This window comes from Panthera uncia, assembly GCF_023721935.1.
Source record: "Panthera uncia isolate 11264 chromosome D3 unlocalized genomic scaffold, Puncia_PCG_1.0 HiC_scaffold_8, whole genome shotgun sequence".
Taxonomy (NCBI): domain Eukaryota; kingdom Metazoa; phylum Chordata; class Mammalia; order Carnivora; family Felidae; genus Panthera; species Panthera uncia.
Genome location: NW_026057586.1, coordinates 8,209,924 through 8,354,102, shown reverse-complemented (window position 1 = coordinate 8,354,102; position 144,179 = coordinate 8,209,924). Strand labels below are relative to the sequence as shown.

The window sequence follows — 144,179 nt, the reverse complement described above, 5'->3', positions numbered from 1 at the left end:
TTATGATGATTTGTTTTATGATTCTGTAGATGGTCTGTCCTGGAGAATGTTGTACATGCAGTGGAGAAAAATGTGTATAACAAGTTGCTAACGGAGCAAGAAAATATATATGTGTATACTAACCCACATATATATGTCTATCTATAAATGTTGTCACATGTAACCATTTATGTCTGTCTTGAGCTAAAATTGAGTTCTTACTGATGTCTCCAGATCTCATCCATGATCAGATGGATCGTTTTAGCTTCCTGTCCTCATTTATCTGTAGCCTCCAATAATTAGAAACCTGGTTCCCACCATCCACCATCTATGACTTCGTTGTTTATTTCCAGTATGCATGTATAATTGTTTCAGAATTAGGGGCGCCTGGGTGGCTCAGTCGGTTAAGCGGCCGACTTCGGCTCAGGTCATGATCTCGCAGTCCGTGAGTTCGAGCCCCGCGTCGGGCTCTGTGCTGACAGCTCAGAGCCTGGAGCCTGTTTCAGATTCTGTGTCTCCCTCTCCCTGACCCTCCCCTGTTCATGCTCTGTCTCTCTCTGTCTCAAAAATAAATAAACATTTAAAAAAAATTAAAAAAAAAAGAATTAACCTGTACTCTTGTGGGAAACATCTTCATCAATTGGATTTAGTGCACATGCATAGTTATTTTTTGTTGTTAGTTTCATAGTCTCCACTCATTTCCAGAGTTACTTAATTCAACACCTGTTCCCTCACCCATTCAGTGGGGTTATTTCATGCATTTGTAATGGAGTTAGCCTAGTGAGTCACATTCTCTATTCCTTCTTTGATAGACATACTCTTGACTGAAAGTCATTGGCTGCTATTATTTGTATAAAAAGTGAGTCTACTCTCAAAAGGAAAAATGCTGAGCTTTTTAAGCTTGACTTTCTACTAATAAAAACTAGTGATTCTGACTGTTTAATATACCTAAGTAACAGTCACCATTAATGGTCTTTATGCTTGGCTATAGGCAAAATCATAAAAGTTCTTTTCGAGGACAAGTGGTTCATCTTACAGGTGCATAAACTAAGACTGTGATACAGAAAGGAAATTATTAATATCACAGACCAGCATTCAGGCTACTCTAAGAAGGGTGTTCTTTTCACCATTCTTCCATATTCTCTCAGATACAATTATCATAAACATAACGCTAATACTTTTTCTAAGATACTTAGTGAGAAGATAAGGAGGGAAATAACTGAAATAAACAAGTACTTAACTCCCCAGTAGGTCTTAATAGCATATTAAACTTCTGAGTCAAGGTGAGTTAGTGCAAAAATTTTTGATTTCTGTGTTTGGCCTTTGTTCAGGAGATTCCCTGAAGTATAGCCTGACTCTCACTGCTGGTAAGAATACCTGTCCCAGGGGCACCTGGGTGGCTCAGTCGGTTGAGCTTCCGACTTCAGCTCAGGTCATGATGTCATGGTTTGTGAGTTCGAGCCCTGCGTCGGGCTCTGTGCTGACAGCTTGGAGCCTGGAGCCTGCTTCGGATTCTGTGTCTCCCTCTCTGCCCCCTCTCACTCGCTCTCTCTCTCAATCTCTCTCTCTCTCTCTCTCTCTCTCTCAAAAATGAATAAACTTCAAAAACAAAACACAAAACAAAACAACCCAGCATCACTTTAGAGCACCAGGCAGTGCTTACATTATGTTATTTGCTATCACCTCTTTCCAGGAAAGGAGAAGACAGAAGTGAATTTTTGATGCCCTTACAGGTCCAAAGAGCAAAATGGTATGATTCTAGCAGCATAAAAGGGATCAAAAGGTCATATCACCCGACAGGAATTTCAGCCACCTGCATTTCTGGGTTTTTGGCTGTTTTGTAGTCAGATCTTTCAGTGAGTACGGTGTATTGGTTTAGTATCTCTCTCTCTCTCTCTCTCTCTCTCTCTCTCTCTCTCTCATAGTTTGTGTGTGTGGGTGCACATGTGTGCATATTCTCCTTGCCATCTGTAATGAAAGAAAATTATATAGTAAATTGTATTCCTTCTTGCCTACACTGAATTGTAGTAACACACTGGGCATTACTGAAAGCTCCAGAAATCCCATTCTTGTCTTTATTTGATAATGGGAATTCCTCCTTGGTTTCTTTCCCCTTACTCCTCTCTCCAACCAACCAAGGATTATTTTCATTGCCTTATGACTTTTTGTACCGACTTCTTCTTGTTAATCCCCTTGGTCAGCCCTGTTTTATACATTTATCGCAGACATTGGTTTCATGACTCCATGGACTCCAAATTGTGTTCTCCAAAGAAGTTTCCCTGTTGGTAGCCTCTGCAATCTTCATTTATTGATTCAACTACCATTAATTTAAAGCATTCAATGTTGACTTGCAGAGGACTACAAATATTTGCCAAGTCTTAGCTCCTGTTGTGTAAAACAATAATTGCAAGAGTTCATGATGAGTATTTCACAATGTAATAAACACGCTCGCTGCCCCAAGTGCTCCTGAAGTTTTCTTTCATTACATTTTTGCACACATTTAGTAAGGGGGGAAGACCTCTTTTTGCTACTTGGTTTTTTAAAAGCCAACATATCCAACCTTTCAGATTTAGTATTAATGTTCCTCTGTGCCTGGGACTCTGCAGTGACAATCCAAACTGAACTCTTATTCTTAAACTTCGGTAGTATCTCGTTTTGGCACTCCTATCTTTACATGTCACAATTCTCTTAAGATTTTGTGTAATAACAATTTTCTAAACACTCTAGATATATTATCTCATTGTTGCAGCTCCAGCATACCAAATTTGTAATCACAGAGGTTCAAGTCTGTATCTTGTCTCTGGTATTTTCTAGCTGAGTAGCTTTGGGTAAGTCCGTTACCCGTTACTCATTTATCCAATTAGAATTATTATGGTGCCTCATAACGGTATTTTTGAGTATAAAATAAGGTTATGCATGTGATCATATAAAAGGCACTCAACATTTTGATTGCTATTATTAATATGATTACCACTTCACAGAGCACTAAATTAAGGCAGTAAACTGAACAAGATCACACCATTAATAAATAGCAGAGCTCCGTTCTCTGATTCCAAAGCACTTGGCTTCTAAGTACTATGGCATGTTGCCTCTTGTACATCCCAGTTTCTTGTGACTAAAGAATTATATTTGGTATTTACAGGAGTTGGGCAGACACTAACTGCATCTTAGTGGCAGTAACACTTTGTGTGACCGGTAGACTTTGTTTTGAGTAATATCACATACCCCAAGACGACATCTAAATCTGTCTGGATCTGAAGCTGTGCTTAGGCTTGAACAGGTGAGGTGTGGTCGTCAGAGGATAATCATGACAGCAGATGCTGCTGTAAGTGAGTCACTAAAGATTGCAGGAACCGGAAGGGTGAGAAGCGGCAGAAAAAAATTACACTGGACAGAATTAACAACAAAGGAAGACGTTATTCCAGATTATTTCAAGAGGTGAGAGAGATTGAATTCCCCTCTGGCACAGAAACAGAAGGATTTTTAAGCACTGGGAGGGCTAGAAGAAAAGCACTCAAGGTGTTAGAGACGCATTTGGTCGGTGTGGTTGGACTCGTGTTTGCTAATTGGTGCTTATGAACTTAGATCCCTGCCCTCCCATGGAGATTAAAGATAGGAGCCCTCTCTTTCTTAAAGACCACATTTCAAATGGATGGCTCCCAGGTCCTTGAGAAAGACTCCTGGTTGTAAAGCAGTCAGGAAACTAGGAGAAGATCTATGATTCAAAGAGATTGAGAGAGAATTTTCAGTTGAAAGTTTTCTAAGCAAATGCTCTTTAAAAATGGAGGTTGGCGGTCTATAGTTAAAAAGATAACTGTCTGACGTTTAGTCAAACTGAGGGGAATGTTAAGTCCATTTTGGTCAGAAATCTGCTCTAGTCCAAAATACATCCTTAAACCATTTGCTTCAGAATCAACTGGAGGACTTTTTGAAACACATCTTGCTGGACCTTCATCCCACAAAGATTCTCATTTATAATTTGTTCCCAAATGTTTCTGAACCTGCTGGTCTGTGCACCGTACTTGGAGAACTACAGCTCTAGAAGGTTGTGGGTCATGAGCGTTGGTTCTTAGCTTACAGTCACTGTGAGGGAGCGCAGAGAGATTCCATCTAGACTGTTAGAGCTTACACAGTTATTCACAGATTAATTTTCATTGGAAAGCCGAGTTTTCTCAGGCAGTACTTTTGTAGGCCAGTGGTGCTTATCAGGATTAACCTACTGATAAGTTTTCTTTACAGATTTTGGCTACTAACCCTTTATCAGATATGTCATTTGTAAATATCTTTGCCCATCGCAAAGGTTGCCTTTTAGTTTTGTTTGCTGTGCAGCTTTTTATCTTGACGAAGTTCCAGCAGCTTATTTTTGTTTTTGTTTCCCTTGTCTCCGGAAATGTACTTACTAAGGAGTTGCTATGGCCAATGTCAAAGAGGTTGCTGGATGGTAGGGTAGTTCTATTTTTAACTCTTTGAGGAAACTCTGCTGTCGTCCAGAGTGGCTGCACTCGTTTGCATTGCCACTAACAGTATAAAAGGGAGGTTCCCCTTTTTCCACATCCTTACCAACCTCTGTTGGTTCCTGTGTCATTAATTTTAGCCATCTTGACAGGTATGAGGTGATTATCTCATTGTAGTTTTGACTTGTATTTCCCTGATGATGATTGACATTGAGCATCTTTTCATGTATCTGTTAGCCATCTGGGTGTCTTCTTTGGAAAAATGTCTATTCGTGCCTTCTGCATGTGTCTTAACTGGATTATTTGTATTTTGGGTGTTGAGTTTGATAAGAAGGGGCACATGCACCGCAATGTCTATAGAAGCATTATCAACAATAGCCAAATTATGGACAGAGCTCAAACGTCCATCAATTGATGAATGGGTAAAGAAGATTATATATATATATATATATATATATATATATATATATATACCACCATAGGTACACACACACACACACACACACACACACACACACACTGGAATTTTACTCAGCCATAAAAAAGAGTGAAATCTTCCCATTTGCAATGATATGGATGGAGCTAGAGTGTACTGTGCTAAGTGAAATAAGTCGGAGAAAGACAAATACCATATGGTTTCATTCACATGTGGAATTTCAGAAACAAAATGTGTGACCATGGGGGGGTGAAAAGAGAGAAGCAAACCATAAAACAGACTCTTAGCTACAGACAACAAACTGAGTGTTGGTGGAGGGAGGTGGGCAGGGGGATGGGTATTAAGGAGGGCACTTGTTTTGATGAGCACCAGTTGTTATATGTAAGTGATGAATCACTAAATTCTACTCCTCTACACTATATGTTACCTAACCAGAATTTAAATAAAAACTTGAAAAAACAAACAAAAGATGACTAACTTGCCGATTTCATAGTTTAATGTTAATTTAAGCTGAGGTCTTTGAAATGGATGCCAAATTTAGTTTTTTAGTTGGCCACTAATAAACTCAGTACTTTTGTTCCAACCATAGTTGGTAAGGAAATATTTTTTTTTTGTTTGAGATATAGATACGTGAAAATTTGTTATGTGATTTTTATCCAGGCCCTACTGTTTGTCCCAGACTTACATACGTTAAGCTGTAGTATCATCTACTAAGCACAGTTAGTCGATAGAAATTACATGGAAATTTATCTTCGATGATTTGAGATTAATCATGCAGTCATTTCCAATTCAGAGTTTTGGTTTATGATAAAATAGAAATGGAGAGTATCATATAATGGAGAGTATTATATGATAAAATAGAAATGGAGGATTTAATGTTTCCTCTGCTTGTGCTGGTCACTTTTCTCATTGGTAGAAGAGGAAGTAATTTCTCATCACGGTAATGAGTTCGACATTCTCTCGCTCCCTGTTTTGCTTCTTGCATTACATATGTGTTTTCAGTAGCAAATCGACCTCATGATGTCCAGCACATCCAGATCATTTTGGTTCTCCATCTTTCCCTGTCATCCCAATGTTACTCTCATCCCTTTTGTTCTCAGGGACTCCCTCCACTATTTCGTGGAGACATCCGCCATCGATATGTTTCCCTCACCCCTTTTTCACTCATATCGTAGGATTTCCATTCTCAGTCAAATATTGTCACTATGTGGAACACATTTAGTTGTTTCTTTTAAAAGTACATCTCTTAGATTTCCATTAAAATTCGGTAATACTTGAAAACACACCTTTGTGTTTGGACAATGAGCTCTGGTCCCTTCTTCTGGCTTCATCGTCAATCCCGTAAGGAAGGAGAGCATTTATCAAGATGCATTGGTGGAGTTCTTAACATGATTTCAGTCCAGAAAGCAATACTTTCATGATTCCACATGAAGCAATATCGATGGATCAAAAAAGGGCATTTTTTTTTATTTTATAAAAAAGTGAAAAAATTTTCCCTGTGTTGGTCAGAAAGTATTTAACCATACAAAAGTCTAATCTAAGAAGGTAATAGTTCTCTTAATGATTTAGGCAATATTTTCTTAAATGAGCATTCACTGTTCTAGCTTTAAGATATTCATGGAAATAAAATTGCTTTAAAAATCAAATTTCAGGGCATCTGGGTGGCTCAGTCGGTTGGGCATCCGACTTCAGCTCAGGTCATGATCTCACAGTTCATGAGTTTGAGCCCCATGTCAGGCTCTGTGCTGGCAGCTCAGAGCCTGGAGCCTGCTTTGGATTCTGTGTCTCCCTGTCTCTCTGCCCCTTCCCCACTTGTTCTCTGTCTCTCTCTCTCAAAAATAAATAAACATTTAAAAAAATTAAAAAAAAAAGAATACATTCCATATGGGCAAGATAATTTTGTTTTTAGTACCTAATAGAAAAGTAAAGCACTTAAAGTCCTAATGAATTCTAACCTTGCTAAATTTAGAGTCTTATAAAATAAACTGCCCTATTTGCATCCTTCATTTCTTCCTTGGTTTGAAAGTCAAGGAAATTATCCTCCTTTTATAATTCCTGAATTATTGTTTTTTAAAAAATGTTTATTTATTCATTTTGCTTACATGTGCAAGTGAGCAGGGAGGGGCAGAGAGAGAGAGAGAGAGAGAGAGAGAGAGAGAGAGAATCCCAAGCAGGATCCATGCTGTCAGTGCAGAGCGCAACTCAGGGCTTGAACTCACAAACTGGTGAGATCATGACCTGAGCTGAAATCAAGCTCTGGTTGCTGAACTAACTGCGCCACCCGGGCATCCCTAAATCATCCCTAAATGTTGGATTGCCAGCAGATGCTTGGAGACTGGAGGAGGATGGGGGGACCAGTGAGAGGTTGGAATAAAACTTGTTCTTTTGTTTTCCATATGAGTAACCAGTTTTCCTAATACCATTTATTGAGTAGTTTTTACTCCATTGTTCTAAATTCCAGCTCAGTCATATAGCTGTATTCCACACGCGTGTACTCAAGCTTGGGATCTCCGCACTAGCTTCTGCTTGTTCCTTTCTCTGTCACTACCTCGGTACCGCACAAGTCTTTTTTTTAATGTTTATTTATTTATTTTGAGGGTGGGAGGGCATGAGTGGGGTGGCACAGAGAGAGAGGGAGAGAGAGAATCCCAAGCAAGCTCTACGCTGTCAGCACAGAGCCTGATGCGGGGTTTGAACTCACAAACTGTGAGATCATGACCTGAGCTGAAGTCAAAAGTAGGACACTTAACCACTTAACTAGCTGAGCCACCCAGGCACTCCTATAAGTCTTCATATCAGAAAGGGAAAAACCTGGGGCACCTAGGTGGCTCAGTCAGTTAAGCGTCGGACTTTGGCTCAGGTCTTGATCTCATGGTCTGTGAGTTAGAGCCCCGCTTCCGGCTCTGTGCTGACAGCTCAGAACCTGGATTCTGCTTCAGATTCTCTCTCTCTCTCTCTCTCTCTCTCTCTCTCTCTGCTCCTCCCCTTCTTGTGCTCTGTCTCTCTCTCATAAATAAACATTAAAAAAAATAAAAGGGAAAAACCTTTACTTCATTCTTCTTTAGCATCTGCTACAATTTTAGATTTGCAGAGTTGTGCAAAATACCATGTAGGGTTTCGGTTGAAATTACATTTATAGATTAGTGTGAGGAATCCTTAAACTGCTCATATATCTCATTTCCTTAGGACTTTAATGTATTTCCAAAAAGTTAGATATTTTCTCCATAATAGTCTTAATTCCTTTTCTTAGATTAATTCCTGTTTTACATTTTCACTGCCATTATAAAACATATTTTATTTTTACATTTTCTACATCTTGTTGCTGGTGAATTGGAAAGCAGTTGATTACTGTTTATTCATTTTATGGTTGGTTGACCTGCTGAAATCTCTATATTGTAATAATTTGATAGGATTCATTTGGCTTTTTAAATGTAGACAGTAATATTTCCATACATAATGGTGGGTTTCTTGGTTTCTTTTACATCTTTTTAACCGTTACATACGTTTTCTTTTCTTTTGGATTAATGAACTTCCTAGGAATTTTATATATATTTCATACATAATAAATGTTGTCATCATGTTGCTGATTTTAAGAGCATTACTTCTATGATTCATTATTAAACATAATATTTCAATTTGTCTTAAATAATATTTAAAAATAAATATTTGGAGTGCTTCTGATTTCCAAACAGAAAAGAAAATGACTTAGAATGAGGTCATTCAGATAAGCCTCAAGTTTTTTTGTTTTGTTTTGTTTTTTATAAAACGTTAGATTCCAGAAAATAATATATCGATACTTACAGAGTTCCGAGTGATAGGAAATGTTACCCCAAAAATATCATGCTTGGCCACATTATTATCCAAATGTCCATGCAACAGATACACCTTCATAAACATGAAAGATCTTAGGAATTCTAACACCTAGAAAGAATTCTTGAAAAATACTAATGAAATACTAAATCCTGCCAAAAAATCAAGGGGAAGACGGGAAAGGACCAGCGCCAGACTCACTATCTGCATAATTAGCACAGTGTCTACAGGTCTCACTGAATCAAGCATTTGCCATGAAATTTAATTCAGCCAAATAGTCAATGAATATAGAGAAGACATGTGGCCCTACTCAGGGATGTGAGGACTCAAGGAATACACTACAAGTGCTTCTTAAATAACTCGGCACCGAAATCTGGCCCGCTGTACCACGTGTGGGTATAATAACCTCAGGAAGAGAGAATCTGGGCTAAAAGGATCTGGTAAGCATTGAATCTGTTGATCTTGAGATAATTTAGTCAGTTACGAGCAGAATGCCAACTAAATGCCATACAAGTTGATATGTACAACTACATACAGCTAACAAACTGCCAAACATACATTGTTAAAACAGAAGACTAAAATGAATATTTTGCTCTTATTCAATAAAGATTCACTATGTCTCATTTTTAATTTTTTTTTTTTCAACGTTTTTTATTTATTTTTGGGACAGAGAGAGACAGAGCATGAACGGGGGAGGGGCAGAGAGAGAGGGAGACACAGAATCGGAAACAGGCTCCAGGCTCCGAGCCATCAGCCCAGAGCCTGATGCGGGGCTCGAACTCACAGACCGCGAGATCGTGACCTGGCTGAAGTCGGACGCTTAACCGACTGCGCCACCCAGGCGCCCCTCACTATGTCTCATTTTTATAAGATGAACTCTAACTACCCATCCGCTTGTCCATGGACATGAAGAGAGAATCTACACAGAGTTGGTTATTTAAATATTATTTCCAGTTGGTGCAAAACTTTATTCTTTGCACCTTTATAGTATCTGAAATTTTTGTAACTACTACAGATGCCATTATGTTTACAAATCCTATCACATCGTTATTCTTATTCTTAAATTTGAACAAGAGGCGGAGATGAGGCCTGTGTATTCAAACGTATCCACAATACATTAGGATGGTTTTTGTTTAAAAAGGACTCTTGAGGGTCACCTGGGTGGCTCAGTCGGTTAAGCATCCGACTTCAGCTCAGGTCATGATCTCTCGGCTTGTGAGTTCAAGCCCCGCGTTGGGCTCCATGCTGACAGCTCAGAGCCTGGAGCCTGCTTCGGATTCTGTGTCTCCCTCTCTCTCTGCCCCACCCCTGCTCATGCTCTGTCTCTCTCCCTCTCAAAAATAAATAAACATTAAAAAAAAAAAAAAACTTTTAAAAGGACTCTTGATAGTGATTTAGCTCAATTCCCTCATTTTATTTTATTTTATTTTATTTTATTTTATTTTATTTTATTAAATATTTATTTATTTTTGAGAGACAGAGAGAGAGCATGAGTGGGAAGAAGGGCAGAGAGAGAAGGAGACACAGAATCTGAAGCAGGTTCCAGGCTCTGAGCTGTCAGCACACAGCCAGATGCGGGGCCCGAACCCGTCAACTGAGAGATCATGACCTGAGCCGAAGTCGGATGTTTAACCAACTGAGCCACCCAGGCACCCCTCAATTCTCTCATTTTACAGGAGAGAATAAGAAAGACCAGGTGGTTCAGAAAGCAGTCCAGCATCAGTTGGCTGGTTGGTGATTGAATGAACAAGGGATTCATTTCACATATCCTCAGTTAATTCATCAAAAATACGTGCAGACAAAAGAATATGCACATTAACATACAAGAGAGAAGCATTTAAATCCCATTCAAGTAATAACAGATACAATGATCCGTAAGGGACGTTCCACTTTGAACGTATGGAAGACTTCGGAGTGTCAGACGTACCGCGCTTCTGCCACTGCCACTGCCTCGTTAACTCAGTCTCCCTTCCTTCCTTCAGCCAGTCCTCTACAGACTGTCCGGTGCCCCTCGTTGTCACAGACCACCCTGAGAGCATCACTGTCACGGCACTTTCTTCAGAGAAAGCATGCTGGTGTGCCCCACTACACTACAAGCTCCTTCAAGTCAGGATTAACACATTATCATATTTTCCGGTGCTTAGCACAGTGGATGTATTAAGTGCTCTGTGAAAATGTCCCGAGCTGATTGAACTGAATTTAGGAATCTGCAGCCCACTAATTATTGAGCACTTACTATGAGCAACACATTTTGAAAAGAGCTGGATTATTCCTCTATGTCTAGAAGAGTGTGTGAATTTTACACAAATGCGGAAACTTCGACTGTTCTGATTTTATGTTTTTGAACAAGGAATAATTTATGACCTCTGTATGGTAAACACGTTTCAAAGACACCATCAATATTACCTGGCCAAGCTGCCAATAAAAATCTCCTTTGCGGAGGGAATTCTCTCTGCGTTTATATGATTTTTACAGGAATATGTCTTAAAAATGTATTGACAGTATAGTCTAACATGCTCAAGATGTATCAGAGATAGGGCTTCTGGTAAAAATAAGCTCCTTAGATAGCTTTCCGTATGATTATGTTTTTCCAAAGGCATGATTGAAGGATTTTTGAAAAGGACTTGTATCTAAGCAGAGATTTTAAAATAAAACTGTCATGTTCAATTTGACGTTTTATGATTGTGACATATGAAAAATACCGTCAAGTTACAGGGCTGTCATTATTTTATTGGGATACTAGGTAAATAGCCTCTTTTCCCATGTATCTTCTTAGTCAGAAGAATGCATTTTGAGAATTGAAATGTTATCTTGATATATGAGAACCCACATGGACGATAAATATGAAAAGAATGGGGAGAAACAGAAGCCTTCTCGCAAGTCCTGTGGCATCTAGATTACAACAGAAATTGCCCTGGACCTGTCTAATTTTTAGTGTCATTTCTTTTAAGCAAGCTACACAGTATCTTTAATTTTCCTCCATAGGAGTAGTTAAAATCTGCATTCTTAGATGATTCATGTGCCCCTTTCTAGGCCATTCTTGATGTTCCTACTCTCTCAATCATTGAATGCTTCACTCTCTAGTTACCCTCTTCCCTTTCTTATTGTCTCCTTAGAAATCCTTCTCTCCATTTCTTTTTAATTTTTTTAAGTTTATTTATTTTGAGACACACGGGGAGAGAGAGAGAGAGAGAGAGAGAGAGCAAGCAGGGGAGGGGCAGAAAGAGAGGGAGAGAGACAGGATCCTAAGCAGGCTCTGAGCTTCCAGCGCAGAACTTGACTTGGGGTTTGAACCTACAAACCGCAAGATCACGGCCTGAACGAAACCCAAGACTTGGGCTCCTCCATTTCCTTTTAAATGTCACCCCTCCCCCTCCTTTCTTCTGGACACCCTCCCTTCCCCCACGCAGATTGCTCTCCTTGGTCCTGCTAGACTAGTAGTTTCCTTGAGTCTCAGTTGCATCTTCTGTAAAATGGAAATAATAGGAGTAGCCACCACAAAGCGTTGGTGTGAGAGTTAAGTGAGACAGCGTGACATTCAAAGTTTCATAATGTGTATCAACTGTTACTTAAAGCAAAGACTGCTAAGGGATCACCTGCCTCAGGCTTTTCCTCATCAAACTACTCTACACCCCACTGCCAGAGTTAACCATACTTTTTTATTTTTTTTAAGTTTATTTATTTTGAGAGAGAGAGAGAGAGAGAGAGAGAGAGAGAGAGAGAGAAGGGCACAGGAAGAGGGAGAGAGAAAATCCCAAGCAGGCTCTGTGTTGTCAGCTTGATCCCGGAAACGGTGAGATCATGACCTGAGCCAAAACCAAGAGTCCGACACTTAACCAACTCAGTCACCCAGGTGCCCCGGAGTTAGCTATTTTATTTTATTTTATTTTATTTTATTTTATTTTATTTTTTTAATGTTTATTTATTTTTGTGAGAAACAGAGTGCAAACAGGGGAGGGGCAGAGAGAGAGGGAGACACAGAATCTGAAACGGGCTCCAGGCTCTGAGCTGTCAGCACAGAGCTCCAAGACGGGGCTCAAACTCACAGACCTGGAGATCATGACTTGAGCCAAAGTCAGACACTCAACCAACTGAGCCACTCAGGTGCCCCCAGAGTTAACTATTTTAAAACACAAATGGGACCACAAATATTTAATGGCTGTCCATATACATTTTCTTTTAAAGGCAAAAACATCTCTGTGAAACATCCATACTGTGGATCACATTTTAATATTCCTTGACAGAGAGGAAAGGCATATTAGTGGCCCATAATTTTTAAACTGAGAAACTTCTTTTCTGTCCTCATCTTGGTATACCCTACTCCTCAATCCTGTGGTGGAAACCAATTTTTAAAGTTCTTTTTTTTTTTTGGAGTTCTAGTGTTTCTTACGGAGAGCCAAGAAAATATGGCTATATATTTTTACTTTTTTTCTTTATCACACTAAACATACTCCTACAGATATCTTCATATCAGGACCCAGACACCTGTTTTATTCCAGTGTGTAGATGTGTCATAGTTTAATAATTTCCTCACCAACAGATGTTGGTATTACTTCCAATGTTTTGTTACTGTCAGCACTCGTGCCGTATAGAACCCATGCACGTAGCGTTATTATGAATGCAGGTGTATTTGTGGTACACATTTTAGAATGTGGGAATGATGGGTCATATTATGTAATTTGAAGCCAAGGCCTTATGATGAGCAGATAAGCTTGATCCGTTCAAAATCTTCTTCCTTGAAAACTAAGTCTTACATTGATGGGAAAAGGTTATCAGGTTGTCCAGATGTTAGGACATCTGGAAAGCACAAAGAAAAAAATTTGAACGCGCAGCATAGTGACTCGAGTTAAGGATACTGCATTGTATACTTGAAATTTGTGAAGCTGGTAGATCTTAAGTGTTGTCACAACAGCAACGAGATACAAGAAGAAAATGATTACTGTGAGATGATGGGTATATTAATTATCTTGATTATGACCATCATGTCACAGTTTATACATATAGATCAAAGCATGAAGTTGGACACCTTCAACGTAAAATGTTTATTTGGTAGTGATACCTTAGTAAAGCTTTTTTTTTTTTTTTAAAGAATGTTGGCAAGTAGTTGAGAGTCCCTAGAGGGCTTGGTTTGAATAAAAAGAAGTAGGGACAGTTGGAGAGGCTGGGGCAGGGATTGCGTGAAAGGCTTTGTATGTTGTTAGCCTGCACAGTAAGAATTTACCAGTATGCAAATAGAATCCTTCAAATGTGTCATGAAATTGAGAATTTTTTTAAGTTTATTTATGTATTTTGAGAGAGAGAGAGAGAGAGAGAGAGAGAGAGAGGATCCCAAGCAGACTCTGTGCCTGAGATCATGACCTGAGCCGTAATTAAGATCAGATGTTTGACACAATGAACCACGCAGGTACCCCAAGTAATTGTTAGTACGATTATTTTTATGCCATTGTACAGAATAGTTTAGAGGGACAGCAGAGGTAGGAAGTCAATTTAGCAAAAAATAGCAATAATTTAGTGTCATGCCAAACTTTCATTAAGTTACATAACTTTTCTGCCTGAGTGTCCCATTCTGTAAGGAGGGTAATTATATTGCCTATCTCATTGGGTTTTGGTTTGGTTTAAATTATGTTAGTATTTATAAGTCCCTCAGAATAGTGGGGAACATAATAAGAACTTAAGGTGCTATTTATTATTACTGAAAGTTACGATTGCTGCTGTTACCTGATTGAAACAATGTCCAGAACGTTGACCGGAAAGAAGAGGCAGGTTAAACAATAAAACTAAGGTAATACTTAAACAAAACACCCAGATCAAATTCTGTGGCTCAAAACAGAAAGCCAATACATTTTTGAACCAGCGGCCAAAATCAAATTGGGAGAAAATGATAGCAGTAACAAGGTGAAGTGAGTAAGAAAAACTGTGTACTTTTTGCAATGAAATTAACTTTCTGAGTAAAAACTCTTGCTGAAGACCATGCATTTTAAGGCAGCTTTAGATGTTTGAAAGCAGTCACCCTTTAAGCTAGTTCCTCCTGGCCTTTGGAATTCTTGGAGCTTTTAAGTCTTTTTCCTGCCAAGAGGTGAGAAGCTTCTGCAGGAGGTGAGATACCTCTGTTCCCCTACTGAGCGGGGATTAGGGGCTCAGGCTTCAAGGTGCCCATGCTAGCAAATGCCATTCAGTTTAGACCTTGACATTTTCTTTCACTCCTGATTTTTATTACTAAACAAGATTTGGGTACTTAAAAAGAAAGGATACACATTTTGTTTAAAAGGGTGTTCTGGGGCCCTGTTTGGGACCTGTTTGGGGTTAAGAATTTATTTATTTATAACTAAGCACGTGGAAGAAAGATCTCTTGGTATGTTTGATCGCCAACAAGCCCAGTATTGACCTTAGGTTTCTGAGGTTTTAGAAGGAGGAAAGTAAAGTTGCAAACTCTCTCTTTTCACTCTTTTCTTTTTTGGTAGACAAGAGACTGTCTCCTGGGTTTTCACACATGCAGTGTGTTGAAATTTTCATTGTATCAGAATAAATGGGTAATTCTCCTTCCCTGCCTGGTTTCCAATTCTTGAGAAACAAGGCTTTCTTGTAGATATTTAGAATATGTTTCTCTCTGATTTAGGTGAACAGAAAACAATGGGAAGGGGTGTTTGAGTGAAGATTGAGGAAGAGGCATTTCCCACACATGAGTGACTTCAAAAACAAACAAACAAACAAACAAAAACAATAGAAACAGACAAATGTATAGCACCTCTCTTTTAGCCCATTTCTTTGTTTTTAGCAACCTTCCCCCCCCCCACCTCCCCTTAAGGCTTTTTTCCCTGGAGAAATTCTACCTGACTTCATATCTTGGTGTCAGTTTTCCCATCTTTAAAATCAATACATTGATACCTTGCTTAAGACTCAAGGACACGATGCATGAGGAGGTTATGTAGTCATTACAAAAAGAGGCTCTGAAACGAGAGTATGAGGATTTGGTCCTGTATCTCAGTTAGTGTCTTTCTTCTTTTTAACATTTCTGTGCCTCATCACGTGTAACACATGTAATGGTAGAGCCAAAAAGTGTTGTTTTGAGGATGAAATGAGTGAATACATTTTAAGTATTTAGACCAATGTGTGGTCTAGAGTAAGTGTCCACTTTGGAAATTTTAAAAGACCACGGGCATCCCCCTTATCCATGAAGGACATGTTCTAAGACCCCCCAGTGGATGCTGAAACCACAGATAGTACCTAACCCTATATATACCCGGTTTTTTCGCTTATGTAACACACCTGTGATAAAGTTTAATTTATAAAGGGGCTCAGTAAGAGATTCACAAGACTAATAATAAAATAAAACAATTACAACAAACCACTGTAATAAAAGGTATGTGAATATGGTCTTTCTCAAAATACCTTATTGTAATATACTCCCCCTTCTCGTGATGATGTGAGATGATAAAACGCCTGCATGTTGAGCTGAAGTCAGGTGAATGATGTAGGCACTGTGACAGTGCTTAGGCCACTGTTGACCTCCTGATGATATGTCTGTCATAAAGGGGATCACCTGCATCTGGACTGTGGTTGGGAAACTCAAATCACAGAAGGCAAAACCATCGATAAGGGGGACCACTTAGGGTATTGACTTATTAATGCAGCAACTGTTAAGTAATTACTTTGCTCCGGATGAGTTTAGGGACGGGAGAGGAATGCAGGGATATATATAAGGCACGGCCCCTTCTCTGAAGGAGATTATAATCTAATAAGGGAGATTAATTCTCAAAAGACACCAAAGAACAGATGATAAAGGAAAATGGGGTAAAGGGACATCCCTTTTCACTGGTTTGATCTAGGAAAGCTCCATGGGGAAGGTAGGACAAGATAGGATTCAGAGGTAGCCAGGATTCTCAAGAGTGTGAATCGAAAAATAAAGGGGTTTGACATTAAGAATATGATTGAAACAGGAGCTGAAACAAATCTATTCAAGGGGGTAATGAGTAAACCAGTGCAGTTTGAGGAGAGGATTTTAGTGGTAAAATTGACAGTTGTTTGATTGGACTTTGTGACTAGCTCATGAAGGTTCTTGGATGGCAAGCTTCAGAATTCAAGATTTCTTTTGTAAGCAATGGGCACTGGTGAAGCATTGAAAGATTTGTTTTTGGTATTTGTATTTGTTTTTTGGTCCAAAGAGATAACATGGCCAGAGCTGTGCTTTAGGACATTTATCATGTGATAATTCAGGAATTGTAGTGGAATAAAACAATATGAAGGCAGGGATCAGAGGGGATGCTAATAGAATAGTGCTTATTATAGTAAGATTCCATTACTTTTTGGTAGAGAAAATGAAAACTAAGGGAGAAATGTTATTCATGAGTGATTAAATGTTTTTGTCAACTAAATGGATATTTGTATGGCATGGGATGGAAAGAGTTTCCGAGGTTTCTAAAGCAAAAAAGGGGAGGTGCTGTAAGAAATTTTGTTAAGCCATTACAAAATAGGAAAATAGTAAAATATTAAAACGGGAAACAAAAAAATGAGAGGGTGAAAAATTCAAATCAGTAATCACATAAATGTAACATTATGCATTTCTTTTAATAAGTATAAGTCATAAACATACTGCCATAAAGGAAATAATTGACAAATTTGACTATGTCAAAAACTTGTGTGAAAAACGGAACTATAAAAAAGTGAAAAGCCAAGCTACAAAATGTGTTTCCAACACATTTACCTAATAAAGGATTTAAAATTAAATATATTTTTAAATTCCCACAAATAAACAAAAAGGAAAAAAATACAGCATATCAACATGGATAAAGTTTAATCGTGTAATTGGAGTGAAAAATAGTTTTGTAATGTGTTATACATGATGTTTTATATTATCAATGCAAAATTTAAAATTTGAAAATTCACAGATATTGCTAATGCAGGCATAAACATGCATTAAGCACGTTAAAGTCTTTGATTGGAAGGGTGCACCTTAACTTTTTTTTTTTAAGTTTATTTATTTTGAGAGAGAGAGCCAGCGACAGGGCATGGGAGGGGTAGAGAGAGAGGAAGGGAGAGAATCCCAAGGAGGCTCCACACTGTCAGCTCAGAGCCTGATGTGGGGCTCGAACTCATGAACCATAAGGTCATGACCTGAGTCAAAACCAAGAGTCAGATGTTTAACTGACTCAGCCACCCAGGCACCCCGGGATGCACATTAACTTTAAGATACTTTAAAGAACAGTGGATTATTAGGGGCATTGAATAATTTTATTTTAAGTTGATAGCTTTCATTTAAGACAATTCAGAAGGTTTGTAGACTTAAACCAACTTGATAAACCAGTTTGAAAGAAGTAGTGGAAACGTGTTTGCTGATTTGATATTTTGAAGAATAGGCAACTTCATAGTTTTAAAGCGAAAAAGCACTAAATATTGAGTAACAGGCGAGGAATCAACATTGGATGAGTCTGCAAATTTGTATCAAGAGGCTGGAGGAAGATAATATTTTCACGAGGAAGATATAGTTAATAGGAATTATTCTAAGAGGTAGATTGGAAAGCATCCATTTTACAGGAAGCCTGCAGTTTATAACTTTGTCAAGAGCAGTTTTCTTAATGCAAATGTTTATATGTCATATCGAACTCAGTACACCTACGACTAAACACATGTCTCCGGTGTTTTGACAATTGCGTAAATGCCATCATTCATTTAGTTATGAAGGTATGAAAACTTAGATGTAGCTCTAATCCATCTGTGGCTTCACTCCTGTCTAGTTGATTGTGAAGTTGTAAATTTCCCCGGTAATGGTTTTCATCTTGGGCTCATCTTCTTTGTTTCCACTGACTCTTTTTCTGTGGTGTCAAAGTGCTAATTACCCGAGGACATTTCTGTATGGTCATAGCCATTTTAACCCTGAGGCTGGTCTGGTATCCTTTCAATATTATTTCCGTAGCATCCCTCTCAATAAATTGATCATTGACTCCTGCTGCAGCAAATGAAAGCTCTCTCTGATTTTTAAGGTCCTCTACCATGTTTATTTTTAGTCTTTTCTCTTTCCTAGATGTTTTTTTTTTTTTTTTTTTCTCAATTCAAGTCATTTCACAATATCACAGTGGCATCTCTTCTGGGTTTTACCGATGGATTTGGGGATGGTTTAGATAAGGGAAGGGGAGAATCAATAGCAACACCAAGATTTGAAGCTTGTGTGACTAAAAATATGCTTTAAAAATGGAAGATACAAAATCCAGGAGGGGAAGTAAAATGAAGAGGAAATATTTTGCGCTTTGATCTGGACATTTGACTTTTACTTAGTGGTCAAAATATCAGTTTGAAATTGTGATCCCAAAACTCTTCTGTGATCCTGAACCTCTTGGCATGATTGAACACGGTACTAACTGGATTCATAAAATAAATACAAACTGGATTTGTTGATGGAATGCTGTTTTTCCTGATGATTGAATTCCACCTGTACGACTGACGGATGAAAGTAAAAGACCATGAATTTCAAAATCACACGTTAGTATACAGCCAAGGGATATTCTGACTTGAGAGAAACTACAGCTCGGAAGACATGGTTCTTTGCCGGTGATCTTGAGCAAAGGGAGAGGATTTTTGTTCTCTGTTGTGCCAGTGTTGGCCTGTCTGCAAGCAGAAGCTGAAAGAGTATCATTGTGAGATTCCTTCCAGTGCTATGATTGTTTCCAAAAACCACCACCTGCTTGGGGTACCGCTCAGCAGGCCTGCTGTACAACTAGCTTTCATTCTCATGATAATGATGATAATTTCACACTCTCAACCTAAAACTTGCTACCGCAGTGAAGCATTTCATGTCTGGCTGTGACTCTAAGCCACGTATGTATTCTCACCCAGTATTTCATTGATGGCCTGGTAGACAAACGCAGTCAAGAGAACTGTATGTATTCAGGCGAAAAAACCAAAAAAACAAAAAAAACACTTGGCCTCCTCACAAATTGCTATTGGTGAGAACTGGGGAAATCATCCTTTGCCCTTGTGAATTTCACAATTGTTTTTCGGGATAATTAAGACAAAGTGGAAGCAAGATAATAGAAACGGAAAAGACTAGCACATTCATTTTGCTCATTCCAACTACATGAAGTGAGAGAAATTGAGGTTTACATATTGTTCTTTAAGCATTATCTCAATGTTAGTATACAGCAATGTTTTTATGTTGCATTAGATAACACGAATGATGCAGGGCTCACATCTGGGGTTTGTGCCTGCACAAATCTGACTGCAGGTCTCAGTCCCCAGATGTCCGCATCACTCCTGTCTCTTTCTGTAGTGCTGAATGGGTAGCCTCCACTCCCCTCCCCATCCTTGTTCTGTGATTCCCTCCACAGGGCTTAGCACTATTGATAAGACTACTTACGAATTCACGTAATTATGTGCTATCACCTGTCTATCCACTGGGATAGGAAAAAGAAATCCTGCACGAAGCAGGAACTTTATTTCCTTAAGAATAGAATTTTGGTGGTTGTTGTTATCCTTTCTCTCTCTCTCTCTCTCTCTCTCTCTCTCTCTCTCTCTCTTCCTTCCTTCCTTCCTTCCTTCCTTCCCTTTTTCTACTATGTCCACAAAATATAAAATTCTCAAATAGTTTTTGAATGAGTGTTTGGGAGTGATTCTGGTGTTGGTATCTATTTAACAGCAATTAAATACAGGCCAGCATTGAAAGATACCAACGTTCATATCTATCCTGAAATGACAGCCAACGATAACCTTATCAGTGCATTAAACTGAATCCTGCGTGTTAACCACTTGTCACAAAACTGTGCCTCTCGCTAGCACCGTACATATGTTGCGAGAGGACCAGGGCCCTGGACCACTGCCTGTGGTTGCTCAGAACTCCCAAGTTCTCTAGTTGCAGTGTCTGCTCCTGGATGGGCTTTGCTTATTTGGTTTGGCTCATTTGTTTATCTGATACACAGTTATACATAAATAATTGAGTCCTGTACCCCAAGTTATCCTTCATATCTTATCTTACTTTCCGAAGGGAATACAAATAAAAGCCGCTCCCACATAGGCCGCTTTCTTCTGTAGGCTTTAAAATCTCTAGAGATGAAGTTTCCGTGATCCCTTTAGTCCAGTGGACCCTCGGGTTTGACAGTTCCTATAATCAGAAATTCTTCTGAGTCTCTGACCAAATCCTATTTGAAGTGAAGAGTTCACTAGGTCAACATGATGGAAAAGGTCCATTATATCCGACTTTTGGTGAAGGTAACGCTTGTGAACGAGTCCCAGCTAAAGACACATAATTATGGCTGGGAACTAAAGCCAAGAAATCACCATTTACTTCACAGTGAGTCTTAAACGGAAAAGGGATGTCCTTTGTGTAAAATCACCTTGGAAAGAGAAAACACTAAGGAAAAGAGATTGCTATGAGGTAAAAGGGTTTCCATCAGATAAAAAGGAGTTAAGAGGGTATTTAATTGTGGCAAGCTGGCTAGCTGCCTAATGCAGTGGAAAACTGAGGCCATGGAACATCTGGGGATCCGTGGAGTCCTGGCAACAGTGTGGAATTTTCTAGAAGGAAAATCTGAAGAGTCCTCAGGAGCCTGCTTGGTGAGACAACTGGCATGTTTGAGAGATAACTCTGAAAGAGAAGGTGAGATCCGCCAATCCCTCAGAGAGTGAAACAGCATCCTGAGCTATGATGGGACAGGCAAGACTGTCATCAGCTAAGGGACAGAACACAGGAGGAAAGTGCATCTTCCTGCAAGCACTGAGATCTGTTGCTAACCAGCCAAATGGTCCCTGCATCTTCTATGCCCTTGAAGAACCAGACAAAGGAGACTGTACCAGCCCCTCCCGCATACTGCTAACAAAAGGCATTTATTATTATTTTGTGTCCTGGGACAAAAATAAAAACAAGGTATCTAATTCCATTTCTGTGGTTCTCTTTCATGTACTTGAAGAATTAGTATCTTTCATTTATAAGCAAAATAAAGCCTACTCCTTTATTTATTTATTTATTTATTTATTTATTCCTCAGAGGAGTGATTCCCTGGTCTCAAGCAATCATTTTACTGCTCATCTCTGGAATTTCTCCAGCATACTTATTATATAAGACACTACTTCTAGGGCTTAAAGCAGAACACAGTGCACTATTAAAATCGTGTTTGATGAAGAGTAACAAAGAAGTGATTTCCTCATGCTTCGGCTTATTTATGCTGCTAGTATGAAGGTTGTTTTTAGAACGCTGATTCATGCTGAATTTGACTTTACATTGACACAGAATACTTCCCAAGTCTTAGCACCGGAGCCCTTTTTATTATTTTACTCTGATGACAAAGCAAAACATTTTGGAAAACTGCATCAAACAAGAAAATAAAGCAAAACGGAAAACCTCGGCATTCATTAGCATTTATTAAATTATTCTTTTACCGATTTAAGTTTAAGGGTTCAACTAGACCTCTAATCAAAGCATAAATAGTCCAAATAGCTGTGATGCATTTATATCATTTTCCCCCATACACTATGTGTTTTCATCACTTTACAGTGAGATTTTCATTAGACTTTTGAAATATAAAAAAAGAACTTATTGAGACAGACTAAATTGAGGAACTTTGTAATGTTGACCCGGAAAATGAAACAGCCAGTTATTTTTAGCAGCAAAATGGGTTTATTGGGGAATAGCAGAGGAATTGTAATTTGAGAGTGAACCCCAGGCAAGTCTAGAGAACAAAGGAGAAGAATGGCGGTGGCTGTTATAATAAAAAAAAGTCCATTGGAATAAACAGGGTTCAGAGTGTAGTGGCTCCTCATTGGCTGACTTGTGACAGTCTTTCCCTGGCTGGGTTGTTGCCAGGCAAGGAGAAAATCTTCCTTTCCTCTGCTGCTGGAGGCAAGTGTAGGACTCTTCCTTTGGGGATGCAAGATACTTTTCTTTTTGTGCAGTCCTGGAAGGGTGGCTGAGTGGCAGGGTGTGAGAGTCCCCCCTTCTGGTCTTTGACTTCATTTTAAAAGAGGTTCTTTTATTCGTTTTATTCTTTTATTTCATGGCAGACACTGATCTACGTGGATATTTCCCTGCCCACTTTAAAAACAAAACAGTCAGTTATTTTACCAGCAAATGGGTTTATTTGGGAATAGCAGAGGATTTGCATTTCAGAGTAAGCAAGCGGTAGCAAAAGCCCCAGGCAAGTCCGATAAGCAAAGGAGAGAGACAATTATTTTACAAAGAAAATGGAGGACGTTGGGAGGGAGACAAAGGTCCACTGAAGGAAAGCGAGGGGCCAGGGTGCTACCAACTTCTTGTGGGCTGGGTTGCCTGGCAAGGGAGGAAATGTTCCTCTTCCTGTTGGAATGTTAAAGCAGTATTGGATTTGCAAGGGGCATCTCTTCCCGGAGAGGTGTGTGACTGAGAGTGGTGGTGAGTGAGTGCTCCCCCTTCTGGCCTCCTGACTCCACTTTATGTATTTATTTTTTTTTAGGGAAGAATTTTTTATTTTTATTTTTTATATTAAATATAATTTATTGTCAAATTGGTTTCCATACAACACCCAGCGCTCATCCCAACAGGTGCCCTCCTCCTGACTCCATTTTAAATGAGATTTTTGTGTATTAATTTTAACACTGCAAAATACCTGACCAATAGTCTTCAAAACTCTTGAGACCATGAAAAGCAAAAAAAAAAAAAAAAAAAAAAAAAAAGGAAAAAGACTGAAAAATTATCAAAGATCAGAGGGATCTGAGGAGATAGGACAACTAAATGCAATGTGGTGTCCTGGATTGGATCCCCAAACAGAATAAGATATTGGTGGAAACACAGGTGATTTTGCAATAGACTCTGTAGTTTAGGTAATAGTACTTTACCAGTGTTAATTTCTTAGTTTTGAAAAACATTCCATGGTTATTTAGGATGTGAATATTAGGGATAGCTGGGTAGAGTCTTTTTAGGAATTCTCTGTACCATTTTTTCAACAGTAAATCTAAAATTATTCCAAAATAAGAAAATGATAATTTAAGGGCCTCTGCTTGGTAAACAGTTTATTAAATCAAGTCTTTAACAATAATTTTTAGCTTTATGTGGTTGTATCTCTTAATGTAATAGCAGATAGACAAGATACTACTGAAAATATCCACTCTTTTTATTATTCATTACCAGATTTATTCTATAGCAATACAGAGTGCCAAAATGGAAACACTTATACTTTCCAACTCATATTTAACTCGTTTTGACATTTTAATGGAAAATAACTGTAGTCACACAAGATGGGCATTACAGTCAATGAGTGTGTTTGTGTATTTCCATGAATATCATAAGGCTTCATTTGACGTCATCATGGCTTGAGAGCTATGAGCTATAAAGTACAAAGGGTACATGGGAAAGTGTTGTTCCATAGGAAGGAACAGAAACCATATTACCAGGGATCTGGTCTCAATTCCTTTCAAAGAGAGTCTTCCTGCCTCACTAAGATTCTAAATCTATTAATAAATAGAAATCATATTGAAACTCTATATACATCTCATTTTGCCAATTATATTTTTATTGATCGGCTCTAATCCCTCAAATTTCTACTCAGATTCATGTAACTTTTTTTCACTTCCACAATATCACTACTCCTACAAATACCTCCACTACCAACCAACCACCACCATTTCTGCTAATAAAAACAAAATCTAAAAGTATCTGTCTTGGTCAGCTTGGACTGCCATGACAAAATACCATAGACTGAGTGGCTTAAACAACAGACACTTATTTTCCCATCCTTCTGGAGATTAGAAGTCCAAAATCAAGGTGCCAGCATGGTCAGGTTCTTGGGGAGCCCTCTCCCTATCTTTCAGATGGTCACCAGTTCTCTGTGGGCTCACATGACTTCCTTCTTTGTATGTGGGAGCACAGAGAGAGAGAGAGAGAGAAAGCAAGCTCTGTGGGGTTTCTTCTTATAAGAGCACTTACCCCCTCCTGAGGGGCCCACCCTCATGACCTCATCTAAACCTGATTACATCTCAGAGGCCCCATCTCCAAATACCATCGCTTTGAGGGTGTGAAATCCAACGTGAGAGTTTAGGAGAGATGCAATTTAATTCGTAGCAGTGTTCAAAACCCAAGAGTTTCAGATAAGAGTGTGGACAATGTGACAAACTCGTATTCTAGACAGTTTCTGCAGGTTATCTTTGTAAATCCTCAAATAGCAACTTCATGAGGTATATTGGTCTTAATTTATAGATGAGGAAGTTAGGTACTAGAGAAGTTAAAATAACTTCTGCAAGACAAGACATTTAAAAAATAGCAGTATGTGCACTGAATCAAGATGTTCTGGCTAAAGAACAATATTCTTGGGCATTGCAGTAAAATACCCTCAATCCCAATACAAATGTGTGGGACTTATACTAATGACTGAGGGAAATGATTCATCCTGGGCAAAAATTCACACTGTATTGTGGAAGGAGTAATTTTAGAAAGAGAGTAAATGGATGCATTTTTTTCTCTTTCATTCAGCTGTGTAATAATAAATGTAAATAGCCATATTGGTTAATAGTATTCAAACTATTGTGAAATTAACAGGAACTCACTTGCACTCAACAGAGAATTTAGTTTGTCTGTTAATATTATATATAACATAATAACCATAATTATTGGAATTATTTGAGACCTTTAAAAGGATGTTGTTACAAGCAATGCTTTTTATAATGTATGTAAATATCCATAATGGTTATGGATGTGCTGAACGAAGTCTGCTGCTAAGGGTATTTTTATCAGTTTTGCATTATACTACCCTCTGTTAGTTCATGACTCCTCGGTAGCCTGACAGAGGCGTGAACTTTGTATATTTTGTTTCTGTTCACTGTCACACTAATCATATGTTATAGGCATTATTTTCCACCAGCCAAGAGAAGGATACGTGCTTAGAGGGTTCAGTGACTTGCCCAGAAGTTACATGGCTCTCAAAAGGGATCGAGTTGGAATTCCAAGTCCAGTCATTATGGTTCCGCATTCTGAGTTTCAGAGATCATTAATGTGTTGATTTTTATTTTTAAAAATTTGTATATGGCGCTCTAATTGTTCTGGCCACAGAATATTTGGATCTGAATATTCTGATTCTGCATTTTGTTAGAACTGTGTCGTTAGTAAAAGTGTCCCTGCGTGTGGCTTTGTCCTGTGTGGCAAATTGCACTTACTTTGTAAGTTAAAGGAGCCGACCTTGTTAAGAAACTACTGTGCACTAGGATGTGGGCTCATCTTGTTGACTCTTCCCTCTGTCCTATGAGGTCCCTTCTTTATGAGACATGGAATGATTAGTCTAAGGTTGCACAGCTAGTAAATGGCAGAGCCGTGATGTGAATCCATCTGTTGGATTCCAACATGTTGGGAGAGGTCATTGTGAGGATGCTACCACCAGTTGACCTGAGGGCTGGACCGGAGCAGTCAGAGGTTCCTCACCTTACCCTGTCCTTGGAGGGCACCTTCCACCGTACCTGTAGGCAGAAGCATTTCAAGCACAGTCTTGAACAGGCAATGTGTTGTTGAGACCATCTGGACTGAATATGTGGCTGAACCCCATTAAGGCTTCTCTGTGTACTTTTTAAGATTCAGCACCTTGTGGCCACCCAAGATAAGCCTAGTATATGAGTTCCCTTGCTCAGTAAACCTGCCACCTACCGACCTGGGGTGGCCTGCCTCTTTCTTGGGTCTCTCCTGGACCAAATTTCACCCAGGGAACTCCCAAGTATGCAAACTAACACAAAGTTTTACTTATCTTCCATGATACCAAGCTGCCTTTTCTTGTATGCTCGTGTTTTCTAAATTCATTACCTTAAATTTACTTAAAATATAAAGACCTTTCTAAAGTTTAAAGAACAGAATCTATAATGCTAAATAAACCCATGGAGAACTGAGTTGAAGCTAAATAAACCACATGTTGATATTATATTATAATCAATATTCACAATTGCTTTATAGTATTTTACTGTGAGGGTGGAGATCAGTAAGGGGCCACCAAATACATAGGTAACTAGAACCCAATGTGCTAACCCCAAGTGTGTAAGAAGAATACCAGGAGATCTGAGGGGGTGATGTGGCATCTTATTTCCAGGTATGTGGGTAGAAATCCTGTGACACAGGAGGTGTATCTCAGGCAGGTTGAGAAGGAGAGACGCGTGCACATGTGCCGAAGCTCAGGATTGTCCTTCAGATGCTTTTTGAAGCTACTAGGAAGGAGCTAAAAAGGTAGCAAGAGTCAAGTGGAAGTGTGAGCCTTGTTATTCTGTTTATTCTGTTTTGAGGAGAGATCTTCCACACGATTGGTCAAAGAGTACCTTGTAACATGGGAAACACTGTCTTCTAGCCAGTAATGAACAACGCACGCTCCAAAAACTATTATATTATCTGGCCAGTATTAGTTAAAAAAAAAAAAAAAGAAGAAAAGAATAGAAGAAAAAGAAGAAAAGCATAGTGTAGCAACTTTACAATTTGAATAAAGAAATAGAAGAGAAATACAGTTATCTAAGTCTCTGATGCTTCCTTCTGTGCATTTCTTTCTTTCTCCTTTCTTTCTTTCCATTTATTCATTTTTGAGAGCGAGAACAAGAGTGTGAGCATGAGTGGGGGAGGGGCAGAGAGAGAGGAGACACAGAATCCAAAGCAGGCTCGAGGCTCTGAGTCGTCAGCTCAGAGCCCGATGCGGAGCTCAAACCCATGAACCATGAGATCATGACCTGAGTCGAAATCAGATGTCCAACCGAGTGAGTCACCAAGGATCCCTCTTCTGTGCATTTCTTTAGGGCTATAGAGAATGTATACTCCAGCAAAACTGCTAAATGTTGAAATTTAAAATTGTGGCCAGGGGCACCTGGGTGACTCAGTCGGTTAAGCGTCCTACTTCGGCTCAGGTCATGATCTCACAGTTAGTGAGTTCAAGCCACACGTTTGGTCTTTGCACTGACAGCTCAGAGCCTGGAGCCTGCTTCGGATTCTGTGTCTCCCTCTCTCTGCCGCCCCCCTGCTTGTGCTCTCTCTCTCTCTCTGTCTCTCTCAAAAATAAATAATAGATAAACTTAAAAAAACTAAAAAATAAAATTGTGGCCCATTTGCCTTGCTAGAACTCTCCAGTCACTGAAAGGAGACTCATTTTATTACTTTGCTTTAAACATACCTGGGGAGGGAGGGTGACAGAGTGGGCGTCAGGTGACAGGCTAACAGTCCGATATTAATTAGTCCTATGAAACAGGGGCAAAGCCTAGGAATGATGGTTTGTAGGTGTGTAATTACTAGTCCCGCTTTTTTACCAAAGCTGAAGAGATGTGTGTTCTGACAGAGGTGTGTTCAAATGCTGACACTGTCACTGTCTTTATCCTAAAATGAAGAAAACCTACCTCATGTAGTAGAAATGAAGATTACATGTGTATATAAATTTTTAGATGCATTGCACATAATAAGCATTTAACAGATATCAGTTACTCTCTAGTATAAAAGAGTAAAACAGATGCTTCCATTATAAAAACACCTATCTTCCTGCTTTCTAAATTAATGCATGAGTGGGCTTTTAAAACAAACGAATCCTACAAGATAAGCAGTTTTAAATGTGCTGATATTTGAAAGATAGAAAATAGAGCATTAGGAAGGTGCATTGATCTCATGAATCGTGACTCATGGAAAACAAAATTGTTTGTCACTGGCACGCTGAGATAAATATTTTATGCGATATTGACACCATTTGATTTTATTAGATTAAAAACGATTGAAGCCAGCGCATCGAAAACCTCAAAACATAAAATCTTTTCACAAAATATCATTTTTCATTAAATATTGCGTTTTTAAAAGTTTGCTGTAATATTGATGAATAACCTGGTTTAGGCTCAAAAAATGTTCTATCAGTACATTTAACAAAAATTATTTCCAATGGGTTAACTGAATAGGTAAATTCCTGACATTACAAAACTCATGCGGAAAGGTAGATAATAAGATCCCTTCATTTGCTTTCAGATTTTCAGACGATGCTGGTTGGTTTTCAAGAAAGCTTCTAGTAAAGGACCCAGAAGGCTGGAGAAATTTCCAGATGAAAAGGCAGCGTATTTCAGAAACTTCCATAAGGTAAGTCACCGTGTTTGGAATCGCTGGGGAATAACTGGGACCCCTTGGCAACGACTCATGGAGACGTTTCTTGTGATAGATGAAATCTGCAGAGGCAGAATGCACAACCAGGATAAAATGTCCCTGTTCAGATAAAATGCAAAAGTTATTTTTCTCCTTTATTTTAATCATCTGCTGTAAATACCAGTGGTTCCTCTGCAAAATGAAAGACTCATTTTTATTGCTACTTTGCAAAATGAGATGACTCATAATTCAACCACATCATTTCCCAAGGTGCTGAGTAGGCATTTTCCCTCTGTTCAGGTTAATTGTGCATTTGTTACTTTGATTTAAACTGTGGGCAATATTTAGGAGATAAAACTTTCGAGGCTGGCATTAACAGTGCTAATGGCTCTGCTAATGTGCATAGTATTTGCTGTTAGATGGTTTTAACACGAAAGGATCATCGAATATGTTGATGTGTAGAGATGTAGCCACACATTCCATGAATGAAATATCCATTTACCAAGAATTAAAAGTATGTAGGAAACAACCCTAGAATGATACTGAAATTGCTACCTAGCGTTGTGTTTGGTGATAACATCAAAACACAGGTAAGTATCTGATAATTAGATGGTCAGAATTCCCGGTCAGAACTCAGAACTGTGAAGCAGTTTTGTTTGTTGTCGAAATGCTTCAATAAGCCCCGTAAAACATCTAATTTCTCATGGTTGGTAGTACAGAGTAGTTACCCTGAATGATGTAGTGATTCTGTGGAATTTATTTTATGTGATATATGGTCTAATTCCTCCTTTTATTAAAAACAGGGTGCTTGCCAGGAGTTGGCAGGGGATAAATAGACCTAGCACAGAAACTGTCCTCTATGATACCATAATGCAGGATGTATGTCATCAGAAATTTGTCCAAACTCAATGTACAATAATGCTGAGGATGAATCTTCCTGTAAAGTATGGACCTGGGGTGATTACGTTGCGTCGAAGTAAATTCATCACTTGTAACAAATGTACCACTTTGGGGTGGGATGTTATTAAAGGGGGAGGGAATAGGGAAATCTCTGTACCTTGAGTTCAATATTACTGTGAACTTAAAAATTCTCTAAACGATAAAGTCCTTTTAAAAATGGATTATTCTACACTAATGGACTAACCAACTCTGTTACAAAAGTAACTAGCAGCAATTTCTATTATATTTAAAACTGTATCAGAGAACGTAACAGTTGAATTTCTTTAACTCTCTATGAGGTATTATTCTAAATATTAGTATAGATTTACTGTCAGAGAATCCAAGCTCACGTTCCTGCCCAGCCGCTTACTAGCTCAGGGGAGTTTGGTTTTCTCATGTGTACGTGTTCTTTACATGCCTTTTTTGAAGACTATTGGAGATAGAGTATCAAAGATAGTGTGCATATTCTAACTACGTCAAAAATTATCTGGAAGTCTAAAGTTACACTGGTATTTTGTATTAGGATTGTGATCGTGGCAATATTTTTAAACCTGACTTTGTGAAAAACTGCCAAGTTGTGACACGTGAGCCTGTGACCTTTAGTTTTTGAGCAAAATTTTGAAAGGCTGAGCATACTCTATACTCTGGATTCCTGGTCAGAACCCCTGCCCACTGGTCAATGCGGGATGCTCTTCAGCCAGCGAACCCAGAGTCCATGCACTCAAAACTCAGGCAGAATCCTCAAGAAGGAGAAAGATCACCCTGGAAAATAAATTGTTGAGAAAGATCAAGAATCCTAATCACGTGTGTGCGCGCGCGCGCGCGCGCGCGCGCGCGCGTGTGTGTGTGTGTGTGACGAGAAGATTAAGATCCGCTCTTTGTGTGTGTGTGTGTGTGTGTGTGACAAGAACATTAAGATCTGCTCTTTTATCAACTTTCAAGTATATAATACAGTATCGTTAACTGTTATCACCATGCTGTACGTTAAATTCCCAGAACTTATTCATCTTACCCTCTGACCAGGGGGGGAGGGAGATGCTGACTAGCCTTATTTTGGTAATCATTTCACAATGTACACATGTATCAAAGGACCACATTGTTTACCTTAAACGTACACAATGTGATATGCCAATTATATCTCACTAATCAAGCTGGAATAAAAACCACTTAACCACATTACGCACTGGGTAAGATTGTAGCCTCTAGAATCTAGCTTGCATATTCAACAGTTGTGGGAAATTGCATAAACTCTTTACGCACTTAATTTGTCTCCTCTTTTAGATTCAGATGATAATAGTATAACCAATTTTAACCCAAAGAAGGGTTATTGTAAGGAAAAAAGTGGTGCTATAGGCATAAAATGAGATTAAGTATAATAAGATATTATTAACAAATTAAATTTTATAGCTAAGTATGCAACTAGTTTCTTGGCATATAGTAAGTTTTAGTAAATGTTAGTCATTTTTTAATGTTTATTTATTTTTGAGAGAGAGTGGAGAAGGGGCAGAGGGAGAGGGAGGCTCTGAAGCAGACTGTGTGCTACAGCAGAGAGCCCAATTTGGGGCTCAAACTCCCAAACTGAAGTCGGAACCTTAAACGACCGAGCCACCCAGGCGCTCTGATGTTAGCCGTTTCAGTCTAGGCTAGATGTGACGGTGACTCGGGTACAGGTGTCACTGTTGGAGCTGGAGATGGAAGGATGCATTTTGGATATGATGTGTGGACACTGACAAGATGTACTTTGGGATTCCATGTTGGGTCTTCGTGAAAGGTTAGGACTCGTGGAGATTCCTGAGTTTGGGTTTGAGCAACAGACAAGAGGATGGTGAAATTCGTGAAGATGGGGAAGACTAGAAGAGCAGACTTTGAGTAAAAATCACAAGCCTTCACTGACTGGCTATGGGGGAAACGGGAGAGGAGTACGAGTTGCTGTCTTTTCCAGACTGGGTGACAGATGAGTGGTCATGCTGTGACACAGACAGGAACCCTGTGCACAGGAGCAGTTTTCAGTGGTGAAGAGAAGGCCTTGGCCTGTGAGATTAGGTGTCTCTACGGCACATTCAGATAGATATTTTTCCTTAAACAGTTAGCACTGCAGGCAGATTACATTGAAGATGCCCAGGAGAGCTACTGGATGGTGATGTTAAGGTGGGTGTGTACTAATGTGTGTCTGTGAAAGCTTGATCAGTTGAAACGAAACTCTTTCCTCTAAAAGACGTGGACTTGGGTACCAGTCTTGTGACATTCAGGGTATTTTACAGGGATTTCAAATCTAAGTTCATCAAGAGTTAACCAATCGAAAAAGTTGACATTTGATGGGAAAAAAAAAACAAAAAACGACTAATTCAAAAAATGATAGAAAATTATGTAAAGTGGCACTTGAATGAGGAAATGCTAGTAAAAGAAATGTTAAAATCCTGGAGAGTATTTAAGTCCTTTATAGTGATTATCAAGACTGTTTAACTGGAACTTCCCAACTGAAAGTTTTAATAATTCTAAAGAAAGAATTGTTTATTTTACCGACAAGAAAACTGTGAAAACTACCATCCTGCTGTTCCTGAAAACACCACCCCAGAGGTTAGACGGTGTTAATTTGTCCAAGCCCCGAACAACTAGCCATCAAGGCAAATGAGCAGTTACGAATACATATTCATGATATTTTTATCCTGACCTATACTTTTGTTTCTGCAAAATCAAAAACTGAACCATCCCTTCCCATGGTTTTTTCCCTGAGAAGAATTATGAATCCTTTTTTTGCAGAGCTGTGAACTTCTCAGTTCCCTCTCATGGTCTGGTTAAATAAAGGGAGATCTCTTCATGTAAAAGGCTGACATTTTAAAAATCTGTGTTTTCCTTTGAGTAATTAATGGTCAATTCAAATATTAGATCTCCAGAATTGTAAAACAAAATCTTCATTTTCAAGATAGTTTAAAGTAGACTAATATGGATTCCCCAATTGTTCTATTTGTTAATTATTAAATACTTTAAACTTGTGCTTGGTCAGTTATTTTGATAGGCCCCAAAATCTGCTACAGTGCTCAATAGCACTAAATCAAAGTAATCAAATGAGTGATATATTTCCAACCTTAGTGAGGGGCTTTATGAAAAATAGCTAAGGACAGAATTACTTCTTCCCCAACTTTAACTTTGTGCTATACTCTATCTGGAACATACATATTATAAAGCTGATGAGTATTAATGGTCCCATTTAGACTTTTGATATGTTTACTGTGAGAGAGATCTTGCTGCATAAATCAATTTTTATATGAAACTGCTATAAAATGGTATATACTTTTTTTTACTTCTTGGTAGAAAGAAATTTGAAATTCAAATCACTGGCTGCTGAAGGAAGTTATTAAAAATGCATTAGGATTGGAAATGTAGCTGTATATAATTGTCATAACAGATATTCAAAACAAATTTATCCTCAATGAAAACTGAACTAAAGCAATTTACATAGAATCAGCTAATAAATTTTCCTTAATTTTCTAAGCAGATGAAAAAGAAACAGTTCATAGAAATTTTAATAAAATAAATATGAGTGCTGTCTGTAGGGAGGAAAGTATAAATAAAATCCCTGAGAAGAATGAATGAAGATAGAACTATGTGAATTTCCAGTGATGAGGACTACGTGATTCCAGAAAATCAATGCCTGTATTGGGACGAATCTTATTTCTGAATCCCCTACAACCTGACATTGAAAACATCATTTTGTTCTATCTGCTTTACTCTTGGTTGGAGTTGTCATTATTTATCTTTATGTAAAGCAAACATCTGAGAAACTTGGGGAAAAGACGAAGACATCCTACCTGGAGATACAGTGTACCCTTAAACAGAGGAGCCAAACTACAGGCAAATGTGTCAACAGCACATGCGTATAGTGTGTTATGTGGAACACTTTCATTTTGATTCCAGCAGCTATACTTGGATGAACACAGTACTTGGTGTGACGTGAACTGTGTTAAAGGCTTGGTGTCTCTTGAAAAGTCTGTTGGAAGTTCCCAGAGTAGTAATCATTTGATCGCGTTAGGGCATCTTACCCAGTTGTTCATTCATCCATCCATTCATTCATTCATCCATCTGTAATCTCTTATCTTGAAGAAGTCTCAATTTTTTTAACTAAGCTATTAACATACACATTGATTCTTGACACAGTCACACACGAACCCCTGATCATTTATTTATTGGTTTATTCATATTATCTGATCACATGTTAGTCACTGAAAGATGACTTAAAGAAATGGAATATGAAACGTTGCATTTTATGTAGGAGGAAAAGAAGGGTGGAAATGCCCAAGACATGATGCACCCCCTGTGTAATTTATGTCTCTGACAGAGATGGGTGGGTCGTGAATGGACAGCTCTAAAATTAGCAAGAGAGACCAGGTGGTAAGAGCTTCACGTGGAGGGCATCAGCAAAGTTGTGATCTCAGAATACTAATAGGGAACTCTCAGAGTTAAACTTAATCTTTGTTATATTGAATCAAGTTCAATTAAAATTTTACAACATCTAAGATATCTCCAATAAGTATCACTTTGGGCAGTTGAAGGATGCCATGGAAACTAGATCACTCCGTAATCAGGGTTTTTGTTTATAACTCCTTATTCCACAACAGATATCGGTTCACTGAGAAGGAATCAGACTCAGAAAATATCCATAAGACTGATCTGGACTTGACTTAGAGTATACAGAAATATGATTTATGTTAGCAAAATTACTGTCTTTATTTGACTTTTTAAAACTATCCATTTGTGTGTGAGGCAGTCATCCACAATGGTACTACATCTAAAAAAAAACATAAGATGACTTAAATAATATCTTTCCCTCACTCTACTATGTGTAAATGCAAGTCATACCATAGCTCACAAAGTGAGCTGATAATTTCATGTAAGACAGTATGTAACTTGTAAAATAATTATGATTGTGCCAGTCATTTCTGCCTCAGATTTTGTATCTTTGAAACCAGGGAAATAATTCATACCAACTTTAGAAAAATTCTGACACTAATTTGCCTAATAACGTAACTTGTAACTTCAAACCAGTCATTTTATGTGGTAAATCAGATAGTAATTTGAGGAAGAATATTCAATAGCACAACTCTGTGATGACATTATCTCTATCATTTCTGAAGCATTTTTACATTTATTTAATGGGTTAGATCCAATTCTCTTTATTATTTCGGAATATCATCAATGCATTTTTGGTTTTGAAACATCTCTTTTTTTACCCAGAGTCTGGTTAATTGTGCAATATCTGACAGATGCAACAGGAGACATGCTTAATGCGTAATGGTCACTGAAGGCGAATTGTTTTTCTGCCATTCATGGAAAATCACATATTATACCACAAGTAATGAATGCATATTCATTTATAGCTTACAAGTTGAAAAATATTTCAGTGAGGATTCATTCTTGAATTAATACATTGTACCTCACTATAAATGTCTACCTAGAAACTTTCATAAGTAGCAATGATGTTTCGTATTTAGTTTAATGCACATAATATTTAGAAATATTAAAGCCTTTTTTCATGTAACACTTGTACAAAAAACAAAGTCAGAATTTGAAGATTCCACTAACAACCCAAGATTATGAATCAGTAGCAGTCACTAAACTGATTTTATTGATTAGAGAACAGGTTCTTCATTTAGGGAACGGTGGGTTTTGAAATTTGGTGAAATTGCTTGTTTTGGTGAGAACAGTTGCATTTGCTCTGCTCACAATCATTGTCACACATAACTTGACCTTCTGAAGAAATGGTTGAATTCTTGCTAACCAGTGTCCAGGGAAATTCTATTTTTTGCTTCCTTGTTTTGTTGTTTTTTTGTTTGTTTTTGTTCTCAGACAGAGAGAATGAGAGAGATGATGTTTGCTTACAAATGCATCTATTTTCTCCTACTTCTCCTTTTCCAGAATCTGTTTTAATCAAGTTAATCAGATTTACATGTCCAGTGTACTAGATTACATTTTAACATGATTTGCCATACCTGGAAATTTCCAGATTCTTTCTATCTTTTTGTAAAAGGTTTGTCTGGGGGTAGTAGAAGCTGTCCCCCTAAGCTCGGAGCGGCCATGATATTCTCCTAGGCTTACAGCTGGTACAGCCAACTCTGATAGTGGTCGAAAAAGTCAACCTTTATATCTTTTATTCCAGTTCCATTTTGCAAAACCAATATAGTTGGACTCATCATTATCCCCAAAGGTTGCAGTACAATCACTAACAATAATTATAGCACAGTTTTCATTTTCTATTGTTGCGTAATGAGTTACCACAAATTCAGGGGTTGAAAAAACACCTATTTATGAGCCCCCCGTTCTGTAGGGCACAGGTGTAGCATGGCTGGTGTTTCTGTTGAGGGTTTCTTGGGCACTGAAGTCAGTCGGACCGAGTTATCTTGTGGCTCTAGAGAAAAGTCTGCTTCCAAGTGCCTAATATGGTTGGTGATTTTAGTTTCCTTCAGCTGCATGACTGATGCCCCCGTTACCTTGTTGGCTGGTCAAGAAGGGACCACTCAGTGCTAGAGACTACCTGAAATCCTTGACATGTGGTTCTTTCCCTCCCCAACACAGCAGTGGCACAACGAATTCTTTGAAGCTTTAACTCTCAGACTTCTCCTCTGTGACCAGCTGGAGAAAACACTGCCTTTAACAAGTTTCAGTGATAGGTCAGGTACACCTGGAGTAGCTGTGTTGTGATCTAACTTCAGTGTATCATGTAAATTTTCATTATATTTTTAATTTGGGAAAGAATTTTTTGGTTGGCAAAGTGAGAGGGCTACTGTTCCCTCATAATGTGTAGGAGGTATAAACATTAAAGACATTGTATTTGAAATGAAACATGATGAAACTTTGACATTTCAGGCATGGGGTTTAACTAATTCAACACCCATCTGTAACTCACTTCTTCCTTTCCCATCTCCACCATAGAGATGGAGAAAACCGGATGGTCACTTTTTCATACTTCTTGTGGTTAGAAAGGTCCCTTTCTGGCTAATGAAATATAAACTTAAGCCTGCTAAAAGGTACAGAAGAGATTTTATTTTCTGCTATGGCCAGCGATGTCCCTTATTCCTTTCTCCTAAATTGAAAACATGATGGCTAGAAATGCAGCCACCATTTTGCACCCATGAGGAAATGAGCATAAGAGAAAAGAGAAGGGTAGGACAAATATTTGGCCCTGAGATGCTTCTTCTAATATCATCAAACCGCTGGACCAACACCAATAACTGCTTACTTCAGAGTTCTTATGTGAAAAGTTTGAACTGTTTGTTCAAATCAGTGTCTAGCAAACCTTTATTTGTAAAGGGCCAGATGGTAAAAATTTTAAGCTTTACAGATTCTAAGATCTCTGTTGCCATTCTTCAACTCCGCACTTAGAGTATATCCAACTGCCAGAGACAATATATAAACAAATGGCTGTGGCTGTGTTCTGATAAGACTTCACTTACAAAAATACACGGTAGACCAGATTTGGCCCATAGGTCACAGTTTGCATCCGCAAGATTTCAGTCATTGTTAATTGAGTTCTTCAGTACTTGAAACTATATATTTTTTTAATTTAATTTTATTTTTTTTAATTTTTTTTAATGTTTATTTATTTTTGAGACAGAGAGAGACAGAGCATGAATGGGGGAGGGGCAGAGAGAGAGGGAGACACAGAATCGGAAGCAGGCTCCAGGCTCTGAGCCATCAGCCCAGAGCCCGACGCGGGGCTCGAACTCACGGACCGCAAGATCGTGACCTGAGCTGAAGTCAGACCCTTAACCGACTGAGCCACCCAGGCGCCCCATTAATTTTAAATAAAAAAGAGTAAATAATGCTGGATATCATGTCTAGATGCTATAGGTGTATAGGCAAACCTTAGCTAAACATGATTGGTAGTTAACTAATAGGGCACACCTAGAACTGGTCTCATAAGCTTAGAAAAATAACCATAGTCTCCTTCAGCTTTTTTGTATTCTTTGGGACGGATATATATTAATGATCATACCAATACTCTTTTCCACTCTGTGTCCTTTACTAGAGGAACATAATTGTGCCCATTAGTTATGTTAAGTGGTATCATATACCAAGCCATAGACAGATAGGCTGAAGACAAATCAGAGCCCGGGTAAATTGTAATAGGCATATAATTGTTAACAGCGGTTGACTTGCTAGAATTTCACACATCATCATTCAGTTGACTTCTTTTTGAGGGAAGTGGATTTTCTTCCCTCCCTCCTTCCTCTTTCTGTTTCAGGTATAATAAGACTCAGCTGCAGATTGAGTTCATTGTATTGCTTGATGGCTGCTATCATCATCCTTTTCTGCAATATTTGATCAATCGGTTTTATTCCCATCCTTAACCCCATTTATCTCCCCTCCTCTAAAGATAATCATTATAATTATAATAAGTTTGATGGGAAACTGTGGGTTTCTTACAAATGTATACTGTTGATTTCTTGAACATGTACTACATTGTTAATTCACTTAAGTACTATTCTATTATAACTTACTGTGTTTCTTATTTTTATTCATGCCGCGTTGTGGCTTTTAAGATCCATTTGCATTTCTATGTGTCCATTTTGCCACTTGCTTCTGTTACGTGATACCCTATAGTTTCCATCCATTATATTTTACTTTTCCATTTTCCTAGTAACAGAAACTAGGTTGCTAGAACTTCTCATTATCCCAAACAATACCGTAATTAAGATTTTTGTACTGTGTTTTTATGACCCAACATGAGAAACTTTCTGAGACATATAAAAAGAATGAGATCATTGTGTTAAGGATATATGAATACTTAAATATGTACTACCTGTGACTTTCCAGAATGTCTCTCCTTTCTTCACATCTACTGGGTGTGTGAGGGTTCTGTAGTCTCGCATTCCCATGGACACTTTCCATTATTTACTGACTTCTCTGAATCTGATGCGTGTAAATCGATATGAAGTTGTGTTTTAACATGGGTTTTTCTATTCCCAATTAATTTGAAAAATTCTCCCTACGCCTGTTTGCTTTCGATGTTTGTTCTTCCAGGAATTCCCCAATCATATCATTTGTCCACTTTCCTACCAGAGTTCCTGCATTTTTCTTGCTGTTTTGTAAGGTTTCTTTGTCTCTTCTAAATATTAGATTACTTCAGGGTTAGACACGGTAAATAATTTCTCACCTCTGTCATCTGTCTATAACTTTATGGAGTCTTGCATTAAACAGAAATTTGCAAATTTGGATGATTTCAAATTTTTCGTGAGTTCGGCTTTAGTCGTTGCTTAAGAAATACTAACCCACCCCACACATCGTGAAAGATATTATCCTACATTTTATTCAGTTAACATTATAGTTTTGCTTTTAATATTTTTGCCTTTCATCTATCTGGTGTTCAGATTTGTATATGGAATTAGGAATTTCATTTTTTTAAAATATTCAGGGGTCAGTTTTCACTCGCCCATTTATTAAACTTTTTTTTATCTTTATAGTTACTATGGTGACATACATTACACACAACACACACAGTTTTCTCCGATTTCTCTATTCTGTGCTGTCTGCTCATTTGTTCTTGTAGCCCTAACACGCCTCTTGTTTTAAAAAGTTACCATGCTATCACGCTCTGCTGGGACATTTGGTAGGCTATTTCTTCCACAACGCATTTGGTTCTCATTTCTTGAAGTTGCTTTAGCAGTTGTCTAAGAACATGTATATAATGCCCTCTTTTTACTCAGCTTCTCTTCAAGGTTTAAATTTTTCTCAAAAAATTTCCTAGATACTTCACAGGGTTTTTTTGTTTTGTTTTGTTTTGTTATTGTGAAGGTATTATTGTATTGTATTGTATTGTATTGTATTGTATTGTATTGTATTGTATTCTGTTGTATTTTGTTGTATTTTATTTTATTTTCTGATTAATAATAACTAGTTTAGAGAAATTCCATTGTTTTTTTGTGTTTACTGTAGTTGACAATATTGCTGAAAGCTTTTGTTTTCTGTAATAGTTTTTTTGTTGACTCTGTTGGCATTTGTATGTCAGTGATCATTGCCTGCAAATATTGATAGTTTCATTTATTTCTTTCCTAGTCTTTTTCTTTCTTTTTTTTTTCTTCTTTCCTTATTCTCCAGGACATGTTTACCTTAAAGCAGCGATAGAAGCATACCTGCCAAGTTTCTACTAATAAATGGAATGCGTCTAATGCTTGTGCATGAAGTATTTTTTCTTCTTTAACCTTTTAAACAAAGAAAATTCCTTTCTATTTTTGATAGAGTATGAGTTACTTTCTCATAAAATGTGTTGAACTTTATCAGTGATTTGATTTTTTTATCTGCTGAGATAATTATGTAATTTTTCTCACATAATCTGTAATTTTGAGAAATTCATTTGGATACATTCTGATGTGAATTATACTTTTACTCCTGAAATAAACCTTATTGCATGTTGGGATTTTTTTTCATTAATAAGTAAAATAACTTTTTTTAATTTTTCATATCTTATTTTAGGATCAATATTAGACCAGGCTCAGAAAGCTAAAACATGTTTGCTTTTTTTTTTTTTTTTTCTGGAATATCTTGCAGAAGATACTGATTAATCTTATCTTGCAAGTTTAGTAAAACTCAATTATGAAATAGTCTAGAAATGAACTGTTAGGAGATGAATGTATTGTTTTGTTTAAGTTTTCTAATTTTTTTGCTGCCACCTTTTGACATTTAGTATTTTTCTAGATATATATCTTTTCATCTAGCTTTTCAAATTAGTATTCATTTGTTTGCAAGCTTATTAATATTTAGATGTTTTGTTTGTTCAGTTTTTCCCTTTTCAATGCTGTACTTAATTTATCTCCACCTTCTTTCTTTTTTCTTTCATCTAACTTGCCAGAAATCCCTTTTATTAATCTTTCCATATGGAAACTTGTTATTTTTGCTTTTGTGAAACTTGTCATTTTTTTCTTCATCTCAGTGATTTCTGCCATTATTGTTTTTATTTCTTTATTTATTGAAATGCTCTTTCTCTTTTTAACTTCTTAAACTGAATGCCTGAGTTCTTTGTTTTCAACCTTTTTTATTCATGAAAAGTATTTTTCAGCCCATGTTTTTCATGTATTTCTTTTTTAGTGTCTCAAATCTTAATGTGTACTGTCCCATTTTCATTAAAATGTATTTTGTAACTTAACTGATAGTTTCCTTTTTAACTCAGATGTTCTTAGAAATATGTTATTTACTTTTTATATGTGTGGAATATTTCATCATCAATTTATTATAAATTTTAGTTGTGTTGTATTATGGGGGTATAATGTAATTGGTATAATTTGGGTCTTTTGAGTTTACTTATCCTATTTTATCACCTGATACCTGTTCAAGTTTTATAAATAATACAGATGGACTAGAAAAACCCATATACTTGTTTTGTTGTTGATAGTAGATATGAAAGTGTAGGTCTGTACGGACAATGTAAAGTAACTCGACTCTTAATCTTATCTGGCAGAACTTCCACATCTTTGCTTATGAGTGGGACAGATTTACCATTTAACTTCCTTGTGAACTGTCAGATAATTTTGTCACCTGTGATTATAATTTGTCCTTTTTAAAAAAATTTTTGCTACGCTACGTATGTATCTATGGATTCCAAAACCACTTAGGACAGGCTATAAGGATGCATTGCACTGCTTTTGGCATCCGTATTATCTTGCCTGAGAACCGGATTTGATGGGATATCCAGGCAGCCATAATTTCAACTATTCATCCAGGGTCTTAACCTGCAGGCAGGTTCTCTTGCACTTTTCCAGTCTTGTTTTCAGGAGGATCCCAGCTTGTGACGCTTGTAAAGGGTGACTGACGTGCCCCTGCAGATTTTGTGTGTAAACACGGCTTTGTGTCTTTGAACAGCTGCAACAGCTTTTTTACAGCAAGGGCCTCCAGGGCTGTTGTCAGTTGTTTTTCATGCCACCAGTGCTGGACCTTCGTAATGTACTACTTTCCATCTGCTGCTACGTAACGTAAGGTCCGCAGTCTTGGTCAATTCGTGGTAACTCTTCCTAGCTGTCAGATGTACACAGCTAACATTGAACTTCTTTGATCAACAGGTACCTTTTCCTGTGTTTTGGTTCCAAAAAACACCAACAAGAGCAGAGTTCCAAAATGCACAATTCATATAACCTCTTGCTCAGATATTAGTGAATTTTCAGATCTTTGTGACAATTACCGACAGATCTATGATTAGAGACCACAGAGGAAGTTTCTGCAAAGAGATGTTTGATTTGTTTGAAAAGGTCAGATAGGAGATTCCTCCTAACTCTGATATAAGGAAGAGAGTGAGTCCACCAACAGTCTTTTCAACGCTATTTGTACTGATATTTCAGGCTGATGGTAGGCTCCCTATGGTGATGCTTTTCTGTTCCCTGATAATGTGTTCAAACCAGTGAAGTTAAGTTATTATTGGCTACATAGAGACTATAATCAAGCACAGAAGAGGCCAAAAATCTCTGGAGCTGTCAGAACTTTTCATCTGGACCTTTCAATTGTCTCTTTTGGCATAATTTTCTCCACGCCTACTCACTGATACCCTAGTTTAAAGGGAATAACAACCTGAAAGTTGAGGATCTCACCAGCTCCGTATCAGGTTAGCCTCAGTGGTGGTCCCCCTCAGAAATCAATAAATGATTTTTCTAGAAAATAATGGTTTTTCATGTTTTATTTCAGGCTGATGATTTAATGCTTTTAGATGGGTCGTGATAAGCAGAGTTATCCTTGCTTTGTAAATTTTTTTAAACATTTATTTATTTTAGACAGACAGAGCACCAGTGGGGGAAGAGCAGAGAGAGGGAGACACAGAATCGGAAGCAGGCTCCAGGCTCTGAGCTGTCAGCACTGAGCCTCACACAGGGCCCGAACCCATGAACCGTGAGATCTTGACCTAGTATCCTTGCTTTTTAAGAAACTATCAGGCTCAGTCTATGAAGTGTCCAACTTGATTTGGGCTCAGGTCATGATCTCATGGTTTGCAGGATTGAGCCCCATGTTCAGATTCTCTCTCTCTGTCTGTTCCTCCCCCACTCTCTCTGTCTCTCTAAATAAATAAAAATGTGACAAAACACAAAGTATTTTGTTATTAGAGAAATTGGAGTATATACAAAATTTTTTGTGATTTTTTTTGAATCATTTTTATCTTTAAGACTACTCACTTTATAACAAACAGGGGTAGCTATCATCAAATAATTGTGTGCAGTTGTACTCGTTTCCTAGGGCTGGTCTATCAAACTGCCACAAACTTGGTAGTGAAAGTCACAGAAATTTATCGTCTCATGGTCCTGGTTCCTAGAAGTCAGATAGCAAGGTGTCAGCAAGGCTGCGCTCTAACAAAACCTCTGGGGGCGGCTTTGCTTGCCTTCTCCAGCCTCTGGTGGCTCCAAGTGTTCTTTGGCTGTGGCAGTGTCACATCAGTCACCTTCCCATGGCTGTCTCCACTTTGCCCTTGCTTCCAAGCCCCCTCCGCTCTTCTCACGTAAGAACACTTCATTGGATTTAGGGCCCACACTGAATCCAAGATGATCTCCTCCAAAATCTCTAATTCAATTACTTCTGCAAAGAGCTCTTTCCCGAACAAGGATCATTCAAAGGATCTAGGGCTTAGGACTTGGAAATACCTTTCAGGGGCCACTGTTCAACCCAATGCAATAATGAAGATTTCATTTTGTACATCCGCTAAGAGAAGTTACAGGAGCTGTATAGTTGCTGTTATGTCTGTGTTGTAAAACGATAGTTCTCAAAATAAGAATGGTATTTTAGCTGACTGGGCTGTTTCATGCCTTTTTGTTCCTTAGAGTCAGTGATACATATTATTAGACATGCTAAATTTATCCTGGGGAGAGAGAGGAGAGGTTGAAAGGGGAGGAAGTTGGGGGCGGGGGGAGAGGAAGAGGGCAGGGAGGAGAAAGGGAGGACAGAAAGAAGTACATAGTTTTCCTACTTTAGTACATATTTTCTTATGGATTAATTTTCTGCATTTCTTAGACCTAAAAATAGATTATCGCTACACTTTATAATAGACTACCTCAAAATACTTTAGGGGTAATAAAGTAATGAGTTTTCCTGTTATTCTTTTTGTCATCCTTACAATTTGAGTCTTTTTTTGTCATTGACTTCACCTTCTTGCAATAACTTCTTGATTAACAATTATTTGCCATTAATAAATGGCATGATGCTCAAAGCAATAGCTGTTGCATAAATTGATGAAAAGAGCACACTAGTTTGAGAAACAGGAGGCATGGCCCTGATTCTGGTCATCACTTTAACTAACTGTGTGATGGCCAACCAGACAGGGGTGGCCATTTCCCATTGTTCAATGAAGGAAGCTCAGGAGTAGGTTTGCTTTATTAGTTAGAATGTTTTTGGCTGCAAGTAACAGAAAATTCAAATCAAACAACTTACAGAAGAGCATTATTGCATATGAGCATATCGAGAAGAGCCAGAAAAAGGAACTGGCTTCAAGGTTAGTTGATTCAGTAACCCGTGTTCAAGAATGAAAATTAAGGATCTGTTCCGCCCCCCATCGCTGCTCTGCCGCCTTAGGATTGCCTTCATCTTTAACCTAGTAGAATGATAGCTGCAGCATTTCTGAATGATGACATCCAGACAGCATCCATTGGGGAAGAGGGATGATTTTAGCCCAAGGCTATCTCCGTATCAGAAAACATTAATCAGAAGCAACCAGAAAACTTTTGTTCACATCTTATTTGTCATACTTAGGTTACAGCCTCTTTCCTAAACCGATCATGAGCAAATAGACCATCAGCCCAAGAATACCAAGTTCTACCATGATACTTGAGGTGAGAGACCCCCACCAGGGCACTTGAGCTGTAGAATGCAGGGGTAGCTAGCTGAACAAAATTAGGTTCTGGTAAGAATGAAGGAGCTGGAATCAGATGCTGTGTACACAACCAGTCGTGACTATTGTAGAAAATTCCAGTTCTAGTATAATTTTATCTATAATCACTCTTTTCTAAATGATGCATTTCATAAAGTGGTTTAATATTTGAGAGACCTTAAATGTTTCAAAGACATAAACTAAGCTTGCAATTACTGATTAGATACATGCTGGGGTGGTCAAATAATAAACATTGGAGGACTCTATCACAGCACATAATATCAGAGCACAGAGACATGAAGAGCTTAGAAAAAGAATTACATTGATTTTTTTAGTGTTATGCATTCATGTTTTTTAGTGACAGGAGACAAATACAAAGAAAATAGCTACTGGAAAATTGATGTAAATTTTACTAGAAAGAAACCATTGTAAAATTCCTACGCAACCCAGGTATTGGAGCATACAATGTATAGGGTGACACCAGTATTTAAATTCTTATGATGAAAGCTGAGGATTTAAGCATGGAAAGATTGATATTTATTAATTGTAATAATTTTTAAAAAATAGTAAAATCCCCATCTTCTTTTCTTACTAGAAAGATCAATATTCCCTATTTTAATAAAGTGACATTTTATTAAACCAGTTCCTAAAATGTACCATTTTATTCTCAAAAATAAAATCTTTGACTTAATTAAAACAACCATAGAAAATTAGTAAAATACCAGGATTAAAAGAAGTATTAGTAAATTAATAAAAAAGGAGAGTGCAATTTATTTTCTAATTCATTTTGATCTACTTTTTAAAAGTCTGTTAACTTTTTTCACTTTTCAAAATGTAGTTAGGTTTATAGAAAGAAATTGAGCACGTAAATATAGACAGGTATCTAATCTCAATTGTCATGACAGCAAACCTATAAAAGATACTTTAAAATTCAGAGTAATCTCATTATATATGTTTCTTTCACCTTGATCCTTTACACATGTTTTAATTAGATTGTTTGGGGGGTTGTTTTGCTATTGAGTTACATGAGTCCCTTGTACATTTTGGATAATAATCTCTTATCGTGATTTGCATGATACATGGTTTGCAAATATTTTCTCTCAATCTGTAGATTGCCTTTTCATTTTGTTGATTGTTTCCTTTGGTGTGCAGAAGCTTTTTTTGCGAGGACCATATGATTTCACTTACATGTGGAATCTAAAAAATAAAACAAATGAATAAACAATCAAACAAAAAGTCGAATCAGACATATTAATACAGAGAACAAATTGATGGTTGCCAGAGGGGAGATGAGTGTGAAGATGGGAAAAATGGGTGAAGGGGAGTGGGAGATACAGACTTCCTGCTTGGAATGAATGCCCATTCACAGGAATAAAGGTACGGTGTAGGGAATAGAAGCCATTGTATTGTAATAGCATTTCATGCTCACAAATGGTAGTTCTACTTCTAGTGAGCACAGCATAGTGTATAAAGTTGTTGAATCACCATGTTGAATACCTGAAACTAATGTAACGTTGTGCGTCAACTATACTCAAATTAAAAATAAATAGAATTAAAAATAATACTTCCAAACTCACGTTATAAGCCCAACATCACCATGATACCGAAGCCAGACAAAGACATCACAAGGAAAGAAGATACAGGCTGATCTCTCTGATGAACATAGATGTAAAACTCCTCAATAAAATACTAGCAAACCAAATTCAACAACACATCAAAAAGACTACACACTATGTCCTAGTGGGATTTATCCCTAAGATACAAATTTGGTTTAATATATGCAAATCAAGCAGTGTGATACCTCACATTAACAGAGTGAAAGATCAAAAACATAATCATCTCAATAGATGCAGAAAAAACCTTTGACAAAGTGTAACGTCCAATCACGATTTAAAAAAAAAACCTCTCAATTAAATATGTATAGAAGGAAATTTCTTTAACACAACAAAGATGTTTATGAAAAGCTCACAGCTAACATCACAATCAGTGGGGGAAAACTGAAAGCTTTTACTCTAAGATCCAGTACGAGGTTGGGATGCCCACTTCTATTCAACATACTACTAAGTACTAGAATGAGCAATTAGGCAAGAAACGAAATAAAAAGCATCAAAATCAGAAAGAAAGGAGTGAAATTATTTCTGTTTGCAGATGACATGATCTTATATGTATAAAATCATAAAGACTCTTTTCTTAAAAAAGGTAAAACCCTATTAGAGCTAATAAATGAATTGGGGTGCCTGGGTGGCTCAGTTGGTTAAGCGTCTGACTTCTGCTCAGGTCATGATATTACAGAGTATAAGTTCGAGCGCCGCGTCAGGCTCTGTGCTGACAGCTCAGAGACTGGAGCCTGCTTTGTATTCTGTATCTCCCTCTCTCTCTGCCCCTCCCTTGCTGGCACCCTTGTCTCTCAAAAATAAATAAACGTTAAAAAATTAAAAAAAAAAAAGAACTAATGAATTAAGTTGCAGAGTACAAAATCTACATTAAAAAATCAGTTGCATTTCTTTATAGCAACAGTGATCTCTCCAGAAAGGAAATCAAGAAAACAATCCCATTTAAAATACCATGGAAAAGAATAAAACACTTGGGAATAAGTTTAACTGAATAGGTGAAAGATCTGTTGCTAAAAGGTATAAAACATTGACAAAAGAAATTGAAAAGACACAAATGGAAATGTCCTGTGTTCGTGGGTTGGAAGAATTCATATTGTTAAAATGCCCATACTATCCATAGTGATACATGGATTCAATACAATCCCTATCAAAATTTCAAAGACATTCTTCACAGAAACAGAAAAAAAAAATTCTAAAATTTATATGGAACCACAAAAACCCGGAATAGCCAAAGCGGTCTTGAGAAGGAACAAAACTTTAGAGATTGTATTTATTTATTTCCAATTATATTAGAAAATATGGTAATTAAAAGCTTAGTAATTACAACAGTGTGGTAATGGCATAGAAGCAGACACATAGACCAATAGAACAAAACAGAGAGAGCCCAGAAATACATATACTTGCACATATATGTGTGTGTATATATATGTATATAATAATGGGTACCTGGTCAACTATGTTTCAAGAAGAATGCCAAGAACACACAAAGGGGAAAGGACAGTGTCTTTAATAAATGCTAGGAAAACTGGATATCCACATGCAAAGAAATGAAATTGAATTCTTTCCTACACCATACACAAAAATCAACTCAAAATATAAATTTTTTCCTACAGAAATTAAGTGTAATTTTTTTTCTACAGAAAATTAAAAATAATTTTTTCCTACAGAAAAAAGTTATGTGTTTCATCTTTGAACCTTCTGACTCAATCACTGTGAATTCCTTAGGGATTACTCCTTGACATGAAAATGAAATAGCTCCGATTAGCAAAGTCACCACTTATGTATGTTTATATTTGGGTTTTAATTGTATCACTTAATAACACCTTTAAATTGTTGACCATGTCATTTATGACATCCTAAGTCAGGACTTAGACCTGAACTGCCTGAATCCTTTTGAAGTAACTTTCCTTCCATTAAATTCTGCTAATTTCATATTTATTTGAAGTAATTAACTCTTTTATTAAACTTTAATTGTATTTTGTACTTCTATAGTCATGTGAATAAACAGTATTTAGAAATATATATTGTTAAATGATGCAATAATTTATTGATGTATATTATTGAAATGCTCTAGAATTTCACAATTTTAATGTGTTGATTATTTTTATGTCACATTGACAGGTTTTAGACTAATAAAAACATTTTTATTTTTAAAAATTAAAAAAATATTATTTTAAAAGTAGTTTTTATCTCAGAAAATACCAAGTTCCCACTGAATGGTAAATCCATACAGTACCAAGAGGGAGATGTAAAGATAGGGGATTCAGATATATTAGATCTTGACCTGAATTGTTATGATTCAAAAATATTTTTTAAGATGTATTTTTATTAAAAAGGAACAGTTCTGGGGGTGCCTGGGTGGCTCAGCTGGTTAATCGTCTGACTTTGGCTCAGGTCATGATCTCCGAGTTCGTGAGTTCAAGCCCCCCACTGGGCTCTGTGCTGACAGATCAGAGCTTGGAGCCTGCTCTGGATTCTGTGTCTCTTTCTCTCTGCCCCTCCCCTGCTCATGCTCTGTCTCTCTGTCTCTCTCTCTCAAGAATAAATAAACATTTTTTTTAAAAAATTTTAAAGGAACAATTCTGGAGATACGAAAACTTCTTAGAAAGCCTTCTGGTACGATTTTGTAACATTTTATAATTTAGTATAATACTTGCATTTCCTAACCAAGACAACCTGAGAAGCAGAATTTTATCCCCTTCATGAATATTTTGCTCTCCTGGCCTGTCTTTAATGTCTTAGAGCACATGCTGAAATGCATGGCATCACAGTCTTGGTCAGCAACAAAGAGCCTTGCACTATTCTGGAAACCTCCGTAGCAATGTCTGCTTAAGGAGGTTGTCTACATTTCTAAATTTCTAAATGTAAATTTTACAGAAGAGCAAACACAGTGTTCACCCTACATCATCTGTCAGATTGCCTAAGGCACAGAAGTTGGAGAATCCCCAGTGCTGGCTGCATTTTGCTAAGCTATCCATTAATTGGTTTTGTTGATTTTTGCTATGAGAGGGCAAAAAAGATGGAACTCAGGATGTCTGTTCTAATATTCTTTTATATTTGTGAGGAAAATATTTGGGGATGACCCTTGAGCAGAATAGTAAATGCTTGTATGATACTGTTTTGTACAACTAGATATTACACATGATATAGCTTATATAGCAGCGTATAACTTTTAAGTTCACCTGTCAGAAATTGCATGAATTTTTGCACAACACATAATCTTCATTGCTTTTAGATTCTACTTAATTTGGGTAAGATCCTTTGTTTACTTAAAATTAATAGCACTTGAAAATAATCTTTTTCAAACGTAACTTCAATTTGCTAAGTTAGGATAAAAATCAAGTTAAAATTTGAGTCACTTAACAAATCATTTAAAAATCCAAGAATTTAACTTTACTTGAGAATATGCTTTAAGGTACTTTAAATATAATATGTGAGTCATTGTTCTAATAAAAACATTTTTACTCTTCTCCCCAAGGTATTGATCCTCTGAAACTGTGAGATATTGGTGTCTAATTTCTCTTTCTTGGAAGAGGAAATGAGTATTTTCAGATACATAGATATATAAGTAGATATAAAAAAACATACATAGTATATGTATATTTGTGTATGTGCATGTATATGAAGCAAATCTTTTTTCAGTTATTTTGCTTAAAATCACTTATTTTACCGATTTTAATTTTGCATGTTAATTTTTTTTTTATTTTCTCAATGTTTATTTATTTTTTTGAGAGACAGAGAGACAGAGAGAAACAGAGCATGAGTGGGGAAGGGGCAGGGAGAGAGGGAGACACAGAATCCGAAGCAGGCTCCAGGCTCCCAGCACAGAGCCCAACGCAGGGCTCGAACTCACAGACTGTGAGATCATGACCTGAGCCGAAGTCAGACGCTTAACTGACTGAGCCACCCAGGCGCCCCAATTTTGCATGTTAATGTTAATGAGAATAATTACAAATAGAAAAACAAACATCTAAAAAAGATGCCTTAAAATGAACTTTTCAGCAGTGTGACAGAACTGTAAAATCATTGGGACAGAGAATAAAAAGGCTCCCCTGGACAGCCTACACAGCAACCCTGAGAAATGGGTTTGTTATTTTATGAGGCTGAGTCTAGGTCACTACAGATTTTAGAAGGGAACATGGCAAATAACCAGGCTTTCCTCACAGTTTTATTTCACAGACATTAGTCTCCATGGCATGGGTACAATTTTTGGTCTTGAATTGGTGCTTTTAATTATTTTGTTGCTAGCATGTCCTCATCAGCATCAAAGGTAGCATCTTCAAAATTGGAGGACTAAAAATTTAAAAATACGTGAAATATATCTGTACGTTTTTCTCCACCTCAGACACTAGGTGGTGATTGCTAGGCTAGTGCTTCTAGGATGACGTTGCGAGTCATGGATGGAATTAAATCTTTTCAGCAACATCCTGCATTTGTGATTAAAGCATGTGTGATTAAAAAAACAAGCACTGAACATGGATCAAGCAAGTCAAAGCTGGTACCCTTCTCAAAGACAAGGGCAATACCCAGCTCCTGTCCACTCCAGCCATCCCTTCCCACCTAAGGCGGGAAGGACTGAGACCCACTTGTGAAGTCCACCTGTTAAGTCCAAAACCGAGACCTTAAAAAAAAAAAAAAAAAAAACAACTGAGACCTTACCCTAGAACTAGCGAATGCTTGCCCCGCCCCTCCCCCCCCCCACACCTCACCACCAGGCCAGCCACGGCCTACTTTTTTTTACCCAACACACATGTCTGGCTATGAAGACAAAATTATAAGAACGGAGAAAAAATGGAACATATAAAATGCACAATTAAAATAATAAAATGCAGAAAAAGAGTACAAGACAAAAATAGGAAAAAAGAACGAGGGCAACAAAGAGAAAGCAGCAGCAAATATGGTAGATGGTACAACTACATCAATGAGCACTTTAAACACCAACAGTCTAAATGCACCAATTTTATTTCATTTATTTATTTATTTATTTATTTACTTATTTATTTGAAAAAGAGCAAGCACATGCAAGCAGGGGGAAAGGGGCAGAGAGAGAAAGACTCTCCAGCAGGCATCACGCTCAGCATGGAACCTGATGTGGGGCTCGATCCCATGACCCCGGGATCATGACCTGAGCCAAAATCAAGAGTCACATGCTCAACCAGCTGAGCCACCCAGGCGCCCCTAAATGCACCAGTTAAAAGACAGAGATTGTCAGAGTGGATCCAAAAACAAGATCTAACAACATGTTTTCAAAAAGGAACCCACCTTAAATATAAAGACACACATAGATTAACAGTAAATGAGTATAGAAAAATATAGCAGGCTAACATTAGTAAAAAATATAATTAAAAATTTCGTTAAAATATACCGTGCTAACATTAATTTGAAAAGGGGAGGTAGTTTTTTAATTTCAGACAAAGAAGACTTCAAAAGGAAAGTTATCAGGAATAAAGAAGGTCATTACATATTGTAAATTGGTCAATCCTACAAGAAGACATAAAGATCTTTAATGCGGGTGCACCTAACAACAGAGGCAAAAGTTGATAGAACTACAAAGAGAAATAGATGCATCGACTATCATAGTTGGAGTCTTCAATATCCCTCCATCACAAATGGACAGATCCAGCAGGCAGAAATTCAGTAAGGACAGAGTTAAACTCAACAGCACCATCAGTCGACTAGATATAATAGACATCTACAGACAGTATCATCAAACAGCAGAACACATTCTTCCCAGCTCTCACAGGACATTCACCAAAGGACACCACATTCAGGGCCACTAATCGTACCTGAACAAATTTAAAAGAATAGAAATTGTACAATATCTGCTTTCAGATCACAGTGGAGTTAAACTAAAAATCAAAAAATCGATCAATCAATCAATAAACTAAAAATCGATAATGGCAAGATAGCTGGAGAATCCTAAGATGTATGGAGTTAAACGACACACTTCTAATCGATACATGGGTCAAATAAGGAACCTCGAGGGAAATTTTTCAATATTTGAACTAAGTGAAAATGAGAACAAACCTGTCAGACCTTTGTGTTAGAAGAAGTAACAACATGCAGCATGCTGAGAAGCAAATTAAAAAATTTACCTCATACAACAGTATTATTGCCATGTGTCTGCAGAGCAATTGGGAGAATAGACATTTCCCATTTCTGTGGACTGTGGAGAAAAATAAAAGGTGCACAAGTTGTAGCAGAAGACCTTGTGCTCCATAAAAAGTTTGGAGCCAGAGTAAATAAGTGTGTTTAATGTTTACTCATTGCCAAATGAATAAGGAATTGCTAACTTGGGTGCATGAATCGTGGGTGGGCCTTAATGAGAGAATGTGGTGAGGGAGCAGTGGGTACATGAAGTTATGAACACCAGGTGCATTTTTCAGGGAAGCGAGCCCATTGCTTATATTTAAGGACCTCAAATTTTCAAGCCACTTTTTCTACCAGTTGACGGGTGCCATTTGCATCATCACTGTGGTCTTACCAGGAACCTGCACCATGGTTGAGAGTTAGGAGAGGGGTGAGTTATTAAATCCAATCAGTGTTTAACAGAAATTTACTGAGAATCTTCTATATGCCACACCAGCTATTGTTGGCAGAAGATACAATTTTCATAAGAAGACAGAGTCCTTGCTTTCACGGAGTTATGAAATTCAGCAAAGATCCAAACTGAGGGCAGAAGAGAAGCCATCTTTTGTTTTGTTTTGTTTTTCATTCTGTATTGTTTTTGGCTACAGTTCTTTGGAAATGAGTACAAATATTCAGTGGAGATTGGTTTAAGAGAGTAATAACGGATTATTCTGTTTCAGCACTCTGGTATACAGCCTCCATTGTACACTAAGTGAAAAATATTTTTCTTTCAAGGTAACTGAACTGCACAACATCAAAAATATAACCAGACTGCCTCGAGAGACAAAGAAGCATGCAGTAGCAATTATCTTTCATGATGAAACGTCGAAGACATTTGCCTGTGAGTCAGGTAAGCAATTGCAGCCTCTGTCTACAGTTTGTGGAAATTGAACTGCGCCCGAGACAATGGCCCAGATGGATGAAGTTACACCACTGACTAGGAAGGCGTATTGTGGTAAGACTGGGCTGTAGAAGACTTTAGGAGGAAGCTCAACATATTGATTTCTACAGATGTTTTGGGTGCTTGTTTGTCATCTGTCTGTGTCTGGATTTTGCTCCCAGGTGGTCAGAGGACTCTGGAGGTTTCCATGCGAGCTTGAAGAATTAAGTAAACGGTGCCTGGGAGCCGTTGTCAGGGCAAGCTTGCGACTCGTACTCTGGTTCTTGCCGGGTGCGGCTGTAGGCACTCGGTGGGAAAATAATTGCGCTGCCACGAAAGTGTGGCAGAGCACAGCCGAAGTCCCCAGACATTCCAGAACAGAACTTTGAGCAATTGGTTGCTTTCATGGCTTCTCAGTACTACAGGGGAATACATTTCAGATTGAATTTTAGCATCCCAGCTCATAAAGCACTCTGACATCATTGAGACACAAGGCAGTTTATAGTTCGAACTTGCCGTATTTTTCATTTTGAAATCCCTGTGCTAAGTAACGTATTAGTTGGCTTATTACAGCTTTTTAAAGATTTTGCTCCGTGGAGGAGTGCATTCCTTTTACAGTGGATGGAAGCAAAAGACAGTAAGGGTTCAAAAGACGTGAATTTAAAGTAATAGTTAGGTCTTTAGTAGAAGCCTTACTATTTTTTGAAAAGGAAATAAAGCTTCTGGATTTATGAAGTTTCTAGGTGTCATTCATACCAGGTTCTCTTATTCTTTATTCGCCTTGTCCGAATAAAATGGTTCACACCTCCTCACCTACACTTCTCTCAGTTTTGCTGAAGTGAATTGGGGTTTATCGAAGTGTTTCTCTCTCCTTGGATGCTTTTAATCCCTTTTGCCGTCCTTCTCTCCGCCCGTCATCTGGACTCATTTCATCATTTAAAATTGACTTTTGGCATTGCATAGAAGTCTGGTAACTGGTGATATCAATTCCATTTTATAACAGAACCTGTCCCAACCTTGCCGTTATTCACATCTAAAAGTGTGTGTGCCTTCATGTTCCCTGTCTAACCGGTTCACTTTTCTCTGAGCTCTTAGCTCTTGTCTCCTATTGAAACTAACAACCAGAAAATTGGTTTTCCAGAAAAGATAAAAGATAATTTTCACTATTGTTTGTATGTTTGTGCTGCTTTACATTTTTGAAATTATACTGGGCCATGTTGTATGTATACTTAGGCAATGCTGAAGTCTGTTATTTCAGTGAAGAATGATATCGAATTATGTTTCTGAAATTCGGACTCAAGAGTCATAACCCACAAGTCTGACACTGGAAGCTTTTTAAGATTATTTTTATTTGTACTTTCTTTGTGGCAGTGGTGGTTTCATGGCTCATGTAAGAGTTTTGACAAATGCAGGGTCCTTCGTTAGAACGAAATGGCCTTAATATCCAGGAGAAGAATTTGCAGACATCGAGGCTGAAGATAGATCCAAGTGTAAAACTAAAACAGTGGTTTTATTTGGATTCCTAGCATGGAGTTTTCAACTAGTTTAAATTATGACTTATTTGAATTATTTGTTTTTTAAATCACTTTTTTGTATGTAGATAGAGCGGTCTGCTTGACGGCTTTCACTTGCTGGTAGTGAAAGTATTTAAGAAACTTTGGCACAAGTTTATTAAATTTTCTTAACTTCATGGCACATGACAGTGGAAAACAAAGAAACTGCTTGAAACACATAAACAGGGAATTTGAATATCTTTTCTAGCAGATTTTATTTTTTAGATCAATGTTAATTAAGATCAGTAGTCCATGTCTGTTGATAAAATGGCAAAATTATTTGGGGAAAAAAAGAGCCCAACGGTAAAGCAGTCACAGATGTGAAAATCAAAATAGCAATATGGTTGAAGCCAAAATGAAAAGGAGCTCTCAGATTTATTTCTAATGCGAATGCATGTAAAAGTATATTCTCATGATGGCTACTGAAAATGTGAATTGCCTCGATTTTTTCTTTCGAGAAAACCAACAACTGCTATTAAATAATATGCATACCCTTGACTCAGTGAGCCTCTTTGGGAACATATCCTCTATGAATATATGCACCAGTACGTGAGGTCGTAGGTTTAAGCAAATTATGTGTAATTACAACAAAATCAGAAACAAATGAATGGCTATCAAGAAAATACTTGAACGAATTGCGGTATACCCTCATCACAAGATATTATGCAATCACTAGGACGAATTCTAAGTAAGCCAATTAACTTGAAGACACTTGTATGAATTTTAGTATCTCAAGCAAAACACGTCATCAGAGAAGTGTGTACTGAATAATGGCATTTGTAAAAGAAACAATGAGAGAGATAGTGTGTGTTTTAACACGTGTTACCTGGGGTGAGAGGAGATAGTAATGAAGTGGTTGGAAAAGGAAGATGGGGAAGAACGCAAGCAAAAAAGGGAAAAGAAGAAAATACCCAGCATAGAACTATCCCATTTATATGAAATGAACATGTGAAGGTGTGAATGCATGCATCCAGTGTTTAAAGTAAGTTAGTCACTAGGGAAATGCAAATTAAAACTACAGTGAGAAAAAAACAAAAACCATAAAACCACAATAAGCTATCACTATGCCCCTGTCAGAGTGGCTAAAAGTTTGTTTTTTTTTTTTTTTTTAAAAGTAACACCACCAAATGTTTGTGAGGATGCAGAGAAACTAGATCCCTCATACATTGTTGGCAGGATTATAAAATGGTAAAGCCACTTCGGAAAATGGCGAGCAGCTTCTTATAAAATTAACCATGTAATGATTCCACAATGCATTTATCTTGGACATTTATCTCGGGAAAAAAATGGAAATTTGTGTTCATGCACATACATATACACATACAAAAAATATTCATAATAGCATTGCTCACAATAGCCAAAAGCCGGAAAGAAGCCAGAAGTCTTTTAACAAACTGTGGTGCATTCACACCATGAAACACCCCTCAGCAACAAAAAGGAACACACTATTGATAAATGCAGCAACCTGGATGAGTCTTGAGTGAATTATGCCAACCAAGCGAAAGAACGTCCATCCGAAAAGATTACATATTTTGTGAATCCATTTGTGTAACATCTGTGAAATGACACATTTTAGAAATGGAGAACAGAGTCCTTGTCAGAGGTTAAGAATGGGATCGGAGGTGTGGGGGCCCAAGGGAATGAAGGGTCGTAAAAGTAACATGAACTTGCGTTGGCACTGAGCAGTTATCCTGATTATAATGGTGCATAAACACACCCACACAGGTGGCAAATTATGTACAGAACTTACACACACACAAGTAAGTACAAGTAGAACTGGGGAAATCTGAATAAGATCAGTGCACAATCAATGTCATTATCTTGGCTGCGATATTATACTATAATTTTGCAAAATATTACCATTGGGGGAAAGTGGGCAAAGTTTACACAGAATCTTTCTATAATATTTTTATTACTACTATACTTATCTCAAAAATCTTTGCAGTAGAAAATATCTCTATACTATCGCTAAGGTCATCTGTGATATATTTTTAAGTTAATGACAGGCTAGGGGGGACTTGGAGGGGAAAAAAATGTTTGGTATATTCTAATACGGTAAAAAGTAACTGACAACAGTAATGACAAACAACAAAAATAATCCTAAATGTGTGCCTATGTAGCTTCTGTATGTTTTGTGAACACAAAGAAACATGGACAAGGGGACACATGTGTGTGTTGTTCCTTCTGACAGGGACTCCTTGCGTGAGCCCCTCCCCAGCCTACGATGCCCCCTGCGCACCGTTTCTCCTGGACGTTTCCACGTGTGCTTTCATTTGGGCACTGGTGTCTCATGCCCTTCACATCAGTGCCTATGCTTTCCACATCCACAGCACCCTGACCTTGGCCTTCACTTACCCTGTTCACAATCTCTCCATCATATTTAAGCTCAATGAGGACATGACCATGTTTTCCTTCTCACCTTAGACTCATCAGCATCACGGTGCTAATACAAATGTGTTGCATTAATGAAGTAATAAATGAGCAAAATTTGTATGTAAGTTTTGTGATAACGATATATTTATCATTCAGCTTTTCCCAAGAGATATTTTTTTTTCAAAACAACTTTTTGAAACTAATTTGGCAGCCCCATGGGGAAAATTGTTTAAGTTACCAGATGACAGATCGTTGTGTGTTTGTGATAGCATGAGAGGGAGTAAGTGATCATTGTGCTGTGTGTGTGTGTTTGTGTGTGTGAATTGCCATGGCCCACCAGACCTGCTGCAATAACTCTATGAGTAGAATGTTGTGGAACACAAATAAGAATTTCTGGAGCTTGCCTATTACTTGAAGAGACCCCTTGATCCTTGTTTTTTTTTTTGGACATGTTCATTCTCAAGTCAATGCCTACTAAATGAAGGAGCAGATGGCTTAGATGTTGGAAACCCAGTATCTGGCTAAGAGATTCTGCTTATCGTCATTAAGGAAAAGAGAAAGAAGGGAAAAGAGCTCAACTATGCCAGTATAGGAATACCTAAGGGATATTGTGGGTTTGGTCCCAGACCACCACAATAAAGTGAATGTTGCAATAAAGTGAGTCAAATGAATTTTTTAGTTTCCCAGGGCATATAAAAGCTATGTTTATACTAAAACTGTAGTCTATTTAGTGCGCAATAGCATTATGGCTAAAAAAATGCACATACCTTCAACATACTCAAATAAAATGCAACCTTTCACATTAAAAAAAAATTGCACATACCTTAATTTAAAAAGACTTCTTTGCCAAAAAATGCTGACCATCATCTGAGCTTTCAGCAAGTATAGTAATCTTTTTGCTGAGGGAGCGTCTAGCCTCAGTGTCGACGGATCAGGGTGGTAGTTGATGAAGGTTGGGGTGACTGTGGCAGTTTCTTAAAATAAGACAATGAAGTTTGCCACATCGACCGACTCTTCCTTTCATGAACAATTTCTCTGTAGCAAGCAATGCTGTTTGATAGCAGGTCACCCACAGTAGAACTTCTTTCAAAGTTGGAGCCAGTCCTCTCAACACCTGCGTCTGCTTTATCAGCTAAGTTTATGGGGAATATTCTCAATCTTTGATGTCATTTCAACAATCTTTACAGCATCTTCAGCAGGAGCAGATTCCATATCAATAAACCATTTTCCTTGGTCACACATACGCAGTCACTCCTCATCCATTGAAATTTTACCATGAGATTGTAGCAATCCAGTCACATCTTCAGGCTCCACTTCTGATTCTAGTTTTCTTGCTGTGTCCACCACATGGGTAGTCATTTCCTTCACTGACGTCTTGAACTCCTCAAGGTCATCCACACGGGTTGGAGTCAACTTCTTCCAAAGTCCTGTTGGTGTTCATACTTTGGCCTCTTCCCACGAATCACGAATATTCTCACTGGCATCTAGAATGGTGGATGCTTTCCAGAGGTGTGCAGTTGACTTTGCCCAGATCCATCAGAGGAATAGCTATTGGTGGCAGCTGTAGCTGAAATTACTCCTTGATCCATCAGCTGTAGAATGGGTGTTGTGTTAGCAGGCATGAAAACAGCATTCCTCTTGCTGTACATCTTGGTCACAGCTCTTGAGTGACCAGATGCATGGTCAACAAGCAGTCATATTTTGAAAGAAACCTTATTTTCTGAGCAGCACGTCTCAACCGTGGGCTTAAACTATTTAGGAAGCCATGTTGTAAACAGAGGTGCCATCATCCAGGCTTTGGTATTCCATTTACAGAGCACGGGCAGAGTAGATTTAGCATAATTCTTAAGTTCCTAGGATTTTCAGAATGGTAGGTGAACACTGGCTTCAACATAAAGTCATCACCTGCATTAGTTCCTAACAAGTCAGCCCGTCCCTTGAAGCTTTGAAGCCAAACATTGACTTTTCCTCTCTAGCTATGAAAATCCTAGATGCTGTCTTCTTCCAACAGAAGGCTGTTTCCATCTATACTGAAAACCTGTTGTTTCATGCCACCACTTTCATGAAATATCTTAACTCAGTTTCCTAAATAACTTGCTGCAGCCTCTACATCAGCTCTTTCTGTTTCACCCTGTATTTTTATATAACAGAGATGGCTTCTTCCCTTTAAATCTTACGCGCCAACCTCTGCTAGCTTCAAACTTCTTCTGCAGCTTCCTCACCTCTCTGCAAACAACTGAAGAGAGGTTGGGCCTTGCTCTGGATTTGGCTTTGGGTGAAGGGAATGTCATGGCTGGTTTGATCTTCTGTCCAGACCGCCACTACTCTCTTTGTATCAGCAAGAAGACTGTTACATTTTATTAGCCCTGGCTTCACAAGAGTAGCACTTTTAATTTCTCTCAAGAACTTCTCCTTTGCATTCACAACATGGCTAATGTCACAACTTCTGCCTGTCTCAGCTTTTGATATACTTTCCTCACTAAGCTTAATCATTTCTAGCTTTTGATTTAAAATGAGAGATGTGTGACTCCTGCTTTCACTTGAACACTGAGGGGCCATTATAGGTGTATTAATAGGCCTAATTTCAGTATTGTTGTGTCTCAGGGAATGAGGAGGCCTGAGGAGAAGGAGAGAGATGGGGACAGTGGAACAGTCAGAAACACACGCAGCATTTGTTAGTTAATTTCGCCATCTGGTATGGGCACAGTTTGCGCCATTCCAAAACAATGACAATAATATCATCAAAGATCACTGATCACAGTTACCATAACACATACAGTATCACAAAAAAGTGGGAAATGTTGCCAGAATTACCAAAATGTGACACAAAATGAGCAAATGCTGTTGGGAAGATGATGTCAGTAGACTTTATGATGTAGGGTTGCCATGAACCTTCCATTTGTAAACACCTTGACATCAGCTCAGCACGTAAAGTGCTAGTAAAGCGAAACATACTAAAACGTGGTATGCCCGCATGTGAAATCTGGAAACTTATCTCCAACTAATTTAAGGCGACTTGTATTTAGCGTCTGAACAACCTGGTTAATTTCCAAAATAATTATTTGAAGCACTGAATTTATCCATAATATAATGAAGTTATTTTTATAATTTCTTCCATCCAAAATATGTAATGAAATATTCACGAATTGAATAAATTCCCCCATATTAAAAATGAAAAATATTTGAGTAAATCCCAAGTCCCCATATATCCATATACTTATAATTAATTTTTAAAAATTTTGCATAAGTATTACTTTGTACCCAAAATACCTGGATGTCAGTTTGTCTACATTATATTATCCAAATTCTATATCCTTACTTCTAAGAGAATCTTATTTTCTAAAATAACATCTTTTCCCCATACCTGTTTGTATTAGTCAGTAGGATACATTTGGGTCTTACATTATTATTGTTGATTGTTTTAACAAAGCTTTTGTTTTTTTTAATGTTTATTTTTGAGAGGGGGGGGGAGAGAGAGAGAGAGAGAGAGAGAGAGAGAGAGAGAGAGAGACTATGAGTGGGGGAGGGGCAGAGAGAGAGGGAGACTCAGAATCTGAAGCAGGCTCCAGGCTCTGAGCTGTCAGCACTGACAAGCCATGAGGTCATGGCCTGAGCCGAAGTCGGAAGCTCAACCGATTGAGCCACCCAGGCGCCCCTAACAAAGCATTTTTAATCCAGAGGATTCTCTGTGGTTTTCTGCTTCTCACACTTCACATAATCCTTTTTACCACAAATAAGTTCAAAAAGGATACAGTCAAAAATTATTCTTCAAATCAAAATGAAAGGTGATAGGCATGCATCGAAGTCTTTACTTTGATTAGCACTTTTGTTATATATGCAATTACAAAACCTATGTTGGTTCTCACCTGTGGCACAGAACCTGTAAACAGAAATAAACTTATGCCTTTGTGTTAGAGCTTTACATGCTAGACAAAGATACCGTTTTTGGAGTTAGATGAATGGAACTCACTACAAATATAGCCCAATATTATAAATACAATGTAATAAATACAATGTGTGTATATGATTTCACCAAAAGTATTTTTTTTATTTTTAAAAAGCATTTCTATTTCCCAATTAAGAGATCCTTTGAACCATGTAGATTATTTAATTTTGGAAGGGTTCAACTTATGCTCATGAATGAGGGGAAGGTCCCCCATATAAAGGTTCTGTTACTTCAGGTACTCACTGCTGGTTGTACAACTTTCCACATTTGTGGCAATAAACCTAATTTAATAGAAGTAAGCCAGGAAAACACCTAGTAGGTTTTGATAATTGTTGAGTTGTATTGTCAAATATGACTTTAAATTGTTAAAGCATAGTTTATAGAACTCAAAGTAACAGCTGGTATATATCCAGTACAAAGGATAAAATCAATTTTATTGCATTTAAGAAGTCAAATTTGGGTGTGGTATTAGAAAAATAGTAACCGCTGCTGCTCAGAGTTACATGGTCTGTGGATAAACATAATCCTTCAGTTTTAAGTTTCAAGTGATGTCAGCCCAGCACATCTTATGAGCAGTCCATTTACTTTGGGGATAATGGGAGACATTTCTGTTTACTGATTGTTCAATACCAATGACAACTTGAATGAATTTGGAACAACTTCTATTTCTAGCTGACTCAGTCACTGTGGAAAAGAATGGCTGGTTTATAACCATCTGGTCCTTAGCTATCCTGCTAAGAGATTTGGAAGAAATCATTAAAAAACAGAATCTAGTGGCCTTATGTGATCTGAAATGTGTTGGGATTTTGAAGTCATTTCTTTAGGGAGAGAGAAATGCTGTGTAGCACTGACAGTGTAATGGGACTAAATTCTTAGTGTTCTTTGTCGACTCACATTGAATAAAAATACCAAACCTTAAGTTGCACCCTCTCATAAAAAGGCTAAATTAATTCGGTAACATGTGGGCATGGTGTTATAACGTTGGCGTGATAAACAAGTCAGAGACAGAAGTGATCCGACCAGCATTTTATGACTTCATTCCCTGCACTGTCCAGGCACTAATGTGTAATGCAGGTGGGTGAAATGGTCTGTAGATTCAGTGGAAGGCAGTCCCTGCCTAGCCACCAAAATCATGGCTGAAGTGAGTTCGTCTTAGGATGAATGTGGCCAGTACACCAAACCTGAAAGAGGTCCTCTGATTTAGGGCACTGAAAACACAGAGGAATTGGTTCACTGTGAAAGAAAAATGCATAAGCTAATTAACATTTAATTGGAGTGTATGCCATTAAATGTAATGTGTGCAATACTGATGAATCCTGGTTAACTTGCTCGTTAAGACTGATAAACTCTGGAAACTGATGTCTGGAGAATAAAATCTAATACAAATTCCTAGAGTACCTCTTTCTGCCCCGATTCCAATGGTTTGCTTTTTCAGTTTGACCGGTCACCCTTTAGATGCCTACCTTTGAACTCTGTGGACAGTGGAAGGAGCTACAGCTCACGGGCCGTCTGCTGTGCCCACACTCTGTCTCATGGTCACTCCATTCTCGCGCCCCGCGTGCTGCCCTTCCTGCCTGCTGCCTCAGTGTGGCTTTCTGCCCGTCATTTCACACAGTGAAGAGCTAGCTAACTCCCTTCTATGAGCCAACCCAGGAGATTTCCCCAGAAGTCAGTCAGGCTCCAGAAGTACTTTAATTTTTTTTAAGTTAATTTATTTATTTTGAGTGACAGAGAGAGGGAGAGAGCGAGAGAATCCCGAGCAGGTTGCATGCTGTCAGCACAGAGCCAGACGCGGGGCTCGATCTCCCAGACCATGAGATCATGACCTGAGCTGAAACGAAGAGTCGGACGTTTAACCGCCTGAGCCACCCAGGCGCCCCTGGAAAGTACTTCTAGAACTAATTACTGTCTATGCAAGAATTGACAAAATACCTTTCAAGTTTTATGAACAATTAACATAGAGTGTCAGCTGGAAAAGAGTCAGAGAAGGAGGTGTCATTGTCATTCCTTATTCCTGTACATTAAGAAAATGCGGTCTGGCTTTGTTTTCAGGGTTTACATAAAGAATATTACCTTTGATGTGTCACTCTAAAATTGTACCATATGCTACTCTGTTATACAGAACTGTTCTTTTCTAAGAAATCAAACCATCTATAATTGGGTGCCAGACTTTTTGAAATCTTTGAAGCAGAAAAACGGTTTGAATATTTTTATGTAGGAAAAAAAACCTTTTAATTTGAAATGTTGAATAAGGACTTAAAAACAGAGTATGTTTCTTAAAGTGGCCACTCAGTAAACTAACAAAAATATGTAAGTTTTTTTTTTGTTTCAGCTTTCTAGAAAATGTTTTAAACGATTAATATTCAATAGTGCAATACACCTCAAGACTGAATTTATTTTTACCAACTTGTCCCTTGTATATCCATACATTTGTAAAAGATTTACTATAAACATGTTAGGAAGAGGTATTAATACAAAATGCTCTGGTAGCATAAAAACAGGATGATATAATAAAAAGAGCTTGTAATGGGTTCAGTTGTGTCCCCCAAAGAGATATGTTCAGGTTCCAGCTCTTGTTACTTTACTTGGAGGTAGTGTGTTTGCAGACATGACCATGTCAAGGTGAGGTCATACTCGGTTAGAGTTGGTGCTGCATCCAAATGACAGGTGTTTTTATTAGAGAAAAGAGAGTAAGATTTGGCTACAGAGATACAGAGGAAACACAGAAGCAGGTCATGCGGAGACAAAGGCAGAGATTCAAAAGACGCACCCACGACCAAGCAATGCGGGGAATGCCGGGATTGCTAACAGGACCAGAAACCAGGGATCAAGCATGTCCTAGGTTCTTCCTCAGCCTCTCTCAACTGTGAGAAAACACATTTCTGTTGTTTTAAACCACAAGTCTGTGATCATTTACGATGCCAGTCCGGTCCTAGCACCCAGCTCTTTCAAATCGGGCTTAAAAAAAAAATATGCCATTTGTGAAAGGCTTTGAGTGGGTTAAAACAAGTAGGTGGAGAGAAAAAAAGAATTCTGTATATAAATGCAAATTAGAAATGATGAAATTCAGCCATGTTTTTAAGTAGGTTTGGGAGCAGAGGAAGAAGAGTAGAAATATCTGAGAAGAGTTCGAGAGTTTGGACTTTGTTTTGAACACAAATGGGGCAAATTAAAGTTCTTTCTTTTTAAGCTTCAGATTTCTTTTTTTCTTTCTGATTATCAAAGGGATATAAGCTTTCTGTCTGAAAAATAAGGCTGGCTTTATGTATTGAAAATACTTAGAAATAAGTACTAAATAAAACATAACATTTAGTTTTCAATGTATACTTATTTTTGAGAGAGAGAGAGAGAGAGAGAGAGAGAGAGAGAGAGAGAAAACACAAGCAGGGGAGGGGCAGAGAGAGACACAGAATCTGAAGCAGGCTCCAGGCTCTGAGCTGTCAGCGCAGAGCCTGACGCGGGGCTCAAACTCACCAACTGTGAGATCATGACCTGAACCAAAATCGGACACCTAACCGACCGAGCCACCCGGTGCCCCAATGTAACACTTAAATGCACAGCTCAGCTTATAAGAAAGACACAGGAGGTGCCACAAAAAGCTAAAATAAAGAGAAAGTTTTCCAGAGGAGTCAGTTGGACCAGGGAGACTTTGTTCATCTTGTAATGAACATGGAATATGCGAGCATCTTCACCGTTGCGGCTGCGGGGGCAAGAGAAAGTACCTTGGCTTCCACAAGTTATGGAAACACAACTGGAATCACTTAAGAAGTGATTAAGGAAACAACATGCAAATGCCAGCAAAGAAAATGACTAAGAAGACTTCCTGGTCTGAGCTCAGCTCCTGTGTCAGTCCACGGCTGACCTGGCTGCCATTTCCCTGCCATGACACCACCGTCATGATCGTGGCACCACTAGCCCAGGAATTTATCAAAATGAGCCAGAGTGCCTCTCCGGATTGCCACGTGCAACCTTTGAAACAGGGACATACCATCAAAGATGACCAACATCATAAGCACCATGGGTAAAAGTTGGAACATAGATACATCTATGTATAAAAACAATCACTGCAGCGCTTTTTATAAAATAGAAAAAATAATGAACTAACTGTTCACCAGTTTGTCATTGATTTAAAAAAAAAAAGATAATTTACAGCAATTAAAGCTGATGATATAAATTTGAGTCCATTGACTTGAAAAGATGCAGATCAGTTTGCAAAGTGTGCCAGAAAGTGAGCCCAACATTTTGAACATGTATGTAAACACACACACACATGTACACACACGCGCACATACATACACGAATATATCAGTGCGATAAAGCATAAAGTACCGAAAATTCACATCAATGACTTTGCCTTGGTGAGGGAATCTCAGAGATGAAAAATGTTCCTTTTATGTCTTTGTACTCTAACAGTTGCCTGGTTAGTAGGCACTGATTTTCTTATTTTATGTATTATTAAAATATCATACATAGATAATATAAATAATAGTATTACAATCACCTGTGAGCGTGTCAACCAACTTAGAAATAAATGAATGAAATGCAGTATAAATATGTGATATGTGCTTTTGTTATGATTATACAGTCCCCCAAATTTTATTATAATGGTTTGCATATTTCATTTACTAAACATTTGTGATTTATACTTTTATGGTGTTTATATTTACTTCTAGAAATCATGGTTTATTATTTTACATACGCTTGAAATTTATATAAATTACACTCTATTCTTTGGCAAACTGCCATTTTTTCTCATTGTTATATTTATAAACATTTACTTTGAGAAATATGGCCCCAGTTTTTCATTTTATCCTATTACGGGGTTATACTCCGCTGTGTTTCTGATAGCTAAGTTATATTCTTAAAATATGTCCATTCATTCAAGGTTGGCAGCCATCAATATAACTACATGGCTCTTTTCCCTTAAACGATTAACAGGATGAACTGTATTAATATATTCCCTGCAAAGCCATGGTCAAGAACATACTCTGGAGCCAGACTATCTGAGCTCAGATCCTCCCAATGCTCTGCTTCCTCCTTGGGAAATGAGACGGCCAATGGCAATTTGACATCGTGGGTTTGTAATAAAGATTTAATATCAAAAGAACTAGGCTTGGAACATATGAATGATTTGACAAATAGTAGTTAATATCTTCATCTTTATATTTCAAGAGTCAATCCCAGCTGGGCATATTGAAACATTATCTTCATAAACTTTTTATTTCAGTGTTCTGTGGCACATAGGATGTTCACCATTTGAAACAGGTCTGTGAATTTCCTGTACTTTCCTAGACAGAGTTTGGCATCAGGATATTGTCAGTGCTCATAAAAAGAATGTCTTGTTTTTAAGTGTTTCTGTTTTTAAGCTTTAAAGCAACTTAAATAGCAAATGAAATCTTATGTTCGTGTTGCTTTTGAAACCATCTTAGCTTAGTACATTTTTGAGGTATATTTTGTTTATAAACTTCATGGCCACTCAGCCTTTATGTATCTCCCTGAATGCATTCAGGTAATTTGATTTTCCTGGAGTACTCTCCCTTTGAATTTCAGATTTCTTTGTATCTGACCAGGCAAGTCCACAGCCTCTGGCCTTAAGTGCCTGGGTTCAAATGCTGACTCCCCATGTTCTAGTGATGTGTTTGGAAGAAAGTGCCTTTCCTTCCATAAACCTTGGCCTTGACATCTTCCAGATAATTTTAGAAAGGAGTAAAACGGTCAATCACCTAACATGGTGACTGGATCTTAGTAAGTGCTTGTCAGTGTTAGCTATCATTACTATATGGCTTATTCTGATTTCCTTTTATTTGTATACACATCTCTTCTCATTAGTAATATTGTGTACGTGTGTGGTCTTCTCTTTTCTCTCTTTCTCTTTATCTACAATGTTTGGAAATGTATGCATTTTGGGGTGCCTGGGTGGCTCAGTCGGTTGAGTGTCCGACTTCCGCTCGGGTCATGGTCTCGCGGTTTGTGAGTTCAAGCCCTGCATCAGGCTCTGTGCTAACAAACAGCTCAGAGCCTGGAGCCTGCTTCAGATTCTGTATCTCTCTCTCTCCCCCTCCCCTGCTCCTGCTCTGCCTCTCTCTGTCTCTCAAAAATAAATAAATGTCAAAAAAAATGTATGCGTTTTCCTGTCTTGCTTTGGCAGGTCAATGTGAGGAGGCAAGGGGGAGAGTCAGGGAAATGGACTTGTGTGCCCAAGAGTTGCAGTGGTTGACGGTAGAAGTTAAACTAGATACAGAGGGGACTGAGGGCGTCAGGGAGGTGACTGAGTTTGAAAACAGGGTAGGAGCAACAGTGGACTTGTGGTCTTGATGGAGTTCAAACATGTTAGAACTGAGATAGTTACCGGAGTAAACTGGAAACCTAAGAGGTGCTGGTCTGAGGTTGAAATGTATGAAAATAGTTTCAGTGAAGGATGTGAACTTCAATTATTTGGAAAATTTCCTGACGGGAAATAGTTGATTCCTCAATAATACAAGATGATGCCTCGCACATAATATAGAGGTTGTTGCCGACCGTGTATTTTGAAAGAGAGAAAGTGACCTTAAAGTGTCTTTAAAATAATGTAACTAAAACCTCATCCTGTTCTACTTTCTGGGCTGGCTTCTTGGGAGGATTTCATTTTACAAAGAAATACATTAATCTAATTTTATGACATACAAATATTCAAAATGCAGTAACAGATTTTGTGTTAATTTCCCTTTTGAATCTTTCAGTTTCAACAGATTTAGATGCTCGAAACATGTAGTACCTGAGAATATCCCACATAGGAAATCTCATTGAATTGTTTAAATAAGTCCTGTCTGCTTATTGTGTTTTCCAGGCATGCACCCTCTTATTAGCTTATAAGCCCACACCTTATTTTTATGACTTTCTCCAGTTCCATAAGGAGAGAAAATAGAGACCAGAGAATTATATTTAAGTCTACAGTCTGATAACCTTTGTCTCTTGTGCATTCGAGCTTTCTGTTATGGAAGCACATCGCATTGACATCTGCAGGACTTGTTTTGATAACTATAATTTCTTGGACAGAATGTATCACAAAGCTGCCTCTTAATGTGTGCAGCCAAAAGCATTTTTCTGTAGTGTGTCACTAAAAATGTTATGAAATAAGCAGTAGGATTTTGTGTTTAAGTTCCCTGTTGCCATTTGCTTCGAGCTGTATTCTCCTGTCTTTAAATGTACTACTTCTAACAACATAGCTGCGGTTCACTAAATTGTACTGAATTTGTTTATAAATAGCGAGGCAGAGGTCACTGGCAAATTAGATTTAATGCAGGTCACCAAGGCCTCCTTAGATAAGGAACTTGCAGGCACTGAATGGCACTTGCAGAATGAGCAAGGAAAGTTGAGATTCAGAGATTTGAACAATTGGTAGGGGCAACAATTATTATCGTTTAAGGGATACAGATGTAAGAACTAAAAAAAAAAATTATTAACCTCGAGACCAGTTCTCATTTAGGAATTTCAGGAAGATTAGAATTTATAGGAATGTACCTGAGTGGGAAGACTGAAAAATAATTACTCGTGTCCACTGCTGAACCATATGAAAGTGGAATAAACCCATCTGAGCTAGAAACGCTGTGTTCCTGTTCCCACAATGCTTTGTTTATACACTCTGATGATGATTGTGGATCTTCCATGTGCTGTATCCAGGGAAGTGTTTCAGTGTATGGAGCAGATGATAAAATCTACCTAAAACATAACTGGGAAAGTACAGTTCAACTCAGGTCTAAATAATTTATTGAACATCTGTGTTGCCTAGATGATATTGACTTGGGCTGGGCATAATCGTATTTCCAAGGAGAGGTCTTCGTCTTCTAAGAAAGTAAAGCAGTGTAGACCAATGGAAATACAGGAATCCAAAATTCAGTTGATCGTTAGCTCTGCGACTAGACAAAGTACTAAGTCTGTCTAAATGATGGCTGCTGATATTTAGCAAATACTGCTGTGCCTCTGGCGCTGTGCTTTATACGATGCGCTCATTTAAATCTAGTAATTCTCAGAAAACTCGTAGAAGGCTTATTATTCCCATTGTAGAGGTCATGAAATGAAGGCACAGAGAGGTTGTGATGCCCATAATTGGCAAGTGTTAGAGCCCGGGTGTGAGTCAGAACTCCTGCACTCCTAACTACTATCCTACATGTATTTTAGTCTTACTGTTTTCTTCTGAAAAAGGAAATAACCTATAGTGCCATTGACAATTAGATGTGATGGGTACTGTGGCACAGAGTAAACCCCGAGTGAATGGTAACCAGCAGTGTTTTGCCTTCAATAGCTACCTGTTTTTTTTTATCCATTCTTGATGTAGGGTAAAGAGCAATGCCATTTCATTATTTGGGAAGTTCTTATGCGAATTCATCAGAAACGGTTCAGAAATGAGTCTGTTTTATTTGTTGGTCTCTGAAACTCTCTCCCCCTTTCCTGAACCTATCCTTACGTAAAGAGATTAGTGCAAAGATATTCACCACCTTCACCACCCGACACTCATCCTCTCCCGATACCAAAAGATTTAGTAAATCATCATAATTTCCACTTCTGTTTCCTACTAGTTGAGAAAGACAACTGCCTGATGTATTTCCTAAATACAACAAGCCTTTGTAGCCACTTTTATATCAAATCCTAGCAGCAAAGAAATAAAAACTTTCAAGTTTCAGGCCTTTGTAATCTAAAATCAGATAGCTTTTCTGCAATCAGAGAAAATGTCAAAGTAATCATAATCCTGTTGCAAAAAGTTGTTTGGTGTCACTTTTCATGAATACGAGATCTGTCCCTTTAATCACTGGACCATCCTGTTAGATTTCTAAGCCGCATGCAATTAACCAAGCTTTGCCAGAGATGACTTTTATGAAAGATTTACTCTCGGATTCTTTTTAGGGGCTGTATTTTCAATTTAATTAACTGATTCCTAACTGTGTTTGTTTCTCCTTCACAATGTCACTTGAGTTGTTATTCAGTTTATAAGAATCCTGGCTTCTGAATAATTTTATCATACATACTAGAAGCCAATTTCTTCCCAACTCGGATGTAGAAGATAGTGTTCTGCGCATTCTTTTGCTTTATGCTACACGGATTATACCTAATCTTAATAAATACGGTTTTTCCCGCATCTGCCTTTCTGAACATTTTTGAAGATCAATGCTGTTTAAATCTCCTTCTGCATCCTATTCTACTTGGTATCACTTATAAATTTTTTATTTTTTAATGCTATCAAAGTCATTATTAAAATACACTAAAAGCTGAAATAAATTTTAGAACAATTTGGCTAGGCAACTCTAGACAATATCTGCAAACTAGTTTTCTTCAATTTTTTTCTCGCGTTTTCTGTGTCCTTATCACATTGGTAAATGCCCCCAAATGCCATTTGAAAGGCTATAAAGCAGTGCAGTAGGTGACCTAAGAACGCAGTAAACTCTTTATTAGTGTCAGGACCAAATTAGAATTCACTTTAAGGTCACAAGTTGGAGTTGCTTTATTACATTTTTCATGAGTCAAAATCCTAAGAGGAGCATGCTTTACGGCCAGAGAGTAAGTTTGTTTTCTAATTTGTCAGGAAAATAAAATCTATGGCTTGATCAAGTTCTCAGGTTACACATCTTGGAAGGGTAACTCACCTTCAATTGCTTTGGTTGATACTTCTGCTTTTGAGAATAAATTTCACAGGAGCCTATCTATACCGAGCTAGCTAACCCTGCAATGAGATTCACTATGGCCATTATTAATAATAAATATTTATCCATAAGTGTGAGGCCAAATGGGCATGCTACATGTGTAGTTCAAATCCTGAAGCTAGGAAAAAGTGTTCAAGACTTCTCAAGTATTTTTTTAAGCAAATATCGTAATTGCTTCAGAAAAAAAATGCAAATCGGTTAACTCTCCCTATGTTAGCAGCATTATTATCATTTATTGTATGCTTCCTTTGGACCAGGCCCAGGACTCAGTATTCAGGTACAATATTGAAAGATTAATGAGAAAATGTTCATAGACTCAGCCTCAGTTACTTTGAAATCTGTTTAATTTTTGTTTCCAAACCTTAATGTATAATTATCATCTCTATGAAAATGAATTCACTGAAAGGGCAGTGATAAAGCAGTGTTTTCAGGGGGAAAACTAAGTGAATTTTGAGATATGTAGTAGGGAAATGCGGCACCATCCCTCCGTTCCTGGACAAAGTGAAAATCGGCCCTATGTTAAGATTCGCTCCAGAGATGCAGCTAATAACACACTTGACCAGGTAACACCTGATTCCACCGCTCACTTCTGAGTAGAAAGACACTGGTATTGTCTGTGTCCTTTTGCCTCTCCCCTTAAAACTCCCACTCAATCCATCCACATTTACTTTTGTTGATGATAATTACCAGAGAAAAGAATATATTCACCTTTCTGCATTTCTTCCTTTCTTTATTCATCATTTTTTTTAATGTTAAGTGTTAACCAGGTAAAGGCTTGGTTTAAGACATTAAGGGCATAGCTATGAACAAGCAGAGAAAAATCCACAAAGAGCTTATAATCTAGTGGGAGGAAACTAAAACTAAACACAACAAGTAAGTAAAATATTTAATAACCTGGTGACGAATGCTACCAAGAAAATGAACAGAAAGCAGAAAAAAGTTGACCTTCACCAAAGAAAAAGTCAACTTGCTCATATCTTCATGGCAGAAGGTAATTTTACAACTTGGAGCAAGGCATCCATGGAAATTAGGCTTTATTCTCCCACAGAGACTGGGAGACGAGGCGTTATCTTCCTTGATGGCTATATTTCAAAGGAGGCTCCCAGGTTATCTTTGGGTGTCAAACTAGCAATGGCTCTTAAAAAGATTTACAACCCCAAGAGGCAAGGTAAATGCTCCAAGAAAAGGCAGGAAGTTTGGTCTGTCTAGTTACTGTGATAATCGCAGGGGTGAGCAGGAGGAGGTCAGGGGCTTAGAGTCAAGCCGAGGAGATGGTAAGACGGTTGGTCACCTTACAGCCCCACCGACCGTTGGCGGTGAGATGGGCAGGCACAGGAGGGTGTCGAGCCCCACAAAGTCAAGATCTGGTTCACATTTCAGCAACGGAGAAAAGCAGGGCACAGGAGCAAAACGGGAGACAGAGAAGGGGAGAGACAAACTGAAGTAAAGCTCTACGACAGCTGTGGGTGGACAAGGGAGGAAGCCTCAGTGCACAACAAGCCAAAGACTGTGAAGGGATCCAGCCCTGATGGCAGCCCAGAGAAGCGGATAGAAGCACAGAAGAAATGTCTTCAGACACAGCTAACCCAGAAACTGGAGCCATATGGATGGTGCTTTGGAGGGGCGTTACCACTGCCCAGTGAGATACTTGTGAGATGTTTCATAAATAATTAAGCTTCCTAAACTTTTCCGTGGTCTTCAAGCACAAATACCGTGGGTGTCCAATCAGTTGCATGTGAGGATAAAGAGACTCAGCAAAAGTAGCAATCTTGGTAACTTAATGGAATTTATCCTTTTGGGACAGCACTCCTCAGGGTAATTATCCACAACCGTCATTTGTATGCAAAATATAGAGCTGTCACGTCTTAAACTGCATAAAATGGGAACATTTAAGATGATCATTTCTGCGCCTTTAAAAGAACTTTATACATAGTATACCAAAAAAAGCTGTTTCCTGAAATGATTCCTATGGGTTTAATTTTTAACTTCCATTCCTTTATAAATAATACTTGAAGAAATTTATTTTCATTACAGTAGTGTTTCCCCAAATGGTCTTCTGTAGACCATTAATTTTTTTTCAAGGTTAATAATTAAATGATTGCATGATCAGATGTCTGAAGAATGCTGGATTGAACAAAGTTGCACAAGTTTATTTACTATAGAACTCTTTAGTGCATTGATTATGTTATGGTAAGTTGTGCCTCTTTAAGAGAGGGTTATGGAATGAAACCTTTCTAAACATATTTTTGACAATGGCTCCCTTTTACTTTTAAATCTCTGGCTGTATCTCTGAATTGGAATTCTGTAGAGACATATAGAAACAATGACTACATTTGTTGGTTTGAGAGACCCTTAGATGTTGGTCTGAGAGTAATTGACACCTTCGCGTGGAAAGTGTCTCAGGTGGGCTGGAGCCAGACTTCATGCGAGTGTTGACGGAAGGCTCAGGTCAGCTGGGGCTATCATGGAGTAATATGCAAGCCACAGACATCAAGGTTAAGTGCTCATCCAAGCTACTAGAGGGCACCTAGCCCTTGGCTGGAAGGATGATTCTCTGTTCCGATTTATTCACAAAGGCGAAAATGTTCTAAGGTCTCCTTACCAATCAGAGGGAATGTTGGGGTTCTGCCAGTTTGAGGATCCTGGTTCCTGCCAAATTAATCCAGCAGCTGTTCTGAGAGTATTCAGGCAGCTCCAAATCTATGCAGTGGCTTCGTCTTTACGGTTTTTATAGCCTGGCTCCCCTAGAGCAATACAGAAGACTGTTGTGGACTTCAGAGACAGAGCAAGTGGCAGTATTTCTGTAATTTGCTCAGTGTACAAGAGCTCAGGTGGTTTGCTGAGGTTTAGAGTAAGATATCAAAAATGATTGTTGCTTTTTCCTTAATCCTACTAGATGGTCATATATTAAACTTGTTACTGACATAGTTCACATCCCACATACTGTATCTAATTAAAAGAGTGGCAGTCTGACAGGCCCTTTTCCTGCATCTTTCTTTGCTTCATGCATCTGTCATTCTTTTTTGAAAAAAGAATTTGCAATATAAACTTAATTTAGTATTAATTTCTTTAGAAGTGGAATAAAAAACATTATCAGGACTTGGCCTTGAGGAACTAGTTGGTATCTTTCTTTCATATCGCCAAGTGCAACAGACTCCTTGTCCTACACCACCTTCCGTTTGGGATGGCCCGATGGTGACGGCATTCTTCCTGTCTCTTGGGAGACTGCATTGAGAGTTGCAGTGAAACTAGACATGTCATGTCAACATGGCAGTAAGAGAAAGGCATACAGTTAAAAGGAGGTTGCCGGGGCGCCTGGGTGGCTCAATTGGTTGAGTGTCCAACTCTTGATTTCAGCTCAGGTCATGATCCCAGGGTCGTGGGATCCAGCCCCAGCCCCATGCTCAACATGGAGCCTGCCTGAGATTCTCTCTCCCTCTCTTCTGTCCCTTTCCCCCATTCGTCTCTCTCTTTCTAAGTTAGATAGATAGATGATAGATAGATAGATAGATAGATAGATAGATAGATAAAAAGGAGGTTGTTGATATCCCATCCCTATAGAATTAGGGGTCAGTGTCCACCATTTCCATCTTCAAGGACTGATCCCAGGAGGCGCACCAGTCCTCAGGACTCTGCATCCCAGCTCACACCCTCCTTCAGCACTGAATCTTCAGTCTACCTCCAGCTCTTAAGCACATTTCCGGGAGAAATCACAATATACAGTTCGCTCTGCATTTCATAGTAATATTTAGCAATGTGTTAATTCCTAAGGAAAACCTAGTAGGTAATGCAAGTTTACCCTGCACGCTATCCGCCTGGCATATATCCACATGCAAACAGCGAGGACTCAGGAAATGCTGGAAAAATTCACCCAAACCCTGATCCTTTTAGAGGAGATGGTTTTAAAAGCAACTGGAAGATGGATCCTGGGTTTCTTGACTCCCTTGTTCTCTTTCGTGTATCATGCTTCTTTGGAATGAAAGAGCCAACAACAACAAAGGAATGGCCTCTCCTTGTCAAGTTTTAATTCTTTAAGACTTTTTTTTGAAATCTTTAGTAGCATTTATGTTAAAATGTATTTTACTTTAAAACTTTTTGCATGAGTGAGTAAAGCTATATATTTCTTCACATTCAGTCATTTATTATTCATGAAATCAGAACACAAATAGACTGTCAGAATATAGCCAAAGGGCTGAATTTAGACTAAGGGGCTTGCTGTTGCCATGTAAAGTGCTATGAAAAATTGAAATCATAGTAATGGGGGGTAGATATATAGTTCCTCCCAAGGAAATGTCCCCCAAGTCTCACAAAGCATTAATCATCATATTTGTTTCTATTTTCAAAGCTCCAGGCATTATTTTGGATTTCTTTGTTCTCTGTTGAGTGGTCAACTTATACTCTGACTGCGTGTATTGCATCGTATACTACAAATGTTTATTGAATTCCCGTGAAATGGTTCTGTAAAATGCTTTGGGTATTGCTGCACACTTTTGTGTTATTTGGAAAAATATAGATTTATAGGCCTTTTCTTAAGATGGTTTCTTAAGACTATAAGAAGTAGATATCCCAAAGTAACTTTCAACATTTAAAAATGTAAGTAACTGTTGGGTAGCTTGGCACCCTGGAGGAGTTAACCCAAATTGTTAAATATTCGACCTTTAGGATATTACATCCATTGTTGAATTTGGATGAATTTCTTTGCTGGGAGATTATTCCTGTTCTAATGAGGTGTCTTTACTATGTCTACTTTGAAAAAACAGCTTTTGTATTTAAGCACATTTGACAGGGTCCCTTTTAGATCAAGCACCAGCAAAGAAATATACAGAAAACAAAGACTATCTGAGGAAAAATATTTGCTAACTGTCTCTTTGGTTGAGAAAGTTTGATCACTAGGAGTTTGGAGAACATACAATTATTAACAAGTAAAGCCAGTGTCCCGTGAGACTGCTGGATTCCCTACAGAAATGCCAGCTAAGAAAATCCTGATGATAATTTATTTTATTTTATTTTAATTTTTTTTCAATGTTTATTTAATTTTGAGAGAGGGAGACAGCACGAGTGGAGAAGGGGCAGAGAGAAAGGGAGACACAGAATCCGAAGCAGGCTCCAGGCTGTGAGCTGTCAGCACAGAGCCCGATGTGGGACTTGAACTCATGGACCGTGAGATCATGACCTGAGCCAAAGTCTGACATCAACTGACCGAGCCATCCAGGTGTCCCCTGATGATAATTTATAATTAGAGTTTGAGACACCGGTAGACAGTGTATGACTGACTGAGCCCAGGAGATCTTCAATGAATAACATGGCAACTTTCTGCACTTCCCTGGAAACACCAGCTTCCATCATCTTCTGTCACTGCTAAGACTTAGTTTGGCCATTTGAGTCATGTGTACTACATCATCTTGCGCACAGACCAAGCACTGAGTCACCCAAATCATCCCGGAGCCTCCCCCTCAGGCTGGTCTCATCCCTGAGTGAAGGACCCACCCTACCATGTCAGTAGTCAGTGTGGTGACGATACATCGCAGACTATTCAGATGCACTTCTTCACAGTATCAGGTGTTTGATACTAGACCACACCCACAGGAAGGGAGAATGCTTCATCCTTCTGGCTGTCCGGCTTGAAAGCTACCCCTAACAAATGTAAGTGTGTGCATACACAGAGACACATCGTCCAGAAACCACAGCGTTATCTTCTAGATTCTATGTGCCTCTTTCTTGAAAATATTCTTGTGTGTATAAACCCCTTATTTACCTCTAATTCTTTTTCTCACAACTCACTAATATTTACTCAGCTTGAAAATCATTATGTTGGTTGCATGACTTAATCATTACGTTGGTTGGTTGATTTGTTTGATGTCTTCAGCATTCTCTGGACTACATGATTATTGAGTAAATGCTGTTGTCCACAACCCTCAAATATTTATTTTTAATACATGTTTATATATCTTTTAAGTTATATATTATTGTATATAATTGTAAGTTATATATATTTTATAATACTATGTGATATGAATGTATTATTTATATATAATAAATATATAGTATATCTTATACATTAGATATAAACATATATAAATATAAAATAATTGTATAAGTAACTAGTATATTCCTATAAATATACACTGTTATACATTAGATATAAACATATATAAATATAAAATAATTGTATAAGTAACTAGTATATTCCTATAAATATACACTGTATATCATATACTTTACATATGATGTGTACTGTATATAATTCTATATTAAATATAAATGTATAATGTGTATGTTACATATAGTTATATACATTAAAATTATTATATATCATTTAATATATACCTTGAGGCTAAATACCCCTTTTACATATTGGGTAATTTAATCAATGAATATTCATTTCCCTTGATGATCTTGTAATAAAGTATAAAAACTTGTACACTCTATCACTAAAACCAGATTTGGTTCATTTCTTTTAGGAGAACATATTATCCCAGCCAGTTGATGGTGAGCATATGACAATGGGAAACTGTAATGTACAAGGTTACACTTAGGTGTTCTGGTGTGTGGCATTGAGAATCATTCACGTATTTTCTATATATATAACTCTTTTTGTGTTCTGAATTTCCTTTTTGAGAACTTTAAAAGTGATTATTTTAATTTTTTTTTTATTTTTATTATTTGAGAGAGAGAAAGGGAGCACAAGTGGAGTTGAAGGGCAGAGGGAAAGAGAGAGCAAATCTTAAGCAGGCTTCCCACTCAGTGCAGAGCCCGACAGGGGGCTCAATCCCACGACCCTGGGATGATGACATGAGCCGAAATCAAGAGTCTGTCAGTCCACCGACTGAGCCATCCAGGCACCCCTAAAAGTGATTATTTTAAAATTTCCAAAAGTCCTGTGTTCAGTGGTTTTTTTTTTCCTTTAAAATTTACCAAAATAACCTTCTAGATTCTAAGATTATGGTATTCTGTTATCTTGTTGAAAAATCCTGTGTCAGAATACTGTATATGGGATGGAACCTGGGGCCACATGCTCTCATAGGCATGTCACCTGGTGGCTTCTGACAGCTAAAATGATTTTACTTGTACAAGGTGCCAGCCTCTTACGTGGTAGCAGGATATTCAAAAGTAAAATCTCCAGACGTGGTTCTCAGTATTTAAAAATGTACAATTTCATTAAGCCACCTTGTAGTATTTTATTTAAAAAAATATTGTCAATAAATTTATAACTACATACATGCTACACATTTCCATACAGCAGATACAAAAAGAAGCATCACCTGGAGCAAAAGAAAATAAATCCTGGAATGCAGCTAATTCAAGGAGCAAGAGTAATCTAATATTTCCCATGTCCTAGTACTACTTATAAGACATGACTAACCATGTATGTTGTTCTGGTCAGATACCATTTTCTCTGCCTACCACCTCGCCCTCAATTTGGAAGTTTTGGGGAGCACCACGGTTTACATTGATTTCAGCCATGTCTGTCCTGCCTTCAACAGCAGTTTCTAAGTTGACTGATTTAAATCGGAGATTCTCCATACATGGGCCATGTATGAACTTCAGAGAATCCATGAATACCCTGACCTTTTTTTCTGGTTCTTGTTTCTCTGGCTTTCATTGATTTGTTAAGAACGAATGTTTTCATCAATGATTTTCTTCCCAGTGTAGGTGTTACACCCTCACAAGAATAATACTAGCTAACTAACAAGTATTAGACACATGCTATTTGTCATTATCCCTGTACCTTTGGCTTGAATTAACTTGATTTTCTCACAATAGTCATATACAGGAAACACTCCCCTTTTGTCGGTGAGAAAATGATGGTAAGAGAGTTTAAGAAGTTACCCAAGTTTGTACATCTAGGAAGTGACCGAGCTAGAATTTAAACCCAAAGATTCCTATGCAAAGCCTACACTGTTAACCATGAAGCTAGACTTGCTGAAAATACAGTTTTTTCAGTCTTACAGAATATAGTTTTACCTGTGAGTTTCCATCTGTCTTCTCCCAGATCACAGATCCTGCAACCAGCTTCTAGCTTGTGAGTTATTTTGGCTACTATTCAGAATTATATACCAAATTTTTATTTTATTTTATTAAAAAAAATTTTTTAATGTTTATTCATTTCTGAACAACAGAGAGAGACAGAGCACAAGCAGGGATGGGGCAGAGAGAGGGGGACACAGAATCTGAAGCAGGCTCCAGGCTCTGAGCTGTCAGCACAGAGCCATACGCGGGGCTTGAACTCATGAACCACAAGATCATGACCTGAGCCGAAGTCGGACACTTAACCAACTGAGTCACCCAGGCGCCCCCCAAATTTTTATTGAATGGGGAGTTTTAAACAGTAAAATTAACTCCTCAAAATTTCCATTTTTATCCTTCCAAATATATTTTAAATTAAGCAGAAACTATCTAAATATGTTTTAGCCAGTAAAACACAGTCATTCCCCTGCTGGATTGGAGAAAGCCACCTAACTAGCCACCCCATGCTATCCAGGGTTCCAGTTTCACACTTGAATTCTGGCAAAAAAAAGTACTAACTGAAGATATGTCACAATGAGTAGTTGATGTTGGAGAGATGATTATGAGACCATTTGACCACTATTTTACTCAAAACAAAAGTGTCCTGTACTATAAATATTAAGTAGGGAGAAGAGAAGTTAAAATGGCTATCATTGGCTCACCAGTGGTTTTAGGCTTTAGAAGAAGAAAAGAATAAACATGAGAGAATCGTATTGAAAGTCTTTCATAACAAGACAGGTAACAGCAGCAAGATGGTTGGTGTGGCTGGAGAGGAGTGGGGGAAGAGTAGTTGGAGGTATGCAGGGTGGGGGGCCTAGAATCCATTTCAAGGAACCTTTGTGTATGGAGTGAGGAAGAAGTCATGGTGCACTTTTCCCATAAAGATATGCAGTTCCAGTACCGTGTTTTAAGCTTATTTATTTATTTCTTTTGAGAGAGATGGAGAGAGTGAGCAGGGGAGGGGCAGAGAGAGAGAAGAGAGAGCATCTCGAGCAGGATTAGCACTATCAGCGTAGAGCCCCAAGTGGGGCTAGAACTCACGAACCATGAGATCATGACCTGAGCCGAAACCGAGAGTCAGATGTCTACCTGATGAGCCACCCAGGCACCCCTAATTCCATGTGTTAAATAGTCTATCCTACTTTTTGAAATATGTATTAGTGCTTAAAAAAAAATCCATCATCCGTGTCCAGGCCCTTTCATGTCTATTCTGTCTATTCTGCCTCCTTGATCTCTGTGTCTGTCTACACCAAAACCACTCTGTCTTAATTACTTAGAGCTTTATTTATAGTACGTCTTGAAATTGGGTAGGGTAATCCCTCTAACATTCTTTTTTTTTTAAAGTTGCTTTGGCTTTTCTTGGTCTTCTGTAACCACCAGGGTTAAAGGTGCATACTCTCCAGCTTTGTTCTCCCGTTGGCCTGGCGCGGTGCGTCTGTGCCAGCAGTAAAACCTAAGTTGGCCACAGCTACACCTGTCCTTGTTCTCTTCCGAGGGCAGAATGCTGAGAAGAGTCAACGCATAGTACCAGAGTGACTCTACCTTTAACCAGATCCTCATGGCTCTTTTGCATTCGTTCGATTCCTTTTGTACTGGTTTCCTAACACAATCTTCCCATTGGGTGCTCCCAATGCTCTTAGTGCTTAAACTAACCACCCTGACCCAATTCATAATAGATCACTTCGCTTCATGCATTACTGATACAATTATGTATCTTTTGCTAATTTTTTATTTCCTTAAAATTTCTTCCCTCCACCCACCTACCTCCACCCACATACTTAATTCTATTCCTCAGTTATCTTCTCTATTTTCTGCATGCTCATTTGGCTTTTTCGTGGCTCTGCCAGTTCGGGGACATCAGTTTCTTGATCTAGTTATGACTGTAGCTGCAGTACGAGGTGGACCCCAGTTGACGTCACCCTGGTGTAAACCTACAGTGCACACACTGTGTGACTCTCACTCTGTTCCACAGCTTTCCTGTTGACATCAAGCCTTCAAATACTGTGGGATCCTGATTGGTACTAAAGATTGTAGGGGGTGCTGAAAACTCATGGTGTCCACCTTCCCCCAGTGAGAGATGGGAACCAGGAATTGACTGTTGCTCTTTTTCTTTCCATATGGATTGGCCTAAGACAGGTCTAATGACAGTTCAGAAGACAGCTCTGCCAGATCGAGAACTTGCTCGCACAGAGCTGTGGTCAGCTCAGTATTACATCTTTATGTTGGCTTTAGCCAGCTGGCAGCTGGCTGACAACATGGATCAGATTTCTGGCTATAAACACATAGGGATTACTCGTGGCACACGGCAGCATTGCAGTTACCCACACTCTCACTTGTGGTTAACTAAGATGAGATACAGATGGAAGTAAAGGCAGTGAGATTCTCAGGGGCAGCAGAGAGTCCGAAACAGAGGACCTGATGTTACACTTAGCGCCCCAGCAACTAAGGAAGAGGTTCCGTATTTGGGCAGTTTCTTTGGATTGGGGAAATAATATATATCACGTTCTGGAATATTTTTCCAAGCCATTTCTTGGTTTGCTTGGAAGGTTGCCAGTTTTCAGTGGAGTCCAGAGCAGAAAGGACTCTTGAATAGGGTCCGGCTGTGTTGTAGACGTTCCTGACTGTGGACCTGTTTGACCCAGGAGATCTGATCATTCTGTCAGTGTCTGTGTTATGTAAGAATGCTGCCTGGGGTCTAGCAGACCCCAGTAGGAATCCTGCAGCGCAAAGACCTAGTGATGTAGAACATGTTCATGACCTTCAGGGAGAACTGCTCTCCATTTTAAATTGCCCTTTGCATGATCCTGGTCTTAGTAGGGAATAATTATCGGACCATGGGGCACCCAGCGCCTAGGGGACAGGAGCCACCTTCCGTGAGCTACATTTTAGTAAATCTACCAAATCTTAAGGTGAGGTGGACACAGCAGCAATGCACTTTACAATGGAAATATTCCGGAACAAGTCCTAACAGGTACCAATGACACAAGGTATTACAAGAACAGGTGGCACAGACCCACACATCCTATATCTTCTTGCTCTGGTAGCTTCTTTCATCTCACACCTGTGGCCTTATGCGGGATTCCCTACGACCAGCTAAAGAAGGAAACAATCCAGGCCTCGTTCACAAACTCGTTAGCAAGATACACCTGTGCTAGCCAGAGGTGCACTTCGGCCACATTCCAGCCTCACCCACGGTGTCCCGAAGGACGAGGTAAAGAAAAGTCTTCTCATTAACCAACGTTGTTCACCTCAGGCTCTGCTTTCTGGGATAACACAGACTAAGACACTTCCTTGCCACCTTCCAAGAGGCCAAGATGCGGACACCCTTGTCATCGGCCCACTGACCGCTACAAACCAAAGGGACCTAGTCACTCCAAGTGTCAGTATCTTCCGAAACCTGCAATCAGGGCTGCAAGATGCTGTACTTGTAAGTCACATTTTATGCTCCGGGAACTGTAAAGCACATACATTTATGCAAATGAAGTCTGGTTAAATGAAGTTCAAAGTCATATCAAGGCAAAAAAAAAAAAAGGTTGAAAAGGCAAAAACATAGCCTGAGAAGTGAGGGTGTAAGTAGGTGAAGTGACTTAATTTGGTGTGGTTGGGCTCCTGGGTGGCTTAGTAGGTTAAGCGTCCAACTCTTGGTTTCGGCTCAGGTCATGACCTCACGGTTCGTAGGTTCAAGCCCCGCATGGAACTGTCAGTGCAGAGCCTGCTTGGGATTCTCTCTCTTTCTCTTTGCCCCACCCCTGCTCAAGCTCTCTCTCTCTCTCTCTCTCTTTCTCAAAATAAATAAGTAAACTTTAAAAAATGTTAAAAAAAAAAAAAAGCCAACAACTTTGGTGTAGTAGCTAGTCCTGTTCTGGGATGATTTAGTTTTGGGAGAGTGGGGAGAGGGAGAGATTTTGTGTATGTGTGGGGCTTAAACAGCAATTTTTTTTAGTCTCGAATGGCAGAGCTCCCTCCTCACCTCCAAACCATGCATCTGCTGTTCGGCGGCCAGATCGTTACCTGGAGCCTGCAGGAGAAAGCACCCCCAAACTTGCCCCCAGTCTACCCTCCTGATCTGTCTCATAACTAAGTTACTCTTGACATTCACGGTGATGCTGTCATAAATCTACCTAACGTATCGTCATTATTTATAGCAGTATTTTCTGTAGAAGAGAGATTATAAGAGATGTTCAGGAAAATGAATTTTCATGGTCATATGAGTTTGGGAAATACAATGGAGTATGTCTCCCCTTTTGAAAATTCATCAGGAACATTTACATATTAAAGGCTTTTAAAAAGAGTTAAAAAGCAATGAAAAGACAATTTTATCCTTATTCAGTTCAGCAGGTACGAAACATATGGGCCTGCATAACTTCATTTTATCTTCGTATTAACCACTTGCCCCACCCCAGATGTTTTCTCACTGTCTCATCATTCAGTGAGCAAAAGAGAGATGTGATCACAGTCTTGGTAGCCCTGTGGTCCATTGGTGTTCACAGAATTCTGGGATTTAAGGGGACCTTAGAGACTATACAGTGATTCACAAACATTTTATCCCACACAAAAAAACATTTTATTTGTTAACTTCTCCCCATACACACAAGTTTTAAAAGAAGGAATCCACCAATCATTTGGTAAATGACAATGATTTCTCCCTATTTAGCAAAGGGAGATAAATAAAGTAAGTAACATATTTATTTTGGTGGGTTAACAAGACATTCAGCAAAATATCAAAGGATCTTAATATCTTTTTTTTTTTTTATTCTTATTTCCATGATCTTCTAAGAATAGGAGACCTGTACTTTTCTCATGTTCAGTTACTTACTGACCACATGCTTTGGTCTCAAAGAGGTTGAATGGTTTACCCAAGGCCCACTGCTATTTGGTAGAAGAGGAACTGACTCAGAGCTCCCAGTTTCCTGATCAATAATCGTCCCATTGCCTTTGATGTTTTTCTAGAGTAGAGGTTGGCAAACTGTTTCTGTAAAAGCCAGATAGTAGATATTTTAGCCTTTGCAGGTCATACAATCTCTGTTGAAACTACTCAGCTCTGTCATAGTATGAGAAGGAAGAAAAAGAGGAGGGATGGAGAGAGGGGGAGAAGACACACACACACACACACACACACACACACGAAATAAATTTTTAAAAAAAGGTGAATGTCCTCAAGGCATGAAACAAATCAGCATTACTAAGTAGCCAAGAAGTATCTACTTAAATATGTCTACTCGTTCTATTCCTATTTCTTTCCTGTCCCTACACTGAGAGAGTAAAATTCCTTCTCCCAATGTCCCTTGTCCTCTTCTGATTTTTGTGGCTGGATCACAGCCCCATTCGTTGATGGTGAGGGTCCATGCCTGTTTCCCAGGTAACCATGAACACCTTGGCCTTTCGTAGGGATTGTTTTCTTTTTTAATTTTAGAGAGAAAAAGTGCTAGCAGGGGAGAGGAACAGAGGGAGAGAGAGAATGCCAAGTGGACTCCACACTCAGCCAGAGGCAGGGCTTGATTCCACGACCCTGGGATCATGACCTGAGCCAAAATCAAAAGTAGGATGCTCAACTGACTGAGCTACCCAGGTGCCCTAGGGGATCATTTCAACTGGTCCTTCTGACTCCCGCCTCTCTGCTCAGTTTGTTTCGTGGGCAAATGCTGGATTAACCTACCACATAGTTCTAACAAATTTCAAAAGCGTTCCGTGTCTCCATCTTGAGCGTCGCCTCATAAAATCCGAATAACCTTTGCTAGACACACTTTTTAGACTTAACCGGTGCTGTCCTCTTGTTGCCAACTGACTGAGAAATTGCTGTTCACACACATGCCCAAAATATTCCCTCCGTTTGGCATTCCCTCTCTTTTCCTTGTCAGTTCTCTATTTGTTTTTCAAAATGGGTTCTCAAATGCTGTCCTAGAGAGAATCCCACTGCCTTGAAGCTTTCTTACCTGTTTGTGACTCCCCGTTAAGCAATTTTGATCTCATCCTTGTCTCACGAGAGGCGCAGTTGTGTAAGAAGAGCACTTTGGAGTGAGAAAGATGTGAACTCTTCACTGCATTCAGCTCAGTGCCATTGGACAAGTTGCCGAGCCATCCGGGTCTCTGTTTCCAAAGCTGCAGAGTGATTTCCGGGAGCAGTACCTTCGTTCACTTTTGCATTAACAGCAGCAACTGAAAAACTGCCCCTCTTGTAGCAGAAGCTTAACCACCTGCTTGCCAAGTGACGGAAGCAATAACATCAAATTGGGAGCCAAGATGCAGGGGCCGAGGAGTGAGGGAGGGGCAGCTGGACCATAGGTGGGCTTCTGCCTCTGTAGAATCATGACATTTAAACTCCGCTAAAAGAAATGACGGAGTATCTTTATTTACTGTTATGGCTAGCAAGACACCACAGATTATATCCTTATTCCAAGAATGCATAAAGAAATACAACCATTTAGCAATCAGACATCTCTTTCAAGATGCTTTTCGTTATTCTTTCTTTCATAACAGTGGATGCTACACCTGTTTTTATAATTGCCGGCCTCCCGGGAGCAGATTTATACTTGTATGGTAGCTACTTGCTTTCTACAGGTTTTCTGCTTATCTTTATAAAAACTGAACTCTGCCTTTATGACAAAATGCGTAGGAAGTAGTGCTGACCGTTTCACACTTTCCACGTAATCATTGTCTAGACCAGTTAGGAAAGTATTTAATGAGGAAATTTAACTGCATTTATTTTTAGATTTGAACAGTAGCAACAACACCTTATGCCAGTTGTCCACAGACCTTAGCTGATTAACATTATTGGAAGAATTAGGTAGAAATTTAGACTCTGGAGCCACCCCCAGAGGTTTAAATTCATTAAGTCTGAAATAAGGCCTAGGAGTCAACATTTTCAGAGAAGGAGATGCTGAAACCGTGACAATAACTCAAGCTTTCCATTATTGTGTTTCTTCACACCTATCATGATCATTATTTGCCTTGTGAGCTGGATTTCCGCTGCCCATGCTAATTATATTGCTTGGTAATGTGTGCATGCATATGTGTGTGAGTACCCCCAAATGACTGTTATTTTAAAACGTGGTCTCTCGACTTGAAATTTCAACTGGCACCTTTTTTTTTTTTTTTTTTTTTTAATTTTTTTATTTTTTTATTTTTTATTTTTTAATATATGAAATTTACCGTCAAATTGGTTTCCATACAACACCCAGTGCTCATCCCAAAAGGTGCCCTCCTCAGTACCCATCACCCACCCTGCCCTCCCTCCCACCCCGCATCAACCCTCACTTTATTCTCAGTTTTTAAGAGTCTCTTATGGGGCGCCTGGGTGGCTTAGTCAGTTAAGCATCCGACTTTGGCTCAACTAGCACCTTAAAGATAACAGTGTTTAGGGGCGCCTGGGTGGCTCAGTCGGTTTGCTGTCCGACTTCAGCTCAGGTCATGATCTCAAGGTTTGTGAGTGTGAGCCCCGCATCGGGCTCTGTGCTGACAGCTCAGAGCCTGGAGCCCGCTTCGGATTCTGTGTCTCCCTCTCTCTCTGCCCCTCCCCCTCTTGTGCTCTGTCTCTCTCTGTCTCTCAAAAATAAATAAATGTAAAACAAATATAAAAAAAAAAAGATAACAGTGTTTAAAGACACAGGATACTAAATCTGCAAACAACCAACCGCCGTCACCTCCATCTTGCCGTGTACAAGCAAGAACGTGGAAGACGTGCAGAACAATCTGCAGAACAGTTATTTGAGGTGTGAAACTGCATGTTTTTACTCCTCCCTTACCACCACCCTCACCCAGACTGTTGAAAGCAAAAATTCAGCCTATTTTTTTTATTACTTTGGGAGCATTTAATAACCCCTAAATTCTTTCATTTTGAAAATTGCAAACTTCAAAAAAGTTGAAGAAATCGAAATATAAAGACCCATTTACGGGTGAACTCAGCGGTTAATATTTTGCAGTATTTATTTTTCTTTCCCTCTCCCTCTCTATTCACCTCTCTGTACTTTTAACTAAATTTGTGAAATTAAGTTGCAGATACCATAATTCGATATTTATGTCCTAATTAATCTTCTTTTATGTAAATAGTGCATGATCACATTCAATACTGGTAAAGTAACACAATCTGTATTCCATGTTTCCTTCTCCCCAAATGGACCTATAGCTAGTTTTATTTTTTGCTCCAGATTTCACTCAAGAATTACTCACTGCATTTGGTTTTCATCGTTAGTCTCCTTTAATGTATACTACTTCACGTGCCTTTTTCCATTCTTTCTTTCTGCCTCTCTCTGTCTCTTTTTTTTTGTCTTTTGTTTTTTGTCTTCCAAGCTGTCAACATTTTGGAAGAGTACAGGAGCTTGTTATTCACCATACGCCCCCAATCTGGATTTGGCATTTTTGTTCCTCAGGTTAAACATTTTTTCAAGAACAACTGCATAAGTGATATGTGTTGGTCACAGCCTCACATTACAAAGTACAATGTGGGTTTATCCCCTTGTGGGGATTGATAACTTCAATCACTTGGATATAGTGGATTTTGCCAGATTTCCCTCTTGTAAAAGTTGTTTTTGTTTAAAATTAATATTCTTTTTCTCACAAACATTAACCTAATAAATTAAGAATCCGTTGATCATTGCCTGCATCAGATATCATTTTTATAACTGAAAAACAGAGATTCTCTCATTCTTCCATTTTTTTAGATGGCTTTAGTATTTAAACAAGAGTTTTCTTCATTGTGTATGTATATTTTCTTTGTTTTCTGATTCTAGTATCAGTAATCACTATACTCATGGGTTCTTTTTATACTCAATGTGTTGTAAACTGTTAATGTTATTCTTTTTTGAGATTTTTATTGACGTGCATTCATATAGAGTTGTAAGAAATAACAGATCTCAGTAGTAATATTTTGCAAAATGACAGTTATCACCTCCAGGATATTGACACCGTTACAGTTCACCAATTTTCAGACTTTCCTACTGTTTTCACTTGTGTGTGCATGTATGTGTATGTGTGCGTGTGCACATCTATGTGTTCGTGCGGGTGTTTGTACCAGCACAGTCATGCAACTGTGTTTCCATCGACAATGTTTGTATCGACACCTAACTCCATCCCACTGCATCCCATTCCTGTTCTAACTTTTGGCGTCTGCCCTCCATTTCTAAACTTTTGCCCTTTCAATTTGTTACATAAATGGAATCATACAGTATGTAATCTTTTAGAATTGTCTTTTTTCACTCCACATAATTCCTTCAAATATACATATGTTCATGAAAAGGGCAGAATGATAACATCCACGTATGTATCAACAGTTTGTTCTTTTTCACTGCTGAGTATGCCATGGTGTGGCTTTATCACAATATGTTTAGCCATTTGGCCACTGAAGGACACAGGGCTTGGTTCCAATTTAGGCCCTTTGCAGATAAAGTTGCTATAGATATTCATGTACAGGTTTTTGTGTGAACATAAATTTGTATTTATTGTAGGTGAATGCTCAAGAGGTCAATTCCTGGTTCAAATGGTAGATTTCTAAGGAGTGCCAGAGTTTTTCCAGAGTCTTGTATCATTTTATATTCCCACCAGCAACTTATAAGTAGTCAAGGTTTTCCACATCTTTGCCGTCATTTACTATTGCCTTTTTTTTTTTTTTAATTTTAGCCATTCTGATAGGGGTGTAGTGATATCTCCTTGTGGTCTTAGTTTGTGCTTCTGTGATGGCAAGTGGATGTTGCACATCCTCTATGTGCTTCTTTGTCTTCCATATCTGCTCTTCGTTCAAATGTCTGTTCATGTCTTTTGCCCACTTTCTAACTGGAATTTTTAAAAATCTTTTAACAGTTGAGTTGCAAGAGTTCTTTACATAATTTAGATATTAGTCCTTTGTCAGACACTAGGTTTGCAGAAAATTTCTCCCAGCCAATGGCTTATATTTTCATCTTCTTTACATAGACTTTTACATAGACTTTAAAAGTTTTGCATTTTGCTGAGGTTCAATTTATCAAATTTTCCTTTTATGAGTCCTTCTTTTGGTGTCAAATCTAAGAACTCTTTGCTTGGTCTTCATTCCTCAAGACTTTTCTCCTACTTTTTAGTAAGCTTAGTAGTTTTCTTTTTTACACTTATGGTCCATTTTACACAAAATGGTCCATGAACCATTTTGGACTATCTTCTGTATGGAGCTCAGGATGAAGTTTTCTTGCCTCTGGATGTTAATTACTCCAGCACCATTTAAGGAAAAGGTTATCCTTCCTCCATTGAATTGTTTGGGCATTTTTATCAAAAAATCAGTTTGGCATATGTAAGTGCATCTGTTTCTGTGTTCTCTATTCCATGTCCTTGATCTATATATCTTTCCCCCAGTAAAACCACACCATTGATTACTGCAGCTGTATCATATGCCTTAATATTGAGTAATGTGATTCCTCCCATGGTGTCACTCTTTGTCTGAATTTTCTAGCGATTCAAAACCTGCTTATGTTGATTGCTGTGTCTGGAGTAAAAATCTTTTTTTTCTCTGACCCAGGCATCTCTTGTCATCTTCCAGGATCCATGTAAGAATAACATGTAGAATTGCTAGCTTCTAAGTAAAGCAAAATCAGCTCTTTTATGATCCTTGACACAAATTTCCTTTTCCTAGAAAACACGAAAAGGATGCTTTGGAAGGACCAATGGTAAAATAGTGTTTTAAACTTTTTATTTATAAATAATTACAGCTTTATAGGAAGTTACAAATATCATACAGAGAGCTCCTATGTACTGGTCACCCAATTTCTCCCAATGGTTATATTTTACATAAACACAGAACATCAAAACGAGAATTTAATATGAGTAGAGTGTGTGTATATATATAATTCTCTGTCATTTATCATATGTAATCATCACTGCAGTCTACATACAGAACTGCCCTTCAGCACAAGACCTCTCTGTGCTACTCTTGCATAGTCACAGTCACCAATATCCCTTGACCGTCTCCAGCTACTGGTGGCCACTCATTTGTTTTCCAGCTGTACAGTTATATCAATCAGTCATTTCCAGAATATTATATAAGTGGAGTCATGTGACCTTTTGCGAATAGCACCATTCTGTAGATATTCACATTCAGCATGATGTTAAAGATACTCACATCCAGATTAGCCACATGTATCAAAATTTAATTCTCTGGATATTTATTCAAGTTGTTTGGTGTATCAGTAGTTTATTCCTTTTTATTGCTGAGCAGTATTCCATGGCTTGGATGTATCAGAGTTTGTTTTCTTTTGTTTACCATATACTTATTGAAGGGCAACTTGGTTGTTTTTAATTCTGGGGCATGGGAAATAAAGCTGTTATAAGCAATGATGTGCAGGTTTTATGGGAACATAGATTTTCATTTCTCTGGGGATAAAGGCTCAGAATTCCATTTCTGAATCATATGGTGAGCATGTATTTGGTTTCTTAGGACTAAGAAACTGTCAGAGTGTTTACCAGAGTGTCTGTAAAGTTTTACATTCCTGTTATCACATATGCTGCTTTGCAAATAAATCTGAAAATATTTTTTCTCTTAATATATGAAATGAATTCTATAGGGGCACCTGGGTGGCTCAGTCAGTTAAGCGTCCAACTCTTGATTTCAGCTCAGGTCATGATCTCATGGTTTATGAGATAGAGCCCCACATCAGGCTCTACAGGCTAACAGTGCAGAGCCTGCTTGGGATTCTCTCTCTCCCTCTCTCTCTCTGCTCGTTCTCTCTTTCTCTCTCTCAAAAATAAATAAACGTTTACAAAACCACTTTAAATTTTTTTTAAATAAATTGTTTAAAATAATTGCTATGTCTGATGCAATCAGTCTCTACTTAGTCATATTATGTTATATTTTGTTCGCTGTGTATATTATATTGGTCATGTTTCTTTCTCTTTGTGATACAAGTCCTTTCCTTCTCTTTATTTTTGGCAGGCGGGTGTCTTATTGGGGAGTAACTAGAAAAGTTTGAATTTATATTATAGTTATGCAACTAAATATTCTAAATTCTCAAAATCAGTTCTTTGCTGATATTTATCTTTATTGGGTACAGTTTTTCCTCTAGGAGATTTCTGAGAACAATACTTTTTTAGTTTTTTTTTTTGTTTTTTGTTTTTTAGGTTTTTTTTTTTTTTTTTTTTTTTTAATGTTAAAAGGATTTCTAGGGCCTTTGGAGTTTAAAGACCCCTTCACACTTTCTTTTCTTGATTCTTCTGGGAATGTTCCATTATTATCTTATTTTCTGTTTTGTGGCTGAGAAATCTAATCCCAGGCTGTCTTTCTTTCCTTTTTAAGTGACTTAGTCTTTTTACCTGACAGCTGAAAGAAATTTCTATTTATTGTTAAAATGCATAGTTTTACTAGAATACACCTAAGAATCGATCATTTCTTCAAATTCCCCCAGTACACAATAGGTTCTTTCAATACGTAGATTCTGATTTCCTTAACCAGAAAAGTTTTCATAGATAAATATTAGCCCTGTTCCATAGTTTTGTTTTTCTTCTCCAGGATTTCCAATTATACGTATTTTACTCATTTTTCCTATTGTACATGTGTGTCTCTTTTTCCACATCTGTTCCCAGATTTGACGTTCTGATATTAGATGTTTGTTTTTCTTATGCATTCAGTCACCCGTTTGGGGGTACTTGATGCACATATGTGTACTGTGTTTCAGTTTTCCTCTGCTTTCAGGTTTTTTTAAGAAAGTCATTTTTACCAGCTGATACATTTCACCTCTTTTCCTAATTTCTTCCTTCAGTACCTCTGTGTGGGTGTTGCCTTGCTTTTTATTTATTTTAAATACTGCATTTTCCAAAAAAAAAAAAAAATCCAGGTGAAAGGAGGGATAGGGCAATCTACTGGCTTACTTGGCTTGGCTGTTCAGGGCTTCCGCCCTGGGTCCACGGTGGAGGTGGGCTGAACGTGGCCATCTGCTAAGTTTAACTTCCATTACTTCTTTAGGAATATTGCTCTTCACCCTTGCTTGCTTCTTTTTCTTTATCATCAAACCTCGAGGGCTGCTTCCCTCTCCCCAGGGACGGGGTTTCCCCAGGTGTGGCTCCTGCAGTCCTGCAGCTTCTCAGCTAATTTCCCGAAGATTCCCCTGTTTTTCTGTTGTCCTTTTTCTTTTTTTTTTTTTTATGTAGTTGTAAAGTGAAGTTTATAGTCATCGCTGTTTCCTGGTTATGTTATAAACATATGGCTTTATTTGTTGTCCTGGTTGAGGGGTATGATGTTGCAGATTGTGGAGAAGTAAGGCAACCGTCATTATCTTACAGGAAACTGAAAATCCCAAAGCGCAGCCTTCCAGTAAATGACAACATGATTATGTGAACATGCAAACAGAGCCATGAGATCTGAAGGTGGATGGATGCCACCAGGCTGAATTAGACTCCTCAGACTGGAGAGAGAGATAATTATAATTGTGTGTGTGTGAGACATACTGGGTCCTTGTTTCTTCAACATGGTACTCCCCCTGCCTCTGCTGAAGCACCACGCACTCCCAGGACACCCACGAACTTCCCAGCAGTGAATGTATGAAAAGGAGACATGAAAAGCATTAGAGAGTCCTCAGTGATATGGTTTAAAGGGGCACCTGGGTGGCTCAGTCGGTTAAGCCTCAGGCTCATGACTCCAGGTCGGGTCATGATCTCACAGTTTCATGAGTCTGAGCCCTGCCTCCGGCTCTCCTCACTGACAGTGCAGAACCTTTTTGTGATTCTCTTTCTCGCTCCCTCTCTAACTGTTCCTCCCTCGCTTGTGTGCTCCATCTCTCAAAATAAATAGACTTTTAAAGACTCTGTATTTAAAAAAAATATTAAATAAAAATAAACTATGTTTAAAGACTGTTCTGAAAATTGAAGTCCCATAGATCAACTGCATGCCATCAGGATGAGAAGAGATGACAATTGAAATGGATGAAGTGGAAATTGGATGACAAAGTCCTTTATTTGACCATAGGAAGGGACATGTCAACAGGACCCTGCTAGAGAAGGCTGTACTTTTCATCAGAATGAATTTATCTTTATTCATTTGTTTATCTACTGCCTTATTTTAGAGTTGATTTACAGTGACTAAGAGGTTGTCAAATACTTGCTTAGGTTTAAAATCATCATGAAAGTTGGCACCTCCTTTCTCTTTTTCTTGTTGAAAAGTATTTTTCAAAATTTACCTTTTATTTTTCACTCAACACACCTAGAAAGGGCAACCATGGTCACATTCAGGTCTTCGTAAACATTTTAGTTCCTCATAGGTACAAGTGACATGACTATTAAAAAGAAATACATTCAAAATGTTATTGTGTTGAATTTTAGGAAACTTGTAAGTTGGGAGCAAACCAAGGTTATGATGTATTTGCTCTTTACCAACCAAACAAACAAAGGTACTTTGCCTTTCTCTTTTCCAGTGAAAGGAGTTATTCATCGCCCATTATTGAGAGTTTACATAAATGACCGTGTAGCAGATAAATGGCTTGTGAATATCTCTAGACTAAGGACTAGAACTAGAAGAGGTGAGGGTATGAAAATGTATCAGCTGATTATCCGTCGTTAACCTCAATGCCTGGGATTCAGCCATCCTGAACACTCAGGATTAAACACTCAGGATTCTGTGTGTGTCTACATATAGTTTACAGAAAATAATCAGAACAGTCTCTGTTCCCATGTGCAGTAAAATGGTTATTCATGCATTTGGGAACAGTGGTAAATTCTTTTTTATTTCAACCCCCTGGCCAATTTCAGATATACATTATCTTAAAAATATAAAAATTAAGAGAGAGAACATGAGATGCATTTTACCAAAAGAGAGAGAGACAGTTTGTACTAGTAAGCACATAATCCCACTGGATATGATATTATTAGAGCATAACATCCGAATGGCATATGCTTGAGTCCTAATCATTTCTAAGGAAGTTTGCCTGACTTCTCTTCCTATAAGTGATACAACCTACCATTTGAGATGTCTGTGACTATGTCCCTTTCTAAAAACCCATGCAAATCCCAGGCATGAGAAGGACACTGATATTTCTTTCAACACCTATTACTCATGAAACCTAAGAGGCTTATCTAATCATAGAGAAGAAAAATAATAATTCTCTATTCCATTTAAAAAGTAGTTACAACAAGGCTTTTCTCAAAGCCATTTTTTTCTACAATAAAAATGTCCTATCAAAGAGGAGTAATGCATGGCCATTTAACAAAGTCTCCTCTAAAAAGTGACAGACACCCTCCATCGCCTGGACTGGATTTCCACAAATCCATGGAAATCCATTGCATTCTTTCACTGCCCACTTCTTTTAGGACAAAGAAACTTAAGTTATCAGCCTCCCTAGATATTTGCAGCATTTGGCAGTTAATTTAGATTGCAGTGAGGAAATTTTTATGCATAACTGTTTTGTTAAATAGTTGAGTCATGGCAAACTCTATGGTTGTATAATTAGAAAATGCAAAAATAAATCAATTGAAAATGGATTTGAATTAATGAGTTCAGTAAAGTGGCTTGATAAAAGATCAATATGTAGAAATTAAGGACTTACTTAGAAACAACACATATCTTGAAAAGGAAATGAAACAAGTTATTTTCAGTGACAAAAATTCTCATAAAATTGCTAAGAGTGGACAACCTAAGAAATGTGCAGGACCTAAATAAAAAATATATAAAGCTTTATCTAATATAAAAGATGGCTTATCTTCCCATGTGCATCTATTTGTACAGTATAACTCCAATAATTAGAATTTTAAAAAATAATAAAACCTGACAACTAATCCTAGAATCCTCTCATGGGACACCGCTTTGGAGAGACCCTTACATGAAGCTTAGATACGCAGAAACCATCATGTAATGAGTTTCCTTTTCAAGAATAGGAACATAGGATTAACATTTCTGTGCCTGTTACCTGTTGTTCTAGGTAAGGTAGGCCATTGTGACAAGTGACATGTTGGACACAAAATTTCTGAAAATTTCTTAAATCCTTTCTTGTTAAAAAAAAAAATGTATAGTTGATTTTATGTATATGTCAAGAAAATACAAGGACTACTACTTCTGGGTGGGTCGGAGACCTTAATATACTCATAAGTGAGAGTTCCAATCTCTGAGCTTGAAGAAGTGGTAAGAGAAATCAGGATACCTTCTGCCCCTAGATTTGAATTCCCGTTGTAAAAATCTTGCTTCCCAAGCGCTGTCTCCTTGAGGAAAGGAGTGGCACCAGATGTGATGCCCTGAGAAAGCAGTGACTGAGATGTGCTGTGTCCGAGGTAGGTGGAGAATAGTTATCCAAACAAAGGCTTGCCCCACACAGCTATAATGTAGAATTATTTACAGATTTTTTAGTCAACACTTATTGAATGAATATCAACTACTCGCATCAGGGAAGAATTCCAAACTGATACTACACTCAGAATTCATCCAGAATTGCTCATTGCTGTATGGCTTTGAAGGAGGCAACGTTAAAGTAGTTTTGTTGAGAAGATTTAAGAATTTCAGGCTTCCGAGATTTCCAGAGGACAGAAAATCTTTCTGAAGGGGAGCTTACAACAAAGCCATGCAAAACACATGAAGAGGAGAATCACGCGAAGAGGAAAATCAGCTGATTCTAAGAAAGGCGAATTCACACCCCAACAACTGCAAACAAAGTTTTAAAAAAATATGAGATAATTATATCTAAAGTAAAAAAATACAAGAAAGAAATAGATATCACATTAGAAGCGCATCATAATATAAAAACAGAATATATGCAAAATAAACCGCTAACACTTCTAGATGCTTTAAAAGCCATTGAAATGGAAAGAATTGAATAAAATTAGGTTATCTGAAGAAATTACTAGTTAATTAGAAGATGAGTCTGAAGAAATCGAGAATGCAGCACAAAATACGAAGAGAGAAAACTATTGAGATATGATACTAAGATATGAAAGACAGAATGTCCAGAATATGCGCAACATATACTGACAGGATGTCCAAGTGACAGGACAAGTTAATAGGAGAGATGCAAACTGAAAATGATAATATTTGAGAGAATCCCAGAAATGAAAAAGACACGTGTCTTCTCGAGTTCCATCAAGCCAACAAACAGACACATTGTGGCAAATATCCAAATTAAATATGAAGTAAAAAAAAAAAATCTTAATAGCAAGGCCAAAGAAATTCAGACTCCTTTTAGAAAGAAACGATGGATGAATAGATGACTCAGTATTAACAACAACAGGCAGAAGATGCTAGAAAAATATCTTCAAAATTCTGGAGAAAAAGGACTGTCAAGATACATTCTCATTCAAGAGTGAAAATAGATATTTTCAGAAATAAAAAACTAAGGAAATTTACTAACCTACGCTTCCACAGAAAGTGCTATACATACATTCTTTAGGAAGAAGGAAACTGAAAACAGGAAGGGGCGGATGCAAATCGCCATGATGAGGCAATATGGCGGATTGGTTAAGGACATTGGTGCTGGAGTCAGCCATGCTGTGTAACTCAGAGTAAATTACTTCACCTCTCTGTGCCCGTTTCCACATGTAAAATGAAAACTTTTTAAGTAACAGCAGTTACATCAGAGGCTTTTGTGGGAGGTAAGCAAGTCAATACTTGGAAAGCCTTGGCACATAAGGCAAATTCAGTTAAGTGTTAACTTAAAAAAAGTAAGTAAATAAGTGGGTAAATTTGAAGTGGCATTGATATAAAATGCTAAGAATAATAACTGCCTTAAGACTTGAAAAACAGACTTAAAATAAGTTGCAAATGGACTGTGGGAAAATAATACAGTAGAAACACTAGAAAAATTACTATAGTATCTTAAGATCATTATATTTCTTCTTATACCCGGGGAAGGGGGAAAATAAAGAAAATGCAATTAATACCACAGAACAGTGTGGTCTTTGGACCAGCAGCATCAGCTTCCAGGATCTTGTAAGAAATGCACATTCTCAGGTCCTACCTCAGACCTGCTGAATCAGAAACTCTGTAGGGAAGTCCAAGAATCCACTTTAACACGCTCTCCAGGTGATTCTGAAGCACGATAAAGTCTGAAAGGTCTCTAGAAGAGAACAGAACAAAGAAAGAGGTGAGAAAAAAGTCATGACAAATAGAAAACACAGAATGGTCAATAAAACTGGAAGTGAATACAAATAGCCACCTGTTGTTTTTTTTAAGATCTCAAACTGATTTTTTTTAAATCTCAAAGATTTTAACATTTAGTTATATACTTCTTACAAGATAAACGCATAAAAGTCAGGACCCAGAGTGACAGAAGGTAAAAAAAAAAAAAAAAATGGCAAGGCTGAATCGCCATGTTATGGATTGTGTTACTGTTTCCAATTATTGCCTGCCTTTCTCTGTTAGAATATTAAACCTTTTCCATTAACTTTCTCCGTCAATGGAACGTGGGAGTAGTGACATACGCCCCATCTGAATTTTAACAGCATTGCATGATTCTGTCTCCGTTTTTATCCTTGCTACCTTGAGACCAGGATAAAGGCTGCCCCTTCCAGCCTGGTCCCAGAAGGAGAAAACCCGGTGCAGAGCTGAGGCTGACCTGTATCCGACAAGGTCGGGAATGAAAAAAAAAATATGCATTTCTGTTCTAGAAATCTTCTGAGATAGCAGACTGTTTCTCGCCACAGCACAATCTAAGCCAAAGTTGGTCGGTACAGAAAAACATAACGGAAAAATGCCAACCAAAGGAAGCTGGTTTCATAAATGTCATGAGGTTTCTGAAGTTAAAATACTTATTAGAAATAGAATCGAATAGTCCTCAGCCCCTATGCACCCAACCAAAAGGTCACAGCATAGGAGGTCCATGTTGGTTACATCACAAGGGGGAAACCGACCCAATCCGTGAGGGAAACGATAAATCCACCAGCAGGATGAGAGATTTTCACCACAATCTCATACTTCTGGAATGAGGTATGGGAGTGTATCAGACCTAAAACAAATATCAACCGTGCTCTCTCATTCTGCATCAAAGCATAGCCTGGGGCTGAACTGCGGGGTGTACCTCCAGGACTTCCCAGGCAAGCTGTGTGGCCAGGAGGTGTCTTAAAGTCTTTGGCCTCTGCTACGCCATCTGTACATTTGGGAAACTAGCAGAGACCAGCTCACGGCGATGGAGGGATGCTTACGTGAGTCAATACAGGCATCCTAGGACAATATCGGCCACACAGCAAATATTGTACAAATATTATTTTCATGGTGGGAACAATGACGACACTGCGCTCTTGCTGTTATGATTACAGCACACACTCTTTCCACTGCAGAACAGTATGGAAAAGACACCTCAGCCAAGTTGCCTTTTATTTACTGATTTCCGGGTCAGAATAAAGGCGTCCCTCAGCCTCCTTGGCTCTGCTCCTTAGACGTCCCAGGAGCAGCTCTTTGTGAATACAGGTGGAAACAAATGTTTTTCTGCTGTCTTTTTCCAATATTCCACAATATAGCACAAGCTTGTTCAGAGAGATTCAGAATGCTTAATTTTTGCACACATAACTTTCTTTTTCCAATAAAGAAAAAAGTTAAGTGGCAACTGGGTCTCCAATAATTCGTTCTTCTCAATATTCCTGGTTTGTTGCTTTTACAGCAGCTATAGAAATAAGCCTGCATGCAGTCATTAAACACTACCCCTCAACACACTGTGCATGGCAAAGACTAGCCCCTAGGGGTTACGACATGGTCCTGACCCATTTTCTTAAGGAAGATATTTTGTCTGGAATGGACATTTGAAAACACGTTACAACCAAATACACCCAGTCGGAAAACTTCCTTCGCTCTACAATAGAATAGTGGAACCATGTAAACATGTAAATCACTGGGTCTGCTTCCATGGCCCCTGAATCCCAGAGGTGAAGGCTGTCTGTCAGCCTGAGCTCCTGGTGTCCCGCCTCCACCCCCCCTTGGTCCACGTGCACTCTGGGCTCTCTGACCTGTTCCTCAGAAGAAACCGTCTTTCCTGTTGTGTAAGGTGATTTACAAAACAGTCATCGCTCTCCACATCCGCATGCGTGCGATCTTCCCATGGAGGCACAAAGCAGTAAATGAAAGGTACCCATAAGAAAGAGACTTAAAGGGACCAGGAACACATTTAAAAGAAGGCTACGTGCTGTCATTTTACCAAAGAAAAATGTCACGTAATAACGTGTTCTGTGTTTCTATGCAATATATTTCTCTGCGTTTTTATTTAGGAATTAATTCCCAGAGAAATTGGACATCGCTCACATTTGCCAGTGGCATTTGGTCAGTTAAGCCGCCTGGGTAAAGTCGAGGGCACCATGGACGTGAGCTAGCAGGTGGTTAGATGCCACGACTGGCTGAGTGTCCCGATGGCGACCTTGCACACTGCTGGCGTTTTACGGTCGGGATGCATTTTGGAGTGTCTCGGAAAATGGCTAAAAGGGACCTTAATCTTAGTGGACCTGTAATCTAAGAGACCATTGAACAGATGCTAGATTTTAGGTATTGTTAGATGAGCAGTCAGAAACCTGGTGTAACCTTGTCGGCAGCGACAACAGAACATCGGTGCCAGTGATGTGGGTGAGTCGTGGCTTTGCGGGAAGGGGCACCTCCACCGGCTCAGGCCTCCTTCTTAGAGGCCACTGTGAACTCTTGCACATGGTTCCTGCACTTCTGAAGCAAATGCCGTGTGTCGGTTGTTTGTATTTGGGGACATAGACTTTAATCAGTTGTTAGATGTGCTATCTTTTATATGAAGAGGAGTCCGATGCAAGTGTCTCTTTGAGTATTCATTCACATGGAAGTTAACAAATGTAAAATTTCCACCACCTTGTAAATTTTGACTCTAACGTAAATCTCGAAGAGGCTGACCATTCTCTCATTGTTTGTGTTATGATGGTGTGCGCTCAGGTGGGATATTGACCTTTTTTTCAGACTGGTTTTAACGCAATCACGAAAATAATTTCATGTTTGTCTCTCAAATGATCAATTCATCGGGACTAAAATTTTATGAAGGATCCCTCCCATAACCACAATTGAGCAAATTGTGGAGTTTTCACCTTGATTCTGAAGAGCGATCCATTCTATTTCCTGTTTGACATGGAGACACCTTATTATTAGTCCATACTTTGATATTTCCTATGTTTGAGCTATAAATTCCACTGGGGACAAAGTTGATGCGGAATGTTCCAAGAGGTAGGAATGGCATCTCAAAATTTATTCAGTTATATGGATAAGGACTTAATTAAGAAGCAAAAAAGAAGATGCTGTTGGCCTCTCCTAAATAAGAAATTGAAGTTCAGAAATCCTAAGTAACTTGCTCAGGAGCACATGTAGAAAGTAGTTGGTACTGCTCTAAAATTGTAACAGCTCTAAAATTTAGCTCACTTTTGTCACAGAGTGTCAAAATGTAACATAATTAAAGATCATCTGGTTTACTTTTTCCTATCTAAAAAAGTGTTTATGAAAACTTAACTTTAATTTACTGAATTAATTTCTAAATTGAATGTAAACACAGATACAACCGAAAACGAAAGGAAAAATCGAAAGCTTACATGAGATATGTGACACAGACTGTCCCCAATCACTCCTCACTGTAAATAACATTACAGACATTTTTTTACTTCTCCATCCCAAATCAGAAATCTCAGTTATACCCACTCTGAGAAGCTGTGCTTTTGGACTTGGAACAGAAACAAATCATAACTGAGGCACCAGGATGGCTCAGTCAGTTAAGCATTTGGTTCTTGATCTTACCTCAGGTCTTGATCTCAGGGTCTTGATATCAGCCCCCACTTGGGCTCCACACTGGGCATGAAGCCTACTTAACTAAAAAAACACACAAATCGTCATCAAAAGGGGGATGGCAAATCTATTTTCCACCTCAGTTCTTCTAAATAAATCCAGAATTTAATCTCCTCATCGGCATTTTGGTTCAGAATTCTAAGACCGTATTTTCGTCTCTCTCTCTCCATGCTTGTTTCTTCCATGCTTCTGTCTTGAGACTCTCACATTTTAATGAAGGATGTACATGTATCTTAGATACTTCTAGAAAGCCTGCCCCTGTTATAATTCACTGCTTTATTTCCATTTTTTTTATCAAGAGGGCTCTTTGTTTGAAAATGTTTTTCTCCTATCCTAACTATAATATTCTCCAAGTTCTAGCCTCTTTTTGTTTATTTGGGGCTCTTAATGTCTTTGTTTTGAGATGGATATTGTCATTGAACAAGTAGAAAATATTTGAACAGGGTTTCACATTGATCCATTTTAATCAAACTAGACTTTGCATGGCAAACTTTACAGCAGTAGAGTTCCAGTGAAACTTTTTATACTCAGTTTCAATCTTTACTTCAGAAAAAAAAAAAATCCGTTGTGACCCATGAATAAGTAAAATGGTAATGATTTGCGGATTAATCTCTGGTGCCATGCCAAGATGATACTGTCCTATTGCTGAGTCTATACTGATTTAACAGCCATGCTAAATCTAGTGGTACAAAACTGATCTTCAAGTTAAGATAGTTACTTTCATGGAAATGCTTAGAAAAGACAAATGAATTTAAGTAGTAGGATGGATCCAGCCCTCAAGGTGACATGATTATCTTAGTGCCAAAGCCAATGAAGAAAGCCAAAGAATGCTTTTTTTTCTTTAAGAAAATTAAGCCATTTGGAAATGATTTCATGTTATCTTTTTGGAACAGTGTTTTGGTTCTCAAGTCCCTTAAATGATATTTCAGTTTGGGGTGCCTGCGTGGCTCAGTTGGTTAGGCTTCTGACTTTTGGTTTCGGCTCAGGTCATGATCTCATGTTGCATGGGTTTGAGCCCTGCATTGGGCTCTGCACTGATGGCACAGAGCCTGCTTGGGATTCCCTCTCCCCCTCTTTCTGTTCCTCCCCTGTTCTCTCTTTCTCTGTTTCTCTCTCAAAATAATTAAACTTAAAAAAAAATACTGCAGTTATTAACAACATAAAAATGAAGGTGAAACCCATCTTTTACCGGCAGGTTCCAGAAGACAACAGCTCACCCGTAGGGACATAGTTAAGAACCTGAATGGACTGACTGACTCCTTTGGTCCTAGGGAAATCCCTAAATCTTGCTGAACTCTGAAGTGATTTTACATTCATCCCATCCTGCAAGTTCTGCTCTGTTCCAGGTCCATGACATCTACAAGTTATTTTGAGATCCCACAAGAGAAGTTAGAAATCGCAGGTCAGTGGAGTACAGCAGTCTTTAAGGACTAAAATCTAGCCTAAAATGCAGCTGGAATATGAAAATGGGTCCCAATGACACATAATAATCCCATCGTCCATGTATAATCTTCAGGTTGATTAAGATAGCAAAAACACATTGTAAAGCACCGATAATTGTAAAAAATAGAACTTGAGAAATTTTGGAGATGTGTAATTCTAAAAAGAATTGGGGGATTTTTCTACCCTTTCCCCCCGGGAACAGTAATATATTTTCTACTGACTGTAGTGGAGTATTTAATAAAATCATACCTTAATATTGGACCACATTTCCCCAATAATTTTGTCTGGTAAATCCCATTTATTCTTATATATAATCTCCTAAAACTTCTTAGTAATTTAAAACATCATTTAATCATCTTCATAGGTTATATGTTAAATCCTTTTTAAATTTTATTTTAGAGAGACAGAGAGTGGTAATGGGAGAGAGGGGCAGAGAGAGAGAGAGAGAGAGAGAGAGAGAGAGAGAGAGAATCCCAAGCAGGCTCCATGCTCAGTGCAGAGCCCAAGATGGGGCTCGATCCCACAACCCTGGCATCAACCCTAGGACTTGAGCTGAAATCAAGAGTCGGACATTCAACCAACTGAGCCACCCGGGCACCCTAATAAATCCTTTTAAGCAAGGACATTTCATTTTTTACCAGAAGGTGATAAAAAAGTATGGAACCAGAAATAGTAAAGGGTCTGTAATTTGGGGTTTGGTATTTTCTTTCCAATTGTTGCCTTCAGTAGTGCCTCGTCAGATTGCCCTTTTCTGTTCCTTCACCAAATCGTGATTGCCTATTCACTTTCTCATTTAAAGTCCAAACCTATCAAACTTGAACACAGATCCAATTGGTAGTTTCCCTGTCCCTACATGAAGCCTCAGGAAAGATGGGGGCGTAATTGTTCTATAGTCTCCTCGCCCTGCCAAATTCTGACTTCACTGTTGTGTTGAGTCCTGCAAAAAAGGAAAGAGGAGGAGGCACCAACACCTCTTTAGTTAGCTGCCAGAACTGCCATTTTGTCTTGAATGCCCACGGTTTCTGTGTGGCAAGTTCTCTTCACTTGGGAATCGTGAGGTCTTTGGGAAGTCCCGAAGATTGACTTCTGCCCAGCACCTACCACTACAGTCTAATCAGAACTTTTTTATTTTTAAATTTTTTCAATGTCTATTTATTTTGAGAGAGAGACAGGGCATGAGCAGAGGAGGGGCAGAGACAGAGGGAGACATGGAATCTGAAGCAGGCTCCAGGCTCTGAGCTGTCAGCACAGAGCCCGACACGGGGATGGAACCCACAAACTGCAAGATCATGACCTGACCCAAAGTCGGATGCTTAAGCACTGAGCCACCTAGGCACCCCCTATTCAGAACTTTCTATTCCTGGGGTCTATTCTCCAGCCCTCGCCCAGAAGACAGCCCTTTTGGGCTTCAGCAGGGACCACTTGGGATATACTGAATTCTTTTATTTCTGCCATCCAGGGCATGAGAATGCAGGCCTCCCACCAGTGTAGAGTTTGAGTCTCTTTCCAGTTTCCCTTCCCCCATAATCAAATTGATAATAATGCAAAAGAGCAAATCTAGTGCATAAGCAGATTGCCAACTTGGGAGTGAAAATAGCAGTCTTCACTTCTTGTGTGTCCTAGAGAGATTCCCAAGTGTCTAGGGAGTTCTCTTACCACCCTGCTCCCCCCCCAACACACACACTCAGAGATGCACAAAAACACCCTCTCCCTTGGCTTAAGGGATGGAATGGTAGAAATTGCCATCGTACTCTTCTCGGCAGCCATATCAGTGCTCAGATTATTTTTTTGCTTGTTATTTTTCATGCAACACATCCGTGGGAAGAGATTGTACCAAGTGAAGGAAACTAGCCTGTTTTCAGACCTCTAATTTTAGGCACTGTATAAATGCATATGGTAGCTCTCTTTAGAATGTTATCAGAATGTGGAATATTTAATTGTTTTCGGGTGGTAGCTTTAGCTGGATCCAAACACAAGAGGACAATCCCATTCAACTATATTAAACATTTAATAAAATTTTTTCTTCGATATGTGAAAAATTTATTTCCAATTTATATCCTTCCAGAAGCCCCATTAATTTGAAGGGTGACTGGTGAACAAACACATTTTTCAATAAATTATAACGTAATGTTTGGATTGGGTCACAAAAGTGATATAAAAATAAAGATCGAAATTTAAAATCTCTGCATCAAAAAGGTATGTTACTTAATAACAGGATCTAATATTTGAAATTCTTATAGTGTTTTTTTAATTATAACTAACCATTGGGTTTTTTTCGTGATTTCTGTATTTTGTTTTCAAATCATTACGACTAAATAATTTTTCACTACAAAGTAATTTTTCACACCTCCGTAAGTACTCTTCTGTGAATAACATATTATCTTTATTCCCAATGAATTAATTTCAATGAATTAATTTCAATATAATATTTATTGTATGCTGTCATTTTGACTCTGGCTTTTCAAAAGCTGGCTTTATAAGCTGTAGAGTACTTATGGTTGTATCAATAGAACATGTAAATCATAATGATGGAACAATTATCACTTTTCTGCGCCTCATTAATTATTTAGATTTCAACACAAGTGGCCCTCATGCTTTCTTCTTTTATGAATGTATGGTTAGAATGAAATGAGACTTCCAGGTTATATAATGGTCAAAACTTCTAGCTTGCTCTTGTTAGAGGTAAGCATAAATACTCCTCACATTCATCTCATCTCCTAATTGCAGGCAGTGCTTGCTTCGTATGCTCTCAGAGTGGCTCAAGCTCTGTGCCTTTGGAGGGAACATTACGTAAAATATTTTAATCTTTCTAATTCACTCAGTGACTACCTCCAAAGGGAGAAAATGCCATCTTATTATGTGCCTAAAAGAAGAGGCTTACCAAATAAACTATGCAAAGGAATCCCACTATTCATGTTTCTGGTCACCAAAAACCCATTGAAGTTTTCTTCCTAAACACAAAACGCATTCACTCCTCCCCGAAAGACACAGCCCCAGTGCTTCCTCCAATCCCGACATCCAGTTGGATGCACAGTTTTCCCTACAGTGGGTCCAGATGTCGGTCTTCATGGTAGAAACCAGTGGCCCCCATACCAGTGCGTACTGTGGCATGAGACAGGTACGGAGGCCACTGCTGTGTGGATGGGCCTTTTACTTGATTAGGAACCCATGTTTCTCCCTGGGGGGAATCACCAGTACATGATTACCCAAAACCCATGATCATCACTTTCTGGGAGTTTCCTGACTTCTGTTTTTCTGCCTTGACTTGACACCTGAAGCGAACATGGTAGTATATACCCTCTCTAGGAGCTAAGAAGTTTTCTCAGACAGCTTTCTGCCCTAAAAACTCAAGTGTTGTGTACAAGCTCCAAACGCCTTTCCTCAACTATTGTTAGAGCAGCTTACTATCTCTTTCATAGTGTAACTCTTTTTAAAAGCATAACCCATTTTTAATTTGTTTGATCTTACTTTGTTCCATGTGCCCATAGTTATGTCCACATTTCTTTTCTAGAAGTGCTTCCCTTGAATTCTAGCCCTCCTGCTGTTTCTCATTCAGACCTGGAGCAGCCAGGTTTGGTAGAAGAACCAGCCCCTTGGTATCTTCTCCCAAAGCTATTTCTCCAAATGAACAGATACATTGGACATCACACTCTTGGCCAGACCTTTACTCCAAAGACTTTTCAGCCATTCAGAGGTTCCAAGAAAGAATATATAACTTGAAGTCTTACACTGTTTATTCTTATTGGAGTTGACTTGGAGTTGAGAAGCCATTGCCTTTTTCAACCTGGAAAGGCTCCAGTTTCTTGGATACAGTCTATTTGCTTTTAGTCCTTTTATGTACAGAATGACCAATTCATTTCCTTAATTCCTTGCCAAATGCAGCTACAGCCATTAACACTTGCTGCCAATAGTCTATTTCCAAGTCCTGTCCCTACTTCACTGAATTTTCTAATGCCATCACCAAGTTATCACAGGTGATATTTTAGCCAAATAGTTTACCACTGCATAGTATGGATCAGCATCTTTCCGATGTTCCTTGACAGTTTCATTATCCCTTGCAGACTGACCATCAAGACAATGATACCATTTAATTTTTTTGTGATAGCATCACCTCACTTCTATTTCTTTCTTTCTTTTTTTTTTTTAATTAGGAAATGTGAGGTATGCAGCCATAGCAATCCCCAAATCTTAGCGCTTTCGCCCTTTAAACCTTTTTCCACTTACCCTGTGGATCTGTAGAATGGCTCTGTTAATCATGCACATCAGGAATCTAGACTTGTGCAAGCCCTGTTTTGTTACTTGCTTTTATATCATTGCATCAGTGGGAAGAAAACAAAGAATTGTACACCTAGCTCTTAGAACTTTCGTACAGTAATGTCACAAGGAATATCTACTCACAATTCATTGGCCAAACCAACGACTAAACCAGATGTCAATGCAAGGAGGTGCCATCATACCATAAGCCCCAAGGGAAAAGAACGAAAGAATTTGTTGACTAGCACTAATAATTGTTACCGAGGGAGCAGCTGGAGACAATGGAAACATGTTAGAATGCTGTTTTCCATACTCCAAAAAAGATAGGGTAATAAAATACATAAATATTAGGAAGTATGAAGAGACTTAAGATGGGAAATAGAATGATAGCATCTGTTAAATGTACCCAAGTGTATCATATGGATTAGATGTGGACATGATTGCTATAAGAAGGTCCATGAAGAAGCTTTTATCTTAGTCCAGCAGTGACAAGGAAACAAAGAACTGTAGCAGTGGAAATGGGGAGAAGTCATTTGTGAGAAATACTTTAATGTTCCATTTGACGATGTCATCTCTATAGATAAGAAAGCATTGACCACGCTAAAAAAGCTACCACAAATGCCTGACTCCGTCACTACCTAAATTAATCCTTTCTGCTGCTGCGTTGACTATTTGCACTAGAATGTGAACAAGACAGAGAGAAACAGAGACTTTATCCCCAGGACATTAAATGGTGTTTTGCACATAATACGTATCAAAAGTTATTGATTGCTTGATTGGATCGTATGGCATGAGATGGAAGGTATGGAATGAGTTAGATGACAGAAGTCGAAGAAGACTCCAACTTTTGTTAGACTGGTTGAGTAAGAAATAACTTCCTTCTGATGGCCCAGTCTTCTGTAAAAATCAAGAAGACAGCCCTCTGCAGTGTGCAGTCAGTAGGGATTAGGAGACTGTCTGTGAACTCAGCCTGAGACCATATATGTAGGCCTTACTTTGCAGTAATGAGGAAGTATCTCGCTGATTTGGGAATAAGTATATCTTTCCGCAGACTCCACCTTCATCACCAGGAGCTACCAGGAAGCCCAGAAGCACATTCTGTGCTCCCTAGAAAGACCTTCCGTCCCTGTCTCCCTTTAGCACTATCTGTGCACCGTACTATCAGCATGGAGCCTTCAGGACTAATGTCAACATGCCCTTTATCCTTGTCACGTGAGGTACCACGAGAAGCTCATACTGCTAGGTCCTCTCCTCCCTCCAGAATCTGATCCCCATGGAGCTCTTGTCTATAGCACTACTAACTTCTCACACACCTGCACAAACACTAATACCCTATCTTTATGCCACTCTAACCAGTTACCAAACAAAATTCTTGATCTCACTCCCCCCTTCAGCTACTACGCCATTTCTCGTCTTCCCTTTATAAAAAGCAAACCCAAACCCTGTGAATAGAGTTCTATATCCACCTGTGCTCTGACTCCAGTCTGTGTCCCCTCTCTTCTATTTTTTCTTGTACCTATTCAGCAATCTTTTCTATCAGTCTAACAGGAACGCTTCTTGTTAAGGTAATCAATGCCCTCCACGTTGGTAAATCTTGTGCTCAGTTTTTAAACTTCATTTATTTGAGTTTTGCTAGTATTTGTAACAGCTGGCCATGTGATACCTTATTGTGGTTTTGACTTGCATTTCTCTTATGGGAAGTGATGTGGAGCACCGTTTCATGTACCCATGGGCTTGTAGGATGTCTTCTTTGGAAAAATGCCCATTCAGGTCCTTTGCTCATCTTTTGATTGGGTTATTTGTTTGGCTGCTCTTGATTTGTATGAGTTCCCTGGATATTTTGGCTATTAACCCCTTATAGGATAGGTGGTTGGTGAATATTTTTTTCCCATTCCATAGGTTACCTTTTCATTTTGTTGATGGTTTTGTTTGCTGTTCAGAAGCTTTTTAATTTGACGTAATTCCACTTGTTTATTTATCTTTTGTTGCCTGTGCTTTTGACGTCAAATCCAGAAAATCATTGCCAAAACCAATGTCAAGGAGCTTACCCTCTATGTTTTCTTCTAGGTGCTTCATGGTCTCAGGCTTTACATTCCAATGGAATTGGAATCCATTTGGAATTGAATTCTGTGTGCAGTGTAAGATTCGGATCCATTTTCATCGTTTGCATGTGGATAACCAGTTTTCCTAACACCATTTATTGAAGAGACTATCTTTTCCCCATTGTATATTTTTGGCACCTTTGTAGAAAACTAACTGGCCATATATGCAATTGGCAAGAGATAACAAATGCTGGCTGGCCAGGATGTGGAGCAAAGGGAACCTTTGTATACTGTTGGTGGGAATGTAAATTGGTACAGCCACTATGGAAAACAGTATGAAGGTTCCTCAAGACATTAAAAGTAGAACTACCATATGATCCAGCAATTTCACTTCTGGTTATATATCTAAAGGAAAAGAAATCATTATCTTGAAGACATAGCTATACTCCCATGTTCACTGTGATGTTACTCATAATAACCAAGATATGGAAAAAACTTAAGTGTCCATCAAGGGATTAATGGATAAAGAAAATGTGACACACACACACACACACACACACACACACACACAGTGGAGTATTATTTGGCCTTAAAAAAGAAGCAAATCATGCCATTTGCGACAACATGCATGAACTTTGAGGGTATTGTGCTAAATGAAATCAGACAAAGAAAGACAAATACCACATGGCATAATTATATGTGGAATTAAAAACAAATAAAAGTCAAGTTCTCATAGAAATAAAGTGGAACAGTGGTTGCGAAGGGTTGGGGAGTGGGAGAAATGAGAAGGTTGGTTAAAAGGGTACAAATGTTCAGTTACAAGATAAATAAGTTCTGGGGATCTAATGTACAACATGGTGACCATAGTTGATAATACCATATTGTATATTTGAAATTCTTTGACAGAATAGAACTTCAGTGTGCTTACACACACACAAAATTAAATATATTAATTAAAAAGGATGGATACATTAATTAACTTGATTGTGGGGATCTTTTCACAATGTAGACACATATCAAAAGATCGTGTTGCACGCTTTACATATATTGCAATTTTATTTGTCAGTTATACCTCAATAAAGCTAAAAACACAACAAAATTAAAAAGTCCTTGGCTTCTTGAAACCCTTTTTGTCCTTGCTTTGGCATATTATGCTATTTTCCATTTCTTCTTCCTTAAATGTCTGTTACTTCTAACCCTCCTTCTCTCCTCTTATCCCAGATCTCTCATCGTGGGAGAGCCCAGGTCTTAGTCCTTAAGTGGCTTCTTGTTTTGTCTGTCCAAACAAGACAGTTGTTGGTCTCACATGGGCATATGGCTTTAAGTAATATCTACATGCTTTTCAGTCCACATTTGAACGTCCGATCTGAACTCCATTCTGAACGCCGAGGCTGTATGTCCAGCCACCCACTCATCTATCCACTTCTATATCTTATAAGCATCTCAACTTATTTCTACAACTGAGCCCTTGCTTTCTTCCAAATGTGCCTCTCCCACAATCTTCGCTGTTTCACCAGAAGATAGCTCCATTCTCCCCGTTGCATAGGCAGAAAAAAAATGTTGTGTTCATTTTAATTTCTCCCTTTCACTCATACTCCAACTTCTGCAAACTTGCAAACATCATAGGTTCTCATGAATAAGTCCTAAATCTACACAGTCCTCATCCCCGCCTCCCCCCGTGTCCACTCTCTTGGAACACTGGTGTCCCTGTGCCTGTTATCCATGGCCCCCACTTCTCTCTGATTCTTTTTACCCCTTTCTTTATGACGGTTATATTCTCTAACTCTGGTCAACACCTCCAAATAAATTCTTATTTGAGTCTCTTCTCCCTTAAGTACTCTGTCTTTTGTTTTTCACCTGTGAGTTAGTGCTTCTTCCACATCTTTTCTAGATTCATTCCACTCTTTATTTCTCTTATCTTTTATTCATTTCTATGCTTTGTTTTTGAATTTCTAATTCAAGCTGATTTTTTGTAGCTACAAATGCTTGTTTGAATATATTCCATTTTTTTGGCGTGTATACCCACAGTTTTCTTCTGTGTGTGAGGTGAGAGGTGCTTTTCCAACATGACTGCAACTTGTGTGAATTTTCATGTCTCAAAATCCGCAGTCCTTCTCCATGGACTTATGTCCTTTGCTGGTTCTTAGGACTGGGTGTTTTTTAACAGTCCTGGTTTAATTCAACTCTTCTCTGTTAGTCCAGGCAGGTTTCAAGGATTTTGCTTGTTTGCTTTGGTGAAGGAGGAGGGATTGTAAGTTCTCTGAGGTGGTGACAACTTTTTGTCTTACAAGACCCGACATTTTCTACTTAACTTCTTTTTCTCTTAACTACCCAGTTGCCAAACGATACTTTCTCTTTACTTTTACCTTTGTTCTTCCTCAGAAGCTGTGAAACTGGAAGACTGTCCCTGAAAACTACTCTGATCCCTCTCAACCCAGTGTGTGCCCTGAACTCATGTTTGCCTTCTGTGTGGCCTCTGTTCCCTTACCTCATACACCCTTTCATGTCCCTTCCTTGTAGATCAGGTACCCATCTACCCAGTCCTCTCTCAGTGTCTGTGGATCCAAAGTGGATCTCCTCTCTCTGGTGGTGGCTCCAAGTCTCCCTTGGGCCCTCTTGATGATTTGCCCTGCTGCCTTCTTGCTTAGTTCTTGTGGTATCTCTGTTCTATGTCTTGAGACTTCTTTACCCCAATTTTAATAATCAAGAAATCCTCAATTTCCTAAGCTTCAAGAAGATTTAATCACAATGTGTTCCTTCCATTTGTGTGTGTGTGTGTGTGTGTGTGTGTGTGTGTGTATTTCTCATTTTTTATGGCTAAAATCCTGTTCAATTAATTTGTCTGCTTGAAGGTGTTCTTAATAGAGAGAAATAGACTGTTTGGACTTTGTATTGGTTTTGGTGTTCAATGGCTAACATAGCAAATCACCACACACAGCAGCTTAAAACAGTACAAATGTACCATCTTACATTTCTGAAGAGCAGAAGTGCAACACACTCTCACTTGGCAAAACGTAAGGTGTCAGCAAGGCTGTGTTCCTTTCTAGAAGCTCTGGGGATGACTCCACTTGTAGGCTCATTGAGATTACTGGCCAAATTCAGTTCCACACTCAGTATGAGCTATTGCCAAACGCTTTTGTAATAAATTTGGCTGTGTAGATAGAAAGTTTTAGATCCCTATTTGAGTTTAGACTATAGTCTTAGAAAACCATGGCACTGGCAACATTTCCATCTTCTGGCACATAGCTCTCCTCTTTCTTGTTTTGCTTACCCCTCCCAAACACCTCAGGATTGTTGCATAGAAGGGAATTACTTTTAGGCCTTATGAGAACATGAGTACGATGAAAGCTCTCGACAGCATCTCTCCCTCAAAAAGTTCTCTGCTTCCTAATTGTTCTTGTGAGAAGCTTAAAGTGTGTGCATCGAATACTCTCTTGGTATCCATGAAGATTTCTGCAGATTGGAAAGTATTCCATCCTGATGCTGGCTTTCCATCCCAGAAATGCACTTATTCCTAAGCTGGCCTTCAGTGTTGTTGCAAAAGATCCTTTCTAATCTTGCTTTCTCGGAATGTTTAACATCCTGTTTCCATCTTTACAACGCACACACACACGCACACGGTATATCGTCATTTTCAGACTATTTGTGAGTCTCAATTTCCGTTCTTTCTTATTTTCTCTGAATTATGGCATTTACTGGCTTCCATATTAAACCATTTTGCAACAACTTCCTGCCAGGCTAAAAAGCAGCCCATTTGGTGATTCTGCCATTTGCCACTATTTGTCATTTGTTACTTTGAAGGATAGGCAGGAGCAATTTTCTGTTTGGTAGCATCTGAAAGTCTCACCTGACTCCCCCCAGTTCACAAAAGGAGAGAAATAGCTATTCTGAATTCAGAAATCTGATGTATCAAAATGCTGTTAAACTAAGGAAAATAAGGAGCACCTGGGTGGCTCAGTCGGTTGGGCATCAGACTCTTGGTTTGGGCTCAGGTTCTCGCGGTTCGTAAGTTTGACCTCCGCATCGGGCTCTGCACTGACAGTGTGGAGCCTGCTTCGGATTCTCTTTCTCTGCCCCTCCTCTGCTCATTCTCTCTCTCTTTCTCTCTCTCTCACTCTCTTTCTCTTTTTCTCTCAAAGTAAATAATAAAATAAAACTTTTAAAAATTTGAAGGAAAATAAGTTATGATTGTGTGCATCAAAGATGGAATAAACAGGTAATAATTCCTTTTCTTTGGTTCTAAGTTGACCTTTACTAAGATCAATCTAAAAATTTGATCAAGTGTTTATCACATACAGAATCAGAGGACTTTATACAAGACTGCCATTTTGACATAAATACCACTAATACAGTAAAAGAAAAAGACAGCCTAATAAAATAAGACACATTTTGAATGGGACATATTTTAGAATTATTGAAGTTCAATAGAGAACCATATTTGGTATTTCTCCCTTCTCCTCCCTAATCAAAGATGTCTTTTTTATCTAGATTAGCCAGCTGTGAATAACAAAAGTTATAATCTTCACTTAAGTGGTGATGAATAGAGACTTCAGAATAAGCAGCAAATGACTACTGCCCAAATTATCTGCTGCATTTGGTTCCAGAATTTGTCTGAAATTTCTGGGAATTAACTGCAAATCACATCTATTTACTTATTCCACATTTGTTAATTGGTTTCCATACCCAGGTGTCGTGCCAGGATCTAGAGGGACTGAATCAATGTCTCCCACATTCCAATATCTTAAATATGCTCATTGGGAAAGGCAGACGGATGAGTCATGATATACAGGGGCTACGGGGAAAGTATGTCCAGAGTGCAAATATAGAGGAAGGGTGCCCAATCCAAACATGGATCTGAAGGGGCTAAGCTGAGGATCTCAGATTTGAAACAAGTTTTAAAAGATTATTGGGTGTGAGGGAATGCGGAATGGGGCAAACGAGGCCCCTTCGGGGAAAGGAAATACACGCAGTTTCTACTCAGAAAAAGAACACTAGAAGGTTCTTCAGTCTTGAAACCAATCCATCCTAGCAATCTGACTTCAATGAATCAAGCTCTTTACTGTGACCTGAAAACAGAGACACATATTTGTTGAAACAAGTGTTTAGATTTTAACCGGTTTCTTGTCTTCCTATTACAGAAAAAGTGAAAGGAAAAGTCCATAAAATATCAACAAGGCCAGTTAAGTAACAAGTAGGTGCCAATTTCCAAGAATGAAAATCCTCAACAAAACTTTGTATATCTTAATAGGTCTATAAATTTCCTATAGCAGTACAAGAGATCTTTGTATTCCTTAAGCACAAGTCTGCATGGGGAGACATTTTTCTTCGCTTTCAACCAAAGAGTGTAAAAAAATAAAAAAGGACTTTAATAAATAAAATAAAAACTACAATAAATTTTAATAAAAAAGGACTTTAATAAAGAAAATAATAAAAACTACAATAAATTTTAATAAATATAAAAACAACATTTATCACCAATCACAGCAAATCTGCACAGAAGATAAGCACTGGCTATACTTAAGAATTGCTAGTTTTGGTGAAGACATGAGGATTATTTTACCTACGTTTTTCCAAGATTATTAACAAAAGCTAACCCAGTGAGAACTACCTGCAGTGGTTTATTATTTCCACACAAAACTAGCCTTGCATCTTATAGTAAATTAACATGAAACTGATTTGGTGTTATTTTTAAGTTTCATTTTGTTTAGTGCTGTATGATTTTGGCTGATGGCCATTTTCCACATATGTGATGGAAATTTTTTCACTGTTTTCAAATACAGCCTATTTTGGATCATTTAACTTTCATGTCATTATCCTAAGGCTCAAATTTAAGGAAATTAATAAAGCTGGCTCTTAATCATTTATTCAGTAGGCATTAATTAAGGGTCTACTTTGGTAAGACCACTTCTGATTCAAAGGGATACACAGCTATTCTGTCCCCAAAATTCTGGAGGAGGCACGGAAAGATACTTCGGGAAGGGCCATCCGCCCTTGACTGTATTTCCATTTTGCACTTTCCCTGATCTTTTCCCTGCCATCAGTAAACTCATTTGTCTCATAACTCACTCATTTAGTTCAGTCTCCCTTCTCCATTTGACTGGTTATCCCCAAACATCTTTCTGTTTTTTCTTTTGGAAGTTGCCTAATTTCGGTTCACTAATGGGAAATCTCCATTTCATGAATCATAATGAAAAAATGATTTGGGTGTCAGTTCTAGAGGAAAAGTTACTTACCTGAATTAAAAATGTGAGCATAGCTGCAAGCTGTCTGAAAAAGACATTGTTTGGAACAAACATTTCTCTCATGAAGAGAAAACATAGAAAAGATTGTAAAACATTTCTGTGCCTTTATTCCTTTATAAAGAAACTTAATTATTTACACACTATGGGCAGGTGGAAGTTTGGAAGATGAAACGGAAGACAAAAGGCCCTGAGTCTGTGGGAAAATAAATATTTTAAAAGGCAGCGGGTTCAGATTATTGCATTTGTATTTAATCGCCTCTGTTCCACAAAAATAAAATAGAGGACGGTAAAAAATGGAAGATAATTCAGAGGAAAACACTAGTTAAATAATAATGGGATGAAATAAACTAACACACCGTAGAAGATTAAAGGACGTCAATACATAGTTCTCCTAAGGACAAACAAATAAAAAGTATAGGTGTAATTATTTGAAAGGTGACTATCAAAAACAGATTAAAAAAATAATAAAGGCTTGTATAATACTTAAATTCAGCTTATCTGGAGCAAAACTATTAGATCAAGTGTGCAGACTCTAAGGCTTAATATGTTTGAGATAAAGGTTTGGGGCTGATCTAATTGAACTAAATAGCACAGTAGTCCCCCCCAACAATCCATTGGGGGGAGTACGTCTAAGACGCCAGTGGATGCCTAAAACCAGGAAGAGAACCAAACCCTATTAGACTGTGTTTTGTCCTGTACAATCATACCCATGGTAAGGTTTTCTTTACAAATTAGGCACACTACAAGATTAACAACAATAATAATAAAGTAGAACCATTATAACAATATACTGTAATAAAAGTCATGGGCATGGGGTCTCTCGCCCAGGACCTCGTCCTGTATTCGCCCTTCTTCTTGTGATGATGTGAGATGATAAAATGGCAGCGAGCGACGTAGGCGTTGGGACGCGGTGCTAGGCCACTACTGACTTTCTGGCGCCGTGTCAGAGGAGGGTCCTCTGCTCTCGGCCATGTTTGGGTCACTGAACCCATGCCTCTGGGGGGTGCTCCTGTACTACCAAAGCATGAAGAGAGGCGACAGAGTGCTGTCTCTCAGCGTTTACTGCATGACCTCAGGGCCGTCCGAGATGTCACTCCCACGGCCCAGAGACTCCTTTCCATCTCCGCCCCTGGCCACCCTCCTCAGCCCAGCCCGGTTCCTCCAGCACACTCCCCAAACACGTTCACACACTCACACATGCCCTCACACACTCACGTGCGCGCTGGCACACAACCTCACATGCAGACACGTAGCCTCACGCATACACTGACACACCTTCACACTCACGTACTGTCACGAACCCCCTCCACACTAACACACCGTGAAACACACACACTCGAATACAGTCACAGACTCACACCCGCTGACACACACAGGTATGCACTCACAGATACCCCACACTGGCAAGCACACATTCACACATATACCGTCACACACACACTGACACACACACTGACATGCACACACGCCCTCCCCTTCTTTGTGCTAGCCCTGCAGGTCCCTGATCAGATTATTGCCAAGTTGCTCAGCCTTTGCCACGGCTCTTGGGTCCTACGGGCCAAGCCAGCAGCCCTGCGGGGCACCACTTACTGGATGCACCTGCCCCCCGACTTCCAGACTCTAGAATCACACACAACAGAGACTGTGTTTTTCGTGCAACCCCAGCACCGTGCCGGGCTTCTAGTGAGTTCATAGTAAATGTCTGTCAGAAAAAAAAGTGAACTTTTCCTGATACCTGAATTTCAAGGGTGTCTCTCTCTCTCTCTCTCTTTTCTTCTCCCTCTCTGTTTCTCTCTTTCTGAAATGGTTTATAGTTGTTTTTAATGTGATATGTACTCTATTACTTTTACTGTTTCTACTCCTATATGCTACTACACTATTAAAATGCTGAAGCAGGGGCGCCTGGGTGGCTCAGTTGGTTGAGCGTCAACTTTGGCTCAGGTCATGATCTCGCGGTCCGTGAGTTCAAGCCCCATTTTGGGCTCTGTGCTGACAGCTCGGAGCCTGGAAACTGCTTCAGATTCTGTGTCTCCCTCTCTCCCTGCCCCTCCCCTGCTCATACTCTGTCTCTCTCTCTCAAAAATAAACATTACAAAAAAAATTTTTTTTAATAAAATAAAATGCTGAAGCATTGCAATTCTTAGGATTCAACACAAAAGACATCTTTACCTGCTGGCAGAAGCCCATGAATGCCTCCCATTTCTGTCCTGCAAGACCTCCCTGGTTCTTACAGAGATGCCACATTGAGTTCTACTTGAGAGAAGAGTTTTAGCTTCATAGAAGCCCTTTACTCTATGGTTGTTTTCTTTGTCTTATTACATCCTAGGACAAAGAAAAAAAAGCTAACAGAAATGAATAACACATTTCTTTAACCTCTGGGCATGCACTGACTTAGTATTTAAAGGGAACACTGGCACAAAGGTGTTTGTCATATTTAACATTTTTATTTTTATCCCAAACAGCATACTAGGTATCCTCAACTCCATCTGTGGAGTACCGGAGATAAGATCAGATAGAATCATGCCGATGTTAATTGCATGTGATTTTACTGATGAATTAAAATTGTGGAGTCCTGGGATATATTCAAGATATAAAAGTGTAAAAAGGGAAAGAAAATAGTCCTATTGTCTCCCTTAACAGAAATGTTAAGGATTTCTAGAGACATAGAGAAATTGGCTTAAGATTTTGGTTTGTTGTTAGAAAAGTTTTCAAAACATTTATAAACTTTACAAATCAAATCTCATCTGTCTGATGAAAATCATTTCCAGTGCATGCTGTTGCTGCTTCTGTAATTTTTTTTTCAGGAATGCTGGCAATTCCCTCACTAGAAAAAAAACTTTGTTTTTGGAAAGGTATGAGCCTCAGCAAGTGCCTTTTTTTTTTTTTTTTTTTTTTTTTTTTTTAGCGCCCTTGTGACTGGGAAGGATTATTTTCTAGGTTCCTGAGGAGATGCCTAAACAGCAAGACCCAGGCTCTGAATTCCACCTGAGCAAGAGGTCAGGGTCACAAGAGGATCTACTTCCTCTGTGACTTAGTAGATGGCATGTAGAACTGCTGAGAGGATGGTCCCTGACATATGCAAAGCATACCTAATGTAAAGGAAACACCTGGGGTGTCTGCGTGGCTCAGGGGGTTAAGCGTCCCAACTCTTGATTTCAGCTCAGGTCATGATCTTACAGCTTCATGAGTTCAAGCCCCACATCGGGCTCCACACTGACAGTGCAGAGCCTGCTTGGGATATTCTCTCTCCCTCTCTCTCTCTGCCCCTCCCCCTGTCTTCTCTCTCTTTCTCCCAGAATAAATACACTTAAAAAAAAATAAAAAAAGAAAACACCTTTCATGACTAGAGCATGGGAACTGTTATTTTCATCAGAACGGTACCCTGTGCAAGACTACATGCTCATTTTCTAACAATATTTTGTGGTCTTGATAAAGCTAAAACTAAATGACAAATTTGGCCTGACATCTCATTGATCAAACCTGTTTGTGATGCTAAGGCAGAGTGACTAAGCACAGGAAGGAAACATCACCCAGGTTTGATGGTGTTGACCGTTGAGCACAGCGGTTGGTATTCAAACCCCTGGAGTCAAGAAAACCTGTCACAGGTAACTTTTTATGGGGAGTTTAAAATGCCAAGGCAAAGGTTGGAATGTCATCTGCGGAGACTAACAGATTTGAAGGCAATCTATATTAAACTGCTCTAGTGCAGATTTATGCTACATGGAAAAGTCAAAAATTTCTCCAGGCAGGTGTCGATGGAAAGTTCCCACCCAATTTCTGTGCAGCGATTTTGGGGCTTGGCCCCAAATTTTAAATCTCATAGCCATTCTCAAGTTCTTCATATTATAGTATCTACAAGATCCGGGCTTCAGTTCTATCTTGGTGCCATCCAGTGATATGGGACCCAGGTGCAACACTAACCCTTACCCACCTCACCCACACAGGGCTTATGTAAGAATCAAATTCACTGATGTTTGTGAAAGTGTTAGATACTATAAGATTCTGTGTAGGTGTAAGATGTTCTAATGTTTCAAGCAAAGAAGAAGCTTGCAAATATAAAGAAGTTGGAAGATAACCAATATCTTAGATAAATTGGAGTTTTCCAAAAGGGAAAGTTACTTTGAATATCCTATCCCATTTTTATTTCAAAGATGGACAATTTTTGATGTTTACAAAAGAGAAGCTTTCACATTCTTGTGCTGATCTTTGATTCATTGCAGTTCAGAATGAAGGATCAGACCTTCAACCCATGCAGATCTAAGTCACTTTCAGGAAAGCATCTTCTTGTTTATTTTAATCTGACATTTTTCAAAGATTCATTTATATATTTTTATTTTATATTTAATTAAGTTTTCTAAGTACTCCCCCTCCAAAAACTAAATCAATCTTAAAGATAAATATCCTATGATTTCACTCATATGTGGAATTTAAGAAACAAAACAGATGAACATAAGGGAAGGGAAGGAAAAATAAAATAACAACAGACAGGGAGGCAAACCGTAAGAGACTCTTAAACACAGAGGACAAACTTGAGGGCTGCTGGAGGGGAGTAGAGTGGGGGGAAAGGGCTAAATGGGGGATGGACATTAAGGAAGGCACTTGTTGGGATGAGCCCTGGAGGTTATATATAAGTAATGAATCACTAAATTCTACTCCTGAAACCATTACTGCACTGTATGTTAACTAGCTTAGATTTTAATAAAATTGATATATATACATATGTATATATGCTAGACAATAAATATTCTGACTGTTATTTGTAAGTAAGAGAAAGTACATTGAAATAATTTAAAACCACTTTATAATGTTGTCATGTCAGCCCATGGGAAATAACTGTGGGGATTTTTTTTTCACTCCTTGAATATAGCTTTTGTTTTGTTTTCTTAAGGCAGAGTTTGAACTCTTCCCACCTACCCAGGGAAATGGTTCAGGAAATAGCCTTCTTGTGTCGTCCCTGTGAAGCGCTCTCTGACTTTGATGGTGTGTGCTCATTTTCAGAGCTGGAGGCTGAAGAATGGTGCAAACATCTCTGCATGGAGTGTCTGGGGACACGGCTGAACGACATCAGCCTTGGGGAGCCTGATCTTCTGGCAGCTGGAGTACAGAGAGAGCAGAATGGTAAGTGTGAGTGGCCTTCCGTTATTTAAAGTGCACTCATGGTTGTCAAGCTCTGAGACTGGAAAGGGCCTCAGGAATCTTTCAGACCAATCATTATTCGAGGAAAGGACACTGATCCATCCGAGCTGGTAAGAGGCTTTCCCAAGTTGCCTGGCAACTGGGAGAAAATACTAAGGCACAACCCAGGCATCCTGACTTGTGGCTCTGTGCCATTGTGATGTATCGAAATAAGTAACTAATAAATAACTCAATATATATTAGCTTTTGAATGTACAATATTTCCATATTATCTCCTCTGAGAGTCGTTGTAGGTTTTGAGTCTGTTAACAAATGGGTTTATCTTGCTACTTATCAATAGATTGTAGGGACTTTGGCTAACATCATGTCTTAGCTGAGGCTGCCATAGACTGGGTGGCTTCAACGACAGGAATTAATTAGAGTTCTGGAGGCTAGAAATCCAAGGTGAGGGGTCAGTTTCCTGTGAGGATCCTATGTTAGACTTGCAGACAGCCATCTTCTTGCTGTGCCCCCTTATGGCTAAGGGGGAGAGAAAGAGAAAGGTCTCTCAGGACTTTCCTTATCAGGGTACTAATCTCATCGTGGGGGGCTCCTTCATGAGCTCATCTAAACTTAATTACTTCTAAAGATTCTGTCTCTAAATACTGTCATCTTGGAGGGTAGAGCTTCAACAGGAATTTTAGGGACGCACAATTCAGTCCATAGCATACTGAAAATGTGTAGGTACAGTGGATGAAATATGAGGCATTACAAAATTGAGGTTTATGTGATACACATTGCTTACTTAACTACACTGTTCTCTAACCTAACAGGCATTTCTTGATGTCTCTTAAGAATCTATACTGCATGTTCTTTTTTTTTAATTCTGTATTTATTTTTGAGAGAGGTTGGGGGGAGGGGCAGAGGAAGAGGGGAACAGAGGATCCGAATCGGGCTTTGTGCTGACAGCAGCGAGCCTGACCCAGGGCTCGAACTTACAAACTGTGAAATCATGACCCAAGCCAAAGTCGGCGCTCAACCAACTGACCCAACCAGGTGCCCCTGCATGTTCTTGACTACCACCTCTAAATAATGAAATTGGGATAATGTAACGTTCTCCTCTTTCTTCATTTCTAAAAATAATTATAATCATCACTAGATGACCTCATAGTGTGAAAATAGAAACTTTTCAATGTTGCTAATTTTTGATAGTGTTTTTGAAAAAGCTTCAGAGACTTGGTGAAATGTGACACTAATTATTAAAAAGAAATTCTGTAGAGGCACCTGGGTGGCTCAGTCGGTTGAGCATCTGACTCTTGATTTCGGCTCGGGTCATGATCTCGTGTTTGTGAGATCAAGCGCCGTGTCAGACTCTGCGGGCTTTCCCTCTCTCTCTGCCCCTCCCACCCAAAATAAATAAATGAACCTTAGAAAAAAAAAATTCCAGAATTATCTGTGGTTTATAAATTAGGTAGCACAGGTACAAGTGCACAGGATAGCACTTAGTGATCATGATCTTATGACTGATAATATGCTCACAGCCATCACTGTCTTTGCAGCCCATTAAAAACCATTATTTATTGTTTGTTGCTAACCTGAAAAGATGTATTTCCCCTGTTAATTGGCCAAGAACATATGTGGGCACAACACCTTTGCCGGTGCTGGTGGTTTTCAGGAAGCTACAGAGGCGTTTCCAGCTTCTTTCCAGGGGTTGCCTACAGAGGCAGCCCCTCTTCCAGCTTCCAATTCATATTCCAGTTTCTCTCCCACACTATCTTGGATTTATTTCGTCTCCCCGATCGGTTTCCTGAGAGCTTGAGCTACATACACAACATCCACACTGTGCTACTTAAAGCATGGTGTTCATCCACCATTTAAGGAAAGAAAGAAAAAATTCTTACTAATAAACATTCATCAAGTACTACATAAAGGAACTATGGAGAAAGCGACTAAATTAGGCCCTGTGGGTGGGAGCACCACTGGTGGTTCATTTCGTGTGAGTTGCATGCTTTTACTTTAAAGATTTGGGGTTGGGGGCGCCTGGCTGGCTCAGTCGGTTAAGCATCCGACTTCAGCTCAGGTCACCATCTCGCGGTCCGTGAGTTCGAGCCCCGTGTCGGACTCTGGGCTGATGGCTCAGAGCCTGGAGCCTGCTTCCGATTCTGTGTCTCCCTCTCTCTCTGCCCCTCCCCCGTTCATGCTCTCTCTCTCTCTCTCTCTCTCTGTCTCAAAAATAAATAAAACGTTAAAAAAATTTAAAATAAAGATTTGGGGTTGTATATGGTTTCCATTGGAGATAGTGGATATATGCTTCTTTGGCTTATTATGATTTTATTGTTAATTTCATGATAATGTCAGAGTAATTTGCAGAGATATACAGCACAAGCAGTCACAGCTTTCCAAGTGTACTTCTCAGGCCATGGTCGAATGCGGGCTACACCCTTTACTGAGCTCAGACAGGTTACTAACACTTCTGATTTTAGTTTCCTAATGAGTGAAAATGAAATCATGATGGTTTAACGAGGTGATGTAAAATAAAGACTAACTCTCATTCTTAATCCGATTTTAAAGAGGCACGAGTAGGGGCGCCTGGGTGGCGCAGTCGGTTAAGCGTCCGACTTCAGCCAGGTCACGATCTCGCGGTCCGTGAGTTCGAGCCCCGCGTCAGGCTCTGGGCTGATGGCTCGGAGCCTGGAGCCTGTTTCCGATTCTGTGTCTCCCTCTCTCTCTGCCCCTCCCCCGTTCATGCTCTGTCTCTCTCTGTCCCAAAAATAAAAAAAATAAAAAACGTTGAAAAAAAAAAAATTTAAAAAAAAAAAAAAGAGGCACGAGTATTTTTAAGTACAAGTAAAAACAAAGAAATCAAAAAGAATTCCTGTGTTTACTGAAGAATTGAAATTATAATAACATTCAATGCCTTAAGTGGGTTTCTTAGTTTTATTTTGTTCAATAAGCCTAACTTCATACAAAGGGAAACATGTGCTTTTAAAAATACATTTTAGAAATTTATGAGCAATTATTTAGTTAGAGAGGGTAGTACTTGGTTCTTTTAAATGACCTCCTAAGTACGTGATACCCTATAAGGAAATCGGCAATCTTCCTTAAGCACACACACACACACACACACACACACACACACACATTCTCATGGTCACTGAGACTCTTTAGGGTTCAATGCTAAAAGGAAGCTTCATGGTTGGAAAGGTCTTCTTTTTCTAGAAATCACCCTCCACGTGGATGACTTTCTTTTTGAGTCCCAAGGCCATAGACATGGCCACTGCTCTAGGCTCAAGTCTGCATGTCCTTCCTTTAAAGTGTCTCAAGATTAGATAATAACACCTTTCCTCTGTTCTTGGCCCATTGAGGACTAGCTAAAACTTTTTTAAATAGTCATTCATACCACAAGAGAAGATGAAAAGCATAAATCTTGACAGAATATCAGGATTACAGGCTCTACTATTGCTAGCTCAAAAAATTCCAGGAGACACACATGCATACACACACATACACACACACTTGCTGCCTGGGAGAGAAACACACACACGCACACACGCACACACGCACACACACACAGATTGACAGTTCGTTACTTGAATACCCTGATTTTCTCACTTCCTAATCAACAGACTTTCCTACAAATATGATAATATGCTAATTCCATTTTAGGATCCCCTTGAAATAAATACCAGTAGTTATCATGGTAAAGACAAAGAATGCTCCTCAGCCAACTTCAACCCCCTCCCTTGGGCCCCAAGATTGTTCAGGACACACGTATTCTTAAGACAATGCATGTGTTTATTTCACTATGTGTGGGGAAGTATTTATTGTTTTAGCTAGCTAATAAAGTCTTTTTAAAATAATCTTTTTTAAAACTGCCCTTTCGGGGGGTGTCTCAGTGGCTCAGTTGATTAAGCGTCTGACTTAGGCTCGGGTCATCATCTCATGGTTTATGAGTTGGAGCCCCACGTTGAGCCCTGCGCTGACAACACAGAGCCTGCTTCGGATCCTCTGTCCCCGCTCTGTCTCTGCCCCTCCGGGCTCATTCTCATCCTCTCTCTCTCTCTCTCTAAACAAACAAACAAACAAACAAACAAACATAAAACAAATAAAATAAAAATGTCCCTTCAGGGCACCTGGTTGGCTCAGTCGATAAGCGTCTGACTCTAGATTTCAGCTCAGATCATGATCTCACAGATTGTGACTTTGAGCCCCATGTTGGGCTCTGTGCTGACAGCATGGAGACTGCTTGGGATTCTCTCTCTCTCTCTCTCTCTCTCTCTCTCTCTCTTTCTCTCTCTCTCCCTTTCTCACTCTCTGGCCACCCCTCTCCCCTGCTTGCTTGCACACACATGCTGTCTCTTTCTCTCAAAATAAATAAACTTAAAAAAAATGTCCTTTCATGGTTTACAATCCCTATTCCAGACTCTTCAAGCATTTAACACTTCCTAAAATAAACAAAATTTTCTTCCTTTCCTAATACATGTTTGAGGACATTAATATGTACAGATTTGAACGATTTGTCATTAAAGATTTAGGTTTTCTTCCTAAGGCATTTTAGTACTAAATTATACAATTTATTTTTCATCAGAGACATCATTTTACTATTTTATCAATGATGTGCTTGGATTTAACTTGAAATGTCTCCAAAGAGATGAGATACATATGCTTCCAGAATTGATGTCAGAAATGACATTATTGTGGCCGGTGGTGATCCTGTGGTATCCTATCATCAAGGGAAGATTCACTCCTCAGTCTTGACCACAGCATTTTTCTTTTGACACTCAGAACTGCTTCTTCTCCTCTAATGTTTTTCTGACTTTTCACACAGCACGGCCTTATTTACTCTGAGACTAGCTAAGAATAAACATTTGTGCAAATAATTTTTAAAGGTGTAATGTGTGTTGAGGAGATAAAAGTGGTTATTGATTAAATTCTTTGCTATAATCATCTTTATCTAGTGCTGTCAGCTGTTTTCATATCGACTCAGAATCCCACGTGGTGTAGGGGAAAGTAAACACACACACACACACACACACACACACACACACTCACTCATTCTCAGATTTCAGATAACACTGCCTCAAGAAAGTCCATATTAAGTAGACATTTTGAGCCTTAAATTCTTATGACTTCTAGAATCTTCGTGTCTTTTGGTTCTATTTAAGATTGCCTACACTGACCTTAGAATGTATGGTGTTAGAATAATGGTTATTTATAAAGGATTCGCTATACATAATAGCAATTCTAGAAGACAGATGTTATGTATTAATCCTTTATAGCAGAAGCAAGCATCATAAACAAGAAGCAACGCACTTGTGGGAAATTCCTGCTGTCGTTGTTGAAAGTGGACTCAGAGGGTATGTCCCATTTGCTATTGAGGCAAGAGATCGCCATCAGGAACAAAATGGAAGAGCGACCTTAGACTTTGCCATCTATTAATGTGGAGTCAGATCTGAAGGTTCGATTTTATGTAGAAACTAGGGTTCCTGCTTACGAATGGACCAGAATTGGTACAAACTTTTACTTTTAGCCTAAGAATATGTATAACCTTCCCCCAGAAGCAAAGCAGTATTCCAGTGTTGTTGCTAAATTGTTTACCTGGGTTGCCATAGTGACTGTGCTTCTTATATTCCACTCAGACATGCTTGTATGTCAGTTAGTCGTTCAGTATTCACCCACCAGACATTTCGGAGGCTATGAAATGCAAGAACCAAGCTGAGGAAATGTAGAATTATATAAAATATGGTCATTACTTTTAAGAAGCTCGCAGAGTAGTGAGGGGGGACAAACCTATAAACAAGGTGCATCGATCATTGTTTTTCAAAATAATACTGTGTTACTGGCTGCGCAGAATCTCAATAGCATGGACCTGGAAGTGTATCTTTATCGTTCACGTACAGGTGGGTTGGCTAGGATTGTGCTGACTTAGGCGGGCTGCTGCTGAGGTCGGTTCCAGGCTTCACGCGGTGGCCATGTCTTTTCCATATGTCTCTTATCCTCCTTACACTAATGGCGACCCAAGGCACGTTCTCAAGACAAAAAACAATAGGGCAAGAAAGAAAGCCGAAAGCTGCCACACGAATTAAGCCTCTGAACGTGTCATGTCCACGGATATTCCACTGGCCAGAGCAAGTCCTGTGGCTCAACCCAAGTCAGGAGGCCAGCAGGACACTCCACCTGCGAGGCCGTGCCATGAGTTAGAACCTACGGTCTAATATGGAGAGGAAGTGAACTGAGAAAAAAATTATCCAATCTTCCACCTGAAGTATAGTAAGTACATGCCAAAATAAAAATAAAAGGAAAATGCTGTGGTATAGGTATGATCATACCTTTTTTTTTTAACTAATTTTTTATACCCCCAGACAAGCTTTATCAACCAGGCAAGTCTGAAATTCTTAATGCCCATCAATCATTAAATTGTATTTATTTACAATTTAATTACAATTACTTACAATTACAAATTACAATTACTTACAATTACAATTACTTACAATTACGAACAAATATTTGTAAGTATTTGTAAGTATAATTTGTAAGTATTTGTGAGTATAATTATTTGTAATTACAAATAATAATAATTAATTACAATTATTTACAATTTAATTACAATTAATTAATTTACAATTAATTACAATTACAATTTACAAATTGTAAATATTTATTTACAGGACTTTTCTCATGTGGAAAACGACCAGTTAATGACAAAGCAATGACCACAGTAACAATACACTTCTCCCTATTTTAAGAGTCTTTCCCCAATTTTTCAGAAGTTATCTGGGGGGTGCCTGGGTGGCTCAGTGGGTTGAGCAACTGACTTCGGCTCAGGTCATAATCTCGCAGTCTGTGAGTTCGAGCCCCACGTCGGGCTCTGTGCTGACAGCTCAGAGCCTGGAGCCTGCTTGGGATTCTGTGTCTCCCTCTCTCTCTCTGCCCCTCTGTTGCTCATGCTCTGTCTCTCTCTGTCTTAGAAATAAATAAACATTAAAAAAAATTTTAAAAAGTGATCTGGAATATCATATTCACTCTTATACATATTATTTATAACCAGCAATGAAAAGTTTTCCAAGTTTATTTTATTTTATTTTTTTGTCCATAGAATAACCCTGAGCAAAACCAACTTTTGCATGGGGAAAAGAACCTAGACATACTTATGTTTGAACTTCTAAAATGCCATCCACATACCCTAGTATTTCCCAAAATGAGTTCCAGGAAATTCTACTACTATATAACACTGTTGTGGATTGAATTGCCCTCTCCCCTAAATAAGATATATCGAAGTCCTAGCCCTCAGTACCTTATAACGTGACCTTATTAGGAACAGGGACTTTACAAAGATAACTGAACTCAGATGAGGTCATTAAAATAAACCCTAATCCCATAGGACCTACAATATATCCTTATAAAAAGATGAAATTTGGACGAGGACAGATGTGCACAGAGGGAAGATGATGCAAAGACGCAAGAAGACAGTCATGTAACCGGCACGATGCATCCACAAGCCAAGGGAGGTCAAAGATTGCCACAAAACACCAGGAGCTGGAAGTGAGAAGGATTCTCCCCCCTAGAGCTGCCAACACCTTGATTTCAGATTTATAGCCTCCACAACTATGAGATATTAAATTTATGTCTTAAGCCACCCAGTTTCTGGTACTTTGCTACAGCAGCCCAGGGAAACTAATACCAAGTCTGTATGACGTTCACAATATACATTCATGGAGCAAAGCTTGAGATGCTCTATAATAAAGATCTTGTTTGACTTTGTATAATGTAACATTTCCCAAGCTTGGTTTATCTATGTGTTTCTTTCTACGTGTAACATGTGGAACTTACAATAAATGAAATACATTTGAAAATGCCAGTATAGCCAGCAGAGGTGACTATCGATCTATAACTGAAAGGCGAATGTGATGGGAAGAGCCACCCCAGAAGGGATAAGATGACATTCCTGAATGCGATACCAAATCCGGCAGCGGCCACACTGTTTGCCTAGCCTCGTGCTGCATTGCTTTAATTTCACTATTGGATGGATAGAGACACTGTATATAATTAACAAGCCTGGTTACAACTACCACTTTCCCCATTTGGCGGTCCTCGACGTGCACTACAAGGGAATAAAGGCCAACGCCATATGTGTTTCTGCCTCGTTTTGCAATAAGTGCTTCAGGGGAACTAAGGATGCTCTATGGTGCTTCTGCACCACATTGCCTCAGCACAATGATCCATTTGTCAGATCATAACCACGTCATTGCAAAGTGAGATGCTTGCTCTATGGAGACACCAAGATAGTTCTGTCCTGTTTCCTAGGCCCTGGAAACATTCCCTGTACACACAGAGAACAAAGATGCAAATTTCAAAAACATTTGTAGTTACGTGACAGAGGAAGCTTTTGAGGGGAGAATGATGAGTCCAGAATTACTGGTATCTCCCAGCCGCAGGCCAGAAGAAAATAAGTTTTGTGACTTTGAAAATAAGTTTTATGGTGAGGAAGAAGTAAATGCCTTGCCTGCCCCCTTTTCCTGGGAGTGTGGGTGGACAGAGATACATGTTTATGTCTCCGCATATCAATTGGATATTTCTTCAAGAGTAAATGCTAGGATTTGATTTTCCATATTAGGCTTCATGAGAAGCATGGGAAGAATAGTGGGGAGATGTCAGCAGAGCCCAGAGAGGTGTAAGAAGACAGAGAGAGTCTTGTCTCAAAACTCATTGTGGCCTGGAGGGGTGCCCGAGTTCCCGCGGGCCCACACTGGACTTCTGACAAGATCTGGGAGCAGAAGATGCCATATCACAGGAAAGTAGAGTCATGGGACTTCACGTGCATGTGGGTATATACAAACCAGATAAGGGGACTCCCATTTCCTCTGTGGACTCCTGTGACTGTCAATCCAGCCTAGATGAAGAGGCAAGGACACTCCAAGATTGAACTTTGACCACAGATTAGATTAAATGAATCTTCCTTTGGCAGGAAACAAACACAAACGTACACACCCAAAAGAAAAGAAAACCTTGATTTACTCAGCCTTGAGTAAATCAAGGTTTTCACTTTTTGATAGAGTCAAGTTTTAATGAACCATTTCTTTTTCCTGTCACAGTAAAACAAAGTAGCATAGAGTGTGAAAGTCCAACATGGAACCTGATCAACAAAAGTAGCCAAGAAAATTCAGTGTATCATTGAGTTCTATTCCACTTCTAAGTTCTGGGGCCAGGATCAAGTTACAGAAATTCTCTAAATCTCAGCTTCCTACTCTTGAAAATGATCATGATAGTATGTGTCTCATAGGATTGTTGTGAGGGTTAAGTAAAACCCAGCATGGGAACCAGGTGCTTGGCAGGAAACTCAGTATGTATCTGGGACACCAGTGAGCATCTCCATCACATTCATATCAGGTGGATTGTAAGCAAGAAAATTCTGGGTCCCCACCCATACTGACAAAGGTATGTTGGCCCCATGTCTATATTTTAACAAACTCAGTGACCCTAATGTCCACTAAAATTTGAAAACTTGGGTATAAACTTGACTATAATTAGCTTCAAAAGAATCTGCCAGTGATTTTATGATTTAGTCATTCCTTGCAAAGTTTCAGAATTATTGGAATAAGTTGAATCACAACATCCTTAAATCATCTTCTTAATACCTGCCCACACTGTAATGATAGTCCCTTTTTACTTCATATAAGTTACGTTTGACTTTTTTTTTTTTTTTTTCTTAATCGGCATCATCAGAGATGTACCTATTTGGGAGACCTCTTTTCATTGTTTTAAATTGTATTAATCTCTGCTCTCATGCCATAGGAGTTGCTCCACAGTTTAGGGTTTATTTGCAGCTTCTTTTTCAAATCTCTTGAAATGGATATTTGATCATTAATTTTCAGCTTTTTGCTTTCTTAATAGATTTTGTAAAGCTCTACATTTTTCTTTGAGCACAACTTAAAATTCCAGTAGTCACAGTATCTTTCCCAATGCTCAGATTAAAACAGATGTTAAAACTGGAGGGAAAAGTGTTGTGGGAAATGTTTTTAATTTCCATCTGCCATAAGTAAAAAAGTAATATTATCTCTGATTATAGCATTCATAAATAAAATCGAATATATAATTTAAATATTTGAACATCACTGGATAAAAATATTTTTAAAATAATAAAGGAAATGGTTAGGAACGATACAAAATAAAACAAGGCCATATAAATAAAGCATTAATAATTTGACAATAAGTTGATAATAAATTTTAACAAGTTACTTTTTATTAAAATGTAGCCTTTTGGGGCATCTGGGTGACTCAGTCAGTTAAGTATCTGACTCTTGATTTCAGCGGTGGTCATGATCTCACAACTCATGAGTTTGAGCCTCACCTTGGGCTCCATGCTGGCAGTGGGGAGCCTGCTTAGGATTCTCTCTCTGTCTCTCTCTCTTTCTCTGTCTCTCTCTCTGCTCCTTCCTACTCGCTCTCACTCTCTCCCTCTAAAAATAAATAAATAAAAACTTTAACAATAGGGGCACCTGGGTGGCTCAGTTGGTTGATTGTCCGACTTCGGCTCAGGTCATGATCTTGCAATTGGTGGGTTCAAGCCCTGTTTCCAGCTCTGTGCTGACAGCTCAGAGCTTGGAGTCTGTTTCAGATTCTGTGTCTCCCTTTCTCTCTGCCCCTCCCCCACTCACACCCTCTCTCTCTCTCTCTCTCTCTCTCTCTCTCTCTTTATTTGTCTCGAATAAATAAATGAATAAATAAATAAATAAATAGATAGATATTTTTTAAAAACTTTAAAAATAAAATTAGATAAAATGTAGCCTTTCTCATGTTGGGTTAAAAATAATCTAATTTTGAATCACTTAACAGAGATTCAAATTACCAAACTGACTCAAGAAAAAATAGAAAATCTAAAGAGCCTTACATCAATTAAAGAATTAAAGTTATTATTATACAACTTCCTATACACAACCCCTAGTCCCACATAGTTGCAATGTTGAAGTCTATTCAGCATTTAAAGGAGAAGAAATACAAGTCCTATGCAGACTTCTTCAGAAAACAGAGGACTGATTATTCCACAACTCATTTTATGAGGCTACTGTAACCCAGATGCTAAAACCAGGCAAAGTCAATATAAGAAAAGAAAATTGCAGACAAGTATCTTTCATGCATATAAGTACAAATCCTTCTAAAAATTAGAAAAGGAATACTAAAGTGTTATAAGATAATACACTGTGATCAAAATTGGTATGTGCCAGAAATGCAAACATTTCCCAAAATCAATGTTTCACTATATTAATAAATTATATGATTATTATAATTGATGCTTAAAAAGCATTTGATAAAATACAATATTCATTTGTGAAAACAACGCTCAGAAAATGTAGGAATAGAAGGGGACTTTCTCAAACTGATGAAGGACATCAATGAAATCATTCAGAAAATATAATTTTTAAGATAAAGATATTGAATGCTTTCCTCATAAGATTGAGAATAAGACAAAGATATCCTCTCTCACCAATTGTTTTCAGTATTCTACATATTCTACTTAAAGTTCTGACTTATGTAATATGACAAGAAAATAAAGTAAAATCATAAAAATTGGCAAAGAATAAGGAGCTAAGGTCGTGTACCTGGAAAATCCTAAGGAATCGATGAGAAAAACAGCTATAACCAAGTGAACTTCGTGATGTTTCAGGATAAAAAATTAATATGCAAAAATTTGTATATATGGGTATATGTATGAATATTACAGAGAGATTATATATGTATACACCCATATATATTAGTAATGAGCAATTACAAAATGAAAAGAAAAATATCATTTACAGTATCATCAAAAACCATCACATACTCAGAGATAAAATTGGCAAAGTATATAACAGACCTCTACACTGAAAATTAAATATTGCTGGGAGAAATTAAAAGATATCTAAATAAGTGGAATGGTAAACTGTGTTTATGATTGCAATAGTCAGTATTGTTAAGAAGTCAGTTCTCTCCAAATTAGTCTATAGATTTGACACAATGCCAATAAAAATCCTAGAAGCCAGGCATTTTTCTTAGAACTTGATGGGACAGTTTCAAAATACATTTGGAACAGAAAGGTCTAAGACTAGCCAAACTGTCTTGAAAAGACAAAACCAAGTTGGAATGGATACCCTTTCTAGAAAATTTTGGAATTTACTACAACTGACAGCAATGAAGACAGACAATAGACAAAGAAGTCTATGGAACAGAATAGAAAGACAATGATCCATACATATATGGATTAGTAATTTTTTACAAGGACACCAAAGTCCTTTCTCCCAAGCTCATTGCTCATTGCAATGAGAAAAGGAAAATTTCCTTAATAAGTGAAGTGACTGGATATCCCTATGGGAAATCATGAACCTCAACCCCCACCTCACACTATACTCAAATATCAATTTAACGTGAATGGAACTTTGAGATAGGCCAACATTTCTTAAATAAAACAACGAAAGCAAACTGTAAAAAGAAATAATTTGGGCTTCATCAAAATTTAAACCTATGGTCACCAAAAAAGCATTATCAAAAAATTTAAAAAGATGGTGCACCTGGGTGGCTCAGTCAGTTAATCATCCCGCTCTCCGTTTTGACTCAGATCATGATCTTATGGTTTGTGGGTTCAAGCCATGTGTTGGGCTCTGCACTGATTCTGTGGAACCTGCTTGGGATTCTTTCTCTCTCCCCCTTTCTCTACCCCTCCCTGGTTCACTCTCTCTGTCTCTCTCTCTCTTAAAATAAATAAATAAACTCTGAAAATAATTAAAAAGGAAATAATAAAAATGGAAAGCCACGAACTGGGAATAAATTAGTGATATGCTGAAGCTGGGTGTTCCTAGCTCACAAGAACCTACCAGAACAGGCAAAAATAACCTACAGTGTTAGAAATCAGACTGGTGGTAGCTTCTGGGGCATGGCATAAGGGAACATTCTGGAGAGCAGAAAAGTTGTATGCCTTAATGTGCTTTTGTCAAAACTGAGAAGACATCATAAGTGACATATGAACATTTCATTATGTTTCGGTATACCAGTTAATATAAAAAATAAAATGCTAAAATTGCTACGAAAAATGTAGGAGAATATTGAGTTTCTTCCAATAACAAAGGACTTTTTAGAAAACTTAAAGGAAACTACTTTCCACTTTCTGGGCTTACGTAAATATTATAAACAAAATGGATGAAAACCTGAATATGAAGTTGTTGTCGTAAACATGGTAGAGAAAATTTCTAGTATATAGAATCATCTCAACCAACATGAGTAACAGTAAACTCAATTTTAAAAAATTCTGGCAAAGGACACTTATATTAATGAATGTATAAAATAGATATTTTAATTGGAATGTATATCGGTAGGGAAATTCTGGAAATCAATTTGGCACGGTCATTCTTGAAAGAGTTTATGGCATTTAATATAATGATTCAGATGTTAGGGCCCGATGTAAGTTAATAATTAAGGATATTAAAGTGACTCAAAATTTATATATAAGAATAAAGTAAACTCTATGACTCAATATGAAATGACTGAATCATTCAGCAGATTGAGCTAAAAGTTGATTATTTTACTGTAGCCTAATTTATATTAGACAAAAGTTGGCATAAATTTAATATTCATCAAGTAGATCATTTTAAATAAAATACGGCATAGTTATACAATGGAATATTATGTATTCATTAAAAACTATGTCCCCAAGGAATATTTAATAGCATCTGAAAATTCTTATACTAGTGAGTACAATTCAAAGGGTTCAATACTTTATATTCAGTATAATTACAATTGTATGTGAACTTATTTATATGTTAAGATACACTATTACTTTAACAGAGATGACCTCTGGAAGGTATAATAGCAGTTGAATTTATTTTATTTTTAAAATGACTTACTGTATTTATTAGAGTGAACATGATTTACTCGGAAATGTAGGTAATATTCAGTCAACAGTCATTTTTCTGTGAAAAGAGAAAAGGAGGGGAGGGGAGGGGAGGGGAAGGAGAGGAGAGGAGAGGAGAGGAGAGGAGAGGAGAGGAGAGGAGAGGAGAAAAGGAAGGAAGGAAGGAAGGAAGAAAGGAAGGAAGGAAGGGGAGAAGGAATTAAATTAATTGCTGGGGAATTTAAAAATACGGCTGTTGTTTTAAGTCCTGCCGACTGATTGGAGAAACACAGAGGTTCCAATTCACAGTGGCCATTGAGCAGATGGCATCTGGCACCTGAATTTATTACTATTGCCACATTGTAATAAAATACATTTTGACAAATTTCAGCACTGTGGTAAAAATGAAGTCACAACTTCTGAAGAGTTCTTCACATCTCGATGAGTATAAATCATGCTTTGTTTCATTCCTGCTATATCTGCATTATACGGATATCAGGATGTGTCTAAATGTGCACATATCTGCCTTCTCAGTGTGGCTCCATTTCTAAAGCTGCTGAAATTGAAGGCTGACCACTGCAATATCCCAATATTATGGAAAGTTGGAGATAAGAATATAAAATTCAGAATGATACTGAAAAATCTCATTATTTTCTGGGTAATATCTGGTTCTGTTTAATTCCTTAACACTTCATATAACTGTTAAAAACAAGGCAGACTACCTCAAACAATGGTGTGAACCTAGATTTCAAACTGAGATGAGTAGTGATAAATTGCGCACTCCAGAGCATATGGTCAGTTTCTCAGATGCCAGATTCTGAATGAATTTATTCATTGATGCTTAATATTAGACCAATGGCTCTGGTCCTGGGACGAAATAATATTTAGTGAACTGCTTATTAATTTAGTGCTAATATTAAAATTTCATGCTTTGAATTGTTATGTAACAATTATTAACTCTAGAGCAGAGAATGGGGCTTTCTTGCTGTCTCAGAAATGTTCTGTAGCCCCAGAGCAGTGGCTGATGGGTGAACAGTACCATGAAATTCTAAAGATTAGGCTGGAAGATTAATTGAAGAGGAGTCTTTGAAGGTCTTTCACAGGAGGAGGGCAGCAAGGAGGAACACATCTCCCTCCAAGCACCAGAGAAGCAAAAGAACTACTCACAGAATTTGGATTGCTTGCCAGATTGGGACAAGGACCCCCCAACTTGCCTGTGGTGATGGAGCTGTAGAATCTGGTCGTCCCGCCCAGGCTGGTACCAGTGCGCAAGAGAGTTCGGGGGACAAGAGTTTGGAGATGCAAACTCACCACGATAAGTCTGAGGACAGGTTGCAAGATGTGGGCTACAGCTGTTCACGATGGCCACGTGAGAAGGAAGATAAAGGTCACCAACAAGACAAGATACGTTTCCGCATTTGATGAGACGACAAAGTTTGGATCTTTTAATGAACCAGCTGCAGTAATAAATTTAATTTAAACAAATGCTTTCCATAAACAGTGACTTTTCTGATCATGTGACATTTTGGAAAAAAACAATTTAATTCTCTCTCCCTTAAATATTTAAAGTTATCGTGAGCTGTAAGTTGCATATAGAGTGAGTGTTACTTTGAGGAATCACTGGCTCATACAAACAACTAAGTGAAATCCAGAATTATAAGTGAGTTAACCAATTATTTACAGCTATTGCTAATCATGACAAAATCAGTTTTTACATATATGTAATTATTTTATATGTATATTAGGTGTAATTATTAATTTTCTTCAAGCTATTTAATTTAAATAATACCTACACATTTTCGCTAATGAACTTAACAGATACATAAGCCTCTACCCTCTGGAAGATCCTGGAAATGAAATTCAGAAAATTAGGGATGTCGCCAAAGAGCTAAAGAATTCTTTTCTTTTTGCAGGGCTTCTCCTTTTGAGCTATGCTTGGAATTTAAAAGGAAGAGAAGGTAAAAGATTAGGAGCTCACACTCACCTGCTTAGCTGAAGTTACTGTAAAATTTAACATCTCCCTGTGGAACACCAGATGGGTGTTAATATTTACAGATTTCTTGGTTTCCATTTAGGCATAATACTTAGTTCCATGTTCCGTCCTTTTTTTGACCCAACCTTCTGAAGTATCAGGAGAAGTGGGATGGATAGAAAGGATATGAGTGTCCTGCAATCAGCTAACAATTAAAACTTATCAGAATCCTTCTTTGGAAAAAAAGGAATGAATTGACATCCAATAGACATTTCCCAAATTTAGTCTAAGTAACTAACATGCAAAAGATGCATTTTGTGTTCAGGCAGCCACAATGAGCTGAATGTTCACTATGTGCTAGACGCACAAAATTATTTAATACCTACATTCCAAAAGCCTATATTTTAAAGAATACTCCAGGGGCACCTGGGTGGCTCAGCGGTTGAGCATCCGACTTCAGCTCAGGTCAGGATCTTTTGGTTGGGTTCATGAGTTCAAGCCCCGCATTGGGTTCTCTGCTGTCAGCTCAGAGCCCGCTTTGGATCCTCTGACCCCCTCTCTCTCTGCCCCTCCCCTACCAGTACTTGCTCTCAAAAATAAGTAAACATTAAAAAAATACTCCAATTAATTATAAGGGAGCACATGTGTTTGTTGTTAGTATGGTTCTTCCTTTAAAACCAATTTTCCGTTTGCAATGTTACGAGATGGAAATTATCAAGAAACTGGTCAAAGAGTTCATCATCCTGTCGTGTTCTATTACTCACTAGATGATGTTTTGCTTCATGTTAGAAACTTGCATCTGTGATCTGGGGTGCCTGGGTGGCTCAGTCAGTTGAGCATCTGAATCTTGATTTGGGCTCTGGTCATAATCCCAGGGTCATGGAATCGAGGCCTGCATCCAAATCCATGTAGATGGCCCAGAGCCTACTTGGGATTCTCTCTCTCTGCCCCTCCCCTGCATACACTCACTCGTGCTCTCTCTCTCTCTCTCTCTCTCTCTCTCTCTCTTTCTCTCTCTCTCTCTCAAAATAAATAAACTTAAAAAAATAATTTAAAAAATAAAAATAAATAAAACGTTAAAGAAACAAAATGTAACTCTGATGCTCTGTTTCCTATAGCCCCTGCATGCTCCACTTGTCTCCACCTGTCAGGCTCAAGCTAATAGCTATAGTTGGAATGTTCCTGCCTCAAACCAGATCCATTTAAAACCTCATCGGCTGAGAAGGAAAGGTTTCTGTCTTTCTCAGAGCTGATGACCCATTCAACCTTCACACATCACCCGAGGTCTCACTATGCCTTTTCCAGAACCATTTCGCCTGAGTGTAGCTACCCTTTCTTGCCAGACCTTGTCCAATTCAATTTGACCAAACCTTGTTTTGTAGTCCCCTTGGACTGTTCTTGTGGTTCCCACCTGGACTCTGGTCCCAGGACTTTTGGGGTGTAGCCTATTCCTTTGGACCTCTTAATCCACCCCTAGAGTAGAAATGCCCTTGTAAACGCAATAGCAGATTCAATAATAGTAAGAAGCATCTTTGTTGGATATAACAAATCATTTTGTAAATACTTCACCTTGCTATTGTTTTTGGCCATTTAAAATTAAATTATGCTTTCTCATATGTTGGCCATTATATAAACCAAAATTTTCTCAAAATACAATCTCATGGGCACCGTTTGAGATTTTTTTTTTTCCACTCTAGAATTCTGTGGTTTCATATGTCTGAGTACATTTTAATCTAATATTTTTTTTATTTAACCTTTTCAAATATTTCTCTCTTCACATATTCAGCAGTCTTCACAAGACTTAATGTTGGTAGAATTTTTATCCACGGTTTAGGATATTGCATTTAAACAGCTAGTTTCTGTGTCTGCTTCAGCAGCACGTACACTAAACAGCTTCGTTTCTTTCCTAATTCTTTTGGGTGCTTGGAAATGTGTTGTTTAGTGTGTCTTAACAGTGTTCTGTTATTGTTGATTACCTTAAAAGAAAATAGTCAGAGGGGCGCCTGGGTGGCTCAGTCAGTTGGGCATCCAACTCTTGATTTCAGCTCAGGTCATGATCCCAAGGTCATGGGACCTAGCCCTGTGTCAGGCTTCATGCTGAGTGTGGAGCCTGCTTAAGATTCTCTCTCTCTCCGGGGCGCCTGGGTGGCTCAGTCGGTTAAGCGGCCCACTTCGGCTCAGGTCATGATCTCACGGTCGGTGAGTTCGAGCCCCGCGTCGGGCTCTGTGCTGACAGCTCAGAGCCTGGAGCCTGTTTCAGATTCTGTGTCTCCCTCTCTCTGACCCTCCCCCGTTCATGCTCTGTCTCTCTTGGTCTCAAAAATAAATAAATGTTAAAAAAAAAAAATTTTAAAAAAAATAAAAGATTCTCTCTCTCCCTCTGCCCCTCCCCCACACACTCTCTCTCAAATAAAAATAATAATAATAAATAAAATAATGGGAATATACATACATACCCTGATGAATTGAAAAATTTCATAGACCTCCTTTCTTCCTATGCCTCTCACTTCTTTTGTTCCAATTGGCATAAGAACTCTTTCCTGCCGGCTCGGTCATGAGTCAGTAGAGATGGGATTAGTCTATTTGAGCAGAAATTAAAGAACAGCTTTGAATTAAGTGTGCCGGTTTGTTCTACTGGAACATAGTATCACTTTCAAAGCATCCCTCGTAGTTCCTCTGATGCCACTACTTCCTTGGCAATACTCTAAAATGGGTTCTTCACATCAGCATTTCTCACAGTGTGGTCCCCAGGGCAGCGGCATCAACATCCTCTGGAAACAAGTAGAAATGCAAATTGAACGGCCCGGCCTGGACCTACTGTATCAAAAATGAGAAGGGTGGAGTGCGCCCAGCAATCTATGTTCAAGCAAGCCCTTCAGGTCATTTTGATGCACATTAATGTCTGAAAACCAGCGCTCTCAGCAGTAAAACCCAAAGGTAGGCTCTTATGTGAGAAGGTGACATGATAAGAGAGTGGTTAAAACACCTGCCTCATACAATTATTTCACAAAGTTAAATAGTTTAAAAAGTCACTTCAGGGGGGGCCAATTTTAGCTATTTCACATTGAAATGGTCTTTCCAGTGGAAAGCATCACAAATTTTAGTGAAGCAACATATTTTACATTACTAAGGGCACAAAATGATTTACTCCTTGTAAATGTGGGAAGATTTTTTCCATGAAAATGGAATCAAAGAAGAAGAATTTACTAGATAACTTGAGCTGCCTTCATTCTCTGCTGGATTAAATTAGTCTACTTTTTAATTGAATCTCAAATCCTTGGAAATTACCCATTAGGATGAAATAGATTTTGAATATTTAAAAACCAAAAATAAAATTTCTTAGAATAATCCTTTTTGTGGGATGAAAGAAATAGTATCAAAAGGAAGGTTGGCACGTTCTAGACATTAACAAGAAGGGCTTACCATGAGTTGCTAGGTAGCAAAGTGTGTGAAGCCTGGGGGAGTGGAAGGCAGACAAGAAGGTCACGGCAATACATTTTACCTGCTTGATATCACCTACAGCTGGCCCAGGAAGGAGTCCCTTGGGGCAGGTTATCTGATATCTATGTATTTGTTTGTAAATGTACCTCACCAATTTTGACATCTAGAGCCCTATATCATGTGAATCGTATGAAATTCAATTATTCATTATTTTTCAGTTTTCCGGTTCCATATTTCTTTAATGTCCATTGTGATGATTGTACCCTTTCTCTGTTTATTTTTTCTAGGTTTTATCTGCTTACATTAGAGCACACAGACATTTCGGTGAAAATGCAATGGTTCTTTGGGTCCTCTGTAATACTCCATGGGTTATAGGTGATTTTTCATGTGTCATCCATTTCGAGGACACATGATGTCAGGTTTATTTTTTTTACATGATTTTTTTTTCAGATATCAAACTATGGGTGTGAATATCAAGGGTCAATGCAGCCTTAAGCAACACTAAAATTGGTTAATGATGTTTATTTCAATATTTTACAAGAAGTGTTATTTCTTGGCATGTTGGCAATGACTCTTTGGTTGCTATCTTCAGACTCTGTAATTGATAGAAAGGAAGGAATTTAGAGGAAGGTTTTACATTCCACTTTTATAACAAAAGCATTTTACCTCTGCTCAACAGATGCCACTGACATACGATTACTTCCAAATGTAAAAGCTGAACATCAAAAGGGTCTTGGCCAAAGAAAAGATTTCTATTCACGCATTATCTGTATGCATGAGTCACTCTGTTGGGTCCAACTTTCATTTATACTCTTACATGAGATCAGACCCCTTTGATCTGCTACTTGTAATCCCATTGGTGTGTGAAATGTGGTGGCAATGTGAGTGATGTATTTAATGCAAAATATTGAGACTTTGATTGTACACAAGAATTTTAAGATTTATGGAATATATATATATATATATACACACTTTTTATTGCAGATAATTAATGGGGCAATGATCTTTCTTCATTGCTTCAGCTATGTAATTTATCTTGTTTTTCTCTTCTGGAGGATATGAATGTGAAATCCATATACATATTAGTTTTATGGGTCAATAATCCAAGTAAAAACTTGAATTAGATTATTCTGGTCAAAAATATCTAGACACTTGAATATAAATATGGTCCATTTGGTTACTACATTTCCAGCTATCATGCTTAAATTAAATTTAACCCATTTGGAATCTGAATTTTTTGTTTTGTTTTTTGGCATCAGCAAAGCAATTCTCTGCAAAGTACCTGCCACAGAAAAGATTCTTTCTATTATATAGACAATTCCAGCTCAGTACCAATCAACACTCAGTATTTCAAATGGTGGCATTATGATGGATGATGGCACATTCTTAAACATATCAATCCTTTCTCAACTGCAGCAGCACCATTATGCCTCTCAAAATCATTAATTCAACAGCACTGCCTTTCAAGCACAATTCACAATTAAATTCAAACTCACAAAGATGTATCTGCCAGCAGTTCTTAAACTTTTTATTATCATGACATTATTCTGTTTATAATTCCTCAATTCTTGCGGTGCATATTTGTCATGGGATATATTTATTTCATTCCTATAAGTTAACCAATGCTTATTTATTGATTGCTTGCTATAAACCAAGAATGTGGTGCTCGGAATTGGGGATATTTTATAGGACAATTTATAGGTCATACCAAGTTCTTTGCTGCCTGGAACTTATGAACTAACCTTATCGTGTATAAAGTGCATCTGATGCATTTAAATGGGGATCAAGGGCTGTGGAACTTTGCGGTAGCCTTTGAGATACACAAGTTATAAAGCAAGGTTTGGGATTGTTGCCTGATAGTCAGATTTTCAACTGTAGAATACCCAAGAATGAAAGTGGCTATATATGTTTGTTTGCTTAACAAAACAATATCTGAAGTCCTGCAGAAGTAAATAATGGCTATCTGCAATTATCATATGCTGAATGTGACTGTGAATACAATGTGTTTTGAGAGTCAGTCTAGGTGTGCATTAAAAGCTTCATAACACGAAGGTAAAATTGAGTAAATTCTTCCTTAAATTAAATAAGACATTCCTCGCAGGAGTTATATACATGGCTTGCATTTAAGATTGTGTGAAGTAGCAGCCACTAAGCATCATTTTGGCAGAGACCTCACTTAGCTTTTACCCTTATGTTTCCGTTGTACAATTTCACCATTTCATCCTCACCACAGAGAACACAACGCAACACAAAGTGTAGAATGAGTGAGTGAATGAATTATTGATTAAGAATAGTTTAACTGGGGTGCTTGGGTGGCCCTGTCTGTTGAGCATCCAACTCTTGATTTTGGCTCAGGTCATGATCCCAGGGTCATGGGATTGAGCCCTACATCAGGCTCTGTGCTGAGTGTGGAGCCTGCTTTGGATTCTCTCTGTCTCTCTCTCTCTCTCTCTCTCTCTCTCTCTCCCCATCCGTCTCCCCATATTGCACATTCTCTCTCTAAAAAGAAAAAAAAATATTATAATTAACTCATTTTCTCACACATCACATGGAAAAAGGTAGTGTTTCGCACCATGTACCGGTGTTCCCGAGGGACACAGTAATATTTTCTGAAGGCTGTAGGTAGTTACACAAATTAATACAGTGCTACCATAAAGACTCATACCTGTTTTCACTTAATTTGCACCATTCTTTGTTCCTCTGCAGAGAGATTCAATGTATACCTTATGCCTACACCAAATCTGGATATTTATGGCGAATGCACAATGCAGATCACTCATGAGAATATCTATCTCTGGGATATCCACAATGCCAAGGTCAAACTGGTGATGTGGCCTCTCAGCTCACTGAGGAGATATGGACGGGACTCAACGTGGTTCACCTTTGAGTCAGGAAGGTAAGCTCTAAGTGTCACAACCAGGGGGTGGGTGAAAAATAAACTCCTGAAGGAAAGGTTCTGTCCATCTGCCCAGGATGACCACTGTGTTTAGAAAGGGTACAAATGACCAAATATATAATTTCTCCAGATTCTTTTTTGTTTTTTTTAATATGAAATTTATTGTCAAATTGGTTTCCATACAACACCCAGTGGTCATTCCAACATCAGAGGAGGTGCCTTCCTCAGATTCGTGTTGATAATCTAAATAAAGTGTGTTCATTCTATGACAGGTTAATTACCCCATTCTAAAAAATTTCAGTCTTTTACACTGGCCTCAAACTGATTTCATAATTATTTCTATCATGCCATATAGTTTGCAATATTATTACAATACTATATTTTTAGTGTATCCAATAATATTATCAGTGCAATAGGATTCCCGTAAAATTCAACATGTCCCTACTAGCCTTATTTTTGTGAGTTCTTTATAAGCAAAAAAATTTTGAAAGGAGTTTTACATTAAATTGTTTAAATATTACATTTTAATATTGCCAATATTATTATTGCCGATAAATTAGTCCAGTATTCATTTATCCAGATTTTTATGTTAACATTAATTAAGTGTAAATGTTAATTCAGAGTGACTGAAGAAATATTTTGAAATATGTAACATATGAAATGTATAACACAGATTTTAAATACAGTATGTCAAAAGCAAGTATGTTGGTTTCTTAATTATAGCACATGATTGGAATCCATAAATGTTTTAAATGAGTGGTTGTTTCATAATCACAATTTACAGACAGAAGTTTAGACATGAGCTTCAACCAGCTAAGTGAATATCTTTGTGCAATGACCCCTACCCCTTTGTGATATTGTTGTCACATATACAAGACAAGACCTACTTAGATTTGGGGATTCTGTATAATAAGAGATGTTTAACGTATCGGTCTTCACACTGGGGACATGATTTATCACATTCTGAAAATGAATCTGTGACATTATAAGATAATTTTAGCAAAGTTTTATTGTACTTGATACAGCAATCTTAATTTCATAACTTTGTTCTTACAAAACTACTAAATACTTACTCAAGGTCAGGTTCTAATAATATCCATCTAGGTTAGGTCAAGGTCATATATTTTTTAGAATTTTAAGCGGAGGGGAGAAAATAAGTTGAGCTGAGCTGAAGTAATTCTACCACTCAGTTTTGCACTAGGTTATATTAAACCCTCTACTACACTGATTTCTCTAAGAGGCTCCAATCCTGTGGTTACTTAGTGGTTATGAGTTCACTCAACTGTCTATTTCCAATCTGCCTAGATATTGACAGTAATAAGAGTAATCACATTTTAGATAACTGTTAGGAAATAATTCTCTTAAGAAAATGAATACTTTGGGGCATGTATACTATTTTAAAATGTATAGGGTTATGAAAAAGGGATTATAACTTACTCACTGACCTAAGGTTTCCGATACATTTTTTTTTACTGGTCATAAAAGTTAATGTACGTATAGAAAAAAGTGATGGTTTATTTTCATTACTTAATAACATTACCCCCAAAATTCCCTCCTCTGGATTTTTCTCCTAGGTGTTCCTATTTTCCTATTTTCTTTTTTTATTATTATTTATTATTAACATGTAGTTGACACGCAGTGTTATATTGGTTTCAGGGTTACAACATAATGATTTGATAATTCCATGCATTCTCAGTGCTCACCATGATAAGGGTGTCACCATGTCACCATCTGTCATCATATAGTGTCATTACAATGTTACTGACTATATGCCCTGTGCTGTACTTTTCTTCCATGACTCACTTACTTTATTTCATAACCAGAAGGTAATCTTCATCTGTTTCCATTCTCCCTGTACCACGGCTTTCTGGCAACCACCAGTTTGTTCTCTGTATTTGTGTGTCTGTTTGGTGTTTGTTTGTTTGTGTGTTTGCTCGTTTGTTTTGTTTTGTTTTTTAGATTCCACATATAAGAGAAATAATATGGCATTTGTCATTTTTTGTCTGACTTATTTCACTTAGCATAACACCGTCTAGGCCCATTCTTGTTGCAAATGGCAAAACTTCATTCTTTTTAAAGGCTAAGTCTACTGTGTATATATGAGTGTGCAGGAGGTGGGAACATACCACATCTTCTTTATCCACTCATCTGTGAATGGGCATTTTGGTTGCTTCTACATGTTGGCTATTATAAGTAATGGTGTTTTAAATATAGGGGTGTATACATCTTTTTGAATTCGTGGTTTCATTTTCTTTGGAAATACCCAGTGGTGCGATTACTAGATCATATGGTATTTCCATTTTTAATTTTTGAGGAGCCTCAGTACTGTTACCTGTCTGTCCCCTCATTTCAGAAGGCATCTTCTCAGGATTTTGAATAACAGTAAGGTTTCTTTTTCTTTTATGGTGGTTATGGAGAATTTTCACTCCATTTATAAATGTTCACGTTAGCTTTTGCCAGTTTCTTTCTTGATTCTTCAAAGTCTTTAAGGGGAACAGACTGGCTCTCCACCGGTGTTTAAGTTGATATTCTCAACCAAAACATCCAACTACCTGATGTGCAACTTGGTTTATCTGACAGTCACTATT

The 144,179-nt window shown here is 38.3% G+C and overlaps 1 long non-coding RNA gene across 1 annotated transcript; it reads left to right on the top strand.

Moving 5' to 3' along the window:
* The first annotated feature begins 28,563 nt into the window (after nt 1-28,563).
* On the top strand, nt 28,564-142,618 carry LOC125914393 (uncharacterized). The gene is made up of 4 exons (XR_007455292.1): nt 28,564-28,693; nt 52,940-53,054; nt 119,308-119,427; nt 141,402-142,618. It is a non-coding gene; the product is annotated as an uncharacterized LOC125914393 (long non-coding RNA).
* Nucleotides 142,619-144,179: the final 1,561 nt, after the last annotated feature.